Raw genomic sequence first — 122,500 nt, 5'->3', positions numbered from 1 at the left:
GAAGAGTAAAGTTTGGTTAGGATAGGTCAAGCATATAGAAGGGAGGGTAATAGAGAGGTGGTAGCAAGCGTTACTCCTGTGGCGTTGGAGATGAATTTCTTAGCCCTATTCATCATGCCCAATTTTTGATTAGTTTTTTTATGATGTTGCTGATCTGGAGGTCAAACTTAAGATTACTGTCAATAGTTACACCTAACAATTTTGTATGTTAAACCACAGTGATTAAAGTATTGTTCAGAGAATTAATAGAAAAGTTAGAGGCGCCTGGAGAAAAGTGTTTTGGTAAAAATAGTAGAAGTGTATTTTTTGGGGGTTAAGTAGTAAATGGCTGTTAGTGAGCCAACTCAATGGAATAGAATGCTTCTTACATTAAACTCTGTAGATGAGAGAGAGTCCTGGCAGAGCAGATTAATGCAGAATCACCAGTATATTGAATTAGGGTGGCTTGTTTGGTGGCAGTATTAAGATGATTGATAAAAATGTTGAAGAGAAGTGGACCTAGTATTGAGCCTTGGGGTATCCCAGTACTAACAAGAAAGTAAGAAGTTAGCTCCATTTGACAGATTGATATCTGTTAGAGAGATAGCTAGTGAACCATTGTAAGGATGTTTTGGTTAAGCCCAGAAGAGATAGTTGGGATAACAATTGGGGTTGGTAGACAGTATTAAAGGCTTTGGATAGATCTAAGAACAGAGAAGAGACAAAGTTTCCTGAGTCACGAACTTTGTTGACAGTGTCAATAAAGGATAGGAGAGCAGTGATAGTGCTTTGTGCTGGTCTGAATCCATGGCATGACATAGTGAAACCTATCCCTAGAAAGCCAGGCAGGATTTTAGTTCCACCCAAAGACAGGGTACATTGGAGCAAGGGCCCTGTGGTTGATGAAATTGTTATAGCTGCAGCCACTCAAAGGAGAGTGCATCTGTCCATCCTTTCAATCGTAAGTCTGGGACATTGGACAGATTCAGGAATTGCACATATGTTTCTGCCACCTTTGTTCTTTATGTGCTAAACTACATGGCACACCTAACAAGAATACAGAGTGACTTGATTAATGAGCATGCCAAGTTCATAGCATCCCAGGTGACAGTCGAAACATGCAAGTCTGTGGAGGCTTAGTTGGTTACCATGCAACTAATTTCAAATGTATCCATGTGCTTGTTATCCCACGCAGCCGATGGTATGGCCAGGGCAGTAGGCACTGGCATTGTAGTTCTCTGTCATTCCTAGCTGTACTTCTGTAATTTTGCAGAACTCCTTAAAGTGTCCTTTTTGAAATTTCCATTTGATGGTTCCACTTTGCACCTAAAGATAAGGGTACTCTGGCCATGTGTGAGCAGGATGGCAAGACTTCTGCCATGGGGGTCCATATTTCCATCCCTCAACTGACCTTTCCTGCAGTCAGAGGAGAGGTAAGTAGCTATGTTTCTAGAAGTCCGAAGATTTTGTCCAGAGCTCTCAAGGCGATAAAGAGGAACTTCAGTGAATACTGCCATAGGGGCTGGAGCAGTCTGCTATATCAGGGTTTTAGGGGACCTTTCTCCAGAAAACCCTTTCAGTGCTCCTGATGGTTTGTCCAGCTGCTGTGCTCTGGAGGCAATTGGGGGGAGGGGGAGATTTGGTTCTCCACCCTTAAGCTTCAGTGGCCATTGCCACACATTCCTGGGTTTTGAGAGTAATTTCCAGAGGCTACACTATCTTTTTTTTTTCAGTTTTTCCTGACCGTCAGAAATTCCTTTTGGAAATCCCACCCCAGTGGTGAAGGGAAGCAGAGGTATAAATTCAAAAGCTGCTAGTAAACAAATCATCCAGGAGGTACAGCCTGGCCAGATCTGAATGGATCCATGGCCTATTCAAGATTTTTTTTTTATGCCAATGAAAAACAAGGACCTCTGGCTCATATTGGACACAAGTACATTAAACCTGTTCACCAAACAGACCAAATTCTGGATAGCAACTTTCCATTCTACATCTGCTGAGGTGGGGCAAATGGATATACTCAGTGGAGCTGCAGGAAGCTTATCTCACAAAAATAGCCTATAATTTCAGGAGGATTCTGCACTTCTGCTTCAAGCATAGTCCTTCGGTCTCACCACAGGCACCCAGGTTTTTGCAAAATGCTTGGGATAGTAGCACTCCAGTTCAGGGATTCTGGGTCTTTCCTTACCTGGATGACTGCCTCCTTACTGCATTTTCAAGAACATCACTAGTTCAAGCAAGGGACTCCTTGTTCCACCTCTGCCTAGCATTGGGGTTTATGATGAACTTCAAGAAGTCCATACTAGAGCCAGTCCAGGCTCTGGGGTTTATAGGTTACCATGTAGACACTACTACTCAAATTGCCAAGCTTCCTCTCTCAAGATTGTTGTCTCTGTACCTTCAAGCCTGTTATGTTCTTCTTCCTCAGAGCCCTCCTGCTTCTATCTTTCATCTCCTGGGGTCAATGACCACTGCTGTTTTGCAGTTCCACTGGCCAGGTTCTATATGAGTGTACTTCACTGGATTCTTTCAATCCTGTGGTCTCTGACAAGACACCATATGCAGTATCCCATAAGACACATGGAGGTTTCTCACTGCCACATCTCATGGTGGATGATATCCGACAGTGTGTTGTCAGGATGCCGTTTGTTTTTCCCCTGCCCACGGCTATAGTAACTATGGACTTTTGCCCTTCTGATGTGGAGGGGCACATCAAGTGAAGAATGGTCCAAGATACCTGGTCCCAGTTTTTGGCCAACATGCAAATCAAAGTTTTGGAGATGAGAACAGTCCTCCTGGCATTGCAAGCTTTTCACACCTGTCTCCCCAAAGATGCTGTCCAAGCTGACAGCAATATAGAATCCAGTGTTATCTCTGTGTCAAGAGGCCATGTGTGTGTGGCTGGGCAATGTCTTCCCACTGCTTTCTGATAACAAAGCATTTTCAAGGGAAGTCCAGCATCACAGCAGATAAGTTTGGCAGGAGTAATCTGATGCCTCATGAGTGGTCCCTCAACCCTTCAGTACCAGCAAAGATTTTCAGCCACTGGGTCCAACATTGTGAACTGTTTGCAACACTGCAAAACACAAAGTGCAGCAAATTATTTTCCCTGATCCCTCAGATGGGACAGTTACTGTGGGATGCTGTAGTCTATGCTTGGCCCCCTGGGTCTTCTCTATGCATACACTCTGGCTCCCAGATTGTAAAGTTTTTACAGAAAGCAGCATATGGAACAAGGTGATTATGATCCTCATAGCTCCCTTTTGACTCAGAGAAGATTTGTTCCCTTTCTTGTGGTCTCACCATCCTTCAGTTTTGGGTCCAGTCCTGGATCTAATCCCGCATCCTTTGGGCCAGCCTCATCCAGATCTCAAATCTCTCAAACTGACCTCATGATTCTTCCACTTCCAATGATGGCCAGAGATCTCCTGCTGTCTACAAAGGTGGTGCATATGGGTAGACATCAGAGGACTCGTCCTCAAGGACAATTTATGGCAGAAAATGGAAAAGATCCTCTTTAGGATGAAATATTAGACTTCTTAGATATCCTTTTCCAGTTGGGGTGAACTACTCTACTATCAAGGTTAATTTGTTAGCCATTTCCAGTTTTCAGGTATGTCAAGACATTCTCCCGCAGCTTCCCTGAAGGGTATTTTTCTCCTTAGACCTCCCTTGAAAGCAGTTCCATCTAGGGATATATCCTTTTTGTTACAGGCTTTAACTAGGACCCCCTTTGAGCCTGTAGCTACTGTGGATGTAAAGTTTTTATCTTGGAAAATTAACCTCCTGATTGCAATAACTTCCACCAATTGTCAGAACTTCAGATGATGTCATGTAAGCCTCCTTATCTAATTTGTCACGTGGACACGTTATCTTACTAATTAATCCAACCCATTTTTCCTAAGTTGGCCTCCTGAGACTGACTTGAACCAGTCTTTCCATTTGCTCTTGTGTTTTCCATAGTTCAGTTATAAGGACAAGTACATTTGTCACTGTTTGGATGTGCATCAACAGTTAAGATTTTATTTATATAGGATGAAGGACATAAGGAAACCTGAGCAACTTTTTCTCTCTCTCTCTCTCTCTGGAGCTAGAATACAAAAAGGAATATATTAAGGTCACTTTGTTCAGACTTCTTACCCACTGTATATCTTGCGTGTACAAGGTTAATGAATTGTCCTTATCATCCAAACCAGCATCTACCTCAACAGTCTTCTTTAGCCATGTATCATTGGATGAAATCTGTTCAGCAGCTACTTGGTCAAATACTCATACTTTGGTGACTCACTAGAAGCTTGACATTCAGTTGAGGTCAAGGGCTATGCTTAGCTCCACCATTCTTTAGAATGTTCTCTCTCAGTACCACCCGGATCAGCCTGGATGGAAATGGCAATGTACAGCTGTGTAAGAACTTACCATAACAGTAGATGTCATACTAATCACTGTTGCAGTATCCCAATAAGCGTTATCTCGTTGAGATAACCTGATGTCCGGCCAGTGTACCAAAACCTTCTATACATAAGTACAACCAGTGTACGACCTCAGCCCATGGGTGTTGTTACATAAGTGGATGTAGGATCATTATATCTTCAGACTATCTTAAGTCAGGAGAACCTAAAGAAGGATGAGTAAGCAGAACTATAAAAAGGTTACCTAAGAGGAGGGGGGTACTATTCCCACCAAGATCCACAAGGTCATAGATGTTACAAAAAACAGAAGAAGATGGGGGTTGGAATACGTTAACAGTTATCAGTAGATCAGCTACTGCAATTCTAGGTTCTACACAGCTGTACTATGGCCTTCCTTAAATCACTGTTGCATTCCAGTGCTGATGGGTGATTCCCAGAGGATAAAAGTTATAGAAGGTGGTTGGACTGGAGACGGGGAAGTTGTCTTCCAATCATAGGAGGACTAATCTGACAAAGGAAATCCTTGATTTAGAAAAAACATCCCGTCTGTAGTGTCTTGTAAAGATGTAAACAGAAGACCAGGTGGCTGCTTCTAGAATAGATGTAGAGTCAGTGACTTTGAAGAAGGCACCAGTGGAAAATACTACTCTGGTAGAATAGGCTTTCACAGGTGAAGACGGGGACTTCCTATGGAAGGAATAACAACAGGAAATTGATTTTGAGGACCAGTTGGAAATTCATTTGAGAATGGGCTTCCCAGTTTGCCATCCTGGTATGAAACAAAACTTTGGTCCATTTTCCTGAAGTCTTTTGTCTTATCAAGGTAGAATCTTAGTTGTCCGTCCAGGTCTGATGAAGCATTTGTTAGTTCAGTGCAAAAGCGCTTATCTGTGTAGGGTCGTTGAATAAAAGATTTTTTTTTTTAAGTTTCTTTAAAGTTTGTTTTACTTTCAGTTGCCGTGCAGGTCACAGTAAGTTGTATTGTTTGTTTGTCCATGTTTATCCAATGAGTGTAGGAGTCTCTTACCCCCTGTTCTGTGGGTTTGGAAAGAAGGTAGACAAATGTATAGCCTGGTTGTATGACAGTTCGATTACCATCTTAGCAATGAAAGAATGCCTCCAGGTGCATCTGCAGTTAACACTGACGCCTCTAAGCACCAAATATTGCTTGTTCATATTTGCATCAATAATTTCAAAACCATGCTATGTATAAGGCTTTAAAAGATTTCATCTTAAAGCTTACACAATAGCAAGCACAACTGCATTAATATTTGACCTGTTATTAGTGCAGGTAAATAGATATTAACTGTTGTTTTTATGATATTAATTTATATAGATATAATTTTTACATTTTTCTAAATATCTCAACAAGCAACAGAGAATTCCTTAGCCTCCTATGAAAACTCTCAGCTAGATGAATAAAATACTGCTGATAGTGGGTGTGTAACTTAAGTGGTGGTGAGATATTGTAAGTTATTTACAAAATATTCAAAAAGTAATATTTACTGTATTTACTGTGACTTATAAAATTTGGTTTAAGACCTAGAACCTAAAGGATACTACCACTGTAAAAAGAGTTTCTGCTGAAGAGTTTGACATTTACACTTCTTTAGTAACTCCTATAATCCCAGAGATATGAACATTTGTTTGAAATGTGAGGAAATAATTTGATTCTGTCAAAAGGCTTAGGCTCCACCCACTGGAAGTTATAGTGCAAACATCCTGAACTCCACTGGTGTGAATGAGTTAAGGAAGATAAGGGCTTGAAGCTTAGAATCCCTACTGGCAGAAGTAACGGCAACCAGCAGCTGTTTACCTGGTAGAGAATTTTAGGGGAGCAGTGGCCACTGGTTCAAATGGTGGTAAGTTAAGTTGTTCCAAAACAAAATTAAGATCCCAGGTGGTGGAACAGATGACCTAGGTGGATTCAAGTGAAGGATACCTCTTGCAAACTGTTTGACCTCAACCCTGGAGAGCAAAGGGGAGATTTAAAAGCATGCAAGCAGATATGACCGACAACTGTGCCTTGATGGAGGAATAGGCCATAGGACAAAATGGTCAGAATGCTGACCTGAAAGAAGGTTTCATTGTTTTTTAAGACACCAGTCTGAAAATCTTTAACATTTAGAGATGTCAGATTTTCTAGTGGTAGGTTTCCTTGTCTCCTGGAGCACCTCAAACACGCCCTGAGAAAATTGGTCTGTAAAGGGGTTTAAGACTGTTATCATCTCCACAGAGTCCGGTTGAGAGCCTGCAAATTGGGATGGAGCTGAGAGCCCTTTTTCTGTGCAAATAAATGGACTACATGGGATACATTGTAGTAATGGCACCTGGCCAGATGTACAATAAGGGAATCCATGCAGCCTGGGTCAAAAGGGAGGCACAAGCTAGATTTTTGGTTTGTCCCTGTGGATCTTCAGGAGAACCTCTGGGATTAGAGGAAGGGGAGGAAAGGTACAGAGGTGATATCAGTCTTCCATGCCTGGAGGACAAGGAGTCTTAGAGGAAAACATCTTGGGCTACTTGTTCTGAGTAGAGGTGAACATATTTACTTTTGGTATACCTTATCTGTGGACTGTATCCAGAAAGATCTTTCGAACATCCATTCATGAGGGTCTTCCATGGTCCTGCTTAGAGAATCTGCAAGACCATTGCTTCTGATGGAATGCAAACTTTCTGTAGGGACAGATGTGCTTTTATGATTTGGCCAGCTCTATGGGGCCCTGGGTGTAAATATACTGCAACAGAGGTGGAAAGAGATGGACCTGATTGGGGAAGGTGGATGAATTTCTCTCAAAGAAGGGAGTTCCCTCCAGGACATTTTGTAACTATATTGGAAGATGAATAAGACCCACTTGCCTTTAGTGATAAATTCCCAGGCTGGAAGGGACAGACTGACTTTTCTGGACAAGGAAGTGTTTAGACAGATGAGGGAGGGGCAGAATTCAGTTGGGGAAAGATGACTTGTGTGGAAAAAGGACTTTTCCAAGTTTGGATTCTCCAGTAGGTTTCTCCATAAATCTTCTGGGTTGTTTCCTGCCTGGGGTTTCTGTTCCTTACAGACAAAGAAAATGGGCTTAGATTGGTGATTTCTTTGATACCTAGGGACTGAGGTGAGGAAATCCTGTTTAAATTGCTACATTATTTTACCTTTCTCGTACAGCAGAAGGGTCTAACAAAATGTCCCTATAAAGGGAGGAAATCCAAAAGCTTGACCTTAATATCCTCAGGGAGAAACTGAAGGTGAAACCAAGTAACCCTGTAATAACAGAACCAGTAGCTGCAGCCCTGGAAGAAACCTCAGCAGCATCATAGCTGCATTTAATAAAATGCCTCACCACTTGCATAGCTTGACAAAGCATAGAAACCACTTTTTGCTTACTGCCAGATGCCTCAAGGTTAGTCATTGTTTTACTTAACTACCCTGGAAAAGACCAGAGGTATTTTGTCATTTAATTCTAGTAATTTAAAGCCCTGAAAGCAAAGGTGACAGATATGCAAACCTTTTTTTCCATACAAGGATCTGCTGCAGGGTTTTTATAGAGAAGCTTCATGTCTTCAGGGATCTTATAGAACCAGTCAGGCTTTTTGGGAGCTGGGGGTTATTGAGCAAGAAAATTGGAAGTAGATGCAAAAGCATCCAGGAAGGCTTCTAAACCTGGTGAAACAGGAGATGGCATAGGGGCCACTATCGCAGGCAAGTTGTAGAATCTTTTTATATCATCAACCTGTTCGGATTCCCAATCAAAATGTTGCAATTTTTTAGTTATAGTCAGGAGACAAGGTGTCCTCATCAGAAACAAGCTATCCAGGAGAGTGAATTTGTGATGATTATGCCAAGGAATATTCATCTGAATCAGATTCTTCACCCTCAGATGAAGATTCATGTTGTCTTTTCTGAGGGGGTGGTGGTAGTTTGAAGGAACAGAATGAAAAGAAGGTGATTTCAGAAAACAAAATAGACTTGTATAGGCCTTGCAAAATACAGTACATTAATTGTTTTGAGATTTCTTCATAGTAGAAGAGTTTTCTTATTTCTTTTTCATAGGGGTGATGTCACCCCCTAACAAAGCACATTGGTTCATAACCCTAATGGACCTCAGTCAAAGTGCCAGGCACCTCTTACCTAATGGATTTGAGATATATCCTCCAGTCCCTATGAAATGATCACCCTAGAATCCTCCTCTTCCACAGGTTCAGCAGGTTCAGTCTCGTCAGGTGTGCAGGGGTCAGACATCATACCGGCCTCCAGTGGGGTCACAGTAGGAGGTGTCTAAGAAAGATTTTGTCATACAGTGTATGCTTGCTGTATCTCAGCAGCTGCATCTGAGTCAGACTAGGCAGTAGAAGATTCAAGCTTAGTTTTCTTGAACAATTTCTTAGATGCAAGAGGGACAACCAAGGGTTCTGCTGTCTTGGTTTGCTCAAATGTCTTCAAATGTTGGGTCTCCAAGTAGATATCTAAGGTAGAAGGCTTAGCACAAAGGGGTTTTGGAACAAACAATTGGCAGATCTTACAGTTTCTGTAATCTCATTCAGCCCGTAGACAGAATAAACACTGGGAGTGGAGTTCTTTATAAGGGATCTTCCTACCACAGTCACCCTTCCCTCTCTTAGCTGACATTAACAAATCTTTTTGAAAGTAATAGACAAGAATCAAGAAGGTTCCCCAGCGGGAGTACTTGTCTGAGTAACTTTAGGCAGTGGTAGCATTAATGACAATGTCACGAACAGATCACCAAGAGCAAAGATCCTGCATTCAAACTGGCAACAACATAGTCCAAGGATCTTATGCTTCTCCTTCTGCTTATGTACCCCTACACCTGCAGGCTGAGGTTATGCACCATACATGGAAGCATATGGAAGGTTTTGGCGCTGGTACATTGGCAGGAAGTCAGTTACCTCAGCAAGATAACACTTCAGTTTTGGAATACTTACATTAATCTAAGGAGTGCCTTCATCGGATACAATAGTTATGTGCTTACCATAATGCTAGATCCATGCTTTCTTCCATCTATCTCAGCATACCCTCTTTCCTTCTGTTCCCCTTCCAAATTATCATATTTTGGTTGTTTGGCTTCTAGAGGACCTTGTGGTCCTTCCTGACATCTTCATGTATTAGACCTCATTAGAGGTGGCCTAACAATTTTCAGTTGGTTGTATTTTTAGAGGAGTGCAGTACGGGAGGGGCAAAATTGATCTGAAAATAGTTAGTGGAGCAGGGTATTATGGGAGAGGAGTTTGAGCTTGAGAGACAAAAGTCTGAATTGCAGGCCTTGGATCCAAGGGCGCCCGCAGGCAGGTGCAAGGGGGTGCATTTGCACCCCCCTGGAATTGGCTGAGCGGGAGATTCATTTACTTTAAAAAAAAAAATACATTATATTTTTTGAAGGATGTTCTACTTTAAGAACGCCCTTTGCGTCCAGTCACACAGAAGCTTCTGCTTTTGTGCGACTGACGCTCCCGCGCAATTTGAATTCCAGATGATGTCTCAACAATGAATGAAGGTACAAGCGACTGACGGTTTACATTTTCATCTTCCGCTCCGAAGATGTCTGGACTACGGATGAAGGTACAAGCGAGAGGTAAGTGTGTGTGTGTGTGTGTGTGTGTGTGTGTGTGTGTGTGTGTGTGTGTGTGTGTGTGTGTGTGTGTGTGCGTGTGTTTAAATGATTAGGAGGTGTGTGTCTGTGAGAGAAATAGGTAGCGGCTTAGGAGGTGTGTGTCTGTGAGAGAAATAGGTAGCGGCTTAGGAGGTGTGTGTCTGTGAGAGAAATAGGTAGCGGCTTAGGAGGTGTGTGTCTGTGAGAGAAATAGGTAGCGGCTTGTGGATGTAAAACTACACTCCCAATCATGAGTGGACAGGTGATCCACTGTGGCGACTGGCGACCCCTAACAGGGAAAAGCAGAAAGAAGAAGTATGACTTCTTCAAGCCACAGTCTTAAATAACATACTACCATTACAAACCTACATTTCTGCTATTTTTCCCATAAATGTTTTGGCATCAGTAAACAATTGATATGTTTTAATTCTTTACACTGAGTTTTTTTAATTGGGCATGTCCATATTTTCTTTTGTAAGCATTATAAAAAAGCACAGGAATTCTGACAAAAGAAAATATGTATATGCCTAATTAAAAAACTCAGTGTAAAGAATTAAAACATACCAATTGTTTACTGACACCAAAACATTTATGGGAAAAATAGCAGAAATGTAGGTTTGTAATGGTAGTATGTTATGTGCCACTTTCTTTTAGTACATTAGGGAAAAATAAGTTTCATTCTTTTTAGTTCAGGCACTTGATACTAAGGGCTGGGCCGGGTATCTAAATGTCACTAATGAGATTGTTGATAGTGAATTAAGGGAGTGTAGTGGTGAAATACTCAAATGAGAGGGTAGGGAGGCTTCTTAATTAAAAATAACCTGCAACCTTTAAAGGAACACTTTTCTGTGGTCCAGAAATCAGAATGGATGATAGTGGTCAAAGCTAATGGCAGTGATACTTCCCACGATTAGTGGGAAGCTAACAAGTCAGACCTAGTCATATACTGTGTTTAAATAACTAATACAAGCAGGGAAAATGTTTTGCTGTATTACATACGACATGTATTCCATTGAGGGAGGGGTTGGCAAGATGATAGATTTGCTTAGTGTGTTTAATTAATGGTGACACTTTTATTCCTTTTATTTGTAAGCTTTGCCAAGGATCACCTATGACATTCCAGGTGATCCATACTTATTGTATACTTAGATAATTCTATTTCTCTTTTTGTGGTGTTAGTGATGAGTGGTTTCTAATTAATACAATTAATATTTGATTATCTTAAGTAACTTTACCCATGTGTATATAACTTTGATTCATCTATGATCTACTACTTGGCTATAGTTGGGAGATTTTGAAGGTAAGCACTTAATTTAACACTTGGATGTTACACACTTATTCTCTGTTGTGAGTAAAATATATGCTATCTTATGGATTTCATTTTAGCCAGCAATTCAACACTACCATATTTAACAGTTATGTGTAAAGTAATCATATGTAAAAATCTAATTGAGTTTCTAACTTGTTTTGAAGTTAAGTGAAGAGCAGTGAAGTGACAGGAGTAATGTTCATTTTTCAAAGTGCAATGTGATAGGTTATTTTCCTCTTGCTGCCTGTAGAAAGGGGTTTTATTAACTTTTATTTGCCCTAATTAGGTACAGGATGGGACAGAGGGAAGTGATACATAATTTACCTTTCAAGCTACATCATTTCTTTGTATATCCTTTAAGGCTTCTCAGCTGGAAAAGTGTTCAAAACAATAAATTTAAAACACGCTCACAAATGTGTTGTATTATACAAGGACTATAATTTAATACAGTCAAGAAGGCGAATCAAATAACACATGTTTGCATGGTTCTACATACAGTATGTGTGCAATGAGCCTATGATTTGAAACACAAAGGTAAACTTTATCCACCACTGGTCAGATGCATTTTCTTTGAATGTGGGTTGCATTGCTGTTTCAATGAATGAGAGTTTCAAGGGCAGATGATTTTTAATGCTAAGTCTGTTTTCATTATGAGACTGTATTGTATTGTTTAGTAGATGTCTATCAGTGTTTGTGCTATAAAATTTAAATTAAAAGTTTTAAATGAAATCCAAATAATCTTTGTGGAAGTAAAGCATAAAGACACTATGCACATTACAGTGTTTATGGTAAATGGGAAGAAATTACCAAGTAATGGGATACTGGAATGGCTGGGGGAGCTGTGTATGGGAAAGGAAACTTTGTTATATAACAGTCTGAACATTTTTATAATGGCTTCCATAGTATAGTGTATCAAATCACACCCTCTAAAACCATCCGTTTCTGTGAGCAGTAAGGCAGCATGACAGTTTTTTTTACCTAAGCATTTCTTTATTTCATTTTGTTGACTGGCTGGATATCATTAAGCCTAAGGCATTTTCACAGGGGATAATCAAGGTGCATTTAAAAACAGTGGACAAATTGCATTCACTGTTCTACAGAGAAAAAGAATGAAAAAGATAGTGCTGTATATTCTGGAATTCCGATGAGTGCTGCAATGCATTTTAATATTTGATGATAATGAATTCAGTACTGGACTTACTTGGCTCGGCATATCACTTGGTTGTCTGCTTTCCCTCCCCTTACTTTGAGAGTTATTTTCATACATTTTCTTTGTAACATACAACAATATGTAAGAGAATACATATTTAAAAAGTGTATTTTTGATGGGATGTAACCTCATTTGAACAATTTTGAAAGCATTTTGTAGATGGAACTTTTTCTGTGCTTAGGGGGGTTTCATTCTTCCTGTTAAATTAATATTCATATTTCTTTAATATTTAAAGTTAATAACTAGAAAAGACTGTGCAAGGCACCATAGGCAATTTATGCTTCAAGAGCAATAGGCCTTGAATTTGTAGATGAAACACTGAAATATAAAGTTGTTTTCTAGCAACAACCTCTTCAGTAGTTTCAGATATCTTTAATGTGGAATTATTCAGATTACTTTTACTTCTGCAGAGATTGTGTGTATAGACTGATATTGGTGGATTGTAATGACAGAAGTTTGAGTGGCTTTTTATGGTTGAAGTGTTCTGAACTGGGCAGTTTGCCATTTAGTCTATATGTTTTGTTTCATTGCTTACTAGAAAAATGTTCAAAACTAAATTTAGAGCAGTGGTGCTATTATACAAGGGATATAATTCAAATATATTTTATAATTAATATAGTCAGAAACGTGAATCAAAGAACTTTTGCATGGTCCAAAAAATGCAAGGGCTTATGATTTGAAAATAGCCCAAAGGTAAACTTAACCTGCCACTGGCCAGATGCATTTTCTTTGAATGTGTGTTTCAATGTTGTTTCAGTGAATGTGGGTTTCAAAGGTAGAGAAGTTTTAATGCTAAGTCTCTTTTCATTGTAAGACTATTGTGTTGTTTAGTAAATGTCTATCAGTGCTTGTGCTATAAAATTTGAAATAAAAGTTGTAAATGAAATACAAATATATGTAATCATTGTAGAAGTAAAGCATAAAACAGTATGCAGACTGAGAGATTTGAACAGTGTCTACGACAAATGGGGAGAAATAGCCACGTAATGGGTCACTGGAATGGCTGCGTTGGCAGAGGGGTGGGGTGGGCTTGGGGCTGTGTGGGTGGGGCCAGCAGAGGGGTGGGGCTGCATGGGCGGGGCTTGAGTTTGCACCCCCCCCTGCAAAAAATCCTGCGGGCTCCCTTGCTTGGATCCAATAACCAACAGGTTGAGATGTATAGAAGATAGTGCATATCTATCATTATGGTAAGTACATAACTTAAATGTTTTTACCCCCCCCCCCCAAAAAAAAAGAATCTCCATTTCCTACCTCACCTGCACAATATAATATCATAATGTTGCATTTCTCCAGGCAAAATTGCAGTCTAGCTTGTGTGTTTATATGGGTATTAATGTTTAGCCCAGTGAAGAAGAGTTCTCAGTCAAATGCTGATGGCTTTCTAAGAACTTAAAGGACCACTACGGGCAAATGATGAAGAAAACATATATTTTTTATCTTGCCATGATTTACTACACCTCCCAAAGCTGCCTGCAGTAAAATGAGTACTCATTCCTAATTTTATTTTGTTTTTGCTCTTTTCTGCCCTCATGGGGGCAGACATCGTGATTCCTTTGGAAAGCTAAATCTGTCCCATAATGCACAGACTGAGAACAAATAGCCCTTCCATTTGTTGTCAGACTAGACTTCCATTCACTTAGAATGGAACACCTGAAAAAAACTGCCAAGTTTGTGAGTCTGCAGCTCATGTGTCATTGACTGGTATGCGCTGAGTTTTACAAATGTTGTTCCTACTGATGTACTACACATTCTCTGAAAGAAACTTACAAAAGTGTCAACAAATTACTGAGATAAAAAAGACTTTTCACAAGGAGCAGTTTTGCAAGTTTCAGTTCCTGGCCAGGTTACTCCTCCTATCTCCCCTCCTTCAGTGGGCTACAGTCTCACATTTCCAGCGTTACTAGATTCAACTATTTAGTCAGCTTTGCATGACAATAGACATAAAAAAAATCACAGCCTAGTGTGACACTAAATCTGTTCCCTTGTATGTCTCTTCACTTCTGAATAGCATTTCCCAGAAATAAAATAAAAATAAAAAAAAAGCAAACACATCAATCCAGAGTTTAGGCCAGTCTATCCATTTAAAATGTGCACAGTAAAATATTCAACTTATAATGCATTTTGGCTGCTGACATGGTTATCTTTACATAGTTATTCTCTTATAGTATAACCTGAAATTATGGTATTTAATGATAAATTTAACAACAGTTCTCAATTTCTTAACAATGACCTCCCAAGCCTTTGATGTGACCTAGTACTTGTTCTTACTATTGCTTTATCCAGTTTGTCTTAGTTGTATACCTGTAGCATGTCTCTCATCCTTTCAGCAACAGACTCCTGGAGAAAACTTCCAAAGCAGATACTTGTATTGAAAGAGTAGCAGCAGCTGTAGCAGTGAAACTACACTCCAAAACAATGCACTCAAACACAGTACTGACAAACACAGGGGAATGTATATGTCTGAATCAAGCAGTGATGAAATTGCTCGGGACTTCACTGAGCACAATTTTACTCAATCTCTCCATTCCATAATCCATAACATTCGCACCACACTTACAAAGGCACACCTACACCTTCCACAAACACAGCTACCCACACCCGCACAACATACCAGTCAAATTTAAGGCTTTTCCCACCTCTCTGCAAAACACTGCTGTAATGGCTTTGGCAAACAACTGAAAATGATTCAAGGGTGTTGGTTCAAGACTCCCATCCATATCTCTCAACAGTACAGATTTTTGCAGAAAGTCCAGATTTTTTGTCTGCTTTTCATAAAATTGCAGTTTTCTGGCAAATCATTAGCAAATCATTGAACACTGAAGTCAGAAAGTTGACAGGCATTTTATTTTCAGACTTCATATCCTTAAGAAAATTCACTCTAATGCAAAACCTGTTTATCAACTTTCTAAGTTTGTAAGTGCAATATTTATAAATTGTCCCCCATTTTTGGGCATTTGTTCCCTATTATTTATGGCCTTGTCCAGATTTCTTGTTCTATAATGTTGAGAGTTATGCTGCTATCCCTTCGTACTGGAGCCAGTCCACTGCACTTGCAGAAGTGTTCCCCTCAGCAGGGCAGCAAGCAGGTATCAGTGCAGATTTGCTTTATAGTTCTTTTACTACACACACACACAATCTTCTTGTCCATGTTATTTCTTCTTTTCCTTGGTTTTGTTTCTCTTACTTGTAATGTTACTTTTACTCATTTTTTCTCCTGCCTCCCATATCTACCCTAATTATTACTTCTAACATATACTTTTTCCTCACTCTTTCTTCTCTTCCCCTCCTCCTCTTTATCCACTCTGACATTTGCTTTATGGGTAAATAATGAACTGTCACCCTTATAATGTTAACACATTTCAATGCTACATAATATTGTATTTAGTCTAAACTAAGCTATCGGCCTAAGGGCCTAAGTAAGCCTAGCCAACAAGTTTCCCTGGCTTATGCCACCCAAGTTATTTTCCTGTGCCACTGTCGAGCAGAGCCACAGAAGTGATTCCCAGGGTATAGTTTCCTATCTCCCATCCACTCAAAGATTTTTCTTGAAAAGTGCTAATGAGGAACTTTGCTTGACATAGATGGGTAGCTTGTTCCAGAGTATGGGAAGTCTCTGGGACAGGAATCTATCTCTCCAGCATGTCCTGTTTATTGTGGTGACAAGGTTTAGGTCCTGGGAGCATGTAGCTCAGAGTGATTGGGATTTCTTTAGGTGTAGCATGTCCAACAGCTCTGGGTTTGACATAGCTTTATATGTTAGGCAGAAATTACCTCGGAGTAGGTGATATGCTACCGAATAAAGCTGGAGTTTTTTTAGATGGTCAGTGTAGGGCATCTGTTTGAGGCCACTAATCCTCTTTCTGAGGTACTTCTGCGGCCTTTCCAGCTGCTGCAAATATCTTGCAAGGTACATTCCAAAAGGGGCATTGTACACTATAATGGGTCTAATGAGTGTCAAGTAAAGGGGAACAATGACCTCTTTTTTTCTGGATGAGAACCCTTTTGTGATGAGGTGTGCCACGTAGAAGGACTTCCTGACTACTGTGGTGATGTTATTATCAAAGGAGAGACTACTGTCCACCTGGGTCCCAAGGTCTCATCACACATTTGGTGTTAAGTAGACTACCACCTATGTGGTAGCTCACGGGTACAGAGTTTTTACCAAAGGGGATGACAATGCACTTTTTGGCATTGAGCTTGAGGCCATGGCTCTAACACCAGGCATCTGTCTCAGTGAGGCCCTTCTGTAGGATGTCCACATCATTTGGGGACTCGACTATGGCTCCTAGTTTGCAGTCATCTGCGAACTTCGTTAGCCAGAGGCCTTCTGTGTTAGCTTGTACTTCAGAGAGGTAGACACCAAACAGGAGAGGTCCCAGGACTGAACACTGTGGTACTCTCCACTTGTCACTGGTTTGATGTCAGATTTAGAGTCTGCAACTTTTACAGTGTGGGTTCTGTCAGTGAGTCAGTTGGCAACCCAGCTTGTGACATAGGGATTTATGCCTAGTTTAGTGAGTTTAGCTATAATTCCAGAATGGGGGATGGTGTAAAAAGCCTTGGCGAGGTCAAGATAATCTGTGTGAACCACCTTAGCCTCATCGACTGCCTCAGAGAAGTCAATCAGGTTCAGGATGCATGATCTGCCTTTTACAAACCCGAACTGGGTGGTATCCAGAGTTTGGAGGTTACCAATGTCTTTGTTTATGAGTTCCATGATGATACGTTCCATGGCCTTGCAGACCAAACTCATCAGGCTAATAAGACGATAGTTCCTGGGATCAGTGGTGGCTCCCCATTTGTGGAGTGGGATAACTGTTGCTGTGCGCCATTCAGTGGGCACAAAGCCTGATGTGAGGCTATGATTGAACATGGTGCTTAGGTGGGAAGCTAGTTCATTCTGAAGTTCGTGTAAAATGCAGCCTGGGATGTTGTCCAGTCCCATGGATGATGTGTTTTTGGCTTTAGAGAGTGCAGCTTTTACCTGTGTAGTTGTGATTACAGGGACTCTGCATTCTTCCTGTATAGATATGGGCCCTTTAGGGTGTGAGAGGGTGGTAAAGTTAGCACTGAACCTATCTGCCAGGATGTTGGCAGTATCAGTTGGTGCTGTAATTTTCATGCCTTTGTGCTGTAACTCAGAGCAGATCTGGGTGTTGCCATTGAGATTCTTGACATAGCTATAGAATGCTTTGTGATTGTCCTTAAAATCAGTGGCAATTTTATTTTCAGAGCTAGCTTTGGAGGCTCTTATAAGGGATCTCAGCGTCTTACTGAGGCTGACCAGGGAGCTCCACCACTCATGGGATTTTACTCTCTTTTGCAACAGTTTCTTCCTTCTGTTGTACAGTTTGTTTATGGCAGGGGACCACCAGATTGGCTTCCTTATTTTGGAGGATAGCTTCTTGGTTCTGTTTGGGATAGCACTATCCATGCACTCATGTAAGTGCTTATAGAGTGCATTTGTGTAGGATTCAGCAGTCGTAACTATATTGGCCATCTGCTTGGGTGTCATGAAGTTCGCCACATCTGTCTTAAGAAGCATGAAGTTGGCTTTGGAGAAATTTTTTACCATGGTTTCCTTAATGTGGGGTGGGGTGGGGGCGGGATATGGATATCTAGGGTGATTAGCTTATGGTCGGATCTGACCAACAAGGAGTTGACTTCGGGTGTGGAACACCGGTCACTCATGTTGGTAATGACTAGGTCTAGGATATTGTTGCCCTTGGTGGGAGTGTGGATAAGTTGATCCAGGGCACTGGAATTTATGAATTCCAGAAAGCATTGAGCGAAGGAGTTGGTACATGAGTAGTTTTCCCAGTTAATGGTGGGGTAGTTGAAATTGCATATTATTAGGGTGTTTGAGCCCTAACATTTTCCAGTATATCAAGAAAAGAGGAGTGGGAATGCTGGGGCATGATGGAGGATCTGTAGTAAGCTACAATTTGGATTGCAGTTTTGCCCAGAGTTAATTGCACTTGGATAACCTTGGATGCATTATGCTGAGCAACTAGCCTGGAGGTGTGGATATCCTTAATGAATATGGGCACACCTCCACCTTTGATGTTTTGGTCCAGGTTACGTGGCCGAAAAGTGTGGTATGAGTTATAGCCTGGTAGTGCAGGGGTGCTCTTTGGAGCCTTGAACCAGATCTCGGTCACTGAACAGGTATCGATGTTCTCCATTTTAAGGAGTGCCTTGAGTGAGTGCATTTTGAGATTTAGACTTCTAGCATTGAGTAGCATTACCCTCAGTTTTTGCTTGCCTGTTCCTGTTACATTTGAAACTTGTCTAAAAAAGGCACTATAGGGGCGGCAAGAGCCTTAGCCAGTATCCGGAATCCTAAGGGCGACAGGTGTAGGCCATCTCTGGCAAAGCATCACGGTCTGTCAACCATGTTGTCCCAGGCAGACAGATACTGGATCCCCTTAGAATGATACCAGAAACTTAGCCAGTTGTTGAAGAAAATCATTTTGTCCTTGTACTGCAGTATCATTCTGGGCGATGGCAGAATGCTACTCAGGGCTAGGGTCATACGTCCCTAGGCTACAAGATCAGAGAGCTCTTCCATGTCTCTTTTCATGTAGTCCAGGGAGGCATGTCTCAGGTCATTCACACCACCATGGGCAATGACAGAGTCATATTTGTACTTGTTGTGGAGTGACCTGAGTGCATGGGTTATGTGGCAGATCCTGGCACCCAAAAGGCAGCTGTGACAGTAGCCTCCTCCTTGTTTAACCTGGTGAGTGAGACATCAGTGTGCCTGACTATAGATTCACCTATGACTAGTGTGTTGGGTACGTTGTTTTGCCTAATATATTATATATGTTATTATTTATATATATATATATATATATATATATATATGTTTGCCCATAATATCTGAATAAGTGAGTGGGATTTTCATGACAGCATCAAGGAAACATTTTTCTTCCTTCCGTGTTTTTTTCCTTAAGTTTTGGATTTTTCTTGGTATATTGATTGATTTTCTTAGTATATTTTATTTTTTATTTATTTTCCATTTGTTTACCAGGTTAGTCCATCTGGACACAAGATGACCATTTTCAGCGGAGGTTGGGGGAGAAAAGCTCCAGATACATAGTAAACAATTATAAAAAAATAATAAAAAATAAATTATACAAACATAGCTATTTTGTACAAAGAGCATAGAAAATATAAAATGAGTAAAATCAGAGTTTTACAATTGATGCAGCATACGCAGTGGTTAGAATACTGAGAAACAATTAAAGAAGATAATATACAACAAATATACAACTGCTTGAACATAAATTCAAAAAGAAGTTTACATAGACAGAGTCATAAACTAGAAAGCATAACTATATTGATATGATTTGTATTGCATTTATCTCGTTTTAATAATGGTATGTGTGTATTATTGTATGTGCCATATGTGCACAAATATTTTATTTTTATTTATTTTACATTTGTTGACCGGGCTAGTCTAACTGGAATACAAATCCATTTTCAGTAGAGGCCCGGGGAGAAAAGCTCCAACACAAACACAATATGTATAATAAAACGTTGTCACAATTCAGAGAAGTATAAAGTAGTTGAAAAGTTCTGAACAGTTACAGCCGTATAGGCTTGATGCAGTTGTCATTACAAGAGTACATAGCTCATGATGAGGAGATATGAAAAGCAAAAATAAAATACAAAACAGTTGTTTACTTATAGAAACAGAAAAAAAAATAGGATAAAAAAGATGTTCATTTATACAAATGTACCATGTGATACAGTGAAATACAAGGTTTATAGGAGACAGCAAGAGGATGTCATTAGTTAGAACATAATAATATTAGATGCAGAGAGCACATAGGAAATCGAAGAAAGAAGAAAGACAGATGTGCTCTAAAAGGAGAACCAGTGGCAAATCTAGCAATACTATGATAGGAGGTAGCAAGTCTGTTGAGGTTGTTTTTTGAGAGATTGGTATATATGGGTGAAGCATAGAGTAGGGTAGAGATTAAATGAGTTCTAGCTATAGTGGTTTTGGCTGAAGGAGTAAGAAAGGGTTTGATTCTATAAAGGGATCCCAGTTTCTTATTTACTGTTTTTATAGTGATGTTAATATGAGTATCGAAGTTTAGGTTATTATCTATGGTTATTCCAAGAAGTTTAGTTGTTGGGTCAGGAGATATAAGAGTCCCGTTCTTGGATATAAGAGTGAAGTGAAGAGGGGTTGACCTGCTAGTAGGAGTAAAAAGTAGCAGTTGAATTTTTTTAGGGTTAAGTAGGAGGCATCGGCTTAAAAAACATTGTTCAACAGTATTGAATGCTTTTTGTGTAAGGGACTGTAGCTTGGAAGGAGTATTACCTGAGCAAATAATGGTGGAGTCGTCTGCATATTGAATGCAGGTTGCATGAGGAATTGCTACGTGGAGGTCATTAATGAAAATGGAAAATAGCAGCGGGCCTAATATGGAGCCCTGTGGGACACCAAGGGAAATGGGGAGGTGAGAAGACAGATTGTTTTCCCATAGTACTGCTTGCCTATTGTCTAAGTAAAATTTAAACCATTTTAAGGCTAGAGTATCAAGAGAAAGAGATTTAAGTATTTCTATAAGGACCTGGTGGTTAACCATGTCAAAAGCCTTAGATAAATCAATGAAGACAGAAAATGCAATTTGTATTCATCTATGTATTTACAGTATATTGACAAAGTACTGGGCCACATCAGAGGCTTGGGAGGTCATTGTTAAGAAACTGAGAACTGTTGTAAAGCTTGGCATTGAATACCATAAGTTCAGGTTATGCTATAAGAGAATAACTATGTAAAGATAACAATGTCAGCAGACAGAACTGTGCACATTAAGAGATGGATAGCTTGGCCCAAACTCTGGACTGTGTGTGCTTTTTTTTTTTTTTTTTTTTTTTTTTTTTTATTCCTGGGGAAATGCTATTCAGAAGTGAAGAGACATATAAGTGAATTTTTTGATGTCTACTGTCATGCAGAGTTGACTAGCTGAATCTAGTAAAGCTGGAAATGTGAGACAGTAGCCCACTGAAGGAGGGGAGATGGGAGGAGTAACTTGGCCAGGAAATGAAATTTGCAAAACTGCTCCTTGTGAAAAGTCTTTTTTTATCTCAGTAATTTGTTGACACTTTTGCAAGTTTCTTTCAGAAAATGTGTAGTACATCAGTAGGAACAACATTTGTAAAACTCTGCATACCAGTCAATGACACATGAGCTGCAGACTCTCAAACTTGGCATTTTTTTTCAGGTGGTCCATTCTAAGTGAATGGAAGTCTAGTCTGACAACAACAAATGGTAGAGCTATTTGTTCTCACAGTCTGTGTATTGAGACAGATTTAGCTTTCCAAAGGAATCACAAGGTCTGACCCCATGAGGGCAGACAAGAGTAAAAATAAAATAAAATTAGGAAAGAGCACTTATTTTGCTGCAGGCAGCTTTAGGAAGTGCAGTAAATCCTGGCAAGATAAAAAAAATATATGTTTTTCATTGTTTGCCCATAGTTCACAAGGGAGGTCACTGATTTGGCTTTGGATTTTACAGCTGCAAAACAGATAAGACTGTGAGTTTGATTTGCTTCTGCCAGGAGCGGAACTGCAAGGATATAATTATGAGTGGGATGCAGCAAGAGAAGGTATTTTACCACTGTACGCAGTACTGTGTTTGAGACTGCAATGGAAAAGATGGGCTATGTACTGAGGCTTGAGCTGCAGCAAGCTAATTAAGGCCCTTCATTTTTAAAGTCTTAGATGCCAGGAAACTACTTGCATCCTGAGTTTTTTCTCTCCAAAAATCATACCTTTAAATAAAAAAAAAAATGCAACCTTCGAAACACAAGAATACAACAGTAACTTAAGCACTTTCATCTTTTTTGTAGATTTCACCAGAACAAACCACTCAAAATAACAAAAACATATCATTTATATCAGCCAGTCAAATGAACACAGCAACACTTTAATCTGTGTTACATATAGATAATATTTAGGTGCTCTTAACTTTGAAACACACAATGTTCACTGTATCATTAAGTACTGGAAAAAAAAGCTGGATTGTGACATTTTCACAAATGGAATTAGAGACTCAGACCTGATACGATGCCAGATACAAGTTAATTCATTAAAGTAATTCATTAAAGTAACTGTTTTATTTATATATATATATATATATATATATATATATATATATATATATATATATATATATATCTATATATATCTATATCCATCCACCTAAACTGCATCAGAAGTAACAAACTTCTAATTTACAGCTACATTTAAAGCATTAGGTACTGCTGTTTTATATTTTAAAATAAATCAAGGTGCTTTTTTAAAGAAAACAAGTCTGACAGTTAGTGCAGAAGCCTGTAAGTTTGAGCTAGTAACAGCACACTTCCTATAGTCCAAGGTTTGATTACTCAGCTGACATTTGCCTACTGTGCAAGTCTGAGCAAGACACTTAACAGGACTGTGCTCCCAGAATGAGTCTGAATAGAGTCCATGTGGATCATTGCTGTGCCCTGGTTAACAAACATATGTACAGACACACATGCTGTTTATTATTGGTAGATTGGTAGTTTGTTAATAGGACAGAAACCTTTGTAAGGCAAAAATATAAATGTTTAGGATGGTATGAAATAATAATAAAATTACAGCCTTCAGCTGTTTTTAAATTAAGCAGTCTTTTTTGAAATAACTTGCAAAAAATACTGTTTAACCTGCTTGGAGGTTACTCTGACTCAGTAAAAAAAAAACATGTCAATAAATTGTGGCACTTTTTCTGTGACACACTATATAGTGTCATAAGTGCTGTGCCAGCTATAATAAACACATTGTTGGTGCTCTGTTACACCACTAACAAAAGTGAGAGGTTGCTTAAAGTGCAAATGTTTATTCACTAAACATTCACCATAGATATCCTTGGCTAAAAAAAAAAGAAATCCTACGTGGACTTGGTGCATCATATTACTTGCCTAAGCAGCATTTGTTTAATCCAATTAAACTTCAGTTAAACATCAGTTAATTTATTAGTTTCAACTACACCATGTTTTAAACTGTGTGCTTTGGCCGGCTAAGACCTACATGCAATCAAGTGAATGCATAAGTGAAGCTAAGTAAATTTTTATCTGCACTTTTATCAAATAATACACGATTTAAAGTAATTTGTTTGTGTTGCATTGAGCAATATCTAGCTGGAAGTTGTGACTCTGTTTTTCAGTAGGTCTTATAAAAGTGGTATTTTCAGTTAAGTCTTGTTAAAAAACCTGCATAGCCAGTGATAAGTGGGGGTAATTTCCTTCATTGTTATTCAGTTTCTGTCTTATACAAGTGGTACAGTGAATTATTTTCTGTTTAAACTGTGAGCTTTGGCCGGCTATGACCTGCATGCAATCAACTGAACACATAAGTGAAGCTAAGTACATTTTTATCTGCACTTTTATCAAATAATACATGATTTAAAGTAATATGTTTGTGTTGCATTGAGCAATATCTAGCTGGAAGTTGTGACTCTGTTTTTCAGTAGGTCTTATACAAGTGGTATTTTCAGTTAAGGCTTGTTAAAAAACCTGCATAGCCAGTGATAAATGGGGGTAGTTTCCTTCATTGTTATTCAGCTTCTGTCTTATACAAGTGGTACAGTGAATTATTTTCTGTTTAAACTGTGAGCTTTGGCTGGCTAAGACCTGCATGCAATCAACTGAATGCATAAGTGAAGCTAAGTAAATTTTATCTGCACTTTTATCAAATAATACATGATTTGAAGTAATTTGTTTGTGTTGCATTGAGCAATATCTAGCTGGAAGTTGTGACTCTGTTTTCAGTAGGTCTTATACAAGTGGTATTTTTCAGTTAAGGCTTGTTAAAAACCTGCATAGCCAGTGATAAGTGGGGTAGTTTCCTTCATTGTTATTCAGTTTCTGTCTTATACAAGTGGTACAGTGAATTATTTTCTGTTTAAACTGTGAGCTTTGGCTCGCTAAGACCTGCATGCAATCAACTGAATGCATAAGTGAAGCTAAGTAAATTTTTATCTGCACTTTTATCAAATAATACACGATTTAAAGTAATATGTTTGTGTTGCATTGAGCAATATCTAGCTGGAAGTTGTGACTCTGTTTTTCAGTAGGTCTTATACAAGTGGTATTTTCAGTTAAGGCTTGTTAAAAAACCTGCATAGCCAGTGATAAATGGGGTTAGTTTCCTTCATTGTTATTCAGTTTCTGTCTTATACAAGTGGTACAGTGAATTATTTTCTGTTTAAACTGTGAGCTTTGGCTGGCTAAGATCTGCATGCAATCAACTGAACACATAAGTGAAGCTAAGTAAATTTTTATCTGCACTTTTATCAAATAATACATGATTTAAAGTAATATGTTTGTGTTGCATTGAGCAATATCTAGCTGGAAGTTGTGACTCTGTTTTTCAGTAGGTCTTATACAAGTGGTATTTTCAGTTAAGGCTTGTTAAAAAACCTGCATAGCCAGTGATAAATGGGGGTAGTTTCCTTCATTGTTATTCAGCTTCTGTCTTATACAAGTGGTACAGTGAATTATTTTCTGTTTAAACTGTGAGCTTTGGCTGGCTAAGACCTGCATGCAATCAACTGAATGCATAAGTGAAGCTAAGTAAATTTTTATCTGCACTTTTATCAAATAATACATGATTTAAAGTAATTTGTTTGTGTTGCATTGAGCAATATCTAGCTGGAATTTGTGACTCTGTTTTTCAGTAGGTCTTATACAAGTGGTATTTTTCAGTTAAGGCTTGTTAAAAAACCTGCATAGCCAGTGATAAGTGGGGGTAGTTTCCTTCATTGTTATTCAGTTTCTGTCTTATACAAGTGGTACAGTGAATTATTTTCTGTTTAAACTGTGAGCTTTGGCTCGCTAAGACCTGCATGCAATCAACTGAATGCATAAGTGAAGCTAAGTAAATTTTTATCTGCACTTTTATCAAATAATACACGATTTAAAGTAATATGTTTGTGCTGCATTGAGCAATATCTAGCTGGAAGTTGTGACTCTGTTTTTCAGTAGGTCTTATACAAGTGGTATTTTCAGTTAAGGCTTGTTAAAAAACCTGCATAGCCAGTGATAAATGGGGTTAGTTTCCTTCATTGTTATTCAGTTTCTGTCTTATACAAGTGGTACAGTGAATTATTTTCTGTTTAAACTGTGAGCTTTGGCTGGCTAAGATCTGCATGCAATCAACTGAACACATAAGTGAAGCTAAGTAAATTTTTATCTGCACTTTTATCAAATAATACATGATTTAAAGTAATATGTTTGTGTTGCATTGAGCAATATCTAGCTGGAAGTTGTGACTCTGTTTTTCAGTAGGTCTTATACAAGTGGTATTTTCAGTTAAGGCTTGTTAAAAAACCTGCATAGCCAGTGATAAATGGGGGTAGTTTCCTTCATTGTTATTCAGCTTCTGTCTTATACAAGTGGTACAGTGAATTATTTTCTGTTTAAACTGTGAGCTTTGGCTGGCTAAGACCTGCATGCAATCAACTGAATGCATAAGTGAAGCTAAGTAAATTTTTATCTGCACTTTTATCAAATAATACATGATTTAAAGTAATTTGTTTGTGTTGCATTGAGCAATATCTAGCTGGAAGTTGTGACTCTGTTTTTCAGTAGGTCTTATACAAGTGGTATTTTTCAGTTAAGGCTTGTTAAAAAACCTGCATAGCCAGTGATAAGTGGGGGTAGTTTCCTTCATTGTTATTCAGTTTCTGTCTTATACAAGTGGTACAGTGAATTATTTTCTGTTTAAACTGTGAGCTTTGGCTCGCTAAGACCTGCATGCAATCAACTGAATGCATAAGTGAAGCTAAGTAAATTTTTATCTGCACTTTTATCAAATAATACACGATTTAAAGTAATATGTTTGTGTTGCATTGAGCAATATCTAGCTGGAAGTTGTGACTCTGTTTTTCAGTAGGTCTTATACAAGTGGTATTTTCAGTTAAGGCTTGTTAAAAAACCTGCATAGCCAGTGATAAATGGGGTTAGTTTCCTTCATTGTTATTCAGTTTCTGTCTTATACAAGTGGTACAGTGAATTATTTTCTGTTTAAACTGTGAGCTTTGGCTCGCTAAGACCTGCATGCAATCAACTGAATGCATAAGTGAAGCTAAGTAAATTTTTATCTGCACTTTTATCAAATAATACACAATTTAAAGTAATTTGTTTGTGTTGTATTGAGCAATATCTAGCTGGAAGTTGTGACTCTGTTTTTCAGTAGGTTTCCACCCACCCTCCCTGTTTTTGTCTTGGTGTTAATCTTGGTGGCTTTGAAACTGCCTGCCCCTCTTGTAAATTTGCACTTGGATACTCCTTCTGGGCCCATCTCATTTTCTCACTCAAAAAAAAATGTATCTGCTTTTACTGTATTTGTGTTTCTTCCTACTTTATTTTGGTTTTGTGTCATCTTAAAAGTACTCAATTGTATTTATTACTGCTTGGTGTAACTCATTCTAAGCCTTTTAGTTTAAGCACTTGGGCTTCAGACCAGTTGTTTTACATTATGAAGATTTGTGGCCTGCACTGTGGTGGCAGGACAGGTAGCTTACATCCTTCTAAGTTGGGAACTGCTGACTGAGGGCTCAGTGTCTGTTCTAAAAGTGTATTAGTTCTGGTTTAAGCACTCGGGCTTCAGGCCAGTTATTTTACATTAAGAAGGTTCGTGGTCTGCACTCTTGTGGGAGGAGAGGCTGGACTCTGCCCTTCTGAGCTGGGAATTTCTGGTTAAAGGCTTATACTGCCTGCATATTTGAACTGCTTCTTACTGAAATTGGTACACCTTGTTTGCTGTAGCATAGACTAGATCCAGGCCTGCTAAATCTAGCTTTGTTTGTATGCTTGTTTGCTTGTTATTTCCCTGAAACGCTAATTCCACCTAAAACACGGCTTTTCAGTGCTTCCGTGGATCCCTAGTGATATCTGCATTGCTTACTGTACTTATTTCCTTGTTTCACTTGAAAGAATGTTACTGTTTGTCATTTTGCATTTAAGTTACCTGTAACACATTGCATTTAAGTTACCTGGCACTTGCTCACTAAAGCAATTATATAAGTTAGCACTAAAAAATTGAAAGCACTACACCCTCACAAACTCCCCTTGAATACCTTGTTCCCCATTGGCCCTTTTTTCAATTATAAAGGAATTCCCAATACTATTCTAGCATGTTCAAAGGTCAGTTGTCAATCTCCTCTCCGGTCCAGCTGGTGAATGTGGGAATCTTGAGGCAATGTTACAACTGCCAAATGTACACAGACAACCCTCTCCTCCTCCCAACAAATTCCAACACATGTGAGAGATGCAACCATATAGCCAAATTGGAGGCTAAGCTCTCTCAACTCAGTACTGGCGTAACCAGTCAGGAGGAGAAGGAAACCACACTCACTACAATTCCAGTCTCACATAGACCTACCACGACAGCAAACCAAACACATAAACACACAAAAACATACTTGGGGGCTCTAAATAAAAATCTGCCTAAGGAGCAGAGACCTGCAAAGCAGACACCCAAGCAACCACTACCCCAAAACAAAACACGTGCAACACATAGCTCACAAAGCCAGTGTGCTGAACAGTCACAGCCCTTAAGGCTAAACAACACACCTGATACACTTGTAATAGGTGACTCTATCATCAGGCACACTGATGTCCCGCTCACCAGGCTGAACAAGGCGAAGGTCACGGTGAGCTGCCTGTCGGGCGCTGGGATCCGCCACATAACACAAGCACTCAGGTCACTCCAAGGCAAGTACAAATATGACTCAGTCATTGTCCATACTGGTGTGAATGACCTGAGACGTACCTCCCTGGACTACATGAAAAGAGACATAGAGGAGCTCTCTGAGCATGTAGCCCAGGCCGGTATGACACTGACCTTGAGTAGCATCTTACCCTCACCAAGAATGATGCCACAATATGAAGACAAGATGATTAATTTCAACAACTGGCTTAAGTATTGGTGTCATTCAAAGGGGATCCCATGCCTGTCAGCCTGGGATGACATGCTCAACAAGCCACGATGCTTCAATAGGGATGGCTTGCACCTGTCACCCCTGGGCTTTTGGATATTGGCAAAGGCTCTTGCTACCCCCATAGTGCCTTTTTTAGGCAAGGCTCAAAAGACAAACCCACCTCCACAGGTATCACAAGGGATAAGAAACTAAGAGTAATGCTACTTAACGCCAGAAGTCTAAACCTCAAGATGCATGCACTCGAAACTCTCCTTAGCATGGAGAACATCGATATCTGTGCAGTAACAGAAACCTGGTTCAAGGCTCCCGAGAGCACCCCAGCACTACCAGGTTATACCTCATACCATGCTTTTCAGCCCCAAAACTTGGACCGAATCAGAAAAGGAGGGGGAGTATCAGTATTCGTCAAAGATACCCACACCTCCAGGTTGGTGGCACAGCACGAAGCATCAGAGACCATCCATGTGAAACTAACAGTGAGTAAAACTGCCTTCCAGTTTATAGCCTGCTATGGACCACCCTCCCAAACCGAGGAACCCCACTTGGCCTTCCTGAGAACACTGGAAAATATGAAAGTCTCTCCAAACACCATTATATTGGGTGACTTCAACTACCAAACCATAGACTGGGAGCATTACTCTAGCTCCAACACCCTAGCTCAAAGGTCCCTAGAATTTATAAACTCAAATGCTATGGAACAACTTGTTACCACTCCCACAAGAGGGGAAAACATACTGGACCTGATCATCACCAACATGAGGACTCTATGCTCCAGACCAGAAGTGTATCCCTCACTGGTAAAATCACACCATAAACTAATCTTACTGGATATTCACATCCCGACCCCACCCCCTGCCCAGAAAACTACAGTGAAAAACTTCTCTAAAGCAAATTTCACACTCCTCAAAACTGAGCTAGAATCCTTCAAAGCCCCCGGGCCTGTGGAAAATATGGCCCAGACCGCAGAATCCTTTATAAACGCATTCTATGAACACCTTCGGGAATGCATGGATCATGCAATCCCAAATAAAACCAAGACCCAATCCTCCAAAGGCAGACGTCCTGTCTGGTGGACCACAGCCATAAACAAACTATACAATAGAAGGAGGAAGCTACTACATGATAGAGCAAAATCCCAAAAAGGGAAGGCATCTCTGATCAGTGTTAGCAAAAAACTACGGGCACTCATAAAATCGTCTAAGGCCAGCTTCGAGAGAAAAATTGCACAGGACATTAAGGATAATCACAAGTCTTTCTTTAGTTATGTTAGGAACCTGGGTGAGAATTCCCAGATATGCTCAGAATTAGTCCAAAATGACAGAAAATACACCGAACCCACAGACATTGCCAACATCCTAGCTGACAGGTTCAGCGCAAACTTCTCCCCCCCTCCCCACCAAAAGGGCAAATATCTATCCCAGCAGAGTGCTGCCCCCCTGATATCTCAGATGTTCAGGTAAGAGCCACCCTCTCCAAAGCAAAAAAACATCAATGGGACCAGACGGTGTCCTAGGCTGCGTCCTACATGAACTCCAAGAAGAGCTAAACCCAAACATAAAACTACTGTTCAATCTCAGCCTTACCACAGGATATGTACCCAAACAGTGGCGTACAGCAACAGTGGTCCCTCCCCACAAAGGTGGTGCCTCAACGGATTTTGGAAACTATCGCCCCATAAACCTGACTAGCTTGGTCTGCAAAGCTATGGAAAGGATCATCATGGACCTCATAAATAAAGATATTGGGGACCTACAGACACTGGATCCTACCCAGTTCGGCTTTGTTAAGGGCAGATCCTGCCTCTTAAAAGTACAGTTTTGTACCTACCATAAATGTAGATGTCCGATAGGTATGCATCTGCAGTCATAACATATGGGTTGTCCTGCCTCAGGCAGCCCTTCGGTTGGCCGGATTCCAAAGTCTGGGTCTGGCCTCGGCTGATGTCGCACTTTCCCCGACGTCAGAGCGTCTGGGGTATAAAAGCATCAGCCGACGCCATTTTCCTCAGTTTTTCTTGCCCCAGATGCCAGGTGCCCTCTAGGAAGGCTAAATTTGGATAAATGCTGAAAAGTTCCAAACATTTGCAAATTATATACATGAATAAACAAACAAATACACCATAATAGATTCCCCCAGTTAGCCAAAAGAGGGGTAGGTACCCTAGGAATACCACAGAGGGGAAGGAGGGAGGGTAATCCTGACTGCAGATGCATACCTATCGGACATCTACATTTATGGTAGGTACAAAACTGTACTATGTCCTTCAAGGATGCATCTGCAGTCATAACATATGGGTAGAATACCATAGCCAATCTGGGGGAGGAGGTACTAAGAAAAGGATGGTGTAGTTAAGATCCCCTGCAGGACTACAGTTGCAAACCCTGCTCTGGATCTAGAGTATAAAGGTAGATTGTAATGCTTGGCAAATGTATGCATGGAGCTCCAAGTAGCAGCTTCTAAAATGTCCTTGGTAGCCACCCCCCGTAGGAAGGCTGTAGTGGTGGCCGTGGCCCTTGTGGAGTGAGGCCTGATATTTTCAGGAACTGTCTTTCCATGAAAGGAGTAGCAAAAGCGAATGCAATTTCCTATCCATTTTGAAATTGTCTGTTTGGAAATTGCTCTTCCTTGCACCCCAGTTGCATATGCTACAAAAAGTTGGTCAGTTTTTCTGCTAGTTTTTGTTCTGTCCAAGTAGTAGCGTAGTTGTCTGTGTATATCCAGGGTGTGCAAAAGTTTTTCCCCTTTATTCTGTGGATTAGGGAAGAACGTAGGCAAGTGAATAGCTTGGTTCAAGGATACCCTAGATACCACCTTTGGCATAAAAGTAGGATTGGTTCTTAGTGACACTCTGTCCTGGTGGAAAATAAGAAAAGGCTGCACTGTCATTAATGCTTGTAACTCAGATACTCTTCTTGCTGAAGTGATTGCCAGAAGGAATGCAGTTTTCCAAGATAGAAACTGTAGATCCGCTGATGCTGCTGGTTCAAAAGGAGGTAGTGTCAGTTTTTCCAGCACAAAGTTGAGATCCCAGGCAGGTAGAGGGGGTCTTATTGGAGGTTTAACATTTTTGATCCCTCTCAGGAATTGTCTGAGGAGAGGGTGTGAGAAGATAGGTGGATCCACATTGTATTCTGCTGAAATTGCTGAAGCATGAATCTTAATGGAAGAATAGGACAGGCCATTGTGGAACAATTCTGCTAAATATTCTAGGATATGCGCTAGGTTTGCCACGTTGACATCTGTGCCCTTTGATGTGCTCCAAATCAGAAATCTCTTCCATTTAGCTGAGTATGTCTTCCTTGTGGAAGGCCTGCGAGCCTCCAGGATAATGTCCTTCACCCTCTGAGATAAAACAGTTTGATTGGGATTTAAGGAATTTTCCAGGCAGTTAGCTGCAATGTTTTCAAGTTGGGATGCAGGGTCTTGAAATTGTTCTGCGTTAGAAGAAGAGGCCATAGGGGGAGAGGCCATGATTTTGCCTGAGACATGCTTCTCAATAGTGGATACCAGTGTTGTCTTGGCCAGTCCGGAGCTATTAGTATCACTTTTGGCTGTTCCTCCCTGATCTTCAGTAGAACCTTGTACATCAATGGGAGAGGTGGGAAGGCATATACTGTTAGGGCTTTCCAGCTGAAAGAGAGAGTCCACCCTCCAAGCTTGTGGGTGGTATGTCCTTGAGCAGAATGTCTTCAGTTGATGGTTGAGTGGGGAGGCGAACAGATCTATCTCCGGCATTCCCCATGTCTTTGTTATGAGTTTGAAGATGTCTGGGTGCAGCATCCATTCGTGTGCTTCCATGGTAGTTCTGCTTAAGCTGTCCACCAGTGCATTTTCTTTCCCTGGCACGAATTGGGCCTGCAGTTGGATATTGAGATTCAGGCATAGATCCCACAGATTCATAGCCATCCGGCACAGAGGGTAAGAATGTGTGCCTCCCTGTTTGTTTATGTACCACATGACCGTGGTGTTGTCTGTCCTTATTAACAGATGTCCTTGTTGGAGGAAGGGTTTGAATGCCTCGATTGTATGCCTCACTGCCAGCATTTCCTTTTGGTTTATGTGCATGCTTAGCTGCCCTTGAGGCCATAGGCCTTGGATACATTTGCCCTCCATGTGTGCTCCCCATCCTCAGTCTGAGGCGTCCATGGTGATGGTCTGCCTTGTTTTTGGTTTGTTGAAAGGCAACCCTCTGTTGGACTGGCAGGCCTGAGCCCACCACAGGAATTCCTTTTGAAGGCATGGAATGATTGGTATCATGGTTTCTAAACTGTGACTGTGTTGAGACCATACACTCCTTAGGTACCACTGTAATTTCCTCATATGCAGTCTGGCATGTGGGATTAGAATTATGCAGGATGCCATGTAACCCAGGGCCTGCAGGATTTTCCTTGCAGTAAGCTGAGTTTGTCTTGTCAGAATCATGAAGTAATCTGGAAGTTGTTTTGCTTTTCTTCTGTGAGTAAGGCCATTTGGGTGTTTGTGTCGGATCTGCACCCAAAAGGTTATCCTTTGGGATGGTACTAGTCTTGACTTTTGGATGTTGACTGTGTATCCCAAGGTCTGTAACAGGTGTATGGCATAGGCCAAGTCCTTTAACAATTTTTTCTTGTTGTCCGCTTGTATTAGGCAGTCGTCCAGGTATGGATAAATTTGAATTCCCTGTAGTCTGCAATGTGCAATTACTGATGCCAGGCATTTCGTGAATACTCTGGGTGCAGTAGATAAGCCAAAAGGCAATGCTGAGAATTGATAATGCTCTGATCCTGCAAGAAATCTGAGGTGTCTTCTGCAACTTGGTTGGATAGGGACGTGCAGGTATGCCTCCTTGAGATCTAGAGTCACCAGCCAAGACTCCTTGCCCAACATGGGAAGAAGTTGCTGTAGGGTCAGCATTTTGAATTTTGGCACAATGAGATAAGTGTTCAGTGCGGACAGGTCGAGAATAGGCCTCCATTGATTTTCTTTTCTTGGTACAAGGAATAGTCTGGAGTAAAATCCTTGGCCTTGTTCTGAACATGGTACCTTTTCTATAGCTTTCATCTGAAGTAAATTTCTGATTTGTCTTAAAGCCTCTGCCTTCTGATTTGGTGGAAAGTTTGGCATTCCGCTTCTTTTTGGCAAAGTGTGGAAGTGAAACCTGTATCCTTTGTCTATTATTTGCAATGTCCATGTATCCTTTGTAATATAATGCCAGTTTTTTGAGAATAAAGCCAGCTTTCCGCCCAAGGGTGCTTCCAGTTGATCCCTGGTAGGCGTAATCAGAGTCAAGTCATTGAGGCTGTCCTGTAGTAGTGGTTGTCATTATAGCTGTTGCACTACTCCTCTGGTTGGCAGGCTGCCACTGACTGCCTCTGTAGGAGCCCTTCGATTGACCTCTGCCTCTAGAGCGCCTGTTCCTGCCTCTCTGGGCTCTGTCCGAGTCTGGAAAGGACCAATTCTTTGTAGGCCAGTTTCTGCTGAATCTCGGTGGTTGAACTTGCAGGAAATCTTTAACTGTTTGCACAGATTTTGCTTTTTCTAAAACCTTTTTTAGAATCTCCTGAGCAGGGGAGCCAAATAAATTTTGTTTCTCCATTGGAGCATCGAGGAGTTTAGCTTTGACATGGTCTGGCAAAGATTGCTCCTTCAGCCAGGCATGCCTACGAATAACTGCCCCAGTCATAGCTGATCTAAATGAAGCCTCCAGTGCATCATAGCCACATTTTAAGAAATGATTACTAACCTGCTGTGAGTTATGTACCAAATCCTGAAGGAATTTATGGTCTAGAGGTTCAGGAGAAGAAAGTTTCTTATTCAGTTCATCTAACAAATACTCTTGGTACTGTATCATATGGAATTGACAGTTTAATGCCCTGACAGAAAGAGTTGCAGATGTATACACCTTCTTTCCCCATCTCTCTAAAGCTCTAGACTCTCTTTCAGAGGGTAGGGGATTTTTGGCAGTAGTGGCTGCAACCCCTTTAGGGCCCTGAGAAATAGTTTCTGGGTCTGCAGAATGGGCTTTATACAGATGGAAATAAGAATCCGGGACCCTGTAATATCTGTCAGGTTTGGCAGGGGCCGGAGGAAGAGTATCAGGGGCTGTACTGACATCATTGTACACATCATCAATTACATTTAGAACAGGAGGTATAGCTAAGGGCCTATGCTGAGGCAAATGCAAAAAGGTCCTTAATCTTTTTCTAGAATCAGAGAAATCCTGACCTTGCCATTGAAAGTGCTCTCTCATGGAGTGTAAAGTCTCCCCAAAGGAAAACTCTTCAGGAGGGGAGGCCGAAGGGATAGATTCCTCTGCATCTGAATCCTCATAAGGTGAGTAAGCCCCTTCCTGGTGGTCTGACAACTCAGATCCATCCGTGGAATCATCTGAGGAGTGTGGTTCAGAGGGGTCAGTCCTGGGCCTTTTGTCTGGAGGAGGTTGAGAGGCCCTCTCTGGGTGAGGTTGTGAACCCCTAATTAAGGAGATAAGGTCCTCAGCAAGGCTGAGAATCTGTGAACTAGAGGAAGGCCTCTGGGGAGCAGATTTGGTAGGCAAAGCTTTAGAAAGTTTGGCAGCTTTAGCCCTAGAAAAGGCCTTAATGGACATAGAAGCTGGGGGCCTAGCTGCCCCATGTGCAGGGGTAGAAATGTCCAAAGGTATGGTGTCGGACAATTCCTGAACACTAGCTTCGGTAGGTAGTTCTGAAGCCGACTCAGCCGGGGCCTCTCGGGCCTCGGTGGTTGGAAGCATGGTTTCGGAAGAAGGAATCACCGAGGACTCTGTTTCGGCCGAAACCGAGACACTCGCGGTAGGCCTAGCCGTGGTTTCAGCCGAAACCGCGGGCCGTGAGTGTCGGTCCTTTTCCTTGCGTTTTTTGACCATATGCGAAGTCGGAGTCTCTGACGGCATTTTATAAGCAAAAGCGGCTCCAAAAAATTCCTCTGCAAACTCCGAACGACGTCTAAGAGTTCGTCGGTTGAAGGAGGCACAGGCTAAACAGGCCGATACGTCGTAGTCTGGGCCTAAGCAAGGAAGGCAGTAAGAATGGAAATCCTTATGAGGTATTTGTTTCCCACAAGTTAAACAATTATTTACTTTGTCTGACATCGGCTGAGGCAAGAAAGAGTCCCCAACGGGGTACTTAGCTTTTTTCGAAATCTTCGGTAGCTGAAATCACTGGATCTGACCGACCGGCACTTGCGAACAGCTTCTGCTTCGGGCACTGCACGGCAAAAAAGACTGAGGAAAATGGCGTCGGCTGATGCTTTTATACCCCAGACGCTCTGACGTCGGGGAAAGTGCGACATCAGCCGAGGCCAGACCCAGACTTTGTAATCCGGCCGACCGAAGGGCTGCCTGAGGCAGGACAACCCATATGTTATGACTGCAGATGCATCCTTGAAGGACATCCTGGTCGATTTCTTTGAAACAGTCACCAAGGCCATTGATGAGGGGGAAGGTGGCCCACACAGCCTACCTGGACTTCGCAAAAGCCTTTGATACAGTACCCCACTCGGGCATTATAGATAAGCTCACCAGCTTAAATATAAACCCTTATGTCACTAGATGGGTTGCAAACTGGCTCAAGGACAGAACCCACATGGTTAGAATTGCTGGAGCCATGTCAGACTCCAAACCAGTTACAAGTGGCATCCCACAAGGCTCAGTCCTGGGACCTCTCTTGTTTGGTATATATTTCTCGGAGGTACAGGCCAACATGGAAGGACTGTGGCTGACCAAGTTCGCAGATGACTGCAAACTGGGCGCCATAATCGACTCTCCAGCCGACACAAGCATCCTCCAAAAGGGCCTCACAGAAACAGACAACTGGTGCCAGAGCCATGGTCTCAAGCTAAATGCCAAAAAGTGTATAGTCATCCCCTTTGACAAAAACAAAGTGCCCACAAATTACCACATAGGTGGTAATCCATTAAGTACGGAAGAAGTAATTAGGGACCTGGGGACCCAAGTTGATAGCAATCTCTCATTTGACAGCCACGTGGCCAAAGTGGTTAGAAAAACATTTTATATAGCCCACCTAATCATGAAGGGATTCACATCTAGATCAGGGGAGGTCATCGTGCCTCTTTACTCATCCCTCATCAGGCCCATAATGGAGTACAATGCCTCTTTTGGGATGTACCTTACCAGACACCTACAGCAACTGGAAAGACCCCAAAAGTACCTCACCAAGAGGATCAAAGGGCTCAAACAGATGCCATATGCTGCCCGGTTAAAGAAACTCCAGCTCTACTCAGTGGCATACCGCCTGCTCAGAGGCGATCTGTGCCTGACGTATAAAGCCATGTCCAACCTGGAATTAATGGGCATGCTGCACCTCAGAAAATCCAAATCCCATCGAGCTACGCACTCGAGAGACTTGAACCTCAGCACTGAAATAAATAGGACATGCAGGAGGGACAGATTCATAACCCAGAGGCTCCCTTCACTCTGGAATAAAATCCCAGTCCAGGTTAGGCAGAGTCCCTCATTGACTCTCTTCAAGAGGAATTTTGATGAGTGGATGGAGGATCGTAGGTTTACCCCGGGTATCACTTCTGTGTCACTGTTAGACAGAGGCACAGTATACTAACCTCGAAAAAGGGCATAGCAAAATTAATTTAAAATGGGTGACAAAAGCCAAACACACTCTGGCTAGGCTTATAAATGCCCTAGGGCAGACAGCCTAGTATGAACCTATGAACCACAATGTATTGCTGATCTCACAGACAGTACCATATTGAAGAACAAGCATTCTCCAACAGGGTATTATTCACTGCAGTATATTAAGCCCCTGTGAAACATAGACTGACTGAAGAAACTAAAGGCCGCAATGCTGTTTATGCTCATTAAACGTAGAAGTTTAGTGAGTGTTAAGAATATTAAGTAATTAAAAGGAAATTAAAAACAAATGACTCAAGTAGCAAAAGTAACTTCAGCAGCAGTTAAAAGAACCCGACAGGTTACTTTGCCATTTATTGAAAGTAAAATGGCAAGTTCTTGCAGCTCCTGCAGTTAATTTTACTGCTTAATTGGTTTTATTTTTCATTTTATTAATCATTTTTCTTATATTTATTAAATAGACAAGTTTAGAAACCATAGGAAAAATTTAAGCAAAATGCATGCAATTGGATGTAATTGCCTGCATGTGTGTGTTCATGTATGCAGATCCCAACCTCTTTGATAGTTCTGAATAAACCCAACTATAATGTAATGAGAGTGCAAAAACCCAAAATTAGGAACAATTTTTAAGTATTATCCTAATTCACTTAAAAAGTTGCTTAAGCAAGAGATTTTGCGTCAACATGCTTTTTCTGAATGGCAAGTATAAAAGTATAGTGTCTGGATATATTTCCTGACTGTAATTGTCAGAGATTCATCAGATAATCATACATTCTTCAAGTGAAAGAGCTAAAATATGAAACAAAATCAGGTGTAGCTGATATGTGTGTGTGTGTGGACATTAAATACTTGCATAATGTATATGTGTATATTGCGGTTGTAAACTACATATCCTACAGCAACTGTAAACATTAGGTGGATGAACTGTTTTACATTTCAAAAATCTAAAAAAAAATCTATATACTAAAAAATACAAACCAATTTAATATATAGCCCATTTTCCAAGTGCCAGTAGTGCCCTCCAGGGTGGGTATTATAGGGAAAATGACAGACTTGCTCACACTAGCTCTGCTACTTGCCATTCAGACTCTTTTCCCAGTCAACCATGGAGCAATTTTCAGTCTCCAGCATTTTTTCTTCCCCCATCGACAAGAAGACGAAATGTTCTTTTTTGTGTTCTGTTGTCAGGCTGGCTCCCTCATTACATAAGCTGCTGAATGGGGAGACTGCCTTGTCCAGACCCGTTTCCTCAGATCTCTCATCATTTTCTCTTGGTCCCTCTGTTGTAGCTCTATGGGAACTGAGAATTAGGCTCGTCCTCTGCAGCGGTTAGATTGCCCTCTCCGGATAAGGCAGAACCATAGGTTCATAGGTTCATACTAGGCTATCTGCCCGAGGGCATTTATAAGCCTAGCCCATAGTTTGTGGCTTACGCCACCCCTTTAGTTTGGAGAAACTATGCCCATTATTTTGCTGTGCCTCTGTCGAGCAGTGACACTGAGGTAACCCCTGGGGTGTATCTGCGATCCCCCATCCATTGGTCAAGATTCCTCTTGAACAAGGCCAGCGAGGTGCTCTGCCTCACATAAACCGGGATTTTGTTCCACAGCATAGGGAGTCTTTGGGTGATGAATCTATCCCTCCAGCACGTCCTATTAATAACCGTGTCGAGGTTTAAGTCTCCCGCCCTTGTGGCTCTGAGGGATCTAGATTTTCTGAGAGGAAGCATGTTCATCAAATCTGGGTTTGACATGGCCTTGTATGTCAGGCATAGGTCACCTCTGAGCAAGCGGTAAGCAACTGAATATAACTGGAGTTCTTTCAGTCGGGCAGCATAAGACAGATTTTTGAGACCCTTTATCCTTTTGGTGAGGAACTTTTGTGGCCTCTCCAGCTGCTGCAAGTGTCGGGTCAGATACATTCCGAATGGGGCATTGTACTCGATCATTGGTCTGATGAGTGATGAGTATAGGGGGACTATGACTTCCCTTGATCTAGATGTGAATCCCTTCATGATAAGGTGGGCAATGTAGAAGGTCTTCCTAACTACTTTAGCAATATGGGTGTCGAATGAAAGGCTATCCCTGATAACTTCTTCTGTGATCAGGGGATTGCCTCCTATATGGTAGCTAGGGGTAACCTTATTTTTCCCGAAGGGTATGACTATGCATTTCTTGGCATTTAACTTTAGGCCATGGCTCTGGCACCAGTTATCCATTTCTGTGAGACCCTTCTGAAGGATATCTGTGTCGGATGTGTTTTCAACTACGGCGCCCAGTTTGCAGTCATCTGCAAACTTTGTCAGCCATAACCCTCCTGTGTTTGCTTGTACTTCAGAAAAGTAGATGCCAAACAAGAGTGGGCCCAGGACTGAGCCCTGTGGGACACCACTTGTGACAGGCTTTGAGTCTGACATGGCGCCAGCAACTCTGACCCTGTGGGTTCTGTCACTCAGCCAGTTTGCAACCCATCTTGTAATGTATGGGTTTACATTTAAGTTGATGAGTTTATCAATGATGCCCGAGTGGGGTATTGTATCGAAAGCCTTCGCCAGGTCTAGGTAGGCTGTATGGACTGCCTTTCCTTCATCAATGGCCTTGGTGACTGTTTCGAAAAAGTCAACCAAGTTTAAGAGGCATGATCTGCCTTTGACAAAGCCAAACTGGGTTGGAACCAAGGTCTGCAAATTCCCTATGTCTTTATTTATGAGATCCATTATGATCCTCTCCATGACTTTGCAGATAAGGCTTGTCAAGCTAATGGGACGGTAATTTCCAGGGTCGGTGGAGGCACCGCCTTTGTGGAGTGGGACCACAGTCGCTGTGCGCCACTCCCTGGGTACGTATCCGGAGGTGAGACTAAGATTAAACAGCTGTCCTAACTGTGGGTTTAATTCCTCATTGAGTTCATGGAGCACACAGCCGGGGACACCATCAGGTCCCATGGATGCTGTGTTCTTTGCCTTGGAGAGAGCAGTTCTCACCTGGGCGTTAGAGATGTTTGGGGGCTACAATCATTTGGTATAGATATCTCTCCTTTAGGGGGGCAGAAGTTTGCACTGAACCTGTCAGCCAGTATGTTGGCAATGTCTGTAGGATCAGTAATCTTCACATCATTTTGAACTAATTCTGAGCATATCTGGGAGTTTCCTCCTAGGTTTCTGACATAGCTGAAGAATGCCTTATGGTTGTCTTTAGAGTCCTTAGCTATTTTTTTCTCAAAATTAGCTTTGGATGATTTTATGAGAGCTCTTAGCTTTTTACTTATAGTGATCAGCGGTGTCTTACCTTTTAAGGATTTTGCTCTATCTTGTAGTAGCTTTCTCCTTTTGTGTAGAGTTTGTTTATGGCTGGGGTCCACCAGGCTGGACGCTTGCCTTTGGTACAAAGAGTCTTTGTTTTGCTTGGGATTGCCTGATCCATGCAGCCCTGCAGGTGCTGGTAGAAGGCATTTGTAAGTGATTCAGCGGTTTGAGTAATGTTTACCGCCGGCTCAGGGGCCTTAAAGGAGACCACACTAGTCTTTAGAAGTGTGAAGTCGGCTTTCGAGAAGTTCTTTACTGTGGTCTTTTTTATTTTGGGTGGGGGCGGGATGAGGACCTCCAGCGAGATTAGTTTGTGATCTGATCTCACCAGTGAGGGGTATACTTTCAGCGTTGAACATTGTGCTCCCATGTTTGTGATGAGATCAAGTATGTTTTCTCCTCTTGTGGGGATGGTGACTAGTTGTTCCATGGCATTTGAGTTTATGAATTCCAGGAACTTTTGGGCTAGAGTGTTTGGGCTTGAGTAGTGTTCCCAGTCTATATTAGGGTAGTTGAAGTCACCTAGTATGATGGTGTTCAGAGATACATTTATCCCCTCCAGTGTTTTCAGGAAGGCCATATGAGATTCCTGAGTTTGCGAGGGTGGCCTGTAACATGCTACAAATTGCAGAGCAGTCTTGCCTATGGTTAATTGCACCTGGATGTTTTCCCATGCATCGTGCGTTGCCACCAATCTAGAGGTATTTGTGTCCTTGATGAATATGGATACCCCTCCTCCTTTCTTGGTATTGTCCGGGTTTTGGGGCCGGAACGCATGATATGAGGTAAAACCTGATAGTGCTGGGGTGCTCTCAGGAGCCTTGAACCAGGTTTCTGTCACAGCACAGACATCGATGTTCTCCATACTGAGAAGGGCCTCGAGTGCGTGCATCTTGAGGTTGAGACTTCTGGCATTGAGCAGCATTACCCTTAGTTTTTTTTCTTTGTTGTGTTCTAGGGTGGTAGGTTTAGAATTTGAGCCTTGCCTAAAAAAGGCACTATGGGGTTGGCAAGAGCCTTTGCCAAAATCCGAATCCTAGGGGTGACAAGTGCAAGCCGTCCCTTGAAGCAGCGTGGCTTGTCCAGCATGTCATCCCAGGCAGACAGACATTGGATCCTTTGAATGACACCAGAGTTTAAGTCAATTGTTAAAGCTGATCATCTTATCTCTGTATTGTGGCATCATTCTTGGTGAAGGTAGGATACTGCTCAAGGTCAGGGTCATACCTGCTTGGGCTACATAATCAGAGAGCTCCTCTATGTCTCTTTTCATGTAGTCCAAGGAGGTACGTCTCAGGTCGTTAACACCAGCGTGGACAATGATTGAGTCGTACTTGTACCTGCTGTTGAGAGACCTGAGTGCATGCATTATGTGGCGGATTCTAGCACCCGACAGGCAGCTTACTGTGACCTTCTCCTTACTCAGTCTGGTGAGCGGACGTCAGTGTGTCTGACTATGGAGTCACCAATGACTAGTGTGTCTGGCATTGTGTTTGGCCTTAAGGGCTGTGACTGCTTGACACTCTGACTGTGTGGTCTATGTGTTGCAGGTGTTGTGTTCTGAGGTGGTAGTTGTTTGGGTGTCTGCTTTGGTGGCCTCTGCTGTTTTGGTAGATTTTTGATCAGAGCCTCCGAGTATGTCTTTGTGTGTTTATGTGTATGATTTGAGGTTGTGATGGTATTATGTGAGACTGGGTCTATAGTGTGTGTGGTTACCTTCTCCTCCTGTCTGGTCTTGCCAGTCCTATGTTGAGAGAGCTCAGCCTCCAGCCACTCTTGTTGGTTAACCAGGTAAGAGCAAATAAACTCATACCGCATAGCTAGGTTAAGGTGCCTCATTCCCAAGCTAGTGCCACTGTCAGGGGTTAGTCCTTTTCTAGTGGGGTCACCCAGGAATGGAAAGCAAAAACCTAAGACTTCTGTTTCTCTTACTATGAACAGGGAAGACTTGCTGGAGTTTGCCAAGGGATTGCTTTCAGCTCTTAATGTTTTAGCTCCATTTTTTAACTGAAAGAAAAATAGTTCCCCTCACTTTCAGACACTGATTCACAGTCAGAAGAGCAGAGACTGGACGGGGAGTGTTTTTTCTTCAGTAAATTCTCCTCAAGCTGAAAAATCTAATTCTAAGGAAACTGTTTCTTCAGATTTCCCTCAAGAAGAGTCATCTTTCCCTGAAACTGTAGCTAAAATGAGAGTGGTTTCAACCAGAATGGAATGAAATCCCTGTCTCTCAGCAGAAGTATTATAATTTGTTGCAATTCGATTTTCCTCAGTCTGAAAATGTCCCTCCTATTTTATCAGCTTTAAAGGATGTTTTCTTAAAAGCTTTAAATATGCCTGACAGTCAACCTCCTGCTCTCAAAATGTCTGATAAGTGTCTGAGGTACTTTGTATAACCTAAGTATCCGCCTTCTAATCTGAAAGCAGACCCTGCAGTTATTTCCTTATCAAAGCCATCTACTATTAAGCATATTGTGAATGCTAGTCTCATTTCCTCTGAAAAGGATAGGAAAGCTTTTGATAGATTTGGGAAGAATATTTTTCTTCTGCTACCATAACCTTCAGAAATCTAAACTACCAGGCTCATATGTCTTCTTTTGAGAAGATGAAGAAATTAACTGCTATCTTTCCTGCTTCAGAGAATAAAATTGCTTTGAATTGTTTGAGTCCCTTTCTCAGGTAACTAAACATTCTTTAATGTGCTCTTATGATTCTACTGATGTATCAACAGCAGCTGCTACTGGTTCAGTTGTGAAAATATTTACTTGGTTAACTTCACAAAATCTCTCTGAAGATGTCAAAAGGAGAGATTCCAAATTCTCCCCTTGACAAAGAGGTATTTGTGCTGCTGAGATCTTGACAAATATTTGATGATTGAGGGAAGTTAATATATAAGGTTGCCCAGATTATTCAACCCTTCCTCTAAGAGTTTGCTAAGGGTTTTTCTTTCCAATTCATTATCTTTCTAGAGGAAACAAAAAATCATTCTTAGCAAGATTCAACAAGTAGCCTTTCAAAATAAGAATGGCAAACAAGCTCAAAAAAAGAAGGGCAAGCATCCCTGAACAAAGTACTTTCCAAAAAGTCAGAGTGATTATTTGCCCATTCTGAAATTTCTCCTCTCCCACCCTGGCAATCCTTTACATTTTTCCCAAAGTCTTGCTCTTCATTTTCTTAGTGGCATCCAATATTTTTAGACAAATTGATCCAGAGAAACATTCAGGAAGGATACAAAGGGAGTGGGAGTCCCTTCCTCCCTTCCAGGGGATTCCTCCACACCCTCCCAGTCAGACTTCATGGTTTCTCCTAATCATCCAAGAGATACTGTCCCTGGGGTCATAAAAGCAGTGTCCCAGATCAAACAGGGAATATATTTTATTTATGAATTTTTCTGGTACTAAAGAGAAGGAACTTGAAGACCAATTCTAGACCTTTTCTTTCAGTCTTTATACCAAAGTCCTAAAGTTCAAAATGCTTACCCTTCATCCCCTGTTACCCCTCCTATCTCTTCTCAATTTCCAACTAACATTAGATTTAAAAGATGCTTATCATCACGTACCAAATTTTCAAAGATTTCAGACTTTCTGGCTCATGTTTTAATTTCTCTGTATTACCCTTTAGAGTATCTACAGCAACAAGTGTGTTTACAAAATGTCTGGCACCTGTAATAGCTCATTGCGAGTTGCAGTGCATTCACATCTCTCCATATTTAGACAGTTGTCTTTTATTTGCATAGTTGTTTTCAAACTGTCAGGAATCTCTTGCTTAGGTAAGGGATCTCATTCACAGTCTGGGATTCCAAGTGAACATTCTGAAATCTTCATGATAGAGTTTTTGTGATGAATTTTGAATATATCCCTCAAGAGGGTTTTTCTTCATCAGGGCAAAGTATGCCTCAACATAGAACAATTCACAATCGTGCCAGTCTGTCTAAGGCTTCAGCAAAGGAATGTTTTCAGGCTTCTAGGTTTCATGGCATGTAGGACTCTCATGATTCCTTTGGCCAGACTTCACAAAAAGATAATGCAATGGTTCCTCAAGTCAGTCTGGTTCCAGCATCAGCACCCATTTCTTTTAGAATCCTGTACTGGGATTTGTGAAAAGGGAGTTACTGTGGTGAAAGGACTTGATACTTACAGCAATGGTTTTCTTTTCTCCCTTCCAACTCCTACTCAGACTGTAACAATAGATGACTCAGACTTTGCTTGGGCAGCAATTTTCATGGGGATGAAAGTTCACGGTCTTTGGGACAAACAGGACAGTCCAAAATATGCAAAGGGTCAAAAAGATGGTAGTATTAAATGCTCCCAAGACTTTAAATTACATTTTGTCTCCAGGACCACTAAAAGTTATCACAGACAATTTCACAGTGATGTGGTACACAAACAGGGAGAAGGGGTATCAGATCCTACCATTTGTGCAAGCTAGCCATGGTAGCCTGGGATGTAACAACTCAGGATAATCTGATCATCCAGGCATCTTACATTCTGTCGGAGCAAAACATTACTGCAGACAAGTTGATCAGAACCAGGACAGACCCTCACAAATGGAAAATTAATCTAGAGGGTTTCCAGGAATTGATCCAATTGTGGGGAATTCCTCAATTAGATAAGTTTGCCTCCTTTCACAATTGTCAGCTAAGGAGATTATGCTCTAGGATTCCTTGCAAACAGGCCTGGAAGGTATATACTTCTATCTGCTTGCCTTTACACCATTTTCACTAATATCCAGGGTCATTCTAAAGATTCACAAGGACTCTCCAAAGATAACTGTGGTAACCCCCTTTTGGTCCAGACAACTGTCACTCTGCCTTCTTTTGAAAATGGCAAAGGGTAGTTACCACAGGTTTCTTCACAGATTGGATGTACTGAAGACAGGGGTTGCTTGATACACCCCAAATTGAAACCTTTTCAGTTTTCTGAGGATGTGCAGAAGGTATGAAAGCAGTCTAAGAAACCTGCTACTAGGAAATAATATGCAAGAGGAAAATATTTATTTAACATTTGTTGACCGGATAAGTTTGACTAGGACAGAGCCTATTTTCATGCGGAGGCCCGGGGAGAAATGTTCCACACACACGTTGGTGCAGTTTTAGTAATAACCAGGACCCTTTTAAGGCCAAGATGCCTCTATGTTTACAATATTTGTGTGGAACACTATTCTTTAGCCAATTTTACTCTTCTGTCAAGATTCTTCTGACAACCGTATCTGCTTGTCTGCCCTTAGATCCCCCTTTGTGCCCATTTTCGAGTTTGAACGGAGTTCTTCATGTCTGTCCATCTAGAAAGCATATGGCTGCTCCTTGGGAATTTAACTTTGTTTTGGAAAAAACTAATACCCTCCATTTGAACTAGCTTATCAGACTGATTTGAAGTTCTTAACTTGGAAAACTTTGTTACTTATTGCTCTGACTTCTATAAGAAAAATGTCCAAGTTACAAGCTGTTATGGTACGTCAGCTTTATCCCATTTTTATAATGATAGGATATATTTGAGAACAAGTGGTTTCAGAGTTTAATTTGAGTCAAACTATTCATCTCCCTGCCAGAGCCTAAAAGCAGAGGAGAAAGGATTTTACATACTCTGGATGTGAACAAACAGCTCAAACAGTGGTTTGACAAAAAAAAAAAAAAAAAAAAAAAAAACTTCTGATAAACCATCAATTTCCTATGCTGGCAAGAAAAGAGGGTAACCAGTGTCAAAACAAATTCCATGTGGTTGTCTCATGCTGTTCTTTTGTTCTACACAATGTAGCAAGCCACTTCCAGGATGTTTTTGCCCATTCTACCAGAGCCTTGACTTTTTTCTGTGGCTGCTTGGAATGGGTTGAACGCTAGAACTATTCTAGAGGCAGTAACTTGGTCCTGTGTTCACAGTTTCACAAAACACTATAAACTAGATTCCTTTTCCAGTTCATGAGCTGGTTTTGCCTTGTCCATTTTCCACAGGCTTCTGGACTCTGTCCTCCTCCTCCTCCCTCTCTGTATATTCTACCCATACAGATTAGGCAGTTACAACAGTGATCAAATGATGAACATAGGTTCATAGGTAGGTACTAGGCTATCTGCCTGAAGGCATTTATAAGCCTAGCCGGAATATGTTGGCTTTCGCCAACCCTTAGATTAGTTCCCTGTGCCTCTGTCCAGCAGTGCCATTGAAGTGATCCCTGGGGTAAACTTTCTGTTTCCCATCCACTCATCAAGGTTTATCTTAAAAAGAGGTAGCGAGGAGCTCTGCCTAATGTAGATTGGAATCTTGTTCTCTGGGACAGGAATCTATCCCTCCAGCACATCCATTTATTGTTGTGTTGAGGTTTGGATCCCTGGAGCGTGTGGCTCGAGGGGATATGATTTTCTTTAGGTGGATCATGTCCATCAATTCTGGGTTGGACATGGCCTTGTATGTCAGGCAGAGATCACCTCTGAGTAGGCGGTATGCAACTGAGTACAGCTGGAGTTTCTTCAGTCAAGCTGCATAGGGCATCTGCTTGAGGCCAGTGATCCTCTTGGTGAGGAACTTCTGTGGTCTTTCCAGTTGTTGCAGGTGTCTTGTAAGGTACATCCCAAATGAGGCATTGTACTGTATGATGGGTCTGATGAGTGATGCATAGAGGGGCCCAATGACCTCTTTCAATCTGGATGCAAACCCTTTTATGATTAGTTGGGCCACATAGAAGGATTTTCTAACCACTCTGGCAATGTGATTATCAAAGGAGAGGTTACTATCTACTTCAGTCCCCAGATCCCTTATTACAACTTCCATATTTAGGGGACTACCACCTATGTGGTAGATTATGGGTACTTTGTTTTTTCCAAAGAGGATGACTATGCACTTTTTGGCATTTAGCTTGAGACCATGGTTTTGACACCAGGTATCTGTCTCAGTGAGACTCTTTTGGAGGATGTCTGTGTCAGCTGGATAGTCAATTATAGCCCCTAGTTTGCAGTCGTCTGCGAACTTGGTGAGCCATAGTCCTCCTGTGCTTGCCTGTACCCCTGAGACATATATGCCAAACAGGAGGGGTCCTAGGACTGAGCCCTGGGGAATGCCACTTGTAACCAGTTTAGAGTCAGACCTAGCTCCTGCAACTCTTACCATGTGGGTTCTGTCCGTGAGCCAGTTGGCAACCCATCTCGTGATGTAGGGGTTTATGTTCACGCTGGTGAGCTTGTCTATAATACCTGAGTGGGGAATGGTGTTGAAGGCCTTTGCGAGGTTTAGGTAGGCTGTGTGTACCACCTTTTCCTCGTATATAGCCTTGGTAACTGTCTCAAAGAAGTCAACCAGGTTTAGGAGGCATGATATGCCTTTAACAAAGCTGAACTGGATTGGGTCCAGTGTTTGGAGGTTTCCAATGTCTCTGTTAATGAGATCCATGATGATGCGCTCCATAGCTTTGCAGACCAAGCTAGTCAGGCTTATGGGGCGATAATTTCCGGGGTCCGTTGTGGCTCCACCTTTGTGGAGCGGAATAACCGTTGCTGTGCATCACTCTGTGGACACGTAGCCTGTGGAGAGGCTGAGTTTAAACAGTGTGTTTAGGTTAGGGGTTAGTTCATCTTTGAGCTCATGTAGGACGCAGCCTGGGACACCGTCCGGTCCCATTGATGCTGTGTTTTTGGCTTTGGAGAGGGCTGTTTTAACCTAAGTGCCTGTGATTTCAGGGACACTACATTCTTCTGGTATAGTTATGGGCCCTTTTGGGGGTGAGAGGGGGGTGAAGTTTGCACTAAACCTGTCTGCCAGGATGTTGGCTATATCGGTCGGTTCAGTGTATTTTGTGCCATTCTGCACTAACTCCAAGCAGATCTGAGAATTGCCACTTAGAGTCTTGACATAGCTAAAGAATGCCTTATGGTTATATTTGGAGTCCATGGCAATTTTTCTCTCAAAGCCAGCCTTGGATGATTTTATGAGGGAACATAGTTTCTTGCTGATACTGATTAGGGATGTCTTCCCTTCTTGGGATTTTACTCTTTTCTGTACTAGTTTCCTCCTTCAATTGTATAGCTTGTTTATGGCACGGGTCCACCAGACTGGTTTCCTTTTCTTGGAGGAGTGAGTCTTGGTTTTGTTTGGAATAGCACGATCCATGCATTCTTGTAGGTGCCCGTAGAGTGCATTAGTAAAGGATTTTGCAGCTTGGACAGCGTTATCCTTTAGCATGGGGGCTTTGAAACTTCCCACCTCGGTATTAAGTAACGTGAAGTTTGCTTTTGTAAAGTTTTTCACGGTGGTTTCTTTGATCGGGGGTGGTGGCGGAATGTGGATATCCAGAGTGATTAGTTTATGGTCAGATCTAACCAGCGAGGGGTTGACCTCTGGTGTGGAACACCGGTCGCCCATGTTGGTGATGACCAGGTCCAATATGTTGTCACCTCTGGTGGGGGTGTTAACCAGTTGATCCAGGGTGTTTGAGTTTATAAATTCTAGGAAATGTTGGGCCAGGGAGTTCATACTTGAGTAATTCTCCCAGTTAATGTTTGGATAATTTAAATCACCCAATATAAGGGTGTTTGGTAGGACCTTTATGTTTCCCAGTGTTTCCAGGAATGTGGAGTGGGGGTCCTGGGACATGGTGGATGATCTGTAGCAAGCTATAATTTGAATAGCAGTTTTGCCCGTTGTTAGTTGCACGTGGATGATCTGTGAAGCATCGTGTTGTGCCACTAACCTGGAGGTGTGGGTATCCTTAATGAATATGGATACTCCCCCGCCTTTTGTATTTCGGTCTGGGTTTTGTGGCCAAACTGTATGGTATGAGTTGTAGCCTGGTAGTGCTGGGGTGCTCTCTGGAGTCTTAAACCAAGTTTCTGTTACTGCACATATATCGATTTTCTCCATACTGAGGAGTGCCTCGAGTGCGTGCATTTTGAGGTTTAGACTTCTGGCATTGAGCAGCATTGCCCTCAGTTTTTTGTTACTTGTGCTATTTACGGTGGTGGGTTTGTCTTTTAAGCCTTGCCTAAAAAGGCACTACGGGGGTGGCAAGAGCCTTGGCCAGTATTTGAAAGCCTAAGGGTGACAGGTGCAAGCCATCTCTAGGAAAGCAGCGTGGCTTGTCGAGCATGTCATCCCAGGCTGACAGACACTGGATCCCCTTTGAATGACACCAGAAGCTTAGCCAATTGTTGAAATTGATCATTTTTTTCTCTATACCGTGGTATCTTTCTTGGTGAGGGCAGGATGCTACTCAGCGTCAGGGTCATACCAGCCTGGGCTATGTGATCAGAGAGCTCCTCCATGTCTCTTTTCATGTAGTCCAGGGAGGTACGGCTCAGGTCATTCACACCAACATGGACAATGACAGAGTCATATTTGTACTTGTTCTGGAGTGACCTGAGTGCTTGTGTTATGTGGCGGATCCTGGCATCCAACAGGCAACTAACAGTAACCTTCTCCTTGTTCAGCCTAGTGAGTGGGACATCAGTGTGCCTGACTATAGAGTCACCTATTACTAGTGTGTTGGGTATGTTATTTTGCCTTAAGGGCTGTGATTGTATGGCACACTAGTTTTGTGAAGTATGTGTTTCATGCTTTGTGTTGGGGGGAGTGGAGGTTGCTTTGGAGGTCTCTTTTGCAGATTTTTATTTAGAGACTCCGAGTATGATTTTGTGTATTTATGTGTGTTTTTTGCCAGTGCTGGTTTCATAGGTCTATGTGAGACTGGTGGTGTGATGCAAGTAATTCCCTTCTCCTCTTGACTGCCTGGTCCAGTCTTGGGTTGAGAGCTTAGCCTCCAGTTTGGCTGTATAATTGCATCTCTCGCATATATTAGTGTTTGGTGGAAGGAGGAGAGGGTTGTCTGTGTACATGAGGCAATTGTAACATTGTCTCAAAATGTCCAGATTCACCAGTTGGACTGGAGAGTACACCTGAAACTGCCCTTTGGACATGCCTCGATAGGTACAGCGAACTGTTTTACTGATTGGCTGGTAAGGTTGAATAGAGAGCCTTGTCCTTCTCTACAGTATAGGGGGTCTAGTGCTAAGGTTTATTAGTGCTTGCTACGAGTGCAGGGATGAGAAGTGAATGATTTCAGTGCTTAAGTTGAAAGTTTGTCTAGTTCCAAGGGAAAAACTGAACAGTAGACTTTGTGGAGCCGGGAATAGTTATACTCTAGCTAATGGGCACTGCCCAGCATGCAAATACAGGTTTTACAGCAGGGAAATGGAAGAGATAGAAATTAGCCCCAAATGGCCAGTAAACTACTAATTTCTGGGCTGAAATCACTCCTCCAGGGACAGATAGGCTGCTCAAAGCCCCCTCTCTCACACTGAACAGAGAAACTTCCTTCTATCCAAGTAAGGTATGGGCAAACACAGAAACTTGTAACACAGCCCTGAATTCAGTACTAACCTGAAAACTGGACTATACTAGCTTAGAAAGGCGGAAAACAAGTATTTTCTTTTTTTTTCAGAAACATGATGCAGTTGTGTAAGTAAACTTAACGCAGACAGCAGATGTTTGAATAAATCACTGCTACAATGGCTGCACCCTCCCCATCCCCCTATTTTTACTAAAGCCAGGTACTCAAGCACCTTGTAGCTTGTGTAGGCTGCTGATCATGCTCGAACTCGAATATGAGTTTGGGCAAGCAGCCATTGGGAGGGGGATTTTAAGGTTAAGGTGCGGGAAGGGAGTTTTAGGCTTGGGGAGCAGTCAGGGAATTTAGGTTTAGATAAGGGACTGGAGTTTTAGTTTCAGGGAGTGATTGAGAAATTTAGGGTTGGAGAGATGGAGTGGAGGTTTAGGGTAAGGGAGCGAAGAGTCAGGTTAGGACCTGGGTGGGATTTTTAGGTTTAGAATTTAGGTTCTTGTAGGGCTGCATAGTTTTATAGGGAGGGGTGTGGTGAGGGCTATGTAGAAACTGTATATCAGTCTAGCAGAAGTTTCAGCACTTGCTTTCTCAAGCAAGTGGCACTGAGCAGGTGTTGCAATCACCTGTAGTAGACCCATGTATGTATGGATCTACTTTGGAAGCTCGAACTTCATATGGCCGAGACCATAAGATCAAAGTTCTGAAAGTTCAAAACTTCAGTAAAATAAAAAAAAAATTACATTTGTGAAGAGGGGCAAGCTCCCCTGTACCCACACACCACTTTTGCAGCCTCCTGTTAAACACTTGTCAACAGTCAGCCAGATCTGAATTGCCTGTACACCTGAAATGCAATATTCCTACAACTAAAGTGATTTTATCTGAACTAATCTTTTGTAGTTTCCTGAAATGCATTTAGAGGTTGGAACATACTAGTTCAAGTTTATTAGTTACTTTTTCCCCAAACACTACAATAAAAATAAACCTTAAGATTGATAATAAGCAGAAAAAAAAACAATGTAGTAATACAAATAGGAATAAAAACACTGGGTGAAATATCAAGGAATATACTTGGCTGAATGCTGGTGGCACAAGATCCTAATATTAAGTAACCTGATAACAATGTCAGTGCAGTTTAAGGCACTGTGACAAAAATCTGAGAACAAATTAAAATTAATATTTAAATGCTAAATCAGAAAGCTGAGTTTTTACTAACTTTTTGAAACCAGACAGAGAAGGAATAGGTGTATGCTGTTCTTTTATGATAAACACAGAAGAATAAAGGCTGTGCTGTATCTCACCTAGTCAACCAGTGATATAGACAGAAAACTGTAATTTCATTAAAGTTTCAGAATACACATTTTATAATTGTTGCATTGAAAATGGGGGGAAAAAACTAAAACTTTTAGCAAACTTAGCATTTCCTTTCCAAACTGGTATGTCGTTTGGCGCTCACCTGATAAGTGCTAATATCCATCTCCTACCAAATGGATTTTATTTTGTGCTAGCAATTACATCTTTCTATCAAGTCTGATATCATACTGTGTTTGTCTTAAAACACATTTACATTGTAAAGTGCTTTGTGCAAACTATTATAATAAACAAATTGTAATCTTTTAAGTCTGTCTTAGTGGTGGATGTTGATAGCAGAAGCCATTTCATTATTATAGCCATCAAGGTATTTCTTCATTGCACAGGGAAGGCAAACTCACTGATTACATGATGAATGTTATGTGTGTTCAGCCACATACCTGAGAATGATTTAGGCTGCTTTAAATGGCATAAATACAACTCGGTACACATTTCTAATAATTAAATCATTGTAGAATAATCCATAAAGAATGAATAATAAACATGCTAAAATGACTGTTTACAATTTTATTGCATATTACTACCAAATCTATCACAGTACAGCTGATATTTCTTCTGTTAATAACAGTAATAAAAATATAAGAAAATCATAACAAAAGTGTAATAAAAATATTTGTGATGGCCTACTAGATCTTCTCATGTAGAACAAATGAGCATTTGGCAGAAGGAGGTCTAATGCCTTTCTATGCAGGTGGGTACATATACAGCACCATTACCCATTTGTTAAAGAAATGTGTGCATTAAAGCTGACCTTTAATTTGTTTTTAAATATGTCTGCTGATAGAATATGGCAGACAGAAGACAAGTTGTGATAATTTCAAAACACTTTTGTTGTTCTGATATGCGTATAAATATACCACTTGCTTTTGTGCTTTTTATGCATCCTCTTTAACAACAGTGCTCCTCTGTGGTATAACCTGTACTCTACTGCACTAACTAGGACAGGTAATGCACAAGAAGATGCATCTACTGCCATGGTTGAGGTCGACTGGGTAAACAGTTTGCACCATCCAGATGTGTGCGAATGTCTTTGTTAACTAGTGGGACACTGTAGGCACAGAGAATATAGCTGTTTTATTGGGGTGTTAATAGAGATGTTCTCGCTAAGCAAACAGTGAAAAAACATTGAAATCTGACAAACAAGCCTGAGAAGTACAATAACAAATATTACACTACTACTAATTGCATTGAGTTTATTAGTAATGGTACATAAATAATATAGCAAATGTAACACAGACGGATGGTAGCAGGCAGAACATTTGTTTTTGTCAGCACGTGGCTATGCATTCTCTGACCTGCACCATTAAACCAGGATGGGATATTTCTTGCTGTACTGTGATTTTGACTGCTGTACAGCTGGCGTGGCAGCTGGATCAGAACTGAATCTGCAAAATGCAGCAAAACAGCAACCAATATTATCAGCAGTGCTTGGAATATAGAACTCAAAAGAGAGCATTGACAGCCAAATGTTCAGTACTGTGCTAAATTTGTGCTGTAATATGAACCTACCCAAGTAACTGCCATTCAGATGGTGAGTGGGTAAGGGTGGGATGCTACTGCATGTTGCAGTAGCAAGATCATAAATTATTGTGCAATAGTGAGTAAACATACTGCTGTGAATCGGTTTTCTAAATGTAAATGTATCTTGTATTTGGAATTGTGAAAATAGTGGTGACCTTTTCCTCATTATAGTGTGATTCTCTGCCCCTCCTTGTATATCACTGCAGTTTTACTGTCGACTCAACACCAGTACATTGAAATGATACTGAGTATAAAAATGTGCAGATAATTTACCCTACCCTTTCCCCCAATACATACATGCACTGAGAATACTGCTGTGCTCTGAATTTGTGTTTGGGCCTTCGGAAATAAGGTGGTTGCCATTTTGTTTTATATTTGCAAAACGTGTGTGTCCAGCTGAAAATTGCCAATGTTATTTTCATTCTTCTGTTTGACCTGGTCATTAACAACAGGTTTGTACCACTGGCAAAGTTCAAAGTCGGAACACTTTGGTTAGAGCACGAGGTAGAAAAGATGTCAGTACACTTCCCAAAATGTCAAATAAACCACCTCTTTGTTGACGAGCCTGTTCTCGCTCTCTTCTTAGTTCAGTAATTTCATTGCTCAGTCTGTCAGCTTTCTCCTGGAATCCTTTCTGTAATAAGTCTTGCTGTTCCTGAAACAACATATACATATATCTGTTTACATACAGTTCAAAGTTTTGTAGGTCATGAAACAAAAACAACTGAAATTAAAACAATATTTTTCCTAATGCAGACATCTTTTTTGACCAAAAAATCATGGTACAATCCCAACAATAAATTACTGCATGCTGACTAGCAAAACTGAGGAAAGTAACTTTGATAATCAGAATGGTAAGATGTTATAATAGATTTGGGAGAACATACCAAGTCTGAGGTTGAGGTATTCTCCAAGCTACGAGGTACATCATTCTCTGAGTTAGTCTACTTAGTTTACAGAATTCTGAAAGGTGAACCCCATGTCATGAGATGAGAGGGAGGGAAGACATCTGCAAAAATGCTTTCATGCTGTAGTAGCAAACTGTGACATTCATTGTTTAGGTGATGGAATCATACTTTATTTTTGAGGGTATCAAGACTTACAGCCTCGAGTCCTGCATTTATGATAGAAGTCCATAAATATGCTGCTTAGAGGAAAAATCTATTAATATAGTTACAATGATTCTTTATGATTTTTTAGGTCATTAACAGGGAAGGCCATGCACATGGACCAGAGTGGATATGATAGTTAATGATTACTAGTGCCGACATGTTTTTAGGTGTCACTATAATGGAAATGGATAAGCTTGTTGGGTGGACTGATTATGATAGCTTACTTGTGGACTGGATGGGACACTTTGTTCACAGACACAGCTGGATCTTAAATTTCTGTCTGTTTCAGTAAGGGCAATAATCAACTTAATTCCAAGAATTGGGGGGGGGGGTGATCGACAAGGAAAACCTTTTCTACATATACATTTGTACAACTAAACAACTAAGTTGAGTCAATGAGAGAAAGACTTTCTATAGCAGTACCTTGTGATGGGCTGTGGAGTACCTCACAGACTTCATATTCTATTTCTTTAGGATGACAGAAGTAGGAGAAGATAAGCCATTCTGGAATGCCCTTTAAAAAATGCCACTGTGCACAATACCCCCAGTTGGCTCCCAGGGATCAAGTTCTGTAATCAAACTCAGGTTGTGTACACTGTAGTCAGGACTCTATCCCTCTGTGCCACAAAGCCACATTCTTGATGGCAGGCTAAACTATGAGTTTCTGTCATACTATATGAAATGCATGTAATGTTCTTCAAGGCTTTGTTAAGCACCATTCTGGTTAGATAGAATTTATTCAGGGAATTTCTTGTCTACACCTATGAGGTACTTGATGAAACCAGATAGTTGCACTATCCATTGCTTACCTTTGTTTTGTAGATGTGTTAAGGGTTAGAGGTCAACAGAAAGCCAAGTATTCTGTTAGAAGGACTCAGAATAAGTATACTTTGCTACCTGTAAATTGCAAAATTACAGGAAATTCTCAAAGATTTGTATTTGAGATGTGCATTTGCAAATGTGTAATTAGTGCAAGAGACACCAATGGGCAGGTTTATCCTGATTGCCTATACAGGGCTTTCATGGCCACTGTTTAGGAAGGCAGTGATGCACTTTTATGTTGTAGGTTGTTAGTTCTGGAATAATACATGTATAAAGTTCAAAACAACTTCAGTAATTTGCTGTTAAGAAGCATGGAGATCCCATCTTCAGAGTTTTGACTTATTAATAGTAGGTGCCACAATCATCTCCCTGGAGAGACTCTATTAACGATGTTTTGCTTCTCAGCCTGCTCCAGACACTGAACTCAGGGCTGTAATCTTCCAATGCTCAAATGCTTGATATGGGACCATTTACATCTAAAGTCTTTGTTTGGACCATATCCCTCAATAAACTCAGTAAAAGGAACAAGGCTATCTTGGTGATTGACACAGCTGTGTTACTTCCCAAACATGTCTGCTTTTTCAGGGTCCATGGTTTTCATTTGAAAGTTTGGTGGTTTATCAGCAGCTGTGAATGGCTTTGTATGGGAATTTATGGGACAGTAGACTGCTTTCCATGCTAAGAACAGTGGTGAAACACTCCAGAGGCTTAGCATTAATGGGGGATGATTTGAGAATTACATATTTTATTTTGTTTACCAGGAAAGTCCACCTGGGCCAAAACCCCTTTTCAATGGAGGTCCGAAGTTTACAGTTTTGAAATAAGTATCAAATGTTACAGAACTGAAGAATTCAACATATTTGTTGTCATAAGTAGTAGCTTAAGTGTAGGTGAATACAAATGTCAGTAATTTCAATGCAGTGTGTCTTTCTTAATCAGTAAGTGTTGACTTCAGTGGACAAAAAACAAGAGTGATGCACAGGTGCTTTAGAGAGTTATACAGGTATAAATGGAGATGGTAGCAAAGGTAGGAAAAAGTCTGGAGTAAGACTGGTGGTAGGAAGTTAGTAGATATTTAGTGGTTTTGGATAGACGGGGGAAGATGTGAGATCTGTGGAAGGAATGCACTGTGGAGGATAAGTGAATAAGGGAGGAATATTAGTATGTGAGGAGAAACATGTAGAATACTATGAAAAAAACTATTGGGAATTTTGGTTTCTAGTGAGATCTGTGACATCACGTGGTACATTAATGATCTGAGAAGGAAAGATTTAGGACTCAAAAGCCACATCATTTGGAATAGTTGTTAGAACCAATGTGTTAACCTTTTACCAACTTGGATAATTCAGAGTTACTCTTAATTTTTTTAACAATTATAATATACGTTAGAGCAGAATGTGTTTAAAAGTTGCAAAAATATGTTAAGCAGAAAGCAGAGTTCTATGTGCCTGGGCTGTACAACATCTTATCATTTGGGATTTACTTCTAAAACTTCTAATGCAGCATTTTGTGTAGGAATGGTACAGTATCGCCCCTAAATGATTCATAATATTTCATTATAATGAGAGCAATAGCGCTCTTATTAAATGCACATTATGGAAGACCTGATATTAGTCTGTCTGCAATTAAGTTCCATGTCACTTATAAAATTGAGTCTTATTTAATTATTTGTAGTTTATTCACTAATTGGGAGATTACTGAATTTTGGAGCTAATAAAGTATTTCATTATCCTCAAGGCTGTCAAGTCTTAGTGTTTGCTCACTACATGTTTCACAGCTTCAAGGATATGAGAATGTGGGGACAGAGGGCGCTCCACTGCGAAAAAACGGGATTTACGTTGACTACTTAGGTTATTGACTTTTTTCTTATTTTATGTCATTATTTATTTTGCTTAACTGGAACACAATTTAATTGTGGTAAACCCATTATCATGCATCCATGTTAGGCTACTGTATTTATCTTATGGAATTGTTTGTATGTGCATTGATTTAAGTTAAAGTTACTTACTGTTCCACATTTAAGGCTACATAAGTATTTGAAGACTGGCAGTGAATACCTGCACATTCTAGGAAGACAAACCAGATGTTACAAGTACTTTTCAGTTGCTTTGAGTACACTTCTCTTATGTTAACACTGAACTCTGATCTGCATAATATATCATTTCTGAGTACCTCACCTGCTACAGTACTATATCTACAAATTTAGGAATTATTTTTCTAGATTAGATATTGGCTGTAAATGTGTTTAAGTGCTTTTGTTATAGTTTCTAATAGTCTGGCCAGTACAGGGAGAATTCAGGAAAAAAACATACACACTTCTCTGACACTCAGTGTGAATGGGGCAGTAATGAGGTGCAGTTAATTGGAGGCCTCCAGTGGAGACTTTTGTTGAAATGTACAGTTACAGCAACTGGTTTCAGAACTATTGTCTTCACAATTCTGAAGTTCTTATTGTGGTACTATGTCTGAACCAAGAGATATTTGTAAGAGTGGTGTATCTCAGGGTTTATTTTTAGATTGTGGAAGTATTATGGCTGACTTCCAGTGGCCACCGTATTCTGTAGAAGACAGCAAAGTGTTAATTATAATTTAGATTAATACTGAAAGCTAAAGGCATCTGCTGACTGCTAATCTACAACTCAGCCTGCCAACATTTCTTTTAATTAAATGCCTTATGGTACCAATATCTACCATTTTCATTTGGCTTACTTTAACATCTATTTAATGATGGACCCTTTCCAAACAAAGCCTAGTTAAGCCAAGAAGATTTCTGTACTACTGGCAGTCAGCCACATCCCAGCATGCACTCTATCATGTGGCTGTGTGCCATCTTGGGGACTCATGGCTGCAACATACAGGCTGTAGACTAGCCAGTGGGGGGAGTCCATTTCTGTGTTACTCTGATTGGCCTCCCAAGGAATTGCAGTGCCTTACATTGGTTATTTACCCCCACCAAACATGCTACTGACGTACTTGGAAGCTCTCTGCACTAAAACTTGGAATAAAGCTGCCTTAAAACAGGGAGGACCTTCCAAAACCACTTGGACCTCAGATGTACTGAGTTTACTCCCAAGCTCAGTGTCATCACTGTGGGCAGAAAACATACTGCTTTGTCTTTTGGAATATTTGCATGACATAATACTTACAATAAAAATGAAAAAAGAACAAAAGATATAAACTGCAAGAGGAGACAGGCTACCTTAAGTTTCTGATCCAAGGCTTTCTTCTGTTCTTCCAGTAGCTTTTCCCTGTCCTCCTCCATCTTCTTCTCTAGCTGACGCATATTTTCTTCATAGGTCCTCTGCTGGTCTTCTATCATCTGCTCCATTGCCTTTTGTGACTCTTCCATGACCTTTACCTCCATTGCTGCAGCCTCTGCTTTAGCTCTCTCAGCTTCATTGTTGAAAAGAAATGAATCATAAATTGAGTCTTTTGAAATAACATTACATTTACATACTATATTTTTTGTGGGAAAGGAGTTTCTGTAGTTTTAATATCACCATTCTGCTAGGAAATATTGATGCCTAACAAGCCAGCAGCATTCCTGAAATTTTAACATCAATTCCCTTATAAAGAGGGCCCTAACCCCTTAACTGTCAAAATCATGAGCATTCCCTGGTAGTATAGTGTGTCTTCCTGTTCCCTGATTCCATAAATAAAACTGTCAGCAGTGCTCCCTGGTGATACAGAGCCAGATTCCAAAAGACTTGTTTTGGTGTAAGGCCTATCTATAAAGTAGTAACAGTAACTCACAATTACAGCGTCTTCTAGAATCTGGCCCATAATGCGCTCCCTACTCTTGACGTCCCCAAATCTCATCTGCTATAGGTTCGCTGTGCCTTTCTAAATTATACATTAGCAGTTCTGACGGATACAGTAATAGGAAGCATTTTCTGGAGAAGTGTAGTTTACTGTTTTAGGTGTCTTGCATTCAAAGTAAGCATCACTTTTCCTTCAGGTGTTCAATTCTACATTTTTTTGGTTTGTGGTTACTTGAACCTGATTGCTTGATGTTGTGATTGTTTGTGTTTTCTATTTAATGCTTACATGAGATCACAGTCTTTTTATTGCTGTTTCTAAGAGTTGCACTAACTTCAGAATGACAACAATAAAGTAAATGGAGAACTTCCAAGATGGCCTCACAGTGGTCAACAGGTTGATTAGAGCTCTCTCAATATGAACAGAGGGAGCAAAAGCCACTTACTTGGGAAAAATTCACCTACTGGTTTGTCACTACACTCCTCTGATGTCATCCAAGAAGTAATCTGGAGAAAGAGAAAATCAACAAGAAAAGAAGGAAAAAAACTCAGGCGGGACGAAGCCTTGCAGCTGTTAAGCAAAACTAACGTTTCAGCCCCAGTACAGAAAATTTAAATAACATGCATTTGTAGGTGTTTAAAATAAGTACAGCACTGGAGAAATATTTACTTTTGAATGAGAAAAAGCTGGAAATAATAAAAAACTGTAAGTAGATAACTTGATAAAACTGCAGAAACCACAGGCTGAAATAAGGAAAAATGGACTGTATATGAAGCTTCTCTAGATCTGCTTCAAAAAAACAGAGCTAGCTGACAGAACATATAGAGAAACTCTGGCATTTTCTGCCATACAAAAGAAAACTAGAAAGAACAGAGTACATTAATTTTATGAAAGTACACAGTCAACTGGATGGTATTCCATCAGCAAGACTTGTTAACTGAAAAGGCATACTGTGTATGCACCAAACTTGAACATGAGAAAGAAGCCAAGACCTATAGAAGTAAAGATGCAGTCATATCTAATGCTTGAATTTCCCAACTATCTCACCTTTATCCAACTAACTACAGCTCACAAACTCAATCATAATCCATCCATGTGCCCTGCTCTATCTTCTATACTTACTTATACCATCCTAACAGACCAGTCTGATCCAACAACGAACTGCTCATAAATGTAGAAAAACCCAAACGTTCGGCTGGCCAGATGCTTTACTCCTTTACCATCGCAAAACTTTGGAACTCCCTCCCCCCAACACTTAGATCCACCTGCTCAGTAACCCTCTTCAAGACATCTCTGAAACACCACCTCTCCTCATCCTGGCTGTGCACATGTGCTAACACCACATCTCATATAATCTAACTTCAACCATCACATCTATTCTCACCCCCAGTCTACTACTGTGGCATCCTCCTTTCACATCCACCTGTCTTTTTACTTACTCCACCTCTACAGCCTGTCCACTTCTCTCTTCTACTAACCCTCATTGTCCTACCATTGATCCCTCCTGTCTACTTCTTCCTCTTCCTAACCCTTATAGACCTACCACTGATCCAGGCAAGACATTCAGGTACTCTCGCAGCCTACCTTAATATCATACCACCACTTATATCTGCAACAATATCCATTGACTTTGCTGATTCCTACAACAGGACTCATATAGCCTATTGCTAAGCTAATGTGTAAAATGTTTTAAGTACCTAGTCTCTGATTAATTCCTATATCCACTTTGCACCCACTGCATGAAGTGTCCTGCATAGATTTTGCTAGATGAAAACTACTCATATAGAATGTTCTCATGTATATACTCTGTTGCTTGTATAATGTCTTTGATTTGAGAATGATTAGTTATGTTCTGTTTTTTTTTCCACCAATTGTATAAGCTGCCAATAATATGTACTAAATGTCTTTATTAATGTAAATTCTGTATTGTATGTGAAATGTCTTATATGTGGAGCTTTTCTTCCCGGGACTCCACTGAAAATGGGCACTTCTGGCCCAGCTGGACCATCCCAGTAAACAAATGCAATAAAATAAATAAATATCAGTGGAAGGAGTTGCTCCTCACAAAACTGTGGCAGAAAGGTGAAGTATTATCCACCTGGGACACCAGAGTGTTCGTGGAAGATGATTTATTCTCTGTACACCAGGTAGACGGGAGTGAAATTATTCCTGCAATCATATGATGTTAAAAGACAAAGGCGAGATTTAAGTTGCTATATCCAGCTGTCTACATTTTATTTTTCTGAAGGAGCAATGACATTGTTGGCTGCAGAACAGGCAAAAGAGGAAATAAAAACAAAGTTTACTTAACAAAAAGCAAGCCAGGAAGTTGAAGTAGATTCTGCTTCTTATTCCTCTAAGAGCACAGACAGTTATTGGGCTGAGTCAGGTCTTCTTGGGAGATAGAGAGAAGTAGATGCCAAAAAGGAGTGACTGCAGCACTGAGCCTTACTGGTCTCTGCTACTACCTTGCCTTTTTGTGAGGGTAGACTGCCCTATCCCAACTTCTTGAGTTCTATCTTTCAGCTAGCTAGCTATCCAGCAGGTGACAAAGGTTGAATAGGCATGCCTTGCACTTAACAAAACACAGAGTGGACTGGAGACAGTGTATGAAGGTTTCCTATGTTATTGTTTATCATTTCAATGATAATACATACTATGGCTTTGCATATGAGACTAGTCAGACTTATGAGTCTGTAGTTACCTAGGTCTGTAGATGGCCCACCCTTGTACAGAGGGATAACAATTGCAGTCCTCCATTTGCTTGGCATGAAGTCTGTCGGAAAGATATGGTTAAATAGTGATTCTAGTGGTCCTGATGGGGCATATTTCCTGCTATTAAGGAGGCATCCTGGGATTTTAACAGAGTCCATCAGTGTGGTGTTCTTAGCCTTGGAGAGTGCACTGAGGATCTGTTCCTTAGTGATAGTTGTAAGAGTTATGGTTGAGGACATTTCCTGAGGGGTGTCCGGAGTGGAAGCGGGGTTAAAATTGGGGCTAAATTTGACAGTCAGTAGATTTTCTATATCTTCTCGCTTGGCATAAGTGCCTCCATTTACAGTTAGTTCGGCACATTATTATGTATTACCTTTGAGGTTGCGGACATAGCTGAAGAACGTCTTGTGATTGTCCTTGGCCTGGGAGGATATTTTTACCTCCAAATTGTCTTTAGTAGACTTGATTAGCCCACTGAGTTGCTTGTTTAGATTGATGAGAGAGTTTTTACCTTGCTGGGCATTGCACTTCCTAATCTTTGCCATGATTTTCTTCCTTTTGTTATCAACCTATTGATGATGTGATTCCACCAGTATGGCTTGTTTTCCAAGTTTGCCCTGTGCTTATTCCAGCTAGGTAAAGCTGCCTCTTTGCAGCCATTAACATGTTTGTACAGGGTTTTTCTTACAATAGTTTAACCCTTGCTGTATTAACATCTCACTTTAGTAAACACTCCTGAGAAAAGTCTGCTGAGTTATACGCATTAAGTATTGCAAGTCTGGCAGTACAGACGCTCTTTAAACACTGACCTGTTACCGAAGTCCACTGATTGTTTTACATAGAACATCCCTCTACAACATTCAAGCCAGGGGGGAAATGTGGTCCATGCCCTCTTCTCATCTTTTAAATTGATTTCCCCCTTCTCAGAGTGTTTTACACTCAACAAAGTGCCTCTCCTGTGATAATTCTAGTTTTAATTTCATTTTGGCTAGATCCCATGCAACTACCCAAGTAACAGTGTGCGTTCCATGCAAATACAAAAACAAATATTGTGCAACAAAATTTGTGTTAGTGCAGTGTACTCCACCAATAATGTAATTTGAATGTAAAACAGAGTCACTGTATTCAACTGTTTTATTTCACAAATTAGATGTATTAAAAGTAAAGCATGTGAATGCTAGAACAAAGTCATTGCATTCCCCTGACATTTTACTTTATGTTCATAGGTGATTACTAGGCTAATAGCACAAGAGGATTTACAAGCCTAGCCAATAATACCCAAGATATGACAAAATGATATCTTAATTCCCAGATATGGGATGGGATAGTATCAGGGTAGTGGGTCTTTGGGTGTTGAAGCCCTAAGTCATTTTACGACGTTTCAAATGTAGAATATATTGAAAAGTCTTTTTCTTTTTTTTTTGGTGAGGGATTCATAAGTATAAAGTACCAGTGCAATTACATGGTATTGACTCTCACATTTTTTAGGACTAGGTTGTTTTAGCAGAAGTTCTTCCTTAGCTACATATAAAAACCAACTAGTCAGGCACTATGGTCATCACTGAGTTGGTATGTAGACGGCAAAGATTGTGCTTTTTTTTACTTTGATTTTCTGCAGCTGCATACAGAAAGATCTTAACCAGCTGTGTGTTAGCAGTCTGTATACATGTAACTCCTAATACCCAAGGTTTTACAGAAATCAGCTATCTTATGTCTTACATTGTAGTGAACCAATACTACAGCTATAAGTTGAGCATATTGTTGGTCATGTTAATCTGTGTACTGAGTAAGATACAAGTCTTTAAAAATAGCTGTTAAGTACTCTATCCTAGCCTTGCCCCCTTCAATTCTCTCTGGCGAACAGCTTCCTGGACATTTTTTAACATTGAGAGGATTTCAGAGCACCTGTGGGGGTGGTCAGTACTATAAATGGTTGCTTTTACCAGTTCGGTTTGAATACTGCTCTAAATTAACTTTCCTATTTCCTTCCTCGCATGCTTAAAAATCAGTTTTGCTTCTACCATCTTTTATCTTTCTAGACCCAGAATTGTTGTACACTACTCTTTTTCCAGCAAACAGCCCCACTTGTTTTCCCTGATCTACATACTTCCCAAGTGTGAGTGCAGCCAGTAATTGGCAGCAAGCATCAAGACCAAGGAGCATTCTTGAAAGAAGACAGGTAAGGTCAGCGATTAGTGTCGGCTGTGTATGTTAAAACTTATAATTAGAATCCTAAATAGGAATTAGCAGTACTAGATCTGCAGGAGATACACCTACTATCCTGCTGAGGAAGGTGTATGCACTTATACAGAAAGCTGTCATTACTAGCTCATTTAACAAACATAAATATATTTTGTGTTTTACTTAAAAAGAAGTTGCATTATTCAGACTACTAGAATAAGCTCCCCCTAACACACACAACAATGATGTTTTTTGCTCTTTTTTTTATTTTATTTTTATTCTCAGTGTGTTAAAATCTCACATAGGTATGCATTCAAATGCTGACTTGTTAACAATGAAAATCCTCTGTTGTAGAGGTATGTTCTCTGCAAAACAATCATTCAGGCTGGGTGGATCCACTAACAGCAATCACCCACACCTAGAAATTAGAGATTCTCTCTTTTTTAAATGATTGGGGAGCAGAAAGGAAAGAGATTGCTCTTTTTTTCCTACTCAGTTTTACAAAAAACATAGAATATCCATTTCTAAAAAATACTTCTTCAGTTAGGCAGATCCACCCCTTCCACTTCTTCTGCAACTAACAAGAAAGACAATATTACAGCCCAATTTAATTCCTACTCTACTAACACCATTCTTTCATTAATCAAAGAAAACATGCACAACACCTCTACACACCAGCCCAACTAAACAATAACATGGAGAGCTTCACTTTTCAAGCTGTTCAAACCATACCTGTCAATCTCTTACAGCAAGAAATCTGGACAAAGCCATAAATAAAAGTGGGACAAAGGCACAAAAATAGGAACAATTTTTAAATATTGCTCTTACAAAGTTAGAAGTTGATAGAATAACAGGTTTTGCATTAGCATGAATTTTCTGAAGGGCATGAAGTCTGAAACTCAAATGTTTGTCATTATTTTCTAACTTCAATCTTTAATGATTTGCCGGAAAACCACAATTTTATGAATAACTGACCAAAAATTTGAGGCAAAAATCTGGATAGTCTGTGAAAATCTGTCCAGCTGAGAGGTATGGTTCAAACCTCCACTATTAGAAACCTGCTACATCACCTAAAACCCTGTCCATTGATAACCTTTCAGTTGAATATCTAAAATACCAGCAGATGCTCTGGTCCTCCCCATCTGCATACTAATAAACCATTCTGTAACTGAAAACCACGGCTACCAATTGGAAAAGGTTACATCGTTCCACTTCATAAAGGTGGCAACTCTACTGATTTTTCAAATGACAGACCCATAGCTATCCTATCACCACTATTAAAAATCCTAGAAAAATGTATCCACACCCAGCTCATCACCTACCTCACTAATAATCTCCTGTCCAAAATATGGCATTGTTTCCATCCCACTGGACAACAGCAACAACTTCACAGGATCCTTAAATCAAAATAGAAACAAAGACAATTTAATTTCATCTTTCTTCATTGACCTATGGAAAGTCGTTAATACTGTCTCTCATCAAAAACTCATTGAACCTTCGCCCCTTAGCCTTAGTCAGGCATCCCTGTCCTGGTTCCACAGCTATTTATCTAACAGACAACAAGCTGTTAAGTGGTGCCAAGAATATTCACCCTTTCTACTAGTTACAGCTGGAGTCCCACAAGGATCAGAACGTGGTCCAGATGTTTAATATATTCACAAATAAGCTCCATACTACAACCAGTCATGCCACCATTGTATAATATGCAGATGATTATGTGTTTATCTGTTTAGCACCAACCCATACATTCACAAATGAGCTCCACACTACAACCAATCATGCCACCATTGTATAATATGCAGATGATTCTGTGCTTATCTGTTTAGCACCAACCCATATATTCACAAATGAGCTCCACACTACAACCAATCATGCCACCATTGTATAATATGCAGATGATTCTGTGCTTATCTGTTTAGCACCAACCCATATATTCACAAATGAGCTCCACACTACAACCAATCATGCCACCATTGTATAATATGCAGATGATTCTGTGCTTCTCTGTTTAGCAATAACCCTCTCAATCATCATCATCAACCCATTTTTTCCCATTTCCTGCATGGGGTTGCGCTATTGTGTCAACTGTCTCCATCTCTGTCTGTTCAATGCCACACTCCTACCTTCTTAGACATCATGTCTGACTGTCACAATCCATCCACCTGTTTGCTGGACACCCTCATTTCCTCTTGCCTTCTTCCAGTCTATCCCAAATGTTCTTCACCAGGTTGTCTTCTACTTTTCCGCATACATGCCCAAACCACTGTAATCTGTTCTTTTTGATCTTTTCTGCAGTTGTAGCTACTTTGGCTTCTGCTCTTATGACCTCATTTCTTCATCTGACCCACAGTGAGCATCCTACCAGACACTTCAACTGCTCTGCTTTGGTGCCTAGGTTTCTGTAGCATACAGTTTTACTGGTCACACCATTCATTTGTACACCTTACTTTTCAACTTTTTTGGCATTTTTCTGTCATATATTACAACTGATACACTGTGACAGTTGCCTGCAGCCCCTCTGACTCTAGTTTTGACCTCCTCATTCAGACTTTCCTTCTTCTAATTCACCCCTCCCAGATACCTGAAGTTCTTAACCTGTTACACTATTTTCCATTCTGTCTCACTTCTCAGTTTCTTCTGATTTCCCCATTTACTGCCATTACAACTGTCTTATCTGTACTTGGTTTCATCCCATGTGACTTCACTTTTGCATTCCATTCATCTAGGCTTTGCTGATGGTCTTGTTTAGAGTCTGATGGAATGCTACATCGTCAGCATACAGCACTTTGTTGCTCTGACACTTCTGACCTGTTTGCTAATGTAGTCTAACAACAGTAAGCTCAAAGCTGTACCTTGACACACAACTCCCACTGGGAACCCCTCTGTGACACCAAACACTGTTCGTACTTGAGTCACTGGGTCCTTGTACATAGCTTGCACTAATTCTAATAATGTTTCTTGGACTTCAGACCACAGCAAGACTGCCCAAATTAGCTTTCTTGGGACCTTGTTGTATGCTTTCTCCAAGTCTAAGAATGCCCAGTTGGACTCTTAACTCATCTCTATCTTATTTTCAACTATCTGTCTCACTATAAACATCGAGTCAGTTGTGCTACATCCTCATTTGAATCTGAACTGCTCAGTTCCCATCTTATTATCAACTACTCTGTGTATTCGTTTATCAGGCAGCCTCTCTAGAACTTGATGCAATATGACAGGAGTTTGATACCTCTGTACTACCAACAGTTTTGAATGTCTTCTTTTATCTTGAACACTGGCACTAGTATGTTTATTTTCCAGTCATCTGAGATGCACCTTTCTCTCCACACTGCTATTAGTACCCTCAGGAGCCATTTCTCCTCTATCTCACCCGGTATCTTTATCATATCTGCTGTGACCTCATCTGAATCTACTGCTTTCCCTGACTTCATTTTCTTCAGTGCTATTCTTTCTTCTTTTGTAGTTGGATCCTCCTCTTCTGTCATTATAGGCTGTGTCTTGGGCAATATAGATTCTGTGGGGTGTTTTTCATTCAGAAGCTACTAGAAGTACTCCTTCCATCTGCCTTCTATGTCCTGTGGACTGGTGAGCAGGTGTTTGCTGGCATCCTTATTAAGGATGTCTGACTCTCTTCTGTATCTTTCTGTCTTTGCCTTGCAACCTGATACAGTCTCTTTGTGCCAGCTACTGAGTCACTTTCCAGAAGCTGGTAGATTGCCTCTGATGCCTTGTTATTTGCTATTTTAACTCCTTTCTTAGCCAACCAGTATTCCTTCATAGTCTGGTCTGTCTTTTCTATCTCCCACTTTTTCCTGCACTCCTTTCTTTTGATGACTTCCTGGATTTCTGCATTCCACCACCAGCTTTCCTTATGTACCTTATTTCCATATATGGCTCAGTTGCATATCTGTTCTGTAGTTCTCACACATGCTGTTCTGAGGCGTTGTCATTCTTCTTCAACTCCACCTGTTTCCTTCTCTTCTCTTTTAGGTGCTACAGCCCTGAGTAATATCTTGAACTGTTGTGCTTTCTGTCCAGTCAATTTCCAGGTCTTTAGCCTAGTTTCTGATGACCTTAAAGGCTTCTCTGACCACTACATGCAGTTGACTGTGGCAACCAGTGGTTTCTCTTGGAGTACAACTGTTTCATTGGGGATGATTCTGTAATTGCTGATTCTACCCCAATGCCCTTTTCTTACTAGGATGAAGTCTACCCGAGTTGCATGCTGGCCACTCTTTTATGTGATCTCGTGACTGTTTCTCCTTCCGCACCATGTGTTGGCTACTATTAAGCCATTTGCCAGACAGAAGTCTAAAATGGCCTTTCCTTTTTTCCTGTTGCCGCACTCATGTGGACAAAGACAGTCCTTATATCCTGTTCTGTCTGACCCGATATGTGCATTCAAGTCACCCATTATCAACACCAGGTCATAGGTTCATAGGTAGGTAATAGGCTATCTGCCCAAGGGCATTTATAAGCCTAGCCAGAGTGTGTCGGCTTTGATCACCCCATTGATTAATTAAACTGATCCTCTGACAAGCAGAGCCAATGAAGTGATCCCAGGGGTGTATTTTCTGTTACCCATCCACTCGTCAAGGTTTCTCTTGAAGAGTGTTAGTGAGAGGCTGTACCTGATGTAATTTGAAATTTTGTTCCAAAGCATGGGGAGTCTCTTTGACAGGAATCTATCCCTCCAGCATGTTCTATTTATTGTTGTGGTGAGGTTTAGCTCACTGGAGCGCGTGGCTCTCAGTGACTTGGATTTCTTTAGGGTGGAGCATGTCCATCAATTCTGTGTTGGACATGGCTTTGTAAGTCACGCAGAGATCACCTTTGAGTAAGCGATATGCCACTAAGTACAGCAGAGTTTTCTCAGTAGGGCTGCATGGGACATATGTTTGAGACCAGTAATCCTCTTGGTAAGGTACTTTTGTGGTCTTTCCAGCTGTTGGAAGGGTCTTGTGAGGTACATCCCAAATGGGGCATTGTACTCTATGATGGATCTAATGAGTGACGTGTAGAGGGGCACTTTAACCTCTTTATTTCTAGATGCGAACCCTTTAGTAATTATGGGCCACATAGAAGGATTTCCTAACTACTTTGGCAATATGATTGTCAAAGGACAGATTACTATCTACCTGGGTCCCCAGATCTCTTATTACCTCTTCTGTATTAAAGGGGCTGCTACCTATGTGGTAATTCGTGGGTGTTTTGTTTTTCCCAAATGGGATGACTATGCATTTTTTGGCATTTTAGCTTGAAGTCATGACTTTGACACCAGGCGTCCGTCTCAGTAAGGCCCTTTTGGAAGATGTCCATGTCAGCTGGAGAGTCAATTATGGCTCCCAGTTTGCAGTCATCGGCGAACTTGGTTAGCCATAGTCCTCCTGTGTTTGCCTGTACTTCTGAGAAGTATATGCCAAACAGTAGGGGTCCCAGGGCCGAGCCTTGCGGGACACCACTTGTGATTGGTTTAGAGTCAGACCTGGAGCCCACTATTCTTACCGTGTGAGTTCTGCCTGTAAGCCAGTTGGCAACCCATCTTGTGACATAGGGGTTTATGTTCAGGCTGGTGAGTTTTTCTGTAATACCAGAGTGGGAAATGGTGTCGAAAGCCTTGGCGAGGTCAAGGTAGGCTGTGTGAACCACCTTTCCCTCATCTATGGCCTTGGTGCCTGTCTCAAAGAAGTCAACCAGGTTTAGTAGGCATGATCTGCCCTTAAGAAAGCCGAACTGGGTCGGGTCAAGTGTTTGGAGGTTCCCAATGTCTTTGTTAATGAGTTCCATGATGATGCGCTCCATAGCCTTGCAGACCAGGCTAGTCAGGCTTATGGGGAGATAGTTACCAGGGTCAGTTGTGGCCCCTCCTTTGTGGAGGGGAATAACCATTGCTGTGCGCCATTCTATGGGCACGTAGCCTGTGGAGAGGCTGAGGCTGAATAGCGTGTTTAGGTGGGGGTTAGTTTGTTCTGTAGTTCGTGCAAGACGAATAATGAGTTATCATTCTTGGTGAGGGCAGGATAATACTCAGAGTCTGGGTCATACCAGCCTGGGCTACATGATCAGAGAGCTCTTCCAGGTCTCTTTTCATGTAGTCCAGGGAGGTACGTCTCAGGTAATTCACACCAACATGAACAATGACAGAGTCATATTTGTACTTGTTCTGGAGTGACTTGAGTGCTTGTGTTATGTGGCGGATTCTGGCTCCGACAGGCAGCTAACAGTAACCTTCTGCTTGTCCAGCCTAATGAGTGGGATGTCAGTGTGCCTGACTATAGACTCATCTATTACTAGTGTGTTAGGTATGTTATTTCGCCTTAAGGGCTGTGATTGTGGGGTGCACTGATTTTGTGTTTTATGTGTTGTCTGGTTTGTGACGGGAAGTGCAGGTTGTTTGGGTGTCTGCTTTAGAGGTCTCTGACGCTTTTGCAGATTTATATTTAGAGCCTCCGAGTATGATTTTGTGTATTTATGTGTATTTTTTGTCAGTGCTGTTTTAGTAAGTCTGTGTGTGGCTGGAGTTGTGGTGCAAGTGTTAACCTTCTCCTCTTGACTGTCTGTTCCAGTCTTGGGTGGAGACAGCTTAGCATCCAGTTTGGCTGTATAATTGCATCTCTCGCATATGTTAGTGTTTTGTGGTAGGAGGAGAGGGTTGTCTGTGTACATGAGGCAGTTGTAACATTGCCTCAGGATACCCAGATTCACCAGCTGGACTGGAGAGTGCACCTGAAATTGCCCTTTGGTCATGCCTGAATAGTAGGGTGAGCTGCTTAGTCACTTGGTTGGTGAGGGGTGAATAAAGAGCCTTGCCCTGCTGGGCAATTAGTGTTAGGGTATATTAGTGCTTGCTATTATGTCTGAGCAAGTGCTGGGCTGTAAGATACTTTTTGAGTGCTTAGGTTGAGAGTTAGACTAGTTTCAAGGGAAAAACTGAAGAGGAGACTTAGTGGAGACAGGAATAATTTAACCGTAGCTAACCGGCACTGCCCGGTGTGCAAAGCCATGCAAACACGGTTTTTATAGTAGGGAAATGAAAGAGATAGAAATTAGCCCAAAATGGCCAATAAACTACCAACTTCTGGGCTGGAACCACTCCTCCAGGGACAGATAGGTTGCTCAAAGCTGCCCTCTCTCACAGGTGAGCAGAGAAACTTCCTTCTATCCAAGTAAGGTATGGGCAACTCAGAAACTAGTATCACAGCCCTGAATTCAGCACTAGCCTGAAAACTGGACTATACTAGCTTAGAAAGGTGGGAAACAAGGAATTTTTTTGTTTTTTTTATTTTTTTTGAAAAGATAAGACAAAAACAGTAAAAAATACATTTAAACAGCTTTAAACGACTACAAACGATCAGAAAAGGCTATTGCACTTTAGTGTGTAGTGTACAACAGTTAAACAAATTATTTAAACAAAAAACAATGTTTTAAAAGTGCAGGCAGTCAAATAAGTACAATATGTGAAAAAAAACAAGCTTTTAAATCACAATAAACAATGCAAAATCTGTGTTTAGGCAGAAAACAGTTAAGTACAGCAAGAAAGTACAGAAAACTGATACTTAATCACTCCAAAGTCTCTCTCCTAAGCTAGAAGGCTTGCATCAGTTTAAGGCTTTCTAGTGCTTTCCAGTAGGTTAGTTACAGGAAAGATGGGAAACAAGAGCAGATGTGGTCTTTTAAACCTGAAAGTTGAAAGAGACGGACAAACTGACCATAGGTTCATAGGTAGGTACTAGGCTATCGGCCCAAGGGCCTACGTAAGCCTAGCCAGCAAGGTTCCATAGCTTACGCCACCCAAGAAAGTTATTTTCCTATGCCACTGTCCAGCAGAGACACAGAAGTGATCCCCGGGGTGTATTTCCTATTTCCCATCCACTCAAGAATTTTTGGGCCAAGAACCTCTCCTCTCGTGGTAGATGGGCTACCTAGTGTCTACTACTCCCACTGATAAGCTAGAAAGCTTTCCTCCAATACAGAAAGGCTTGTGGGGCTCAGGAGCTTACCAACAGTCCTGGATACAGCAACTCTGTATCTGGACTAGACTAGTTACAGGAAAGGTGGGAAATAAGCGCAAGTGTGGCTTTTAAACCAGAATGTTGAAAGAGATGGAAAAAAACTGCCCAAACGGCCAGTAGCTACAATTTCTGGGCCACGAACCACTTCTCTTGTGGTAGATAGGCTACCTAATGCTTACCACTCCCACTGATAAGCTAGAAGGCTTCCCTCCAATACAGAAAGTCTTGGAAGGCTCAGAAGCTTACAAAGAGTCCTGGAATACAGCAAATCTGTACCTGGACTAGACTAGTAACAGGAAAGGCAGGAAACAAGTGCAAACACAGGCTTTTAAATCAGAAAGTTGAAAGAGATGGAAAAGCTTCCCAAACGGCCAATAAACTATAATTTCTGGGCCAGAAACCACTCCTCCTGTTGTAGATAGGTTACCTAGTGCTTACTACTCCCACTGATAAACTAGAAGGCTTCTCTCCAACACAGAAGTGCTTGGGGGGCTCAGAAGCTTACCAACAAGTCCTGGATACAGCAGATCTGTACCTGGATTACACTAGTTATATGAAAGACGGGGACCAAACGCAAAACGGGCTTTTAACCAGAAAGCAGAAAGAGATGGAAAAACTGCACAAATGGCCAATGAACTACAATTTCAGGGCCAAAATCCACTCTTCCTGTGGTAGATAAGCTAGAAGGCTTCCCTCCAACACAGAAAGGCTTGGGGGGGGGGGGGCTCAGAAGCTTACCAACAGTCCTGAATACAGCAAGTCTGTATCTGGACTTGACTAGTTACAGGAAAGGCAGGAAACAAGCTTAGAATTTTTTTTTTATACAGAAAAACAGCTAAAACAGCAGTAAATACAATTCAAATTGTAGTGCAGGCCAGCACACCTGAGCATGTAGCAACACTACGGCAAATACAGTTCAAATAAATGCAATTAAATTAACAAATGACTAAAAAACAAGTGTAGAAGGCACTAAATTAGAAGGCTACTAACAAGCAGTAATACGTGCAGAGTAAGAGCTACTGAACCGATAGCATGCAGAAGAGCAACTAAGACAAGTTATAGTAAGAGCAGATGAATGATATATACATGCATATGTATATATATATATATATATATATATATATATATATATATATATATATATATATTATTTATTTATTTTTTTTTTTTGAGGGAAGGAACAGAGCAGGATTAAGAGGTTACATGTGTTGTCCTTCTCAAATGCTCTCTTTGTATACAGCAGCTGTGCCTGAAATATAGAACATGATCTCACTGCACTCAGTTGAGTGAGCAAATGAGATGGGCCCAGAAGGAGTATCCAAATACAAATATACAAGTGGGGCGGGCAATTTCAAAGCCACCAACATTAATACCAAAACAAGAACATGAAAGGTGGGTGGGGATTTAACTGTAGAGAGACAGCCACAACTTCAGTTGAGTTAATATTCAGTGAAAAACACAAATAAATAAATTAAATACAGTACTATATGCAAAAGAGCAGATAAAAGTGTAGTTAAATTCACTTATACGTCCAGCTGATTTCAGGTAGATGTTAGCTGGCCAAAGCTCTGATATTAAGCAGAGATAACTCAAAATGTACCACTTGTATAAGGCAAGACAGATTGTCAGTGATGAGCTGAAAAGTACAGTTTTGTACCTACCATAAATGTAGATGTCCGATAGGTATGCATCTGCAGTCATAACATATGGGTTGTCCTGCCTCAGGCAGCCCTTCGGTCGGCCGGATTCCAAAGTCTGGGTCTGGCCTCGGCTGATGTCGCACTTTCCCCGACATCAGAGTGTCTGGGGTATAAAAGCATCAGCCGACACCATTTTCCTCAGTTTTTCTTGCCCCAGATGCCAGGTGCCCTCTAGGAAGGCTAAATTTGGATAAATGCAAAAAAGTTCCAAACATTTGCAAAATTATATAATTATATACATGTATATACAAACAAATATACCATAATAGATTCCCCCAGCTAGCTAAAAGAGGGGTAAGTACCCTAGGAATACCACAGAGGGGTAGGAGGGAGGGTAAACCTGACTGCAGATGCATACCTATCGGACATCTACATTTATGGTAGGTACAAAACTGTACTATGTCCTTCAAGGATGCATCTGCAGTCATAACATATGGGTAGAATACCATAGCCAATCTGGGGGAGGAGGTACTAAGAAAAGGATGGTGTAGTTAATATCCCCTGCAGGACTGCAGTAGTAAAACCTGCTCTGGATCAGGAGTATAAAGGTAGATTGTAATGTTTGGCAAATGTATGCACGGAGCTCCAAGTAGCAGCTTCTAAAATGTCCTTGGTAGCCACCCCTCGTAGGAAGGCTGTAGTGGTGGCCGTGGCCCTTGTGGAATGAGGCCTGATGTTTTCAGGAACTGTCTTTCCATGAAAGGAGTAACAAAATCGAATGCAATTTCCTATCCATTTTGAAATTGTCTGTTTGGAAACTGCTTTTCCTTGCACCCCAGTAGCATATGCTACAAATAGTTGGTCAGTCTTTCTGCTAGTTTTAGTTCTATCCAAGTAGTAGCGTAGTTATCTGTGTATATCCAGGGTGTGCAGAAGTTTTTCCCCTCTATTCTGTGGATTTGGGAAGAACGTAGGCAAGTGAATAGCTTGGTTCAAGGATACCCTAGATACCACTTTTGGCATAAAAGTAGGATTGGTTCTTAGTGAAACTCTGTCCTGATGGAAGATAAGAAATGGCTGTACTGCCATTAATGCTTGTAACTCAGATACTCTTCTTGCTGAAGTTATTGCCAGAAGGAATGCAGTTTTCCAAGACAGAAACTGTAGATCCACTGATGCTGCTGGTTCAAAAGGAGGAAGTGATAGTTTCTCCAACACAAAGATGAGATCCCAAGCGGGTAGAGGGGGTTTTCTTGGAGGTTTAATGTTTTTGATCCCTCTCAGAAATTGTCTGAGGAGAGGGTGTGAGAAGATAGGTGGATCCACATTGTATTCTGCTGAAATTGCTGAGGCATGAATCTTAATGGAAGAATAGGACAGGCCATTGTGGAACAATTCTGCTAAGTATTCCAGAATATGTGTCATGCTTGCCACTGTCACATCTGAGCCTTTTGATGTGTTCCAAATGAGAAATCTTTTCCATTTAGCTGAGTATGTCTTCCTTGTGGAAGGCAGTGAAGCTTCTAAGATGATGTCCTTCACTCTCTGTGATAAAACATTTTGTTTTGGATTTAAGGAATTTTCCAGGCAGTTAGCTGCAATGTTTTCAAGTTGGGATGCATGATCTTGAATTTGTTCTGCGTCAGAAGAAGAGGCCATAGGGGAAGAGGCCATGGTTTGCCTGTGACATGCTTCTCAATAATGGATACCAGTGTTGCCTTGGCCAGTCTGGAGCTATCAGAATCACTCTTGGCTGCTCCTCCCTGATCTTCAGTAGAACCTTGTACATTAATGGGAGAGGTGGGAAGGCATATACTTTTAGAGCTTTCCAGCTGAAAGAGAGAGTCCACCCTCCAAGCTTGTGGGTGGTATGTCCTTGAGCAGAATGTCTTCAGTTGATGGTTGAGGGGGGAGGTGAACAGATCTATCTCCGGCATTCCCCATGCCTTTGCTATGAGTTGGAAGATGTCTGGGTGCAGCATCCATTCATGTGCATCCATGGTAGTACTGCTTAAGCTGTCTGCCAGTGTATTCTCTTTTCCTGGCATGAACTGGGACTGTAGTTGGATATTGAGGTTCAGGCATAGTTCCCATAGATTCATAGCCAGCCGGCAGAGAGGGTAGGAGTGTGTGCCTCCCTGCTTGTTTATGTACCACATGGCTGTGGTGTTGTCTGTCCTTATTAACAGGTGGCCTTGATGGAGGAAGGGTTTGAAAGCCTCGATTGCATGCATCACTGCCAGCATTTCCTTTTGGTTTATGTGCATGCGTAGCTGACCTTGAGACCATAGGCCTTGGATACATTTGCCCTCCATGTGTGCTCCCCATCCTCGGTCTGAAGCGTCCGTGGTGATGGTTTGTTTTGTTTTTGGTTTGTTGAAAGGCAACCCTCTGTTGGACTGGCAGGCTTGAGCCCACCACAGAAATTCCTTTTGAAGGCAAGGAATGATTGGTATCAAAGTTTCTAAACTGTGACTGTGTTGAGACCATACACTCCTTAGGTACCATTGTAATTTTCTCATATGCAGCCTGGCCTGTGGTATCAGAGTTATGCAGGATGCCATATAACCCAGGGCCTGCAGGATTTTCCTTGCAGTAAGCTGAGTTTGTCTTGTCAGAATCATGAAGTAATCTGGAAGTTGTTTTTGTTTTTCTTCTGTGAGAAAGGCCATTTGGGTGGTTGTGTCCAGATCTGCACCCAAAAAGGTTATTCTTTGGGATGGCACAAGTCTTGACTTTTGGATGTTGACTGTGTATCCCAAGGCCTGTAGCAGGTGCATGGCATAGGCCAAGTCCTTTATCAAATTTCCCTTGTTGTCCACTTGTATAAGGCAGTCATCCAGATATGGGTAGATCTGAATCCCCTGAAGTCTGCAGTGTGCAATTACTGATGCCAGGCATTTCGTGAATACTCTGGGCACAGTAGATAAGCCAAAGGGCAATGCTGAGAATTGATAATGCTCTGATCCTGCAAGAAATCTGAGGTGTCTTCTGCAACATGGTCGAATAGGGATGTGCAGGTATGCCTCCTTGAGATCTAGAGTCACCAGCCAAGACTCCTTGCCCAACATGGGAAGAAGTTGCTGTAGGGTCAGCATCTTGAATTTTGGCACAATGAGATAAGTATTCAGTGCAGATAGGTCGAGAATAGGCCTCCATTGATTTTCTTTTCTTGGTACAAGGAATAGTCTGGAGTAAAATCCTTGGCCTTGTTCTGAAAGTGGTACCTTTTCTATAGCTTTCATTTGAAGCAAGTTGTTGATCTGCCTTAAAGCCTCTGTCCTCTGATTTGGTGGTAGGTTTGTCATTCCGTTTCTTGTTGGCAAAGTGTGGAAGTGGAACCTGTATCCTTTGTCTATTATTTGCAGTGTCCATGTGTCCCTTGTAATATAATGCCAGTTTTTTGAGAATAAATCCAGCTTTCCGCCCAAGGGTGCTTTCAGTTGATCCCTGGTAGGCGGAATCAGAGTAAAGTCATTGAGCCTGTCCTGGTGTAGTAGTTGTTGTTGCTGCTGTTGCACTACTCCTCTGGTTGGCAGGCTGCCACTGATGGCCTCTGTAGGAGCCCTTCGATTGGCCTCTGCCTCTAGGGCGTCTGTTCCTGCCTCTCTGGGCTCTGTCCGAGTCTGGAAAGGACCAATTCTTAGTAGGCCAGTTTCTGCTGAATCTCGGTGGTTGTACTTGCAGGAAATCCTTAACTGTTTGCACAGATTTTGCCTTTTCTTCAAACTTTTTTAAGACTTCCTGAGCAGAGGAGCCAAATAAATTTTGTTTCTCCATTGGAGCATCCAGGAGTTTAGCTTTAACATGGTCTGGCAAAGATTGTTCCTTCAGCCAGGCATGCCTACGAATGACTGCCCCAGTCATAGCTGACCTAAATGAAGCCTCCAATGCATCATAGCCACATTTTAAGAAATGATTACTAACCTGCTGTGAGTTGTGTACCAAATCCTGAAGGGATTTACGGTCAAGGGGTTCAGGAGAAGAACGTTTCTTATTCAGTTCATCTAACAAATACTCTTGGTACTGTATCATATGAAATTGACAATTTAATGCCCTGACAGAAAGAGTTGCAGAAGTATATACCTTCTTTCCCCATCTCTCTAAAGCTCTAGACTCTCTTTCAGAGGGTAGAGGATTTTTGGCAGTGGCGGCTGCAACCCCTTTAGGGCCCTGAGAAATAGTTTCTGGGTCTGCAGAATGGGCTTTATACAGATGGAAATGAGAATCCGGGACCCTGTAGTATCTATCAGGCTTGGCAGGGGATGGAGGGAGAGTATCAGGGGCTGTACTGACATCATTGTACACATCAATTACATTCAAAACAGGAGGTATAGCTAAGGGCCTATGTTGAGGCAAATGTAAAAAGGTCCTTAATCTTTTTCTAGAATCAGAGAATTCCTGACCTTGCCATTGAAAATGCTCTCTCATGGAGTGTAGAGTCTCACCAAAGGAAAACTCTTCAGGAGGGGAGGCCGAAGGGATAGATTCTTCAACATCAGAATCCTCATAGGGCGAATAAGCCTCCTCCTGGTGGTTTGACAACTCAGATCCATCCGTGGACTCATCTGAAGAGTGTGGGTCAGAGGGGTCAGTCCTGGGCCTTTTGTCTGGTGGAGGGTGAGAGGCCCTGTCTGGGTGAGGTTGTGAACCCCTAATTAAAGAAATAAGGTCCTCTGCAAGGCTGAGAATCTGAGAACTAGAGGAAGGCCTCTGGGAGGTAGTCTTGGGAGGCAAAGCTTTAGAAAGTTTAGCAGCTTTAGCCCTAGAAAAGGCCTTAATGGACATGGAAGCAGGGGGCCTAGCTGCCCCACGTGCAGGAGTAGAAATGTCCAAAGGTATGGTGTCGGACATTTCCTGGACACTGGTTTCGGTAGGTAGCTCGGTAGCCGACTCAGCCGGGGCCTCCCGGGCCGCGGTGGTCGGTTGAATGGATTCGGAAGAAGGAATCTCAGAGGACTCTGTTTCGGCCGAAACCGAGACACTCGCGGTAGGCCTTACCGTGGTTTCAGCCAAAACTGCGGGCCGCGAGTGTCGGTCCTTGTCCTTCCGTTTTTTCACCAAATGCGAACTTGGAGTCTCCGACGGCATTTTATATGCAAAATTGGCCCCAAAAAATTCCTCTGCAAACTCCCACCGACGTCTAAGAGTTCGTCGGTTGAAGGAAGCACAGGCTGAACAGGCCGATAGGTCGTGGTCTGGGCCTAAGCAAGGAAGGCAGTAGGAATGGAAATCCTTATGAGGTATTGGTTTCCCACAAGTTAAACAATTATTTACTTTGTCTGACATCGGCTGAGGCAAGAAAGAGTCCCCAACGGGGTACTTAGATTTTTTGAAGTCTTCGGTAGCTGAATTCACTGGATCTGACCGACGGGCACTTGCGAACAGCTTCTGCTTCGGGCACCGCGCGGCAAGAAAGACCGAGGAAAATGGCGTCAGCTGATGCTTTTATACCCCAGACGCTCTGACGTCGGGGAAAGTGCGACATCAGCCAAGGCCAGTCCCAGACTTTGGAATCCGGCTGACCGAAGGGCTGCCTGAGGCAGGACAACCCATATGTTATGACTGCAGATGCATCCTTGAACCTCATTGCTATCAATGGCTACACATAAATTCTAAAAAGTACTCTGTAGAGAGACAGCCACAACTTCAGTTGAGTTAATATTCATTGAAAAACACAAATAAATAAATAAATACTTTAGCAGGTCCTGCAACTGCTGTCTGAATGTACTCTCTTCTTCACTATCACAACCCTGCTGTGGGGCACAGGCTGAGATTATGAATACTGCCGTATTATTAGGCTGGAGTCTGACTGCAATGAGTTTGTCACTAATTCTGTTGACATCCCTCACTGCCTTCTGAAGCTTCTCCCTCACCACATTTCCCACACCATTTCTAGTCTGTCCTCCTGAGTAGTAGACTCTGAATCCCAAGCCAAGTGACTTTGCTGTGCTTCCCTTCCATCTTGTCACATGGATACATAGTGTCCAGCCTCCTCTTTGCTATCATATCAACCGCTTCCAAGTTTCATCCCGTCAGTGAACCTAAACTGAGTTTAGCAATTGGCAGGTTGATTTGTTTTACCAACCCTCTTAAAATTTCAAGAAATCACACAAACATCTTTTTATGTAGAATCCTGGCTAGATAAACCCCCACTTAATCCAAACAAAACTAAGTTAAGTGGAATCCTGGCTAGATAAACCCCCACTTAATCCAAACAAAACTAAGTTAAGTGGAATCCTGGCTAGATAAACCCCCACTTAATCCAAACAAAACTAAGTTAATGCTTTTCTCCCCCAAATGGCACACAGATTAGAAATATGCTTTACATATATACACAGTCAAGAGCACTAAATCTGAAACTCAAACAAAATTACTGGGTGTACTAATTAATGGCAATCTAAAATTTGGCCATTACCCGCTTCAAGTCATCATAAAAACATACATGAACCTTAGCTCCCCCTCTGAGTTAAGCAGTAATTTATTGCTAAGTCATACCTTCTCATCTCTCCTGGACACATCTCGTACTCTTAAAAAATCAAAACAAACAAAAATGACAAGATGAAACTAGAGACTTGCTATAACAGAGCAGTTAGACTTGCTGTAAATTTCCCATACAAAACTCTTCACAGCTTGCTCCTAAAAGAACTAAACTAGTTGAATTATCCCACACACAATTAGTCATCCCCACAAACTTTTCTAGAAGCCAGAAAAATACCTTGCACTGCAAAACACCCTATAATTCTACTCATGTATCAAAGACCTATGTTCTAGTAACATATCCTTTCTTCTCAAGACTAAATTCAACAATAATAAAGGAGATTTGTTATACTCTTTCAAAACTGTGGAACTCTGTCCCATTCACACTCAAACTGACAGACAAAATAAGTTTCAAAACCAAGCTTAAACAATACCTAAATAAGATCGGGCTGTGTACATGTTTCACACCTGGCTCACCCATCCTATATATTCATTCTATGTGTTCTCTGAATCTCCTTACATGATATTCTACCTCTTACCATCTATTTTGCATAAAAAAATATTTGTACCTCTTACTTTTCTCATATGTATCCGTGGTGGTGGTGCTGCGGTAGCGTTGTCGCCTCACAGCAAGACGTTGTCCTGTTCGATTCTCAGCTAGAGCGTCTTCTGTGGAGACATGCGTGAATGTGTGTACCTTCGTTGAAGGTTGTGCGTTAGGGCCAGCAACTCAGCATGTAAAAATTAACTGCCAATTATTAGCAGACCGGAGTTCCGCTGTGGCGACCCCTAACTAGGAAAAGCCGAAAGACACAACAACAACCTTTCTCATACATATAAATACTCTCTTTCTCCGGCCATTCTCCTCCACTCTGTTCATATAGATCTTCATAGGTTCATAGGTGTGTACTAGGCTAACGGCCCTGCAGCCTTTACAAGCCTACCCCATAGAAATACCCTGGCATCATGCTGCCCGACGTTAGTTCCCAGTACCTCTGTCAAGTAGAGCCATGGAGTGATCCCCGGGGTGAACTTTCTATTACCTATCCACTCATCAAGATTTCTGTTGAAGAGCAGCAGCGAGATGCTCTGCTTGACATGTACAGAAACATTATTCCAGAGCATGGGCAGTCTCTGGGTTATGAACCTGTCCCTCCAGCATGTTCTGTTGATTGTGGTAATGAGACTGAGGTCTCTGGAGCATGTGGTATGGAGGGATTGGGATTTCTTTAGATGTAGCATTTGTAACAGAGTTGGGTCAGACATGGCTTTGTAAGTTACACAAAGATCACCTCTAAGTAGGTGATATGAGACAGAGAATAGCTGGAGCCTTTTGAGTCTATCCGTGTAGGACACGTGTTTAATGCCTAGAATCCTCTTCGTGAAGTACTTCTGTGGCCTCTCCAGCTGTTGCAGGTGTCTAGTGAGGTACATGCCAAATGGAGAATTATACTCAATGACTGGTAAAATGAGAGAAGAGTAGGAAGAGATGATGACCTCTTTCTTCCTGGATGCAAAACCCTTGGTAATGAGATGTGCCACATAGAAGGACTTTCTGACCACAGTGGCAATGTGGTGGTCGAAGGAGAGGTTGCTGTAAACCTGTGACCCCAGATCTCTTAAAACGCCTTCAGTGTTCAGTGGGCTCCCATCGAAGTGGTAATTAGTAGGAACTGAGTTTTTACCAAAGGGGATGAGGATCCATTTTTTGGCATTAAGCTTAAGGCCATGGTTTTGACACCAGTCATTGGTCTCAGTCAGGTCTTTCTGTAGGATGTCTGCATCACTAGGGGAGTTAATAATAGCTCCCAGCTTGCAGTCATCTGCGAACTTGGTCAGCCAGAGTCCCTTTGTTTTGGCCTGGACTTTCTGAGAAGTAGATGCCAAACAAGAGAGGTCCCAGGACTGATCCCTGTGGGACTCCACTCATGACTGGTCGGCAGTCTGACTTGGAGTCTATTATTTTCACACTGTGTGTTCTGTGAGCTAGTTTGCTTCCCACCTAGTGATATAGGAGTTGATGCCTAATTTTGTGAGTTTATCAATAATTCCCGAGTGAGGAATGGTATCAAAGGCCTTGGCTAGATCAAGGTAGGCTGTATGCACTGCCTTATCTTCATCCACAGCTCTAGTGACGGACTCAAAGAAGTCAACCAGATTGAGCAGGCATGATCTCCCTTTCACAAAGCCAAACTGCATGGGTCTAGAGTTTGGAGATTTCCTGCATCTTTGTTAATCAGGTCCATAATGATGCACTCCACAGCTTTACATATCAGACTTGTCAGGCTAATGGGGCCATAATTCCCAGGGTCTGTAGTTGCTCCCCCTTTATGCGCCATTTGATAAAGACAAAGCCTGAAGTACGGCTGTGACTGAACAGGGTACACAGATGTGGTGCCAGTTCACTTTGTAGTTCATGTAGAACACAGCCAAGGATATTATCGGATCCCATGGAGGCTGTATTCTTGGCCTTGTGAGAGATGTGATGGTGGGTGTTCTGGAGGGCTGTGTGTTCCATGTGGTGTGGTGCAGGTGTTGACCATCTCCTCTTGACCAGCTAGTCCGGTCTTGGCTGGAGAGTGCGTAGCTTCCAGTTTGGTGATATAAGTGCCCAAGTGTACCAGGTTAATAGGAGAAAGCACAGGGAACTGCCCTGTAATCATTCCAGGAGGGGTGGACATAACTACTAAGGACTACAGCTATTTCCATGAAGAACAACTAGTGGGGATGGCACTTAGGTGTGCTACAATATTCGCTACAAAAACCTGTTGAAGTGCCAAGCGATTAAGCTATTTGAAGTGCAAGAGAGAAAGAACTAACAAGATTCAAGGGAAAAACTGAAGAGCAGACTTTCTGGCACCAGTAATAGTTTACCTCAGCTCGGCACCACTAGGTGGAGCTTAAACAAGCGTAAACCGACGCAAACATGGGTTTTTAAACCTACTCTTAATTTTCCTTTTCTCCTCGGTTTCTCTCCTTACCTTCATACCTGCTCCCCTTTCCTCCTTTTATCTGTAATTTTTCATGTTGTACAAGTTAACAGGGCTTCCTACACTCCACTATAGTATTCTCTAATGAAACCCTTCTTGCTGTAGCCTTTAAAATATCTGTATCGCCTTCAGCTACACTGCTGCTTTGTGTATAATAAATGTTGCAAGTCTTTCATAGCTTCTTTGTTTAATCTTAACATTATCTCATGTTTCTCCATTGACACTTATGTGTACATAAACAATGTTACAAACAATATATAGGTCATGCTAACATGAAAGTGCACGAGCTATATTAACATTATATAAAAACATCTGTCTTCTATGCTAAAATTGCATATAAATATTTTTCTGTGGAATTGTTTTCCCCAGGCTGCCACTGAAAATAGGTTTGCTGCACAGTTTACATTTCCAATCAACAAAAACAAATAAATAAATAAATACAAATTCTAAAGCAAGGTATTGCCAAAACTGATCAGTGTGGTTTTGTGGAGGGGAAACAACATTAATAGCACAATGATGATCCAGAGGGAATTAGAGTGCAAGAAGTCCCCACTACTGTTGATGGGTCAGCTGGGATTTTATGAGTAGGGTAATGGCAACATTTGCATTTCCTCATGGGATAATGGCAGTAATTAGGAAGATATGTGAAGGGTTAGAGGCAAGAGCTAAAGTGAGAGGGTTCCTCTCTGACAATCTTTGTTTGAACAGAAGAACCAGGAAGGGGAGTCCTCTTTCCCCTTTGTTATTTGCCTTATACTTAGAGCCACTGGCAAAGAAAATAAAGGCCTCACAAATTCAAGGGTATACACTGGTATTGTACTGAAGAATAACTAGCTTTCTTTGCAGATGATATTATTTTGGACTTATTCAGAAAATGATATTTCAGTGTTGTGGAGCATTTCAGGCACTTTCAAGTTTTTTAAGATATGAAATAAATGAAGATAAAACAAAGGCTATAGTGGTAAACTATCTTCCCACACATGAAGTGGTTAAGCAATACCCACATTTATGGGGATATCATAGGATGAAATACTTACACGTTTGGATTAAATGGGTTATATTATGATATCTAAGGATATGTGGGATGATTAAATGTAAGATAATACAAAAAAAATCCTGAGAAGTCGGAAGCTCTTGACTTTGGATATGGATAGTAAGGTTCAAGCAGTGAAAATTTTTCTAATCTCTTTAATATTATAAACAGATTAGACATACTAATTATTAAAGAAATGAAGAAATTTATTTAGGAGGGAAAGAGAACAAGAGCTGAGAGGGACAATTTGTTTCTCCTCAAATAACAAGGTGGTTTAGGATTACCAGGTTTCAAGGATTAATTTAGAGCTTCATATTTAAGCATAACATAAACAAACAACTGTAAATCAAAGTGGAAAGAAATTAAGTTGAAATGCTTGGTGTGTGTGGTGGTGTGGTGTGGGTGTGTGTCACAAAATAAGGAGAGATTGTCATTTTGGATGCAGACCCTCAAGGAGAACTGTAACCACCATATAGAACATTATATTTACAAAGTAGCAGAAAATATTTTGATAAATAAGTCAATGTAGAAATGGAGAAAAGATATTTTTACCAGTAGGGATGACTACCAGTAGGAACATAAAAATAAGCAAAAGGGAGCTGGAATTTATTGGAGAAAATTAGCAAATAACTAGAAAGGGAAAAGTCATAGATAGGGATGAGGCCAAACATAGGTCTGGGCCACTGGTTTAGAGTTTTGAGTACTTGGCAGTATAGTTTCATGCAGTAAGGGTTGAACAGTTGTATTTTGATGGGCAGTGGTCCAAAGAGTCACAAAGTGTAAATAGTGTTTAGTCATAATGTAATTTGTTCAATGTGTAATGTGCTCTTCGCTTCCCAAACATTTCCAGTGTCCATAACTGTAAAAAACATATACAATATTCTCTTATGATACAGTGTTTGCCCTACTCCTGAGGTCCCTAAACTCCATAAACACTGAAGGGATCTGTATTCCTGATGTAAACTGTGCCCTTCTGCTACTACTGATGTCACTAGAGTTTACAGTTACAGACGTAAGCATAATTTCTGATGGGATAAGGAGCTGCTGATAGACTGTACCGGCTTCCTTCCAGTCCTGTAAATACAGAGGTGAAGAAGTGGTAAAGTGTACCTTCCTGGTGTGCCCCAGAAACATTGTATTCTTAATAGCTTACTGAGTCTTAACAGAATCCTGATAATGTTCAGTCATGGTTAGCTGTGATCAGTGTAGCCTCAAAATGTTCACAATCCACATAAATCTACAAACTCTCCCTCCCTGATGGTAAACTGCAGCTTCAAAGCATCCGTCTTCAAACTACTTTTTACATTCCTATGAGACAGCTGTACCAACTGGTAGGTTATCAATGTGAACGGCAAGTCTGGGCAGTGTCAGACGAATGCTCGTTGCTGTTTAATTATAAACAACAACATATGCAGTTAGAAAAGGAGGAGTAACAGTAAGCAGAATTTGCTTATCTGCCATCAAATAAAAACATTTCCTCTCTCCTTATTTGATAGCTAGATAAATAGACAGACACACACACAGAATCATGTCAATAGATTGACACCTTTTTCCTTGACAGCAGCAACTCCAAAAAACTTTCACTGAAAGCACTTTCTTTGAAACTTGGAGTAAATATTTTTTTGCAGTAGGCTAAGCCCCCCCACCCCCGCATTTGGGGGACACCTCCAAATTTAAATATACCTACTATACGTTTGCATAACAATGGACAAAAAGAAATTCTACACTGTTGGCAAAAGTTTGTTCAGTGAAACACTTTCTCCAAAATGGCAGTTGCTGAAACTGTCATTGATCTATTGACAGGCACACAAACACACACACTCCTCTGGAACTACTCTATGATTTGATTGTACTGTATAGAACATGAGGTGAATTAATACTGTGTAGTTACAGCTCCATGCTCCACAGACAGTGTCTGACTGGATTCTTAAGCAGCATGAGTATAATTCCTGTACACAGTCGGACAGCATTAATTTAATACCAGTACGTATGAGGAAGGCTGTGGCAGTGGAAAGTGGAGGGCTGGAGTAAAGACCGGGAACACTAGAGCTTTGAAGAAAATACAAATCCCTTTAGTCCTGTGGCTTATGTACTGTGTTGATCACTGCTTGGAAAGCATGTTAATGTACTAAGCTTGGTTCCCATATGCTCATCATAAGCAGCAGACATAGATTTAATGGTTGATACTGATGGGCATCTGTTGATTTCCCCATCCATATTACACAACTCTGAATTATATAACAGCTAAAAAACGTCTAGGTGATGGAAGTGGGGATGGCGCACTATTAAGAAAAGAAAGGAGGCATACCAAATATATAAGAGAAACCAGAAGCAGAAAGATGACGTTGTAGCTGGCTGAAGTTACCTGTAAGTTATGATACACAAAGACATCTGCTGAGAAAATCACAGATGAAGAGATTAAGACTGTTACTGGAAGCTGACAACAACCAAAATAGATCCACCAAATCCACCATTTTGGTTGTTGTCATCTTCAATTTTGGTTTTACCAGTTGTTTCAACTATGTTACTGGAAGCTGGTCTGCACCAAAGGATGACAGTGGACATGAAGAGCCATCCTATGAAAGATGGCTCACTACAATGTTTGCTTTGTTCTGTAGTCTGGTTAAAAGACCTTTTATTAATGTCACTAGCTACAGTGGTCTTTGAAAATATAATTAGATGCCACATTGTGTGCTAGATGCCAGTGTTGGAGCAGTCTTGAATCATGGATTCTCCAGGTCTATATGTGTAAATCTCATCTTAAACCTCTTTAAGGTGCTACACAACTACAGTTTACACTCCAGAGTGGAGTGATACCTGCAATTATGGGTGTTAAACTTTGGTCTTTCTGCTCATAGCTGTGACTAACATCCAATCTGTGGTTAAACACAGAAATTGTGTGTTTTTCCAGAATCTGCACACATTCTGACATTCTACACACAGCACAAAAGAATTTACAGTTACTGATATGGGACATGTCTAAAGCATTCCAGTCTGTATCAGAGTTCAAACACATTTACCTTCAATTTCTTTTTCCTTTTCAGACAGGCTTTGATCTGCTTGCAGAATCGATGCTGCCACGTCTTCCTTTGACTTAAGGAATTCCTGAAGTACTGCATCGGCCTGCAATATAAAACATGCACTTTACTGCTCATCATCCCATCTCTAAATACAGCAATAGCATTGTGATGGAAAAAATTGCTACTGTCAGGCCCAGCATTCAATTTACTTTCACTGTGGAATTTATATATCCTTCCCATTTCTAAGTGGATTTTCTTCAGGGAACTCTGGTTTCTATTCCTGTCTTATGAACTTATTATTTAATTGTTCTGCTCAAGTTGTCCATGCATAATGTGTACACCCTTGTCCTTGTAGCCTATGCAGTTTGTGGTTGAAAAATGGTGCAAAAGGTTTAGTTCACTAAATTACAAAACCTACTGGTGCTCTTATGCCTGCTGAGCGACAGAGCATGGGTTCAAGCTGAAAGCCTGACACTAGATTAATGGCTCTTAAGGCTGTGACCTAAACTACTAAATTTCATCCTCAAGCTCTGGAATTTATTATGTCATTATTATGTCATTTTTCAATTGCAAACTGTGTGATCTCTGTGCAAGTTGCAACCAGGCAGTGCATACCTAGCACAACTACCCACTGAGGAAAAAAAAAACACACACACACACATTCAAGTCTTCCTTACAGCAACCTCATGCATCCATTGACTTAAATTGCTGACAGGTAATGCAGTGAAGCAAATCAGATCTTCTGAATATGCTAGTTACGAATGTCTCTGCGCAATGATCTCCCTGTTCTTGCAACTTCCTTTGAGAGTTTTGACTTTAAATAGCATTGCAAACATTACATAAATAGAAACCCACAAATATAACTATGCAGTACCTTGACTCCTTTTCCAGGTATAGCCATATATTTCTCCAGTAAGTCTCTTTGAACTTTTATGAACTGCTTGTAGCCGCCGGGTTGAGAATATAGTCCATCTGCAACTTCCTTCTCCAGGTTACTGAAAAGATCCATAATTATTGCCTTGCAGTGGTTTGCTGACTCTTGTTCATTCTTCTGGCAAAGCTGTTCATAGCACGAGGTTATGTTTTTCTGTAAAAACAAATAAAATAATCAGAATATTAAATGAGAGATTGAAACAAAACAAAAACAAGAATAACAGGAAATGGTAATTACTCTCCCTTCCTGCCTTTTTCTCACCTGACAAATTAAGTTACAGGTATTGGTTACAGCATCTGATTACCACTTTCTACAGTAATCACATCAAGCATAGCATTCTTTAATTTCCTCACCATTTTGAAGGCAGACTATTATAACAATCAAACATTCTCAAAAAATTATTAATTTTATTTTATATTTGTTAACCCTGATACATATCCTGTTTTCAGTAGATTTCAGGAGAAATGCTCCAACATACATGGTAAATAAACAATAAATAAAACAGGCTATAAAAAAAAAATACAAGATTATAAAAAAAGTTCAAGTTGACGTTACGTGATTTAGATTAGTGTAGAAAAAGTATGATTTATAGAGATATAATTGACAGAACAGAGAGTGGTCGGTTGGTATATAGCTGAGATAAATACTTAATACTACTATATATTTTCAATTCAGGAGTCACCCACATAATTTTTTTTGTAAAGAGGATTCCAAGCATCATTTGGGAGAAAGAAAGAAGAAGATAGTGATCTGTATAGAGATGAGATAAGAAGTTAGCTGTGTTAGTTTAGTCAGGTTCAGGACATGGGCATAGCCTTTGTTGACTTGACATACTTTTTCAGGTTGCTTTTGAACTGATGAGAGAGATTCTAGGTTGTTGTTTGGGGGAGGAGTTCCATGGTTTGCCAATGTTGTTGGCAGAGGGGCATCCTCCTCAGAATTATTGCTTTTAATGGTTCGATCAAGTGCTGTTGGATGATCTGAGACCTATTTAGGTTAGTGTATGGGATCATGGGTATGAGTATGGAGAACCTAATCTGAATCTGCAAATTATAGGCAGAGAGAGAGAGAGATGTTTAGTTTAGCTTTTTGTGGAAAAGGACTGGGGAGGCATAGAGAGGAGGAGTAGAGAGAGTGGCGTGCGGGCAATGGTTAGTTTGGCAGTAGGAGATTCAAATTATGATCAATAGTTACTAGTAATTTGGTACTGGGTGTGACAGGTTATGATAGTCCCAAGTATTAGATTTGACATGGAAGGTAGTATTATCAGTATTTGGGAGTTCTTTGGGTTCTACTAGAGAAAACAGCTTGAGGACAGTTTGGAGGTGAGAGAGGAGAGATCTAGATTTTATTACACGGAGTCATCATATTGATGCAAGGTATTGAGATAACTGAGTGGGAGTCATTAATGAAGATGGAAAACAGAAGTGGTCCCAATATTGAGCCCTGTGGACACCAATGGGTATAGGGAAGCAGGCCTGATAGTCTATTTTGCCACAGGACAGACCTTCCACCAGTTAGGTAGCTCTGAATGCAGGTTAGAGATGGGGTGTACAGAAACAAGGTTTTCAGAAGTGTGTAGAACATTCAAAGCTTGACAGGTCAAGAAAGAGGAGGGAGAGGATATAAGTTTGCTATTGCGATTTTTATAATGGTGTCGGCTAAAGGAAAGGAGGGCAGTGGTTGTGCTATGGGGGGCGGAGCCGGCTGGGGTGTTGGATAGTAGATGATTCATCTTTCCATAATTTTCGCTATGATATCTCTTATTGGTCATTGAAATATCCGTGTAGCCTTTGTGTGATGGTGGAAGATAGGAAGTCAGGATAATAGTGGGGATATTAGCTTCTGTAATGGTTTGATGATGATGGATATATAGGGTATGCACAACATCAGACGATTTGTAAGAATTCTGCTGCTCAGTGAAGTCAGCTGCTTGGTTGGGTTTTAGGCTTTAGAGAGTATGTGATGATGGGAGAAAGGCTAAAAAACAGGGGGTAGGGCAAGGGGGGTTGTTGTGTAGCAGGTGGGGTGAGTGAGTTAGTTGATTTGCAGGGGTTTGGATAGTCTCGTGAAGAAAGAGTTAAAGGCATTGGCTATTCTTCCTGTCCCTCTCAATGAGTTTTCTCAGGGGGGGGGTAGTTTTACCTGGATGGCTGGTGTTTGTGTTAAACATGCCCAAAATTTCTTTGGGTTGTTCTGATGTTTCTGCTGGTGGCAGAAGTATTGCTTTTTGTCTGGGTAACGCTGTTTGTTAGTAGTTTTTAGATGTTGAAACTTAGTTCTATCTTGGGGGTTTGTAGCTCTCCATTTTGTCCCAGGCTTGGGTCACGGAGTTTAATTTTAGTTTTTTTTTTTTTTCAGGGGAGGATATACACTTTTTAGGTCTAATTTTGTCTTTGTGGGGCATGGGAGTCAAGTATCTTAAGGAATATGTTGTTGAAGTAGGTCACACTCTCCTGTAGAGTTCTTACTAAGGTCCAGTTACAACATTTTAGTTCAGCAAGAAATTGTTGTGGGATAAATTTCTTTTGGTTTCTAATTAGTCTATATATTAATAATATAAGTTATAATCCAGTCAATGGTACTTTCTTTCATTGCCTAATGATAGAATATGTTGGGAAAATCCATATAAGTTAAGTTAAAACTATGAGGTTGAGGCATTTTTTGTTGTTAGGGCAGATTTTAATTCCTATGGATTTAGGGGGTATTTTTAACATGACAGCTATTCCTCCCCCTTTTTTCTTTGCACGATCAGCCCTGAAGATATTATATCCGGGTGGAAGGATCTCTTGATCATTAGTGGAGGGTTTTAGCCAGGTTTCAGTTAGACACATAATGTCAGGGGAGTGAGTAGCTATCATTGCATGTAGGGTGTGAATTTTGTTATTACTGCTCTGTCAAAACTGCATAATGGAGCTATTCCTATCAAAGTTTTACCTCTAGGAATTATAGTGTTCCTAGTTACCACTGGCAGCATCCTTAAATGTTAGCCTGTACAGCAAACATAATGGCTGGAAAAATGTTCTTATTACCCTGATCCAACCCTCCTGTTTTCCTTACATTTCAAAAATGCTACATTCGTGGTCTTTGTTGACTCCCTTGATGTGCATCTTAACTTGTGTGAGCACAGGTAACACAGTTACAAGAATAATTAATGCACCAGCCCTCCAGCCATTATGTTTGCTGTACAGGCTAACATTTAAGGATGCTGTCAGTGGTAACTAGGAACACTATAATTCCTAGAGGTAAAACTTTGATAGGAATAGCTCCATTATGCAGTTTTGACAGAGCAGTAACTCTGTTAAGAGCAGCAGGTTGGGTTGAGTCATCTTATTACAGTAACCAAAACATTGTATATTTTTCCTCTCTATACATTATACTGATCATGCCTAAATATCTAAATGTATCTGTAATTATTTTTCTGTGTGGAGCTTTTCTCCATGGGCCACTGCTGAAAAGGGGCCTTTTTGGCTCAGTCAGACACCCCCGGTTAGTAAAATAAATAAAATAAATAAATAATAAATATTGGCAGTCCCCAATTTTCCATGCTCTTCCCTGTAGGTATTATAGTCACCTTACACATTAAAGAGGAAAATAACTTTCTAAACATTCAAAGGAATGCATTTCTATCCCCCTTGCTGAGGTTTTCTGTCCCAAGTTATGGCCAATCTGCCAGTGCCAATTTCTCATAGGTTCATAGGTAGGTACTAGTTTATTGGCCCTAGGGCCTATATAAGCCTAGTCAAATGGTACCCTGGCTTTCGCTACCCAAGAAAATTATTTTCCTGTGCCCCGTTGAGCAGAGCCACAGAAGTGATCCCCGGGGTGAATTTCCTATCTCCCATCCAATCAAGATTTTTCTTGAGTGCTAATGAGGAGCTTTGTTTGATACAGATAGGTAGTTTGTTCCAGAGTATGGGAAGTCTCTGGGACAGGAATCTATCCCTCCAGCATGTTCTGTTTATTGTGGTGACAAGGTTTAGGTCCCTAGAGCGTGTAGCTCGGAGGGATTGGGATTTCTTTAAGTGGATCATGTCCAACAGCTCTGGGTTGGACATAGCTTTGTATGTTAGGCAGAGATCGCCTCTGAGTAGGCAAAATGCGACGGAGTAAAGCTGGAGTTTTTTGAGACGGTCTGCATAGGGTATCTGTTTGAGGTCAGTAATCCTCTTTGTGAGGTATTTCTGCGGCCTTTCCAGTTGTTGTAGATGTCTTGTGAGGTATATACCAAAAGGGGTGTGGTACTCTATAACGGGTCTAATGACTGACAAGTGGAGGGGAACAATGACCTCTTTTTTTCCTGGATGAGAAACCTTTTGTAATGAGGTGTGCCATGTAGAAGGATTTCCTGACTACTGTGGCGATGTGTTTATCAAAGGAGAGACTACTGTCCACCTGTGTCCCAAGGTTTCTTACCACACTTTCGGTGTTAAGTAGACTACCACCTATGTGGTAGTTCATGGGTACAGAGTTTTTACCAAAAGGGATGACAATGCACTTTTTGGCATTGAGCTTGAGGCCATGGCTTTGACATCAGGCATCTGTCTCAGTGAGGCCCTTTTGTAGGATGTCCACATCGTTTGTCCTTATACTGTGGTATCATTCTGGGTGATGGTAGGATGCTACTCAGGGCTAGGGTCATACCTGCCTGGGCTACAAGATCGGACAACTCCTCCATGCCTCTTTTCATGTAGTCCAGAAAGGTACTTCTCAGGTCATTCACACCAACGTGGACAATGACAGAGTCATATTTGTACTTGTTGTAGAGTGACCTGAGTGCATGAATTATGTGGCGGATCCTGGGACCTGACAGGCAGATGACAGTAACTTTCTCCTTGTTTAGCCTGGTGAGTGGAACATCAGTGTGCCTAACTATAGAGTCACCTATGACTAGAGTGTTGGGTACATTGTTATGCCTTATGGGCTGTGGTTGAGTGGCACACTGAGTTTGTGGGCTATGTGTCATTTGGTTTGTGTTGGGGAGTGGAGGTTGCTTGCGCTTCTGCTTTGGAGGTTCCTGTTGCTTGGGTAGATTTTTATGGAGAGCCTCCGTGAATGTAGGTGTGTGTTTTGTGTTTCTATGTGTGTGCTTTGGTGGTGTAGGTTTTGAAGGACTATGTGATGAGTGCGGTATGATGCAAGTGTTTATGTTCTCCTCTTGACTGTCTAGTCCAGTCTTGGGTGAAGAGAGCTTTGCTTACAGTTTGGCTATATAAGTGCATCTCTCACAGGTTGTAGTGTTGGGTGGTAGGAGGAGAGGGTTGTCTGTGTACATGAGGCAATTGCTGCATTGCCCCAAGATGCCCAGATTCATCAGGTAGACAGGAGAAAACACTGGGAGCTGACCCTTAGACATGCCTGGATAGGTGCTTATTTATTAAGTATTAAAACCTGTTTTCCTCTAGACAAGTGAGGAAAGTTGAGTGCTGTAGTAATTTGTAGCTTTAGTGCTTACAATGAGTTCTGAACAAGTGCTGAGCACAAAGAAACAGACAAGTGCTAAAACTAAAAAACTGGCTTGTTCTAAGAAACAAAATTAAGCTAGAAGGCTTCCTTCCAACACAGAAAGGCTTAGGAGCTCAGAAGCTTACAGGAAAGGCAGGAAACAAGCTTAGAAGTTTTTTTTTTTTTTGTAAAGTGGAAAGGGGAAAGGAGGAGCAGAACGCAAGTGGGTTGGCCTTTGCTATAGCTAAATACTAGGAAAAAATCAACCCCCTTGCAGTTCATAAATCTAATTTATAACAACACATTACTGCAATAAAAATGTTCATCCTCTGCATTTGTAAAGCCAAGTCCTATATTCCTTAAGAAATAACAACACTGAGGGCACCCATTACCAACTGTCAGGCCCCCACCTGTTCAAATGAAAATCACTGGCACCTGCCCAATTAGATGATGCCTGTTATGTCTGATAAAATGAAAACATTCTATAAATTCTTGGTCAGATGACATGAGAGATTCCCAATCATATAATGAGTTTCTAAAATGTAAGCAGTGGTGGTACAGCGGTAGCGTTGTTGCCTCACAGCAAGAGGTTCTCTTGTTCGATTCCCGGCTGGAGTGCCTTCTGTGTGGAGTCTGCATGTCCTCCCCGCAGTTCAGTGGCCTCCGAAAGACATATGTGAATGGGCATGCCTTCACTGAAGGTTGGGCGCCGGGCTGGCAACTTGGCACCATAACAATCTACTGCCAATCATTAGCAGACCAGAGTTCCGCTGTGGCGACCCCTAACCGGGAAAAGCCGAAAAGACAAACAACAACATAATGAGTTTCTAAAATGTGGAGACACTGGTGGTTGCCTGTGCCACTGTATAACACAAGGTGAAAATGTCTTTTTGGAGAGGGTTTAATACTAAAATTAAATAAATATACCTATTATCTTGCATTTCTCACTTGGAATTCTCTTCCCCAGACACACACACTAATTCTTTCCTTCATTTGCAGGACACTGCTAAACAGTGGAGTGAGTGTGTGTGTGTGTGTGTGTGTGTGTGTGTGTGTGTGTGTGTGTGTGTGTGTGTGTGTGTGTGTGTGTATGTGTGTATATTATAACACAGACACACTAGTACTGTTTCCTCATTTTATTTTATTCACAAAGACATTTATATGTTTGAATAACAGCATAAAGATCAATAAAATCTGCAATATAAAGGACTAGGTAGAAACTGTGTAGACATATTTCCACACAAGAACAAATGTCCTACAAAACGGGAAATAATGCCACAATTTTTGTAGCAGTATAACAGTTTTGCCACACAGAGCTGAACCACCAATACAAACCAGAGAGACTTAAGAAATCACAAAGTTCCAACCAAATGAAAGACAAGAATAAAGTAAATCGACTTGAAAAAGTAGTTGCCCCACTAGAAAAAGATCATGAAAACTTTCTCTCTCGTAATCATAATCAAATATGTGCGTGCATGTGTGTGTTCGTGTGTGTGTGTGTGTGTGTGTGTGTGTATATATATATATATATATATATATATATATATATATATATATATATATATATATATACATACATATATACACACACACACACACACACACACACACACACACACACACACACACACACACACACACACACACAGTGCAACACTCCCTGAGCTACAAAAAATGGAAATTCTGCTAAGTCATGGTTCAACGTGCCTTGCACAACCAGTAATGGCACCCATCATTCACAGAGGAAGAAGGAAACATAAGAGATGTGAAAGAGCAAGGAAGAGCGGTCCTTGAGCTGGAATCACTGCCAGGCTGAAGGCAGACCCATACAGGCCTGCACTTCCATCCATGCTACCAGCAAATGTTCGTTCATTAGATAAGCAAATGGACTACTTAAGACTGGAGCTAGCTACTAAAAATAAGGTGAGAGACTGTTGTGCTCTTATTTTCACTGAAACTTGGCTAAAGTCTAATATAAATGACAGTGCAGTATATCTGGAAGGGGTCTCATTCAGAGCAGACAGGATACAGTCTCTCAGTGGGAAATCACGTGGGGGAGGGGTGTGTATCTATGTAAACAACAGAAGGTGTACTAACTGTCAAATAATTTCCACCCACTGCTCTGAAAACATAGAGTTTGTCACTAAAGTGCAGACCCTTCTACTTGCTAAGGGAATTTAATGGTATAAGCATCACAGTGGTATACATCCCTCCCAGTGCTAATACAAATGAGGCACTGGCTGCTCTATACAAGGAGATCAGTGATTTGCAAAATCAGAATTCAGAAACTTTGCACATAATTTCAAGAGACTTTAACAGGCCAGTTTGAAGTCAGTCCTTCATCGGTATTACCAACCTGTGAATTTTGCAACCAGGGGTGAGAACACACTGGATAAAGTCTGCACCAATGTTAAACTGGCATTCAAGGCATTGCCTCATCCACACCTGGGCAACTCAGAACATATCTCCATCATGTTAGTTCCAGTGTGCAGACCATTACTAACCAGAGGAAAGCCATCCAAAAAGCAAACAAGGGTATAGACAGAGGGAGCAGTATCAGAACTCCAGGACTGCTTTGCATATACAGATTGAAATATGTTCAGAGAGGAAGCCAGTGCAAATCAGCAAACCAACCTGAAGGAGTACACAGTCTGTGTTGGGTTACATATCCAAATGTTTAGGTGATGTAACAGTCAACAAGTGCATCATCACATGGGGCCACCCAGAATCCCTGGCTCACAAATAAGAGTATATGAGCTCCTGAAAGTAAGGAACACTGCCTTCAAGGATGAAAACAATGATGAGCTCAGGCATGCCAGGGCAAACCTAAAAAAGGGTGTAAGAGAGGCGAAAAGGGCATATGGTCAGAAACTCAAAAATCACTTCTCTGACAGAAAGGATGCATGGCAACTGTGACACGGAATTCAGACCATAACGAGCCCACTTCTTCTCAGTGTCAGGACAACAGTGAATTCCTGAACAAGCTCAACATATATTTCAGCAGGTTTGAAGAAGATAATAGCACAAAACCAATGAAAGCTCCAACAAGCCAGAATGAAGAAGTGCTCAGCCTAAATCCAGATGTTGTTCATATTACCCTGATGAAGATAAATCCGAGAAATGCTGAGCAACTGGCAAATGTACTTACAGACATATTCAATACCTTGTTGAAACAGGTCATTGTTCCCAGGTGCTTCAAGAACACCACCATAATACCTCTGCCTAAGACGTCTCCACCAAAAGACTTCAATGACTACTCCCATGTGGCTCTCCCCTCCATAGTAATGAAGTGCCTAGAAAGGTTGGTGAGGCAGAGTTATTGGTTTTAGTGATCTGCAAGTGATTTTTGTTGCTGGATCTTAGCGGTCTGGTGGTGCGATAGGGTTGGAGTAGATTCTGGAGGGATGGGACATTTAGTGGATGGTTTACTAGTTTGTGGGCGAGTGAGAGTTGATACCATTGAAGGAGGTGAGGGAGTTCAAGCCAGCCCAGTTCAGCAAGTGAGAGACAGTGGTGACTACGGTAGGATGCCCCTGTGGCAAATTTGGCGATTTTGTTGTAGCAAGTCTCTAGCTTGTTTAAATCGCATTGCATTAGTTTGTATATACTGGAGAGGCATAGAGTAGAGTGGAGATAAGGTGGGAATTTGCTATTGAAATCCTTGCTGCTTTGGTGAGAAGTTGCTTATTTCTGTATAATGCTCCTAGTTTTTTGTGGACTTTTTCGATGGTCATGGATATGTGAATATCAAATTTTAGTTTATTGTCTCTTTCCACTCCTAGCAATTTGGTGTGTTCAGTTGGTTACATAGTGGTGTTGTCTTTTGCTGTGATGTTAAAGTGAGAGTTATTTTGAGTATGTTTGGTGGATTGGAAGATGAATAGTTTAGTTTTGTTTGGGTTGAGTATTAATTGGGCATCGGATAACCAAGTTTCAACAGAGGAAAAGGCTTTCTGTGTGACTTTTTGCAGTTTGGGTAGGGACTGGGCTGAGCAGATGATGGTTGAGTCATCTGCGTATTGTATGAGTGTTTCATGTTTGGTGGCAGAGGCTAGATTATTGGTGAAAACAGAGACGAGTAGGGGTCCAAGGTTGGATCCTTGGGGAACCCCTATGGAGACAGGTAGTTGGGGAGATATGTCATTCTGCCATACAATGGATTGTTGGCAGTCAGACAGGTAACTCTGAAACCAGTTGGTGACTGATTGTGAGAAGGATAGGTTATTGAGGACAGAGATAAGTTGTTTGTGTGGGACCATGTCAAATGCTTTAGATAGGTCTAGGATAGTAGCAGAGGAGAGATAGCCATTGTTTTTATGCTGAAGGATAGTGTTAGTAAAGGAGAGTAAGGCAGTGGTGGTGCTATGGTTTGGTCGGAAACCATGCTCAGTACTGGAAAGGAGGTTGTTAGTAAGGAGGTAGTCTGAGACCTGAGAGTGTATGCATCTCTCTAGTATTTTGGAGAGTGGAGAGAGAATAGCTATGGGGCGGTAATTGGTTAGTTCTGTGGAGGATCCGCCTTTGTGGAGGGGAATTATATGTGATACTTTCCACAGTGTGGGAACGTAACTTTCTGACAGAGATCAGTTAATCAAGATGGATACTGGGTAGGCCAGAGCATCAGCTGCGATTTGTAGGTATTCACTTGGGAGGTTGTCTACTGCTAATTTGGTGGGCTTAAGTTTAGTTAAGAGTTTTTTTATGTTGGAGGTAGGTACAGGAGAAAAAGTGAAGGCAGCGGGGAGATTACTAGTTGACGGTGTGGGATGGAGGGGAGGGGGGTTGTGTTGTTTAACTAATGATAGTATAGTTTGTGTGAAGTGTGTGTTGAATGAGGTAGCAATATTTTCTGAGGAGTGAGGGATGTTAGGAGGAGGGCTACTGACTTTACCTGGGTGGAGGATGGAGTTTATGGAGGACCAGAATTGTTTGGGGCTGTGTTGGGAGGAGTCTAGGGCAGACTGGTAAGTATTGGAATTTGTCCTGTTTTACTACATTTTTGACTCTATTGCGTAGTTCTAGGAATTTCTGTCTAGTTGAGGGAATGTTTTCACAAGTATATAACAAATCGCATCAACTTTTTAGTTATGTGTATTAACTATATTTTACAATATTATTGCACATCTCCAGATATCGGGGCTCTGCAGTGTCATGTGGCCACTAAGTTGGCGGTTTAAGCAGGTGTTAATTACAGCTGTAGAGCAGTAGCAAAGTTTGACAGTAATCCAATAACACAATGTTATTTTTAGAATCCTAAACAGGCATTATGCTTTGCCCATGTTTGTTAACTGAAGGTCTTTTGAGGATTTCTGTAGTTAAACTTATAAATGCAACTTTTTCATTTAGGTCTGCTAGAATAATTATATGAATGAAATAAAATTTATTTATTTATTTTTATTTATTTTACATTTGTTAACCGGGCTAGTCTAGCTGGATACATATCCTTTTTCAGTAGAGGCCCGAGGAGAAAAGCTCCAGACAAAATGGTTAGACACAAGTTGAGAGTACAAGTTATACAAGATACATGGTTTGAAAAAAATACAAGTTATTGATAAGGGGACCTGTCACATATACAATAAGGGAAATAAATTTATCGTAGCTGTAATATGAGAGAAATAGCTCATCAGGTAAGATACAAATCAGCAGGTAATACATAGCTGTGAGGTTTTATATATAATAGTGTGTAGACTAGTTCAAGAGTCACCCGTTTCCATTGGGGTTGTGTGAATTTTAAAGATATGGAAGGGGACATGGTCCAGTGGGAAGGGGCCTAGATGGATTTGATATGAGAAGTTAGTCAGGTTCAAGACATGGGCATAGCCATTGTGTCTTGAGATATTCTTTCAGGTCGATTTTGAACTTATTGTGCGAGGTTATAGTTCTCAGGTAGTTTGGCAGGGAGTTCCATGGCTTGCCAATGGAGTTGGCAAAGAGGGCATCACCGCCCGAGTTATTAGCTTTAATAGTTAGGATCTGGGTGCTGTTGGATGATCGCAGACTAGTTAGGTTTGTGTATGGGGTCAGTATACTACACAGTGAGGAGTTCTATCTGGTTGATTAATTATTTTACAGGCTTCCGTGAGTTGATTAAGTTTGAGAAGGTTGGGTAGTTCCAACCAACCAAGTTTTCTCAGATTAAGACAATGGTGGGTGCGATATGGGGAACCTGTTATGAATCTAGCAATGTGGTTATAGGCCAGGAGAGCATATTAAGTTCATGTTTATTGAGGAAAGAAAAGACTGGGGAGGCATAGAGGAGGGTAGAGAGGAGATGTGTGCGGGCAATGGTTAGTTTGGCATTAGGAGTTAAAAGTTTTTATTCGGTACATGGATCCAAGTTTTTTGTTAACAGATTTAACGGTTTGGGTAATGTGAATGTCAAATTTGAGCTTATGATCAATAGTTACACCTAGTAATTTGGTACTGGTGACAGGGGTTATGATAGTCCCATTATTGGATTTAACATGGAAGGTTGTATTATTATTACTTGGGAGTTCTTTTCCTAGGGTTGAGAAGACGTTGGGAAAAATAATAGTAGTTTAGTTTTTGTTGGGTTGAGTAGGAGTTGCCGGTCAGTAAACCATTTTTCTACTTGAGAGAAACAGAGTTGAGTGGTGGACTGGAGATTCAGGAGGGAGACATCAGAGCAGATCAAGGTGGAGTCATCGGCATATTGGATGCAGGTGGATTGAGGGATGACTGAGTGAAGGTCATTAATGAAGATAGAAAACAGAAGTGGACCCAAAATTGAGCCCTGAGGAACACCAATGGTGTTAGGGAGCAGGCCTGATAGTCTGTTTTGCCACAGGACAGCTTGTTGCCTATCAGAGAGGTAAGCATTGAACCAGGTTAGTGCTGGGGTGTCCAGATGTAGGGTCGCAAGGGTTGACAGAAGGAGCTGATGATTGACCATGTCGAATGCTTTTGATAGGTCAAGAAAGAGGGCAGAGGATATTAGTTTGCTATTGCGATTGTTATTAATGGAGTCGACAAAGGAAAGAAGGGCAGTGGTAGTACTATGGTGGGGACGAAAGCCGTGTTGGGAGTTTGACAAGAGATGATTACAGGTGAGGTAGTTAAGAAGTTGTTTGTGAATGCATCTTTCCATAATTTTTGCTATTGGGGACAGTATAGCTATTGGTCTATAGTTTGAGATTTCCGTGGAGGAACCTCCTTTGTGAAGCGGAATAATATAAGAAATCTTCCAAATAGAGGGGATACTAGCTTCAGAAATGGTTCTGTTGATAAGGATTGATATGGGGTAAGCAATGACATCAGGCTAATTTGTAAGAATTCTGCTGGGAGGTGATCAGCTGCTAGTGTCGTTGGTTTGAGCTTTTAAGAGGATAATTATGTAGGATGAGGAGACTGGCTTTAAAGTGAGCGGGTAGGGGCATCATCATGGGGTTGTGAGGCAGATGGGGGCGAGGAGGTAAATTGACTGGCTAGAGTTTGGATTGTCTCGGTGAAGAAGGAGTTAAAGGTATTGGCTACTACTTCCTGTTCTTTCTCAATGAGTTTCTCGGGGTTGGGGTAGTAGTTTTACCAGGGTGCAGGAGGTTGTTAAAACCTGCCCAGAATTTCTTTGGGTTGTTCTGGTGTTTATGCTGGAGATCAGAAGTATTGTTTTGTCTTGGATAATGGCTGTTTTGGTAGTGTTTCTTAGTTGTAAAAATTTAGTACGTTCTTGGGGGTTTTTGTGGCTCTCCATCTCTCCCAGGCTAGGTTCACGGAGTTTAATTTTGGTTTTAGTTTCTCTAGAAAGCCAAGGTGCTATCGTGCTTTGGATCTAATTTGTCTGTGTGGGGCATGTGAGTCAAGTATCTTAAGGAATGTGTCGTTAAAGTGGGACACACTCTCTTGGAGGGGTAGGGTTCTTAATATGGTCCAGTTGCAGGATTTTAGGTCAGCAAGAAATTGTTGTGGGATAAAATTCTTTTTGTTTCTGATTAGTCTATATAGGGGGGGGATGGAAGTAGGGCATTTATGTTTAAGAATATAAGTTATAAGGTGGTCACTGAGGTCATTGGGAAGGGTGCCTGTAGTATAATTGTTTGAGTCTCTATTGGTAAGGATCCAGTCTATGGTACTTTCTTTTTGGAGAGTATTGCCAATTCTGGTAGGGGATAGGATATGTTGGGAAAAACCATGTAGGTTGATGGGTTGTGGGGTTGTATGGGTAGAACAGAGAGACCAATCAATATGCGTCTCCAAGTAATATGGTTTCTTGAGGGTAGTTGGTGGCTAACCAACACAGGGTTTGCTCAAGGTTGTCTGTGTTCTTCCCAGGTGGGATATAGGTAACAATGAGGTTGAGGCATTTTTGAGCATTTAGGCATATTTTTAGGGCAATTAGTTCTACTTTGGAGATTGTAGGGGGTTGTAATGGATTCTTAAGGATATTCAGGGTATTTCTAAACATTACAGCTATTCCTCCCCCTTTTTTCTTAGCACGATCAGCTCTGTAGATATTATACCCGGGTGGAAGGATCTCTTGATCCTTAGTGGTGGGCTTTAGCCATGTCTCAGTTAGACACATAATGTCAGGAGAGTGAGTAGCTATCATGGCATGTAGGGTGTGAATTTTATTGTTAATGCTTCTTAGGTTCAGATGTAGTATTAGAAGGGAGTCTGTAGATTTTCGGGTTAAGTTAGTGGGGTTAGAGTCAGATATTGTGGTGGGACCTGGGTTAGGATGGATATCACCAGCAATGATTATACGATTTTTCAGGTACAGTAAAAATCTTTGCAGTTTAAGTAGTAGTTTGAGGTTAGTTTTGTTAGTTGGCGTTTTAGGGTAGTGAAGTGTGAGATGGACTACTTTGGGGGATATTGTTTTGTCTTGGTAGGGTGAAGATGCAATAGAGATGCCATTGAGATAGGATTGGGAGTTGGTGTGGCCGTTGTGGAAGGGGATTCCTAACAGAGATTGATTTTCATACTTTGTTAAGAAATAGATAGTGATGAGTAATATAGATGTGAGAGGGGTGATAGAATAATTGAGTCTGGCCATGATAGGGATGAGGAGAGGGTATAGGGAGGGGAGGAGATTTGGTGTTAGAATTGGTAATGGGGTGGGCCTTGAAGTGGGGGGAGTAGGAGTGTGAGTTTTGGATTGGCAGGGAAGAGAGGGAGGGGCAGGCTATACCTATAACTTTAGGGGTACTGGGGGCGGGTGGGATAAGGGGCAGGGAGGGAGGAGCGGAGCCAGTTAAGCGAGGCCAGCTGGCTGAGCATCCACTGCTAGGAGTTACTACAACAGTTATTTGTAGTTCTGCTGTGAAGAAGCAGTTTTCAGGTAAATATATTTAGGACTGTAATTATCTTAGCGATACCACCAGGTTCCTGAGTCAAGAATGTCAATATATACTTTTAAGGCGTCAACAATGTTTTGAATTTACCCTGTGTGTGAGTAGAAGTTAACTCCTGGTCAGAGCATTCCCTGAGGAGAGCAGTATGGGTCTTGGGAACTTCACATAAAGTTAGGGCGGAGGCTACCTGTGAGATAAAGGAAAGAGATGGGATGTTAGAGTAGCTATTGTTAACTAGGAAAGCTCAGCTATACAACAGTTTTATGGAGAAATTCACATGCAGTCAGGAGAAGCAGTATTAAAAGCATACAGCTTGAAAGAACAGTATTTCACACATACTCGTGCAGACACATGCAGACACTTTGAGTTTCTTCTTCTGCAGTAACAGCCAAGTCGCTTATCAGATATAAGCAAAATACCATCAAAATAGGTGCTAAAGACACTCTCAAACACTCTAAAATAGGAGCAGCAAACAACAGACCTAGTCGCTATACAGTTGAGTAAAATACATACCGTCAGTAAAGCCTGAAATTCACCTTCTTCATCCTTGAAGGAACGCTTCATGAAAACCTCAATTGCCTCCTTTTCAATTTGTGCATGCATTTCAGAGAGTTCTTTCACAGACTCAGTGGGGAATGCCACAGATTTTTCCATGGCCTCTTTGTAGTACGTAACAGCCTGATTCACTGCAGCTGAGTTCTCAATTTGTGCCAGTGCAAGAACTGCATTCTCTAAGCAAGGAATAGCGCCACTGCGAATCGAGTCAACATAGGTTGTAGCCAGGTTGCCCAACACTAAAACAAAGATGCATGTCACTTTTGTTTCTCACAAATCTATTTTATTTCCATTTACTGTTTTCAGGCTAAAAGATTTACACTGCTTTCACCACAAAAGGTTTAATGAGTCAGGCTACCAGACCAGCTTGGAGCTATTTATATATTGTTACCCCACAAAAAAAATGCCCCCCATTTTACCATGGTGGGCTTCTTCAAAAGTGAATGCTGTTAATTGTTATAAGCCATATTCTGCCCCACCGCAGCTTATGCACAACTTGAAGAGTCAAGATTCTCAAAGCAAAAAGTATAAGTCAAGCTCTGCAAGCAAGAATGCATCTTAAGAACTGCTAGAGTATACAATGCATGCAGGCAGCAATGCAGCACCTTCCTCTTGCCCTCTGTTGGTCCCACAGATTCCTTTATCCTTATCACTATCTGTAAGTGGGCTTACATAATTCAGTTTTTGTAAAACATTCCTAATGCTGCCTCTGACCTGTAAATTGATTTCTAGAGAATGTTGGTGTACAAATCAACACCTCCAGGAAAGAAGGATTCAGATCAGTTCAAATGGAATTAAGGAACTAACAAAAAGCTAGCGAGCTACATTAATGAGAGAATCGGGGTCTTTTGACCACATCCATATGTCTACTTTTGTACAGTCAGTGGCTCTTGACTGCTTCTCTGCTGCCCACCCCCTCCTCAAGTACAAACATATTTAGTTGTCATACTACTTGCCTGTCTTGTTCTGCAACCTGCGCCATTTTAACTGTCTAGATATTTTCCATCCACGGTTTTTATGTCTTGCAGAAAAGGAGCTGGTGAACTATATCCAGACACTAAGCTGTGTCTCACTAATTATCTGCACTGAGAAAACTTTATGTCTTACTGTTGATGCCTGTTCCCTATGCAGTCCTGCATCTCCCACTCTTATGTACTCAAACTGCTTACTTACTTTTTCAACTTCTGACAGGACTGCTCCAATACGTTTACATTTTGCTATAATTAACTTCCCAAATAATGCCTTCTTTTACACAATTAACTGATTTGAAATGGACATATACATTGCATATAATATGCAAACAGCAGCTGAACAACTCTGCTCTGTACTGACCCAAAACATTACTAGTGTGTTTTAAGGTAGATCATTAAGTTGAAGGGAAACATTACAATCAGACAGTTTCAGATGGCATGTACTGCCATCAGCATCTTAACATTTTTTTCTTGACTATGGCTGTAACATACTAATCGGTACTACAAGAGTCGGTGGCAACAAGTAATACCTTTATTATACCATTTAGGTCCCAGTCCTCCCAAACATACTAAAGTACTATAATAGTCTGTGGCAACAAGTAATACTTTTATTACACCATTTAGATCCCAGTTCTCCCAAACATACTAATCAGTACTATAATAGTCTGTGGCAACAAGTAATACTTTTATTGCACCATTTAGATCCCAGTCCTCCCAAACATACTAATCAGTACTATAATAGTCTGTGGCAACAAGTAATACTTTTATTACACCATTTAGATCCCAGTCCTCCCAAACATACTAATCAGCACTATAATAGCCTGTGGCAACAAGTAATACTTTTATTACACCATTTAGATCCCAGTTCTCCCAAACATACTAATCAGTACTATAATAGTCTGTGGCAACAAGTAATACTTTTATTGCACCATTTAGATCCCAGTCCTCCCAAACATACTAATCAGTACTATAATAGTCTGTGGCAACAAGTAATACTTTTATTACACCATTTAGATCCCAGTCCTCCCAAACATACTAATCAGCACTATAATAGCCTGTGGCAACAAGTAATACTTTTATTACACCATTTAGATCCCAGTTCTCCCAAACATACTAATCAGTACTATAAAAGTCTGTGGCAACAAGTAATACTTTTATTACACCATTTAGATCACAGTCCTTCCAAACATACTAATCAGTACTATAATAGTCTGTGGCAACAAGTAATACATTTATTACACCATTTACATCCCTGTCCTTCCAAATATACTAATCAGTACTATAAAAGTCTGTGGCAACAAATAATACTTTTATTACACCATTTAGATCCCAGTCCTTCCAAACATACTAATCAGCACTATAATAGCCTGTGGCAATAAGTAATACTTTTATTACACCATTTGGATCCCAGTCCTTCCAAACACACTAATCAGTACTGTAATAGTCTGTGGCAACAATAGATACTTTTATTACACATTTTATTGCCCAGTTCTCCCACTTTTCTGAATTCATTAAAACTCATGCTACTCAGTCTTCACTAAAAGTGCAGCAAATTCACCAGTTTATGTGGTGCCGTATTTAAAACGGTCTGCTCCCAATGCATACTGGGAAAAATGGTGGTGACTAAAGTTACCTTGTTACAACATGTGTTCAGAATCCCTTCTTTTGTATCCAAAGGATAGTCTTTTTTCTATTCCTTGTAGTGATGGCAGTGAGGTTATCTAGATTCGTGTTAAATAACATTAAGTGAAATAATGCATTATGTTTTAGCAGGCATTTAACTGGACATCGCCTGGTAAATGGGGTGTTCTCCTCATATCCAGAGTTTATTTTTGTAGTAAATGTGCCAGTGAACATAGTAGATCTTCAATCACTCAGTGCATACCACAACAACAAGCCCTGCATAGTCTAGGTTCACGTCTTACAATGTAGGTTAGAACACAGTTAGATAGATGCCATACTGCTACAGATGCAGACTAGCTTATAGACACATATACTTCAGATCTGTATATTTATACAAAAGGGAAAATAAACATTTTATAGACATTGTGACAGTGAAGCAAACTATAACCTCAGAAGCAGATTTTTGTAATGGGAAGGTGTTAATAGTGCAATCACAAACTGTGGCAATGTATGCATCTGTGAAAAACTGAAAGGCTGCAAGCCCAGCTAGACAGCATTTTGTAGATAATTCTATGCCATTGTAAATACTAATAAAATCCACAGTCTGTTTCACAAATGTAAAGAAAACTGTGTTAAATGTTGAACTTCAAAAATGTAACCACAGTGCACTCTGCTGGAAGAAAGCTGATAAAGTAAAACATTTTATGATTGATCTCAAAGCTCAGAGACGGAATGTTTGGACTAAGGAATTCCTTCTATTGTTTTGAGATCAGAGTTAATTGCTAGATTTTACATGTATAATGTCTTTTATTGCTGTGATTTCCTGGCCAGGTGCAAGATCAAAGAAATGTTAAAACTCTTGAGTTGCTGTTAGCCTGGGAAGCAGAGAAGAATGATGTAATCTAAAATGAGTCAGCAGTGATGTATTACCAATTTAAGAGATCTGAGAGAGAAAGAGAGAGCGTTTTGGATTTTGTCTGATGGACATCCACTCACCAGTACTCTGACTTTGCTCTGTATGTAAGTAAGATCTTACACTTTACTGTCTCTCGCAGAAAGAGATAGAAAATAGTAAGTTTAGTGTAGCTGTTTTCTATATTTATGTCAGACTATTCTACAGTATTATTTTAAGCATTTTCCTGTGATTGACTAGCACTGTGTTGAATTGAGGAGATTTGTCTTGTGCTTTTATTATATATTATTAAATATTTTAAATCTTTCAACTGTGGCTGTTTTGTGTAGAGATAATTTAAGCTCTAGAGTACATTGAATGTATATAGTGATACTGTACAAAGCCACTCCTATAAGCCTTAAAGGTTCTGGTCACACTTACTAACTGGATAATAAAATTGCACAGTAAGATTGGACCCCTATTGGAAAGGCCTTATTGGTAGCTGATTCTACCAGGGGTAGGGGTTCTGGTGGCAGTAGATTACTACCTTATTGTCTGGACAAAAGGGGCACAGCTAGTGAACCTCTGTCAGGCTTCCCCAGGAGTGTCTATTTGGTTGTATATATCATATCTCAAAGTTTGTGTGTGTGTGTGTGTGTGTGTGTGTGTGTGTGTGTGTGTGTGTGTGTGTGTGTGTGTGTGTGTGTGTCAGCTACTTGGGTAGGGACACAAAGCACTGATTAGACAGCGGGAGTGCTGGGAGGACTTAGCTTGGAACCCTGGTTAAGGACTCCATTCTATAGCTGTGCTAGTGGGGAGTCTGATTGGGGATCTGGAGAGAAAGGGAGAAACCAGCCCCAGACTGACTGTGATCTTGTGTGCCCTTAAGGGAAATTGTACTTTACTGTGTGTGTGTGTATTTGTTATTCCCTTCCAATGTGGACACCCCTCACTGGTGCCAGTGGTGAAGATTGAGGCTCCTTGATTACTGGGTCAGTGCACGGACATCACATATTAATTTTTCTTCCCCTCCCCAAGAACTTAAGCTAATGTTTCAAGTGTCCCTTGAGAAATGTTGCTTGAGAGGGTTAGGTCTGAGTATACCTTACCCCATTCCCTGTCTTGAGAGCCCATCTGCATTGGCACTGCTAACCCCACTGTAGTGCTGCACTGACATATCATATGCTTGCAACCCTAGGCTCCATCTTTGCAACCTGGCATTTTGCTGGCTGGCTTGGTGTAACCATGTTAGGGGATTCTGATCTGTAACTACAGTGAATTTTCTTCCATACAGATAAGGCTGAAGTTTCTGCAGTGCCCACAATATGGCTAAACATTCTTTTTCTACAGTTGCATAGCATTCCTCCCTGGGATGGAGCCTACAACTGAGATAAACCACTGGGTGCTCTTCTCCCTCTGAAGAAATCTGGCTAACTACAGCCACCACCCCATAGTTTGAAGCATCAACCTACAAAACAAATTATTTGCTGTAATCTGGACTGGCTAACACAGGGGGTCCCCCCAATGCTTCTTTAAGCTTCTGGAATGCCTGCTCACATGCTGTGGTCCACATTACCTTGTCTGGCCTGTTTTTCCTTGTCAGGTCTGTGAGGAGAGCAGCTATGGTACTATAACTGGGGATGAACTTTCTGTAGTACCCTGCTTTCCCTAAGAATGCCCTCACCTGCTTTTTGGTAACAGGTGCAGGCCAGGCCTGAATGGCTTCCACTTTGGCAGGTTCTGGCCTGATCTTACCACTCGCCACTCTATGTTCCAGGTAGGAGACCTCTGCCAAACCCACCTGACATTTGCTCAGCTTAATGCTCAACCATGCCCTCTGTAGTCTACCCAGCACCTCCCAGCCATGTTGAAGGTGCTCTCGCCAGGAATGGCTGTAGATGGTAATATCATCTAGGTAAGCAAAGGCAAACCCTTCTGCTCCTGCTAGGATATGATCTACCAGCATCTGAAAAGTTGCTGGAGCATTTCTCATCCCAAAGGGCATCTTTGTGAACTCATACAAGCCAAAAGGAGTCACAAAGGCTGACCTCTCTCTCTCTAGCACTGAGAGACAAGGGCACCTGCCAGTAACCCTTGGTAAGACCAATGGTTGTAAGATACTTAGCCCCACCCAGCTGCTCTAGGGTCTCATCTGTCCTAGGCATGGGGTAAGCATCTGAGTCTGTGTGACTATTTAATTTCCTGTAGTTCACACAGAACCTGGTGCCGCCATCCTTCATTGGCACCAGCACCACTGGGAAGGCCCAGGGATGGTTGGACTCTTGAATTACCCCTAGTTCCAACATCTCATGTATCTCCTCCCTCAGAGTCTGTTTGACTCTCTCAGGCACCCTATAAGGGGCCTGCCCAATAGGCCTTTTGGGTCCTGTATCCACCTGGTGCTGCACCAGGTGGGCGCACCCTGGTTTACCAGTGAACATGTTCCCAAACTCCTGTAACACTGCTCGGATTTCCTTGAACCTGGGTAGGAGATAGCTGCTGGGACATTGCTACCCCGTCCACTGAGGTGTCAAGTCAGAGTCTCACTGAAGAGATTAGTTACCAGATCTCCCTCAGACACCTCCTGCATTCCACTGCAAATACTCAGCACAAGGGCCTCCCTATCATGGTACGGTTTCAGCATGTTAACATGGTACAATTTGTGCCCCTGCCTCCTGACTAGCAATTCTACCATCTAGTTAAGATCACTGACCTTCCTTAACACCTTGTAGGGTCCTTCCAAGGCTACCTGCAGCTTATTGTGTCTGACAGGAATGAGAACCATTACCTGTTGCCATACAGCATACTCTCTAGCTCGAGCATTCCTGCCATACCATACATTTTCTGCTGTTGGGCTTCTGCCAGGTTCTCCTGGGCCAGGTCCATGCATTCCCTGAGCCTTGTCCTGAGGTTTAGGACATATGCCACAACAGACTCCTTGTGAAATTCACACACACCCTCCCACTCATCTTGATTTAGATCTAGAGGTCCCCTCACCCTATGTCCATACAACAGATCAAAGGGTGGAAAAAATACAGTTGTGTACACTTACCATAAATGTAGATGTTAGAGTGTATTCATTGTTGCAGTCCTCACATTTGGGTTATCTGCTCACAGGTAGCCCTCAGTCGGTCTGATTATCAAAGTCTTGGGTCCTGCTTCGGTTGCTGTCTCATCTTCCATGACATCAGCTAGTCAGGGGTATAAAGCATGCAGCCGACGCCATTACATCAGTTTTCTTGCCCCAGATGTCAGGTGCCCCATAATGGGAAGCAATTATATACAAGGTTACACCACCAACAAAAAGTAAATACACCAGAAAGCTTTAAGCATAGTAAACAAGAATAGAGGTATAGTCAATAGAAGTCAGGGGGTGGAGGGAGGGTAACCAGGACTGCAACAGTGAATACACTCTAACATCTACATTTATGGTAAGTTTACACAACTGTACTATGTTCTTCGTGTTTCACTGTTGCAGTCATCACATTTGGGTAGATTTCCAAAGCTAAGGATGGGAGGAGGAAATTAGATAGCATTAGGACCAGCTATAAGGCCCGACAAGACTGCAGTGGCAAAGCCAGCTCTGGATTTCGAAAAAAATGGTAAGTGGTAATGCTTGGTGAAGGTATGTACAGAACTCCAGGTAGTAGCTTCTAGGATGTCCCTGGTACGGACACCACTGAGAAATTCTGTAGAGGTAGATGCAACCCTGGTGGAATGAGGTCTTATCCCCTGTAGAGTAGGTTTTCCATTGTGCTTATAGCAGAAATGAATGCAATGGCTTATCCACTTAGAAATGGTTTGCTTTGAAATGGCCTTCCCCTCTGCCCCTGCAGCAAATGCAACCAGCAGCTGTTCAGATTTCCTGAAAGGCTTAGTCCTGTCCAAGTAAAATGTGTTGTCTGTGCACGACCAGGGAGTGCAGTATTCGTTCCCCTTTGTTCAGTGGATTAGAAAAGAAAGTTGGCAAATGAATGGACTGATTAAGGGCCACACTGGATATCATCCTGGGCATAAAGGAAGGCTTGATCCTGAGGGACATCCTGTCCACATGAAAGATGATGAAAGGTTCCACTGTCATGAGAACCTGTAATTCAGACACCCTTCTTGCTGAAGTGATGGCTAGAAGGAAGGCTGTTTTCCAAGAAAGGAATTTCAACTCTGCATTTGCAGCTGGCTCAAAGGGAGGCAGAGTTAGCTTTTCCAATACAAAGTTAAGGTCTCAGGCTGGAGTAGGGGCTCTCTTGGGTGGTCTTAGGTTTTTGGCCCCCCTGAGGAATTGCTTCAGCAGTGGATGAGAGAAGACGGGTGGCTCGGTATTATAATGTGCTGAAATGGCCGAGGCATGAATTTTGATGGAAGAAAAGGAAAGGCCCTTATGAAGCATCTCAGTTAAGTATTGAAGAATCTGAGGTAAATTGGGTGCTGCCGTGCCCATCCCCTGAGTTTGGCTACAGAAACAGACAGAACCTTTTCCATTTTTCAGCACAGGATTTTTTAGTACTAGGCCTCCTTGCCTCCAGAATGACATCCATCACTTGCTTACTGAGGGATGGTAACAGAAATATCAGGTAATTAGCCAGGCTGCCAGGTTTAGGGTTTGAAGCTGAGGGTGCAGAATCTGGCCCTTCTGCTGGGACAGCAGGGCAGGGGTCTGAGGCAGGTGCCATGGTTCCAGCAGTGACACACTGCGCAAGAGGGGGTATTAGTGTTGGCGTGGCCAGTCTGGTGCAATCAGTATTGTCCTTGGTTTGTCCTGTTTGATCTTTAGTAGCACTTTGGAGAGGAGAGGCAGAGGGGGAAAGGCATAAACTGATAGGTTTTTCCAGGTGAAGGACAGGGCATCCACTTTCCAAGCTTGTCTGTGGGGAGTCCTTGTGCAGAATTTGTCCAAGTGGTAATTCTGAGGGGAGGCAAACAGGTCTATCTCTGGGCTACCCCATTTGTTTCTCAACATGTTGAATATCTTTGGTTCCAGTTTCCACTCATGTGGGTCCATGAGATTTCTGCTTAGGTTGTCTGCCAGTGTATTTAGCTTGCCTGGCAGGAATTGAGCTTGTAGTTGCACTTGGTACTTCAAGGCTGTGTTCCACAGAGCCATGGCTAGTCTGCAGAGAGGGTATGAATGGGTTCCCCCCTTCCCGCTTGTTTATGTACCACATAACCGTGGTGTTGTCCGTCTTTACCAAAAACTGTCCTGGAAGAATGTGGTCCTTGAAGGCTGTCAGAGCATTCTGTACAGCTAACATTTCTTTTTGATTGATATGCAGGTGCATTTGACTCGGGTACCATTTGCCCTGAATGCACTGCCCTGCCAAGTAACCCCCCCCCATGCATAGTCTGATGCGCCTGTTAGGGTTTGGGCGGCAAATGACAGCCCCTTGTTTTGGTGGCAGGCCTCTGCCCACCAAAGGAACTTTATCTTTAGACAAGGTATGATAGGAATCATTGATTCTAGATCCTGAGAATGTTGACACCATAGGCTTTTTAGATACCATTGTAGTTTCCTCATATGCAGTCTTGCATATGGAATTAGTAGAATACAATAGGCCCTGAACCCCAGGGCTTGCAGTATTTTCCTTGCAGATAGCTGGGTCTTTGTGGCCAGTAGTTTGAAGTAGGCTGTCAAATAAACTTGTTTCTCTGGCATGAGGTAGGCCATCTGGGAAGTTGTATTCAAGCTTGCTGCCAGGAATACAATTTGTTGGCAGGGTGCTAGATGTGATTTATTTTCGTTTATAGTGTACCTCAGAGAAGTTAGTAATTTCTTTACAAATGCCAGATGATTCAATAGTATGTCCTGGCTTTCTGCCTGAATTAGACAATTGTTAGAAAAATACATATATTCACATATGTGCTGCCTAGAAAATATATTTACATACATGCTGCCTAGAAAAATATATATTTACAATGTATGCTGCTTAGGAAAATGTGCATTTAAACATTCAGACATATATAAGTTGTGTGGTCAGATATATAAAGAAATGTGTGCTTTAGACAGGAATAAATGTGCTCAAATCTATATAGTATGAAATGTAATGCATTTAATTCTGTTTTACTAGAATAATAGTAGGAATAAACTCGCATATTATTGCTTGAAGCATAAGCTGCAGTGTAATCAGAAATTTGGCCTTGGCAGCGTTCAAGCGCAGCCTGGCTCATGTCTTTCAAGTAAAGATTATTTTGCAAAGTTAGAAAATAATAAATCTGTCTGCATGTGTATCCTTTCCTGCTATCACCAGAAGAATAGCCTTGTGCGCACTATCAGAGATAGAGTCCAGCTGGTAAGCAAGTGAAGGAACAAAGAAAAGCATTTTAAGAAGAACTGCACCCATTGTATTCGAACTAATCTAAGAGCCTTGAATTGGCTACATCCTCAGAAGGACATTGTGACTGACCAGGTGCTTGCAAGGCTGTAACATTCTCATGGGAAAAAGATTTTTTGAAAAACACCATCTCAGCACTTTTTCATAAGTTACTATGATGTAAAGACCCTGTCACTGACCACGTCAGTGAGGTGGGCAAAAACTGATAGTGAAGTGTATAAAATATGAAGCGTAACACCAATAAATTAGTCAAAATTCTGTACAAGTTTGTGTATGGTTTTTTGCCTCCTAATGTACATTAGAGTATAAGATACTTGAGTTCTCCTGCATTATTGTTTGTTATTGATTGACATTGTTTTTGAATACTAGATGATTTTTACAGTCTGACTCTAACAAATTTATTTAACATTTTGGTCCTAATCGTGCCGGAATTCCCTTGGTAAGCTGCAGGTCACAGAGTGCATGAGTGCTGATAAATCTGCGCAGGAGAAGCTGCCGAAAAAAATGGTTCTTCTTAAAGTGAAAAGACCTCCGACTGAATTGTTGTGTGTAAAGAGGCTGTCCACTTTCTGATCTGTGGCTGAAAAGCGGAAGACTGGGCCCCAAGGAAAAACAGTAAAAGCAGGAGGCTCAGGTAAGAAGAATTTCCCTCTTTGTCTTTGTTTTAGATCAGGGACCAGGTTACACTGTGCTATTGCTAAGGTTTGTGATAGCAGGGAGAGAGAGTCAAGTATTGTATCTTGAGTCATAGATCAGGGAATAACAAAGCAAAGTAAACAGTCATTCTAGACACTACTGTGGATATGGGGAAATAAGATACCACGTGGTACAAGAGAAGGGTTACGTAACAGTCTTTTTAAGACATGGGAAATCAGTGCACTAAGAGATCACGAGATCCGCCCCTAACGGATAATGTGAAGCATATGCAATTGCAGTAAGCAGATAATGTGAGATATTTTGCAAAATGTATTAACAACTATAAATTTGATAGTAAACTAGATAAACTTTCACTAGTTAAACTCCTTAAACAAGCTTTAATCTGATGCAGGGCGTCAGGCAAAAGAAAAACAGCACTAACTAGGCATACCTCAAGCACATAGGTGGATTGAGGAAGCAAATTGTAAAAGGAAAAAAAAAACAGAAGCTTAAAAAATTCTGAAACATTTTTAGACAACAGAGTGAAAGGTCTAACAGACAGAATCTCTGAAAAATGAAAACTTAGAGCAGACTGGACTTGCATTAATTAATGCATACAACAGGGAAATGAGACAGTAGATGGATATTATGCTAGATTATTAAAATGCTTAAAACAACAATTAAAAAAATACATTTTTAAAAGGTTGCATTGCCTCTGTTAGTAGTTTTATTACAAGGCATATGATAAATCACTGAACAAGCAGGCTGCAAGCCTTACTTGAGTATGCTAGACGCACTGAAAGACACCTTAATAGTAAAAAGAAAAAAGGCACAAGTCTTCACTGCTGAAGACGGAGCTGAAGTATTTGTATTACAGTCAGGTAAAAAGGGCATCTAGCTAGGGACTATAAACAAAATAAGAAAGCAATGACAGAAGATAAAGGAGATGTGGACTGACTATATGATAGTGATAATAACCAAAAATCATCAGGAAAGGTTAATAAACAAAAAGAAAATGTGAATGTAGTAGAGGAATAGAGGAAGTACAAACAGATGTAGAGAATAAAATGAAAATAAAATTTTAGATTTAGCATTGTTGAGCCTGGAGCTCTACCTAGCAAATACAAAACCAGAAGTAACACTTCTGGTGGAGGGAAGAAAGGTCAAATTCCTGTGTGACTCAGGAGCGTCACGGACTTTGATACACCCCTCAAGTTACCAAAACATTCTAAATCACCTGATTATATATTAGTAAAAGCAGCAAATGGACAGCTATACAGGGAACCACTTTCCCATAATATAGCAATAACTGACCCTGTTTCAGGTATGACTCAGAAAAGTAAAATTGTAGTTTCTGCAAAAATATCCAGTAAACTTACTGGGAAAAGACCTTGTGCAGATATTTGGCATAGCAGTAGTTCCTACCATGCAGGGTATGGAAGCACAAAGACAAATGGATGCTCTTGTGGTGTGATCAGAGGGTGAAGCCTATTATTGGTACAGCCAGGACCTAGTTATGATTGGTCCAGGGCAGTAACCAAAGAACTGATAAACGTAGCCATCAGTAAGGTACCCTCCCTTGACACTGATCAGCAGCACTTGTTACATTGTACTCCATACTACTGTAGCACACCAGGACCTAATAAGGAATATAAGTAAAAATCCTGCTGACAAATTAATATTACAAACTTTATGCTGGGATACTGAGGGAAACAGTGTAGTAAGCTGTTCATTACCTCAGGAGTTCATGAGATTGTATAAGTCCAATAGACTGCCACATGTCAGCTTGACAAAAAAACAAAAGTGTTAAATGGGCAGACTTAGAAAAAAAGGTAACAAAATGGAAAAACAGACTGATTTAAAAATGTCAGGACAAGGGATATAAAAACAAAACTGAATTGGTTGACACAGACACATACAGCTGTACACTTGCAATCTAGTAAGGACAGCTGATTAGCATTTTTATTAAAAGAAAAAGAAAAGGCCTTGTGTAAAATTCCAACAACTCTGTGGTCAACAGGCAAGTTGAATGTAGGGCTTATTCAAGCAGCAGGACCAGTTACAATTACCCCAAAGTCAGCTTTTAGACCACAGAAAAAACAATACATTTTGGAAAAGAATGCAAAAGTAAAAATTAAGCCTATAATAAGCAGCATTACTCAAAAGGAGTACTGGTAGAATCTCCTGATTCACCATGTGATACACCCTATTTCCTGTTAAAAAAAGCAAACGGGAATGGCAGATGGTACAAGATTTATAAGCCGTAAATAATGCAGTAATACCTAAAGCACCCACGGTGCCAGACCCACATACCTTGTTAAATGATTTAAAGCCACAACAGAAGTATTTTACTGTGGTAGATATAAGCAATGCTTTCTTTTCAATACCTATACATCCTGATAGTCAATATTGGTTTGCATTTACATTTCAGGGTAAAAGGTATACATATACTGACTACCACAGGGATATTGTGAGAGCCCAATAATATTTGCACAAAAAATGGCTAGCAACCTGGCAGGGTCTACCCCACCAGAAAGTAGTCAAATTTTACTTTATGTAAATGACATCTTGCTAGCAGCACCCAGCAGCAGTGCAGGGTGAATACAGTAGCATTGTTAAAATTTTTATTAATACAAGGACACAAAGTAAACAAAAGTAAGTTACAACTTTGGGAAAAAAAAACACAGGTTAAATACCTGGGATATGTGATATTCAATAAAGATAAAATACTAGATAAGGGGAAAGAAAAAAGGAAAAAACAGCAATTTTGCAAGCACCCAAACCAACAACTAAAAAAGAAATGATGTCTTTTCTTAGGTACAACTAATTTTTGTTGGAACTGGGTACCAAATTATTTTACAATGGAAAACAAAAGCAGAAATGGCTTTCTGCAGGTTGAAGCAGTTAATAGCTTCTTCATTAGTTTTAAGACTTCCAAGTTATCACAAACGTTTTTTTAGACCATAGATTGTAAGCAATGGTACATGACATCAGTATTAAAGCAACAACATGGGGATAAGCAATGCCCCATAGCTTACTATTCATCACAGTTAGACCCAGTGGTGCAATCTTTGCCTCACTGTGTACAAGCAGTAGTTGCAGCAGCAATGGCAGTACAGGCTTCAGCCTCAGTGGTGTTATTCCACCCTCACACATTGAGAATGCCTCATGCAGTTGCAATAATTCTGCCACAAGAAAAAGTTGCATACCTTTCTCCTGCTAGACATCTTTCATGTATGACCATACTGCTGAGTCAACCTCATATAAACAGTTAGCTTTACCTAGACAAGATCTTACAGATATGCCCTTGGATAATGCTGAGGTGACATATTACGTGGATGGCTCATGCAGAAGGGGTCCTACAGAAAAAAATCTGGTGGGGTATGCAGTAGTTACAGACACTAAAAATTTAGAAGCACAAACTTTGCCACACAACTTGTATGCTCAAGCAGCAGAACTGGTAATTTTGACAGGAGCATGTATTTTAGTAAAAGGCAAAAAAAGTAAACATATATACTGATAATCAGTATGCTTTTCTACAGTGCATGTGTTTGCACAATAATAAAGAAAATAGAGGATGATTACATCCAGTGAAAAACCTATTAATCATGCGCAATTTATTTTGGAGCTATTAGAATCTATTCAGTTGCCTACCAAAGTAGCTATTTGTAAATGTGTAGCTCATACAAAACAACAGGATAAAATTTCAAAAGGTAATGCGAGCTGATGCAGCTGCAAAGCAAGCAGCCTCAGACTCAAAAATTTTATTTTTAATGAAAATTACAACCCTTTGAGATTTTAGATTTAGACATGTTAAAAACAATGCAAATGCTTACTACAACAGCAGAAAAACAAAACTGGGTAAAACAAGGTGCAATTTTTAAGAATGGACTGTACATTTCCAAAAAAAAAAAAAAACAATATTACCGTCTAATTTATTTAGATATGCAGCTTTGTTGAGCCATGGGCAGAGCCATGTCTCAACAGGGGGGATGGTACAGTTAGTAAATAAAATATTCCAAACATATGGATACATAAATTATACAATAAAATTTTGTGCAGCTTGTCATACTTGTAACAAGCACCATGCACAAGGAGCATTTAAAACAAGCAAGGAGTTTCCCTACACCACCATATCCATCCCATACTATTTGTATGGACTCCATAGAGTTGAATAAATGTGAAGGAAAGAAATACTGTTTAGTGATCATAGATATGTTTTCAAAATGGGTAGAAGCTTTTCCAACCAGGAATCGAATGCAGCAACAGTGGCAAAGGCCCTAGTAAAGGAAATAATTCCTAGATTTGGCATACCGGAAAGAATCTATAGTGGCAATGGGACACATTTTGTCAATCAGACAATTCAACAACTTGGGAGATTTTTTTGGGATTTCCTTAAGGAATCACTTTGCTTACCACCCACAGTCAGCAGGACTGGTGGAGAGGTACAATGGGATTTAAAAAAAACAAGTTAAGAAAGTTAATGAGTGAGACTCAGAAGAATTGGATTTGCTGTTTACCTCTAGCATTGCTGAGCATGAAAACAGTAACAAATGTAAAGGGTTTGATCCCCTTTAAAGTAGTATTTGGAAGGGCATATTATGTGCCTCAGTAAAAAGCTCTCATGCCTGCAGAGCTGGAGGCTGACAGTTCACTAGCTAATTATATAAAGAAACTGTTTATAAATAAATCTGTTTTGCAGTTTAACTCTTTTCAGACAAAAGAACTTTCAGCTGAATAAAAACTTTGTGACTGATACACAAGGGCAAAATGGCCAAGAGTAAAGAAAACAAAAAAGCAGAGCAACCCAAGAACTATTGCATAATTATTTTGTTAACTGTGTATTTGTTAACTATAAGTGTGACAATTTTTCTCTTATTGTGGTTTTTCCCTGCACTCAACCACACAAGTGAAAGTGAGAAGACGTGATGAACTGTTTATAGACTGGCATCCAAACTTTAACACGCACCTGGCCATGAAGCAAGTGTATACAGAAACTATGCACATTTCAAATTGCTGAGTTTGTACAGCTATACCAACAACATATAATAGACTTTAACGTCCTCTGTCCCTCTGGGGATAAAATGAGACTTTGGAAAGTTTTTTATACAGAAACTGTGAGATCACAGGACAAAATTGCTTTATTTTTACCTGTCACACAAAAAGGAGTTGTATGTTTCTACAAAGTAATACCCTCCAGGTGGGCTGGAGTAATGGTAATATAACAATGTCTTATAAATGTTACATTAAAGTCAAAAGTGGGGTACTGTTTGTAATACTAACCATGATTCATATCTGAGTTCAATGAAAACTACATTAAATGCAGTATGTGACAATCCAGTCTTAACTAAGCAATTGTCTATTAAGAATAAAAAATGTTTCATGCAGGGATAACACGTATCAGTACCAAAGTAATGATTTTATTTGTGGGAAAAAGGCATATAAATGGTTACCTGAGAATTGGTCCGCAGTTGTTTTTGGGTTATCTGGTTTCAGCAATAAGACATACTGCAGAATTACCTTTGGGTAAAATCTAAACGTAAGGAAAACAGCTCGAGAATCTGAAGGTCCAGTGAAAAAAAACCTGTGAATCCAGTTGGTAAAATCGAAGCTGGTTGAAAAGGCCATAATTCAGTGAAAGACAAAAGTAAATTGACTCATATGAACTTGGGCAACAGTGTTATATCCAGGGCAGGAATACCACCAGCCTATGGAGCAGTCAAATCGATCTGGGAGCTGAGGAAGCTGTCAAAAAGTCATGAGCAATGCAACTTTTTCCACCCTAGAATTGGTGACTAATGAACTGAATGCAATAAAAACTGTTGTGCTACAAAATCGAATGGCTCTTTACTTCACCCTAGCGGCAAGAGGTGGTACACGAAGAAGAATGCTGTGCGTACATTCCAGACAACCAACATGAAATCAATGACCACCTAGAGGTAATTCAGCAAGTATCAGCAATGACTAAACCAGGCCCAAACCCACTGACGGACTTTTTCCAGAATCTGTTTGGAGATGGTGGGGTTCCATCCTATTAAACATTTAATTGCTATTTGTGTGGGTATACTCCTAATAGGAACATGTGTTTACTGTGAAATTCCCTGCATGAAAAAATTAATCAAAAATTTGTTGATATATCTGCTACTGAAACTTTTTACCAAAGTGTTGAAATTAAAAGATTAATTTCAAATGATGCTTTTTCTGAAATATAAAACCAATGACTAACTTAGCTGAAAGTCCTTGAAAGGAAAAGGCTAAGGAATGAAATGATACTGTTTATGTTTCAAATAGAATGAAATGCATTAACAGGAGGGAGAATGTTAGAAAAATACATATATTCACATATGTGCTGCCTAGAAAATATATTTACATACATGCTGCCTAGAAAAATATATATTTACAATGTATGCTGCTTAGGAAAATGTGCATTTAAACATTCAGACATATATAAGTTGTGTGGTCAGATATATAAAGAAATGTGTGCTTTAGACAGGAATAAATGTGCTCAAATCTATATAGTATGAAATGTAATGCATTTAATTCTGTTTTACTAGAATAATAGTAGGAATAAACTCGCATATTATTGCTTGAAGCATAAGCTGCAGTGTAATCAGAAATTTGGCCTTGGCAGCGTTCAAGCGCAGCCTGGCTCATGTCTTTCAAGTAAAGATTATTTTGCAAAGTTAGAAAATAATAAATCTGTCTGCATGTGTATCCTTTCCTGCTATCACCAGAAGAATAGCCTTGCGCACTATCAGAGATAGAGTCCAGCTGGTAAGCAAGTGAAGGAACAAAGAAAAGCATTTTAAGAAGAACTGCACCCATTGTATTCGAACTAATCTAAGAGCCTTGAATTGGCTACATCCTCAGAAGGACATTGTGACTGACCAGGTGCTTGCAAGGCTGTAACATTCTCATGGGAAAAAGATTTTTTGAAAAACACCATCTCAGCACTTTTTCATAAGTTACTATGATGTAAAGACCCTGTCACTGACCACGTCAGTGAGGTGGGCAAAAACTGATAGTGAAGTGTATAAAATATGAAGCGTAACACCAATAAATTAGTCAAAATTCTGTACAAGTTTGTGTATGGTTTTTTGCCTCCTAATGTACATTAGAGTATAAGATACTTGAGTTCTCCTGCATTATTGTTTGTTATTGATTGACATTGTTTTTGAATACTAGATGATTTTTACAGTCTGACTCTAACAAATTTATTTAACAACAATCATCCAGGTATGGGTATATTTGAATATTTCTTTGCCTGCAAAATGCAATGACTGGAGCTAGGCACTTTGTGAATATCATGGGCACAGTAGATAAGCCAAAGGGCAGTGCAGAGAACTGATAGTGCATGTAGCCTGCTCTGAAGCATAGGTATCTTCTGCAAGATTCCCTTATTGGGATGTGCAGGTAGGCTTCCTTTAAATCCAGTGTTGCCATCAGGTATTTTTGCCAAGCATGGGAAGCAGCTTATGTAGAGTTAGCATTTTGAATTTTGGGATTTCCAAACAAGTGTTTAGGATAGACAGGTCCAGGATAGGACACCAGGAATGGTCTTTTCTGGGTACCAGGAAAAGTTTTGAGTAGAAACCTTGCCCCCATTCTTCTTCTGGGACAGGTTAAATAGCCCTGATGCTTAGAAGAGAGAGAACTTGCTTTTGAGCCTCTGCCTACTGATTTGGGGGTAGGTCTGGCCAACCATTTGGGGTTGGTAAGGAGTGGAAGTGGAATCTCTATCCTTGGGAAACTATATTTAAAACACACTTGTCTTGGATAGTGAGTTCCCAGTTTTTTGCATGCAGGGCGATCTTTCCCCCTAAAGGAACCGTCAGTTCAGCAGGGCTTGGAAGGCTTAAAGTTAAGTCATTGTGACAGTTTACCATAGGGGGGTGTCTTACTACTCCCAGCTTTGGAAGTGGGAGCCCCCCACTGCTTAGGCTTGTGAGTACCTTGGAAATGAAACATGGGTGTTCTGCTGGTTCTGGGTTTGCACTGAGAAGGCCTGGAAGAGGCAGGAAAGGACCAGTTCTTAGAAGGCCAATGCCTACTAAATCTGGGAGGCTGTACTTGCAGGAAATCTTTAACAGTTTGCATAGATTTAGCTTTTTCCTCCATCTTTTTAAGTACTTCTGCTTTCTTGCCAAACAGGTGGTCTTGGTTTAAGGGAGCATCCAGTAATTTAGCTTTAACATGATCTGGCAAAGATTGCTCCTTAAGCCAAGCATGCCTTCTAAGTACAGACCCAGTGACAGCAACCCTGCAAGATGCCTGTAATGAATCAAAACCACATTGCAAAGTATGTTTTCCAACCTGCTCAGCAGAATGCATTAAATCCTGTAATTCTTTTATTTTCAGCACAGTCAGGAATCAACATCATTTTCTGTTTAAGCAATCCAATAATATGCTGCTGATACTTTAACATATGAAACT

General features: G+C 41.0%; 1 protein-coding gene across 1 annotated transcript; it reads right to left on the bottom strand.

Moving 5' to 3' along the window:
- Window positions 1-52,581: 52,581 nt before the first annotated feature.
- LOC122809308 (guanylate-binding protein 1-like) lies at window positions 52,582-103,890 on the bottom strand. Its single transcript, XM_044080700.1, has 5 exons — window positions 103,578-103,890; window positions 88,249-88,461; window positions 87,375-87,477; window positions 58,744-58,937; window positions 52,582-54,265 (listed from the first exon to the last, which is right to left on the bottom strand). Exons 1-5 carry the CDS (start codon window positions 103,716-103,718, stop codon window positions 54,083-54,085), a joined length of 834 nt encoding a protein of 277 aa, XP_043936635.1. The 5' UTR covers window positions 103,719-103,890; the 3' UTR covers window positions 52,582-54,082.
- Window positions 103,891-122,500: the final 18,610 nt, after the last annotated feature.

Source organism: Protopterus annectens, chromosome 8.part0 (genome assembly GCF_019279795.1).
Source record: "Protopterus annectens isolate FY-2018-M chromosome 8.part0, PAN1.0, whole genome shotgun sequence".
Classification (NCBI taxonomy): Eukaryota; Metazoa; Chordata; order Ceratodontiformes; family Protopteridae; genus Protopterus; species Protopterus annectens.
Note: the sequence above shows the minus strand (reverse complement) of the source record. Positions and strands in the feature narration are given on the sequence as shown.

Coding starts and splice junctions, on each gene's coding strand:
- LOC122809308 (XM_044080700.1), bottom strand. CDS start 103,718: ATGGAAAAATCTGTGGCATTCCCCACTGAGTCTGTGAAAGAACTCTCT. Junction 58,938..87,374: donor AAAGGAAAAAGAAATTGAAG/GTAAATGTGTTT, acceptor TCAACAATGAAG/CTGAGAGAGCTAAAGCAGAG. Junction 54,266..58,743: donor CCTTGGATCAGAAACTTAAG/GTAGCCTGTCTC, acceptor ATGTTGTTTCAG/GAACAGCAAGACTTATTACA.